The sequence below is a fragment of the Rhodnius prolixus genome, unplaced genomic scaffold (genome assembly GCF_049639745.1).
Source record: "Rhodnius prolixus isolate KJV_2025 unplaced genomic scaffold, Rpr scaffold_12, whole genome shotgun sequence".
NCBI classification, from domain to species: Eukaryota; Metazoa; Arthropoda; class Insecta; order Hemiptera; family Reduviidae; genus Rhodnius; species Rhodnius prolixus.
Window position 1 is genome coordinate 8,119,026 of NW_027411635.1, and position 144,179 is coordinate 8,263,204.

General features: G+C 34.0%; 6 protein-coding genes, 2 long non-coding RNA genes and 1 pseudogene across 15 annotated transcripts; 4 read left to right on the plus strand and 5 right to left on the minus strand.

Moving 5' to 3' along the window:
• The first annotated feature begins 4,377 nt into the window (after positions 1-4,377).
• LOC141461633 (FGFR1 oncogene partner 2 homolog) lies at positions 4,378-11,762 on the plus strand. The gene is made up of 5 exons (XM_074142814.1): positions 4,378-4,535; positions 6,052-6,187; positions 9,671-9,922; positions 11,044-11,169; positions 11,353-11,762. The coding sequence occupies exons 2-5, from the start codon at positions 6,053-6,055 to the stop codon at positions 11,431-11,433; spliced, it is 594 nt and encodes a 197-aa protein (XP_073998915.1). The 5' UTR covers positions 4,378-4,535; position 6,052; the 3' UTR covers positions 11,434-11,762.
• A 1,535-nt stretch (positions 11,763-13,297) lies between these two features.
• Gld (Glucose dehydrogenase) lies at positions 13,298-55,214 on the minus strand. 3 transcript variants are annotated; one of them, XM_074142811.1, is made up of 9 exons: positions 55,019-55,214; positions 17,875-18,105; positions 17,554-17,733; positions 17,327-17,473; positions 16,900-17,235; positions 15,529-15,813; positions 15,224-15,422; positions 14,796-15,139; positions 13,298-13,835 (listed from the first exon to the last, which is right to left on the minus strand). In XM_074142811.1, exons 2-9 carry the CDS (start codon positions 18,103-18,105, stop codon positions 13,704-13,706), a joined length of 1,854 nt encoding a protein of 617 aa, XP_073998912.1. In that variant the 5' UTR covers positions 55,019-55,214; the 3' UTR covers positions 13,298-13,703. The 3 variants fall into 3 exon arrangements, with proteins under 3 accessions (XP_073998912.1, XP_073998913.1, XP_073998911.1); XM_074142812.1 differs by lacking the exon at positions 55,019-55,214 and adding an exon at positions 48,968-49,074; XM_074142810.1 differs by lacking the exon at positions 55,019-55,214 and adding an exon at positions 44,778-44,961.
• A 3,296-nt stretch (positions 55,215-58,510) lies between these two features.
• On the plus strand, positions 58,511-73,919 carry LOC141461659 (uncharacterized). The gene is made up of 3 exons (XR_012462986.1): positions 58,511-58,791; positions 61,338-67,557; positions 73,642-73,919. It is a non-coding gene; the product is annotated as an uncharacterized lncRNA (long non-coding RNA).
• Positions 61,345-67,072, minus strand: LOC141461658 (uncharacterized). Of its 2 annotated transcripts, XM_074142869.1 has the most exons (7): positions 66,936-67,072; positions 65,946-66,011; positions 63,270-63,338; positions 62,712-62,777; positions 62,246-62,346; positions 62,074-62,156; positions 61,345-61,531 (listed from the first exon to the last, which is right to left on the minus strand). In XM_074142869.1, the coding sequence occupies exons 2-7, from the start codon at positions 65,983-65,985 to the stop codon at positions 61,345-61,347; spliced, it is 546 nt and encodes a 181-aa protein (XP_073998970.1). In that variant the 5' UTR covers positions 65,986-66,011; positions 66,936-67,072. The 2 variants fall into 2 exon arrangements, with proteins under 2 accessions (XP_073998970.1, XP_073998971.1); XM_074142870.1 differs by lacking the exon at positions 63,270-63,338.
• Positions 72,455-76,072, minus strand: LOC141461657 (uncharacterized). 2 transcript variants are annotated; one of them, XM_074142868.1, is made up of 3 exons: positions 75,939-76,072; positions 74,320-75,605; positions 72,455-73,026 (listed from the first exon to the last, which is right to left on the minus strand). In XM_074142868.1, the coding sequence occupies exons 1-3, from the start codon at positions 75,951-75,953 to the stop codon at positions 72,945-72,947; spliced, it is 1,383 nt and encodes a 460-aa protein (XP_073998969.1). In that variant the 5' UTR covers positions 75,954-76,072; the 3' UTR covers positions 72,455-72,944. The 2 variants fall into 2 exon arrangements, with proteins under 2 accessions (XP_073998969.1, XP_073998968.1); XM_074142867.1 differs by lacking the exon at positions 75,939-76,072 and adding an exon at positions 75,688-75,888 and having other exon boundaries at positions 72,456-73,026.
• A 2,201-nt stretch (positions 76,073-78,273) lies between these two features.
• Positions 78,274-89,250, plus strand: Fem-1 (protein fem-1 homolog B). Of its 4 annotated transcripts, none has more exons than XM_074143675.1 (13): positions 78,274-78,570; positions 79,105-79,282; positions 80,520-80,723; positions 80,831-80,992; positions 81,078-81,270; positions 82,298-82,441; positions 83,351-83,525; positions 83,699-83,842; positions 84,234-84,362; positions 84,461-84,549; positions 85,228-85,344; positions 85,429-85,535; positions 88,303-89,250. In XM_074143675.1, the coding sequence occupies exons 1-13, from the start codon at positions 78,439-78,441 to the stop codon at positions 88,470-88,472; spliced, it is 1,944 nt and encodes a 647-aa protein (XP_073999776.1). In that variant the 5' UTR covers positions 78,274-78,438; the 3' UTR covers positions 88,473-89,250. The 4 variants fall into 4 exon arrangements, with proteins under 4 accessions (XP_073999776.1, XP_073999775.1, XP_073999777.1 ...); XM_074143674.1 differs by having other exon boundaries at positions 85,414-85,535; positions 88,303-88,620; XM_074143676.1 differs by lacking the exon at positions 82,298-82,441 and having other exon boundaries at positions 85,414-85,535; positions 88,303-88,620.
• A 6,723-nt stretch (positions 89,251-95,973) lies between these two features.
• LOC141462108 (U2 spliceosomal RNA) lies at positions 95,974-96,096 on the minus strand (annotated as a pseudogene).
• Positions 96,097-96,443: 347 nt separating this feature from the next.
• On the plus strand, positions 96,444-100,929 carry LOC141461719 (uncharacterized). Its single transcript, XM_074142989.1, has 5 exons — positions 96,444-96,540; positions 97,029-97,085; positions 97,405-97,499; positions 99,065-99,147; positions 100,689-100,929. Exons 2-5 carry the CDS (start codon positions 97,079-97,081, stop codon positions 100,855-100,857), a joined length of 354 nt encoding a protein of 117 aa, XP_073999090.1. The 5' UTR covers positions 96,444-96,540; positions 97,029-97,078; the 3' UTR covers positions 100,858-100,929.
• LOC141461720 (uncharacterized) lies at positions 98,792-105,434 on the minus strand. Its single transcript, XR_012463016.1, has 3 exons — positions 104,955-105,434; positions 102,298-104,850; positions 98,792-101,418 (listed from the first exon to the last, which is right to left on the minus strand). It is a non-coding gene; the product is annotated as an uncharacterized lncRNA (long non-coding RNA).
• Positions 105,435-144,179: the final 38,745 nt, after the last annotated feature.

Below are 144,179 nucleotides of genomic sequence, written 5' to 3' on the forward strand. Positions count from 1 at the left end.
ACTTGAAGCCTGTCCCGAACCTCAGGAGCAGTTAAATGGCGGTCTCTCAATACTGAGAGCGTGATAAATCGATCGTCAACTTCAGTTGTGGCCCTTGGTCGGCCACTGCCAGCCCTCCGCTCGTAACTGCCAGTCTCCCGGAAACGCTGGAGTGCATCATTAATGGCGGACTTCGATACTCCAAGGGTTTCTGCGATAGATCGGACGCTCAGGCCTTCTCTTGCCAAGGCATCAGCTCAGGCTACGTCTACATTCGAAAGAACCATTATTCTGGACCAAAATGAAAAAAATCACGTCTATTAATGACAGAAAGGCGCGGTTAATAAATTAAAGATCTTTAAAAGTGCGAAAACCTACTTACAGTTTAGAAGAGTTCCGTCAGGTAAAGCAGCCTCAAGACAAATAAGCCACATCTGAGTCTTATCTCATGCCCTACTAATCCTGACGGGATTAGTTCAATGGACTTAGACCCTTCCTTCTCTGTAAAAACCAGATTACCCACAAAAGCAAACACATTACTGATAATCAGCTTTTAATATAAAAAATTTTAAGTGTCCGGTTTTTTTTGCTGTTGAGTGTATATGGTTCACTATACTTTAAATAATTGTAATTAACACAGTTAGCCTTTAATGAGCACTCCATTTGTAAAAGTCATGTAAAATTAAGTGAAATCATAATTGCTGGAGCCAATTCTAATACATCAATGATAACAGTATTAAAATTACACAGTAATTTAGGATTACCTACAATTAATCGGTTAGCAAAGTAATATTTAAATTTGAACCCAATAAACGGATAAATGACAAAATAAGTAAAAGTTTTCCCTGCAAGAAAGTTCCAACATTAACATAAACTCACCAAAATGTGATCGGCTACATCCCTAAGCATATTACAACCACACAACCCGAATGCCAATCACTTTCGTTTGAAGTTTATAACTTTTTTTTCCGAGGAGAGTTTTCTGCCAGAGATCGTATCATTTCCGAAAGTCTTTAAGAAACACTTACAGTTTAAAACTTAAGGATAAGGGTTGATTAAACGCTAAAAGGTGCACAAATCAGCAAGTACCTAATAATTAATATTTCATTGATATCATTTGAGTAATTTTATTGCATTAAAAAGATTTATTCAAATAGCACACCATTTAACTTACATTGAATGTAATATCTATTAATCTAAAATAATAAAACTATTCATCACAGATTAAAAAAGAAAAACGTTATAATAAATAAAATTGGCGCTAATGACCACAGACGTCGATGCGCCGGCACAACAAAAATTTTATGTTATCTTTAAAATACCTCACCAAATAGTAAACTATGTTTGTTGGACTTTTGACTTTTATAAATGTAAACACTTATTAATCCTCTTTCAAACAAAAATGTTTGTTTACTTCTGTAACATTTTGCTACTTGGAAATAATTCAGTCTTTACTAAGATGTCAAAGCGTGATTTTCGCATAATTTTGTTTTACGAGTTCAAACTCGGCCGGAACGGGACCCAAACGGCCAGAAATATCAACGATGTCTGGGGCGAAGGCAGTTTAAGTGAGTGCACAGTTCAACGGTGGTTCCAGAGATTTCGAGAGAGAGACTTGAGTCTTGAAGACATAGAAGGCCATGGAAGAAGTTCTGCCCTTGATGACGATGTTCTCCGAGCTTTGGTGGAGAAAATCCCAGAACAACTGTTTGAGAACTGGCAGGGAAACTCAAAGTCAGCAAATCAACCGTTGTTGACCATCTCAAGGCGATTGGGAAGGTGAAAAAGCTTGAAAGTTGGGTTCCTCACACATTTAACGACCGCCAAAAAGATCAGCGGTATGAAATTTGTGCTGCACTTCTTTGCCGAAACAACAGCGATCCTTTTCTGTCCAGAATTGTGACTTGCGATGAAAAGTGGATCGTCTACGACAACAGCAGACGCTCTGGACAGTGGCTTGACAAAGGAGAAGCAGCCCCCAAATCATCAAAAAAAGGTGAAGGTTACTGTTTGGTGGGCTTCATTCGGTCTGATTCATTACAGCTTCTTGAATCCTGGCGAAACCATCAATGCCGAATCGTATTGTAACCAAATAGACGTAATGCATCAGAAATTGGCAATAATGAAGCCATCTTTAGTCAATCGAAAGGGGCCCATTCTGTTGCATGACAACGCACGGCCACATATCTCACGTTTCACTTCCCGAAAATTGTTGGAACTTGGCTATGAGACTCTGCCAGACCCGCCCTAGTCACCGGACCTCTCGCCTACTGATTACCATTTTTTTCAGACACCTGGACCGCTATTTACAAAATAAAAAAAATTATTGACCAAATAACATTAGAAAATGCGTTTTCTGAATTTATAAATTCTAAGTATTCCAAATTCTATACAGAGGGTATGGAAAAATTGCCTACACATTGACAGAAATGTATAGCAAGTAATGGAGACTATTTTGATTAATATAAACATTTATAAATCATTAATTTTTATTTTTTTCTTTTAAAACCATAATTCTGCATTTTTTTCTGACAACCCAATATGTAGTATTCTTCAACTACATTCTTAATCTAGGTGTTCTTTTTACAATGTTGTATATGTTATATATATGATATAAAGTAGATAAAGATATGCATATTTGTAGGTCAGCCAATAAATTATTAAAGTATTTTATTACAAGTACTCAATTAAAGGGACTACAGTAAATTACAATAGAGAAATCAATATCAATCAATAATAATAATAATTATTGTTGAATAATTTACTTGTTATTAACTGTGTGTTATTTGTGCTCTCGAATGCCTATGTCATTATTGAAGATTAAAATTTTGATTTAAATCCGTGATTCAAATTTCAACAGAAACCAACTCTAACTTTGTCTTTTTCTGTTTTAATGTGCAGGCGAATGTCGTTTTGATGTGTACTAGTGCCCTAGTGCCTGGATGTCTGGGCATGGAAGGCATAAGGGTAATGAGACCAAAGCCTGCTTAAACCATGAGAGCGGTTCTCAAAATTGCGTTAAAGAACCTTTGTCACTTATGTCATAGTAAATGTCGTAGTAGCGTCACCGTCCTAGCTGGATGCACAAATAAGTCGAAGCGATAGTAAGTAAAAACCTTGGGTTTGAATCAGGCAAAAAATTTAATTACAAACCGGACCTCTAAGTACTACTACAATACTATTATAACAAGGCCAAGCACTATTTTAATGACCTTAAATGTCTTGAAGATCACTGTAGAGTAAGTATACACAAGCTACGGACCTGAAAGTATATGGCCTGATTGGGTTTTTCAGGAATAAAAAAAAGACTTTTACTTATTGAGTACCTATTTCCTGTCTGCCTAGACAGCCGTCTAACCTGGAACCCGTCACAAAGACTTAAAAGACAAGAACTGAACAGACGCTACGGACTACTAAGAAGACTCCTTGGACCGGAATCCTCCAAGGAACGTACAAAACAAACTTACACTTTACAAAACACTATTACGACCAATATGGACATATGGAACAGAATTGTGGGGCTCCGCCAAACCATCCAACATTCAACCTATCCAATCTTTCCAGTCTAAAGTCCTCCGCCGAATCATTAACGCACCATTCTATGTCTCCAACCGCACCCTCCATCATGATCTCAATATTCCGTATGTAAATGAATTAATCCACACCCGATTCCTAAATTTCCACAGCAAACTCTCTGATCACCCAAATCCTCTGGCTCAATCACTATCCACATTGTCCCATCCTGACAATCCTCCACGTCGCTTAAAACGGCGTTAGCCACGTGACCTCATTGCTTCCTAAACCCCAATAAGTTCCTAGAGAGTTCCAGCGTTGGCTGGTTTCTCTCATCCCATCAATCTGGTTGTGGCACTGTGCCAGCTCTGTGACACAATCAAATGTTTATGTGTAAATACATATTTGCTAGATGTACATTTTGTGCAGTTGCAAATAAATAAAAAATTCCTGTCAGTATGACGGACGAGTCACCAACCTTATCTAGGAGGCGCACCATAAACTCAAAAATCTAATCAAAGAGGCATGATTAAATGGGAACTCCAATTAAAGGAAAACAAATTTAAATTACAAGAAGATATCTTCTATGAGCGGCATAGCCCAACTATTTTGTTATCATGTCGTTGTATGTATCCATGTCATACTCCCATTTGATACTAATTGTATTGCTCAGTATACTAATATGTATAAGCTAATAAAAATTTATAAGAGGGGTACTAAATTTGAAATAACGTTTAGTGGAGGCTAGTGTTTTTAAATTAAAGCAAATATTTGCTTTAATTGTCAGCATAATGTTCCTTTTGTATAAAAACTCAATTATAAGATTTAAACTTTGAGATAATATTTTAGTTTCATTTTCAATAGTTACCTCGCAACATTGGTCTATAAGTTTTCTAGACTAAATTATGAAGGTAACAATCAGGCTACAAATGTAGTGTAATGTTAGTTAATCGTTATTATCAGTTGTACTGAGTAAATTAATGTAGTAAGTTATTTAATGTATTTTGGTTTTAGAAAAAAAAGTACAAGTTTTGATCTGTGAAGTAAGTATACAAGAACTAAATACGATTTCTTCTTTTTATGGTACTCTAGTGTAGATTTTTTAAAAAAAATGAATGAAGGCGCGTCAACATCTGAGGTTATTGGAGCCTAGAGCTTTTTTCTGTGCACTGACGGCCTCCGGTCAGTGTTTTCTCGTTACTGACAATACTGTTCACCACCGGACAGTGAGCTGTAAGAAGTAGCTAGGAAGAGAAAATCTAAGAGCCAGCAGCTGGATTCGAACCCGGGATCTCTGCGTGGGAATCCAATACGCTAATCCCTTCCCTTAGTAATTTTAGTGTTCAGGGACTAATCTGTAGAATAGGTACCCGAGGCGTGGACTAATTTTGAAGTGAATATTTATGTTACCATGTAGACAGTTGGGGACAGTCATTTGTTTTTAGTGTAGTTTTGTTCTATGCATCATATGTGTAATTACAGTCATTCTAATTGTGTTAATTTGATGTGTGCAGCTTCCACCAGTATGTATTAGCTTTGCTGTACTTTTTTGTAACTTTATTTATAGTGAGTGACATAGTAGTCATTCGTTCTGTGGCGACCTTATGAACGCAATTCTGGAGGGAGTTGCGAAATTGTCCGAATCGTGTGATAAGAATCACTATGAACAAGGAACAAGGAAACTATGTTTTGGTATGAAAGATGTGTCTCTACTCAAATTTCGCGTTATACATAGTGGAATGTAATAGAATTTAGAGTGGTTAGTTTATTTGAGGGGGTATGGGAGGCGAAGCCCCCATTTTAAAACGGAAGGTAGGCGAGTGGGCTGTGGGAAAAAATAGGGGTGTGAAAAATGAAATAAAAATTATAAAAGTTGAAGTGTAGCTGTGACCATGTAACCCGCCATATTATAGTATGAATGTTAAACAGTGCCAGTAAAAAATGTTGTATATTTGTAAAATTGAATGTGGTAGTTGACATGGTAACAGCCAGATAAAATTACTTCAAAAATAGTCCACGTCTCGGGTGCCTATTCTGCAGATTTACCCTAAGATCATCAAAATAGTGCCCTGCCTAGTTATATTAGTATAGTAGTATCACAGTAGTACTTACTTTATTATTACATTTTTTGCCTGATTCAAACCCAAGGTTTTCACTTACTACTGCTACGATTTATTTGTGCATCCAGCTTTGTTGGTGATGCTACTACGACATAAATGAGAAAGGTTCTTTAACGCAAATATGAGAACCCTCATGGGTTAAGCAGGCTTTGGTTTCATTACCGTTATTTGAAATTTCACCTCAATGTGCTCACCATGAAAATGCCAAACTGATAGACTACCCTACCCACTTTACACTTCCCAAGAGTATTTAAGCTACTTTATTTAAGAGTAGTCACATAATTAAATTGGAAGGTTTATGACAGACAAACTGGTGCCCTATGGCTGCGGCTTAAGTATTAAGACCCAGTTCTGAACTAAGCTTGATGTGCCGATTCTGTATAATGTAAGCGAAGTTATGGACCTAAATTTTAGAATTGATTTTTTTGTTTTGTTTCAGAATGTCATTAACGATACAACAGATAGTGTTAGATGCAAAAAATTTAGCGTTGAAATTGAAGGATAGTAATTTAGTGGCAGACAATTTGATTAGCCAGGGGCAGACAATTCATCGTCAGATGGACATTATGAAGCAGGTATGTTCAAGACAGTGCCTCTTTATTACAGCAGAAAAATATGCCCTTTAATCTAAATTATTTATGGGCACTGCTGTTTATCTCTAAAATTTACTAATGTGCAGATTTTCCAAAAAAGAAAAGTAATGTTTATTACCGGTTGGGACGAGGAAAACTCTTTCGGCTCTTCTCTCGAAGGGAAACTGTTACAGGGCGTCAGATAACTCTGCAGCTGGGGTCCTGTAATAGAAAAACGTAGGCGAATGGAAGCTAAAATAAAACTCTCTGTCTTACACTAAAATTAATTGAAACAAAAATATGATGAAAAGAAAATTGAAATCAAAACAACCGAAAAAGGCAATAGAAATAATCATTAACTTTGAAATTTTTAATTTAATAATTACAATTTAAGATGAAAAGAAAACTGGATACAAATTAATTCTTAAACCCAATCAAGAAATATTTGCTAAGCAAGCGCGTTTCTCCCAGAGCGGTAGGTGATGGAAATTTTAAGCTATGCTCTGGCCAAGAAGATAGCATAGAAATCATGTTTTATTATTGTCACTACATGGAGTATTGTAGTCCAGCGGTCAGTTAGAAACTCTAGTTTAAAGTTGTAATGAAATATAGCTAACTAGTACAAGTTATGCCATCTAACATATATTTCGGTTGCACCCGCTTTTCTTTGAAGACCATTCGAGCCGTTGATGCAGTTATCCGCCTATGTGTGGCGTTCGAAAGTGAATTCTGCTACTTGCGTCTGGGGGTGTTCCTAGGGTGTCTGGGGTTTCTAGGGTGATAATCAATATTTATTAATTAGTTTATTACTTTTTTTGAGTGTTTATTGTTAGAATAATTAGTAATTTATTGCTATTTTGAACTGTCAGAAGTTTTATTACTTATGGATTTTGGGTTTTCTAACACTTTCTGCAATTTATTTCGATCCGGGATATATGGCCATTGATCCATTGTGAAATTTGAGGCCTAGAGGGGAGTCTTCTGAGTGCGGAGTTTTCTTATCATTACTTCTTGTGAAGCATTTTTAAGGTGTTTTTTTTATTCGGTGTTTTTAGAATATCGTCGGCATTTATTATGTCTTCATAATATTCTTGAGTTCACAATAAGTTAATTATAACGTAATTTGACATTCTCGCCTGTTTCTCGGTCGATAGTATTTATTGAAAATTTTTTATTTCTTCTCTTATCTCTTAAGGGAAATCTTCGGTTAATTCAATACCAGTTAAATATTGATTGAAAACTTTTGTACAAAATCTCATTTCTTTTTTTTGGACTCGAACTTAGCTAAAAAATAGGTTTATTAGGATTGTTTTTAACTTTTCTAATAAAAGAAATAGCTGATTTCAAATAGTTTACTCTTAATTTAATATTAATTACTTTTAATATTTCTTAAATATTTTTATTTTTATATTTTGCTTTTTATTTAACTTCACCTATTCTTTACAATCCCATTCTATCCTTTTTACCTCCTTTTCAATTTCTTCAATTTTTTTAATTGTTACCATTAACATATCTTTGATTTCCTCTGTTTATTTATGTTGCCTTTTACACTAATTTTAACGCATTAATGCACTAAGAATTTTTTCCATCTCTGACATTATTATCCGAATTATCTTAACCAGTTATTATTATATATATATGTACGAGGGTCGTTTGAAAAGTCCGTGCAAAAATAAAAACTACTTAATTTTTTGGGATAAACCTTTTTTATTTTTCAACATAGTCTCCTTTTAGGCTTATACACTTCGTCCAACGCTGCTTTAGTTTGTTGATCCCTTCCGAATAATAGGATTTGTCCAAGTCTGAAAAATAGCCATTCGTTTCTGCAATCACCTCCTCGTTTGAATAAAATCTTTTTCCCGCCAGCCATTTCTTCATATTGGGGAACAAATAGTAGTCCGAGGGAGCTAAGTCTGGAGAATAGGGGGGATGTGAAACGAGTTGGAACCCTATTTCCATTAATTTTGCGACCACAACTGCTGAGGTGTGAGCTGGTGCGTTGTCGTGATTGAAAAGGACTTTTTTGTGGGCCAATCGTGGGCGTTTTTCTTGCAGCTCGGTTTTCAAACGGTCCAATAACGATGAATAATGTGCACTTACCCTTTTCCAGATAGTCGATGAGGATTATTCCTTGCGAATCCCAAAAGACAGTCGCCATAATCTTTCCGGCCGAAGGAACGGTCTTCGCCTTTTTTGGCGCAGATTCCCCCTTGGTAACCCATTGTTTAGATTGTTCTTTGGTCTCAGGAGTGTAGTGGTGTATCCATGTTTCATCCACAGTGACGAAACGACGCTTAAAGTCCTGCGGATTCTTCTGGAACAGCTGCAAACCGTCCTTGCAACACTTCACACGATTTCGTTTTTGGTCAAGCGTGAGCAATCGCGGCACCCATCTTGCGGATAGCTTTGTCATGTCCAAATGTTGTTGCAAAATATTACGTACCCGTTCATTCGAGATGCCCACAGCACTAGCAATCTCACGCACCTTCACTCTTCTGTCATCCATCACCATATCATGGATTTTATCAATGATTTCTGGAGTAGTAACCTCAACAGGGCGTCCAGAACGTTCAGCGTCACTTGTGCCCATATGGCCACTCCGAAAATTTTGAAACCACTTATAAACTGTTCTAATCGAAGGTGCAGAGTCACCATAATGTTTATCAAGCTTCTCTTTAGTCCCTTGAGGCGTTTTGCCTTTCATAAAGTAGTGTTTAATCAACACATGAAATTCTTTTTCGTCCATTTTTTGAAAATCACTCGACTTCCTCGATTCAAACGAATGCCAAACACAAAGAAATAGACCGATCTGGCTGAAACTTTGTGTGTGTTCTTCCAAGAGATGCTACTAACTAAACATAACCTCGATACGCGCCAGTGGTGCTATCTCTCTGACTTTGCACGGACTTTTCAAACGACCCTCGTATATGTGTATATTTAAATATATATATGTATGTATATATAATTTCATATAATTTATTTATTTATTTAAATAACGTAAAAACTGCCAGAAGTTCGTCGTTCAGATAATAATTTTTACAGATACTTTTAAACTTTTACTTACTTTTTAAAGTTTCTGTTCCATAAACTGTAACTACATCGGTAGGAACTTCAAAATATCAACTGCATCTCCACCTTGGACACTCTATTCACCAAACTCATTACGAGATCTTATTAAATTTACTAAAATTTAGTTTTCAAATTAAAAAAACTAAAAATCTGTTCGATGAATTATTTCTAAACTTACAAATTTCACTCTTAGTATTTGACACAATTTTTACCGTTAAAATCTAAAATAAAAAAACTTTCTTTTTATTTAAACAAATACTGATTACATACAGAACGATGTTTGCCCAACCAATGCCGCAGAGCATCTCTTAACTTCACTTTCATGAAGTGAAATATCCCATTTTCCCGCTGATATAATATAGGTAATGCTAGGTAATACTGATATAATATGGTTTTTTTACTTGTCATTTTTTGCAGTACGCTGATGATATTAATGATCTGAATGATTCAGCTGGGCACAGGCCACATAACGCTCTAATCGCCAGCATACAGCAGGAGAATCGCCATCTACGAGATCTGCAGCAGGAAAATCGCGAACTGCGAGCAGCATTAGAAGAACAACAAAGCGCTTTAGAATTAATTATGTCTAAATACAGACAGCAAATATCAAAATTAGTAATTGATTCACATATGAATTTACCTAGTATGTACAATCAGCGTTATTCTGAGGTAATTCTAGCTAATAATTGATATGTATAACTAAGATAATAAATTCTAGTAAATTTAACTGACCGTAATTTAATTTAATGGCAGTTTTCACGTAGAATTAATGCTAACAGAACGATCCGGCCAAAATAGAGCCGAGAGCAAGACTTCACAACTTGGGATAGCAATATTCCCTATCACTAATATTAGTAGTTGTGACTTAGGAAAATGGCGATTAAAGTTTATATATAGTTCTGAGATTGTTCTATCAAAGGCTTCCTGAGGAAAAGTAAATTTTGATTTTATTAAAATTGTCCGGTAGGACAGTTGTATAAGGGTTGATCGTCAAAAAGTGCACGAAAAAGCGTAACGTTGAAAAACAACTAACTTTGACAATTTTTTTCTCTTTTTGTAAAAGACTTTCACAATTAAAATGAGTTCATTATATATATATATAAAAGTATATCTTGCTCTACTCCACAAAGTCCTTCAATCAAATGATGGAGGAATTTATGGAAGGAGTTTATCGAGGGGAAGCAAGGTGTCACTTCAATGGACTCAACTCAGTACTAAAGTTAAGGAGGGTACAGCTCAAACCAGATTGCTGGTGTTTGACCAGTTTCGGCAATTTAGAACTATGAACTGTTCTCTATGTTTATATAACATTTGTTTACTTGTTACGTTCATATGATAATGAATTTGATGTAAAAGAATATCACTTTTTATTTTAACGGTTTGGACTATTATTAAAAAAAAATGTTTAATTTTTGTTCCTACTTCCCTTGCAAATTCTGGGCTAGTTATATAATATAAATCGTAATTTGTATTTGCTCGCCTTTTATTTTTTTTAATTATAGGATTATATTGTAAAGGAGCAATATTAAAGAACAGTCTCATTACTGTAGATACGCAAACACGTGGCTGGTGAGGAGTATGGATTTTAAATATTTTTTTATTTATTTTTTAATATTTGTTTAGTATTTTCTCATTCCTACAAAATTACGCCAACCAGGATATGAGCAGATTCTTTAAACGTTCGAAATTGAGACAGCAATATCCTTGTTGAATTCAAATCGCACAGAACTGTTAGGAATTAACTTTTACAATTTCACACCCATACAAATTTTTTCATTTCTGTTTTACAGATAATAGTAGATCAAGCGTTTAAGATCCAAGAAATGGCTGCAGTTATGGGCAAAGTAGCCGAAGTTGATGAAATAGAATCTGCAAGAATTGAAGAACAATTCCGTAGTTTATCTACTGAAAATCAGGTAAAATTGCTTGTAAAACTCCATAAATAAAGATTACATATTCTGTTACATTGGTTGAATTTAAATTTATTTTGGAGTACAAAATACAACTAATTTCTTCCAAGTTTGCTCAGTATAATATATAATTAAGGCTACAATAAGGTTTATTTTTTTGAAAATAATTGTTACTTTAATTTTTTGCAGGGGTTAAGAAACCTTCTGGAAATATCTAAGAAGAATGGATCTCTAGGATTGGTATTAGATATAAACGAATCTACGGCCTAGTAAATAGTTTTGTATTTTTTTTTTTTTCAATCAAAGCATTTTTGTATATTTTTCTAAAACAAACTATTTTAAAGCAAAAATGATGTCCATGACTTTAAATTTTGACTTTTTGGGTTTCTGATCTTACCTGGCGATGTGACATTAAGCGATGAGAGGTTCAGAGCTGGACCGAATTCGAGTGTACCAGTTTTTATTTTGCACACCTTCAATCTAATTAGTGTCTTGCTAAGGACTTTATCGGTACCAACAAAAATTCAAATAATTTGAATACATAATTTATTTATAACGAAAATAAATACAAATAAATATTTACAGTATTTAAAATGTAATATTTTTTTGAGTTACTCTAAAATACCTTTGGTGTAGACTGTAGAGTTTATGGAGTAATGTGATGGGGAGATGAATTTTGAATTTTTAGGCTGCTTAGGTCGGAAAGTTTGGGGATTCAGTCTGGGATTTCTCATTCACTTCTTGTATTTCTAAAAAAGTGTTGGAATTTTCGGAAAATTCTGTAATATAGTGATAAAAATAGTGAAATGGCAATTATTTTTTCATCCTATTGAAACTATGAATCAGTTACCAAAAAGAATGAACAACAGTTAAAAATAGTGATTGGTTTATAAATGAGGACAGCAACGCTTCGCACGAATAATATTACAACGCTACAGGCTGAAAATAGAGTGAACCCTGGTGTTTGGCTTAAAATCGAATCTATACTTCCTGAGGAAGGGGAATTCATTGCCTGTCTTTGATGTACGCCAAGAATGTGCACTTATATATAATTTACAAGTGACCTAAGCATGCTTCTAGTTTGCATCTTCAGTTCAAAGTCAAATCTAAATATAATGTTTAGGGGAGCTGCAATCATTCCTGTAAAGTGCCCCCAAGTCTGTAAAGTGTACTACGACTATGTAATATTTAAGGGAACTGAAACCTTTTAAACTGAAACATACCTCTTAAGTGTCGCAATGTATACAATATACAGGCTAACGCCTATGTATTATCAACGGAAATTTAATATCAAACATGTTTAGAAATAGTACAGTTAGTACAATGTACGGTACAAAACCTACATAATGTTAGTGGAAACTGAACAAGTACTCCATGGCAATTCAATGTACTGTTACACTATTTATGTCATAATTAATGAAACAGAAGCCTGTCTCCATATGTTCCGGCCGTAGTTTTACAGATCTAACATTTAATAATATTAAGAGGAATTTAAAATCAAACTAGCTTCTATATTTTATTTTCAGTAGAATGCTTAGTTCTACAAAAAAAATTTCCGAACTGAAATTTTTTTAAACAGTTCTCTTTAATTGTGCCTTTTTCTCACCTTTTTCTATCAGCTAAATAAATTTTAAGGGTACTAGAATTATTTTAACATGCCTTTAGTAGACGCTACTAGTGCAGATTTGCCACTTACATAATATTAAGGTGAACTATAATTTTTTAAGCATGCCTATAATGTGCCCAAATCAGGGCAATACTCGATCTACTAGCTACCTGAAATGTTAAGCAAATGAATAAATTCAAAGAAATTCTTGAGTAAACCTAAGTTTTTAGTTAATTTTCTTAAATGGTGCTAACTAAAGAAATATTCACTCTAATTGCAGATCTGTTTGAAAATTCTTAAGTGAATCAACTTGTATGTGGAACTAAGTTTTCAAAAGAAAAAAGTTGAAGTGAATGGGGGGGGGGTTGTAACAACCTAGGTCGGTCATATTCCTGATACCCAAAAGCCATAATTCTCGGTCCAGTGATATACATGACATACATGAAGTGATATACATTTAATAAATACTTTCAAACTGGCGTATGGATATTTTTTATTTTTAGACGATAAGGGTTTTTGCAGTGGAAGTTCTAGGAGTGCATGTGTCTAGCTGACTTGAACAGATATGTTTGGAGGCGCTAAGAACACTTGCGATATGCTATGCTAAGAGGGGAATACCCAGAGAATACCCAGTATTCTCTGAAACTCGGCTAATTCCTCTCTCTAGGTTCTCAGGTATCTCAAGTCATTAGAAAACCTTAAACACATAAACAAAACATATCTATGGTAACCAGACTGAATACATCCCAGAGATCAAGTTTTCATTTTGGAGACTATTTTGACACAAAATAAAAAAAAAGAAGACAAAATCCTAGGGAACCTTTAATTATAGCACTGACCCCCTAAATCGATGTGGGTGTGCAGCATACCCCCCAAAACGCATGCACTATTTCTTATCGGTTGCTGTCTGATTTTTTTTTTTTTTTAAGCAGCACTACCATTTTTTCCACATCTGTTGTCCCAACCAGCGATTTTTCGTCATATCCGCTCCTTTTTCAGCGATCATAATCGACGGTGCATTGGTATTTCCGGTGGTAACTTGGGGCATGATTGAAGCATCCATTATCTGTAAAATAGCAAAAACAACAAAGTAGTAATAAAAAAAATAAATTCTCAAAAGTGAGAAAATTAATTAAATGGGCTAATTCAGCAAATCTTATACAAATTATTTTAGAATTATTGACAGTCTTCTAAAAATTCTTGGAACTTATCCTCCAAGCATCAGTATTTTAGGCTCGCCAGGGTTTGTACTTTGGTGTTGATCGATTTTACAAGTTGGGATATGTCAGTGACTCCTACATAATAGCCTCAAGTCAGTTGAATTTTCATTTTAATTTGTGTTAAGTTTTTGGGACGGGGCAGAATCACTTTTTTTAAATAGGGATTCGAATCAACTCGTTCCACCATCGGATTCGTTCCAGTGGACCGAGTCCGCTCAAATAACCCATCACTAGTCCATTTAGGTTGAATTATTAGACTTAGACGAGGTTGTTCTAATAATTTGTGTTATAGGCCAACACTGGTAGAAAAATTGGCATTAAAACTGTCCGGTAGGACAGTTGTATGAGGGTTGATCGTCAAAAACTGCACGAAAAAGCGTAACGATGAAAAACACCCAACTTTGACAATTTTGTCTTTTTTCCTATAAAAGATAAAATTCCCAAATTTTCTTTACTAATTTGGGTACCTTTTGACGTTTAATCAACTCTTATACTTAACTTTTTAAACTAACTTTTGTTAAGGAGTTATAGACTAAATACTAATTATTGCGGCATAAAATTCAAAACCATCTCTAACTACTTGTTTTGCATTGCAGTCGTTTTAAGTTGTTGAACAAAACCAGGAAGTTCGTAGACAAACAGAAGTAGTTGTTTTTTGAATTATTAGAACAATAATTTTAGCTTTTGGTTTGAGTTGTAGACCAATACTCCAGATATTGCTTTAAGCTGTAGTTTTCCCGCCCAATTTATAAATGCCCCATCCTTATTATAAATCGACAATACAAAAAAATCTGATTTTTATTTACCCTCAATCTATCAACACCATGGACCCTGAGCTCTGGATCGACAACAGCTCCTGGATCTCCGGCTGGGCCCATTCTACAGGAGCCGGCCTGGTGATTTTCCGTACCTGTGGCTCGCCTTACAGCACATTCCCAATAGGCGTCACAGCCGAACGCCAAATGCTCGCAGCCTTCAACTGGTGTTCTGTCGATTCTTAGCCCATATTTCTGCAATGCCGTGGATTCAGACAGTTTGATAGCTAATTTGATGCCTTCAACTAATGTGGCCACATCAGCTGGATCTGTCAGATATCTTGCATATATCATCGGGTGATCAAAAGGATTTTTGGATTTCAGCTTGAGATAACCTAGTTTTTTTTTCACAGAAACAAGATCAGCAGTTCATAATAAATAAAAGCCAGAAGCCCACGTTAAAATCTAGAATATCTTACCACGACTTTTCGTATGTAGCACAGCTGGTGAAATACTTATGACTCGTGGAGGGGCTGGAGTTGACATGTTGCCTTCGTCAGTTCTTTCACCAACTTGACCGGTCTTAGCGCAGTTTGCCAAAAATCCACCGAAGAATAATTGCAAATCCGGATGATCTTCTTTTGGATCTTGGAATTTAGTATTAACAAATCCAGTTACCTAAAAAAAGTTCGGTTTATTACCTGAAGTTAGTGTACTCCTAATGCTTTGTGAGTACATTATAAAGTTACAAGTGTAGACCGCATTCACAATCTATTCAACTCACCTCGGATAGCCCAGTAGACGACATCAGACCGTCTCTGAACAGCAGGTACTCCATAGCTGTGGCCCAGTTAAGGGGTGTGGTCGCTGTGTCGTTCATGAAGAAGTTCACAAAGAATGCCACATGATTGTGAAGGTTTTTACCCACGCCGTCCAGATTGTGTACAATATCCACACCGAGTTTACGAAGATCTTCTTCGGGACCGATGCCGGAAAGTAGCAGCAGTTGCGGCGAGTTAACGGCTCCACCACAGACAATCACTTCCAGCTTGGACAGGATGCGTTCAAACTACCGTCAGACAACAAGCAAAGGACGAATTCGATGAAAAACGAGGTTTATCTTAGTTGAAATAATAGATTTTGAATCAATATAGGTTAAATTTGAATTAAAGGAAAAACGTATTCTTTATTTTATCTATGCTTTAGCCATCTTTTACACTGTAAAAGTTTTTCCAAAGGACTCCTTGGAGTAGCGGACCTAGCTAAATAACATTTTTAAACTCCTTCTAAATGTTCTGATTACATCTGTATAATGTTCAGTCTAAATATGGCAATATTCTTTAACTTTTACCTGAAGGTTTAATTTGAACTGAAGTAATGTTTAATTACGAGTTTAATTAGGAAGAGAGCAATTAGCTCAGCTATTGGGAGTTATCGCTGGGTAGCTTCCCCCTCGCAGTGAGCATGTGCGCGTGTGTACGCATTTTCAAGTGTGCGTTCAGTGCTATCAAAGTTACTTATAGCACTATAAATGCTAGGGTACAAAACAAACTAGTTTTGGGAAATTTGGATTTTACTTACCAAATCTAAAAGAAAGGAAACTAGATTCGATTATATCTAATTAAAGTTAAAGTTTATTGAAAAATTCGAGGTTTAATTACGGTTTAAGAAAATCATTAAGTTTGAAGGATAGATCATAGTTAACTTGATACTTAATAAAATATAGATTAATTGAGAAAATTGGGAAATGTTGCTGAACTAATTGAGGGTTAATATTATAAAGAAAGGCTATAAATAAATAGTTCTTTTATATACTTGCATGTGGTCTGGGCATACCAGTGTTACGAATTGTGGCGGTGTACACGTAAAGGTAATTTTTTTAAATTTTATATTTGCTTCACAAAACCATTATTATTGAATAAAAATTAAATATATAACCCTTAATTTCAATTTAATTTTCATTAGTCAATCCAATTAAAGCTTTACTTAAAGAGAATTAAATCTCTATTTTTTAATCGAGTTCAACTGAAAAAACTCCACTTATGTATTCTAAATATTAGTTACCTGAGAGTAGGGTTAAATTTTAGATTCCGTAGAGTTTGGCTCGCCTGCAAGGCTACCTCACAGTAACCCCGCTATTTAATTATTAAATTACCTTTCCATTCCCTGTAGATATTTCTACCCCGTAGGCCATCTTCGAAGTCTCATTGACTAAAACTTTGGTAACAGTTGTGTTCAGCATGATGTGTAGATTTGGACGATCTTTGGCTGGTCTTAGAAAAGCTTTTGCTGAACTCAGGCGTGAACCGTTGCGTGATGTGGTCTGCGCAATGGCGAATCCAGTATGTCCGGCCCCGTTTAAGTCGCGTATCGGATAGCCTAGTTCCATGCCAGCTTGCAACAGTGCATGCGACATTGGTGTATGATATGGGAATTGTGTCACAGTCAAGAGGCCACCAACTCCATGGTATCCTGGATCCATGATTTCTGCCTGTAACATACAATTTTGGAATAAAGCTAACTATTTGGAATAGTAAACATTGAATTTAAGACCCACCCCAACCAAAAAAAGAAAAAAATACCTGCAAATTATCTTCAGATTTTAGAAAATATGGCAGTACATCCTGATAGCTCCAGCCTGTGTTGCCTAATTTGGCCCAATCGTCATAGTCCTTACGTGATCCTCGCATGTACATCATACCATTCATGGCGCTTGTACCGCCTAACACCTATGGGACAACCCATTTTACGAGATGTTCTATCAAACGCACACCCACACCAGCAAAAGCTTACAGGTAGGTAATTATACCTTTCCTCTAGGCCACGTACATCGTCTGTCGACCTCATTTAGGCAGGCCATCTCCTCAGGCTCAGTTTTATAGTCCCAGTCAATAGACGAGCCAAGAAAGTTGAGAAACATGGAGGGAACTTGGGTACCTGTGGGTTCTTGTCCGCCGGCTTCAATCAATAATACTCTCCAGTGTGGCACCTGAAACCCAATGACAGAACTACAGCAGTGGGCATTCTTCTAACAGAGGCGAGATGTGGCGAAATTATCTTGATCATGCCTTAGACTTCATTACTAGTTTTTTTCTCTTCTATGAGTATTTGTAGCCACAGAAACACTTACCTCTGACAACCTACTAGCTACGACAGACCCAGCCGAACCTGCACCGACAACAATGAAATCATATTCTCTGTCTGGTATAGTTCTGGATACAGGACGTCCACAAGGGTCCTCTAGATCGCATTGTGACCTGATGAAAACTTCCAATAAGCCCATGAATAACATGAAGTTTGAACCACCGCATGTACTAGCCAAAGTAGGCCCAGGGTCTCTTGACCCACAATTGCAGTTCATCTGTGAACATAGTGAACAATAATAATAATAATAATGATTATACTTAAAGTAATAATAATAAAATTGATAATAATTAAAGTAATAATAATAATAATAATTTTATAGGGAAGGGATTAGCTATGCGGTTAGCGTACTGGATTCCCACGTGGAGGTCCCGGGTTCGAATCCAGCTGCTAACCCTTGGATTTTATCTTCCTAGGAACTTCTTACAGCTCAATGTCCGGTGATGGTCAGTAATGTCTGTAACGAGAGAACACTGTCCGGAGGCCGGCAGTTCACTGAAAAAAGCTCTGGGCGCTAATAACTCAGCTACTGATGCGCCCAAAAAAATAAAATAATAATAATTATATAATAATAATCCGTCTTTATTCAAAAATAAAATACAAAATAAATGAAAAACAAAATCATTCCTGTAGCCATACCTCACTGGTTCATGACCGTCGTAGGGAGATGTCTTCTTACAATAGTACACTTTATCTACCCATAACTTTTTTCAACAAAATAAAGAAACAAAAAGCCAAAAAGAAAATAATACTTATGTTTATAATTCAATAATTAAATTCCTTCACCAGTGAATATCTATAATTCCATGCTGCCTTAGCAAACTTCACCAGACTGTCCCAATCCTTACCATTTAATAAGTCCTTAAATTCACTGTAAGTCAATAATAATAATAATAATAATATTAGTTTTTATTTTTTACGGAAGAGGAGAAGATCTACAATACTGGATTTTCTGTGAGACTAAAACATCCACCCACCAAAAGATCCCCACATTTCCAAACTGAAGTAACTGTTTGTCACGTTACTTCAGGCCAGGCCTTCTCTGCGCCTTAACGGCAAATTCCTCTATTCGGGTCACTGAAGCCGATCCAGGTGCCCTACTGAGCATTTTTTTATGATTGAGTCTGGTGTAAACTTGCTTAAATCCTTTTCTAAAGTTCAACACAGGCGCGCCCGTCGACACACGAAGACTAAGTGTGCTCTACGATGTACGTTGTCCCTGGGCAGTATATTATTATAATTATTATTCTGTAAGGGAACGAATTAGCTCAGTGGTTAGCGTATACTGGATTCCAACTTGGAAAAGCCGGGTTTGAATCCAGCTTCTGGCCCTTAGATTTTCCCTTCCTAGGAGCTTCTCACAGCTTACTATCACTATCCGGTGATAGACGAAAGAACACTTTATGCCAAGAGAACGGTTTTCTGTACAGGAACTCAGCAGTGCACTGAAAAAAGCGCCAAGCGTCAATAACCTCGGACGTTCCTAAAATTAAAAAAAAAAAAAGAATAGTAAAGCGTTCTCAATTCTTCCGGAAATGATTAAAGCCATTAAAACATGGACAATTCCTGCGTTTTCTTACAGCTTTAGCGTAATAAAGTGATTGGACACGGTCTTACTAGATATATACAGAATTGTCCTTGTAGAGATGACCAATAACTACACATATGCGCAACCTATCTAACCCCTATAGCAAGGCTATAGCTTCGAAGTTTGGAAGGGGGGTTTGGGTTGCATAATTTAAAAAACATGTGTGGAAGGCAGGAAGTACCGTGGCACTCTTATTTACAATTGGTGAGGCTGTATAGAAACTAGATCACTGATTTACTGCATTGAATCTCCTAAATTTGGAGTTGCAGAAGGCAATAGAACAGCAGGTTTTTTAAATGAATGGAAAGCTAAGGAGTTCAATGAGAGTTTTTTGGCCATCTCCATGGACCGACCAATTTTTGGTGAACCGGGTAATTGAGATCAACCAGACTTTTTTCTGAGTCTGACAGCTTGGTTTCTTGACGTTCAAGACCAGTTGTTCGGAATAAGAGCGAAGTCTTCTGAATCCATACATTTCAAATGGGTGAGTTGCAGGCACAGTATGCCAACACAAGTACAATAATGTTGCTTAGATACGTTATCTAGCTTTTTGTCCCAGTTGAAGCTTCTAGGTGTGAGTTCTCCATAGAATTTGTACTCTCCACCTAGTTTGAAGGAAAATGAGAGAGCTCAAATATATTGGACGAGCTAATTATTTATTAAGATTGACGCTAATTATTACTATGAATAGGCTAAATGTATTTTAATTGACAAAGGAGTCAAGAAAGCTAGAATAATCTATGTTGCAGTGACTAGTGATCGACACATGGATTCATCAAAAGCTGAGAAAGTTAGGAAATATCAGGAGCTGGCAGTGGAGCTGAATCAGTTATACAGCCTCGAACCTAGATAGTGAAAGATAGTACCAATTATTACTATAAGACTAGCAAACATACTTTACTGTAAATTTCTTTTATTAACCTCTAAATAAAATCCAAGGCCTAAGACCGAGAATCGAACCTAGTACCACAATGCATATTAGCTTTGCAGGTCTCGCCTCTTAACCTCTCGGCTACCGTGGTGCCTAGATAGAGAGAGTATCGGGATATTTTTTTTTTTTTTGGATGCCCTGGACAAAGCCACAATTACATTAAAAACAAAGATCGACATAATAATATTGGAACCAAAGGCATAGCTGAGAAAAAAAATCTTTGAAATATGGACAGGTGTCAAAAAAAACAAGTGGCCACCATAAATCGCCTAACCGCAGGTATACAAATCTGGAATCAGTTTAAAATAAGTTAACAATTACTTTCCAGAAAAAATCAAAAATCTCTGATAGTTTTTACATGGACGATTTGAAATCGTAGGTCAAGTCACCAGCATAATCACTAATCCGTTTAATCAAATATGACAGTAGCTGGGTACTAACCCGGTTTGGAGGGTCACTGAATAGTGATTGGGATTAATAGTAAAGGGTAGCATTTTCAGCCAATTGGCACCTTCAGAGAATTAGTCTTGTATTAAAAAAGAAGCACTCCGGAAAGAACTTTATAAAGGCAATAAATAAATGCTTGTACTATTTCATTGTTGATTTGCATCTTCGGAATTCTGAAGATAGACTGGACAGATTGGATCAGTTTATCTTTTAAAGATAAAGATGACCTTGAATGCATCATCCCAATGCTGAATGGTTGCAAGATTATACACTTCTTTCTTTAGATTTAGATAAAAGAAAGAACATTATAAAAATCGACTGTCTGTGTCGGAGGCTTTGTTAATTAAATCTTTTAGGAATCATGAGTTTCCTTTGATCAAAGGCGATCTGCCATATAAATGAGGGGTTCTCAGCCCTGGACTTAAAGAATGACATTGGAACTGTTTGTGGAAAAATTCGAATGTCCTCGTAATAAAATTTTCTAGCAAACAACGAAGTACAAATTACGCACAACAGAATTCAAAAATAACAGATACCAGAATAACCTGAGGGCGGATTAAGAGTGATTATTGGTCCTAATCACTTTGAGGGGTTCTCCTAAGATCTTGATCAACAATAATAAACTTCAAGTAAGAGGGAAAATAATGTATGCTTTATATTTGAAACGTTCTTTCAACTTTTTTTAATTTGAAAAGTTTTTGATTAAATCCTAAAAATTAATCTTAAACAATCGTATTGGAAATACATCAGCTTCTACGCTTATAAGAGATAAAACAATTAAAATCCAACTACTTCTATACCCAGTTTCGATGTTAACAAAAAGCGTCATATTAACTAGAAGAATTTTGAAGAATTGCCAATTTTCAAAGATTTTGGACTGTCATATCTTCTCACTCGTCACAGATGTAAACTTCATAACTTCATTTAATACGTAATATATTAATATTAATTATATATAATTTATATACATAATATATATATATATATATATACAAATTATTTATCTTGGATGGTTTAAAATTTTGGCCAAATTTTGTTAAAATTCTTAAAATGAAAAATTCAGCTATGGAAAATTTCTGTGGTATGTCCAGAAATGTCCCAAGAACATGCTTATTTTGTTTATGGATTAATCCACCTCTGGAAGGGTCATTGCTCCAGTCATTCTGTGGCGTATAATATATACTATAATATATATACTGAAGTAAGTATGGGGGTTCTCGAGTTTTAACCGCATTTAATGGACGTGGCAGATGTCAGAACTGTTTGAAATACCAGAATATTGAGATTTTTTTTTAAATTAATACCTTGGATATCTTGTCTGCGGTAGAGTCTGAGTAGTATAAAACCTTGAATGGCAGAAAACTCTATCAAGTGGTTTAATTAATTGAAAACTCTTTTAGATGGACCAGTAGTCAATTTTAAAATAGATTGTCTTAAAATAAGGAAGTCAAAGGTTACAAATTGCCCTTTAAAAGAAAGAAAAAAAAAAGTTTAAGGTTTATTCACATTCTTCTCTTTTTAAACAGTTTAGTTGTGTGTGAAATTGTAATTTGGAGTAAGTACATATGAATTTTTGTTTATAAAAATAGTACTTCTTTAAAATATTTCCTAACATTTTCTCAAATATTTCAGAGAGATCAGAAGTAACTTTTTTTTTTAAAGTGCAATTTTTAACCTTTGACTTCCTTATTTTAAGACAATCTACTTTAAAAATTGGCTACTAGTCCATCTAAAAGAGTTTTCAATGAATTAAACAACTTGATAACTAACACTGTTGAGTGCTCGTGAACATGTTTTCTTGTAAAACAAACGTAATTTCTCATACGAAGATAAAATGAATCCTGAAAAATGATATACCGTTTGAAAGCACATTAAACAAGAAAACTTTTTAAAAAAGTGCCAGCACCTAGGTCTGACAATGATCACGTAAGGGCCTAATGAGTTTTCTTAAAAAATGTCGATTACTTTTATTTTTCTAGCATCCGGAAGAAGATTGATGCTGTTTGGAGAATAACGTTTGCTTCGAAACGGTACCAATTTTTAGAAAATTTATCTGTCTTTCTAACCGTATCATCAGAATCGAATTCGGACTAAAACTTTCTGAGTAATAACATTTTTATTGGAAAAAAGTAATGATTTTAGAAAAAAAAATTAAAATGACTTCACTCAAGAACAGTGGAAAATATAAAGTTCGCCAATACGTCATTGAGCTCCACTTTAGATGTACTACACACAGTAGGCCTATGGACAATACTTACTGGTTCACCCTGTATATGCATTTTTTTTTGTGGGGGGGAGGAGTAATGGTGTAGTGGTTATGAAGGGTGGGTTTGTAAGTCGAAGATTTCCACCTAGAATCCCACTTGTAGCAACTTTTTATTAATTTAAAATTTAATAAAAAAAAAGTATTATGGAATGAAGGTAAGATAGTAAAGCATATGCTTCCGCTCGAGTCCACCGACCCTAATTTAGTAATTAGACGAACTGCCAGAAAAATAAGCGATTACTTTACTATATCTTTACTATGTACGAAATCAATAGAAAATCACAAAAAAAAAGTTAACAAACCATTGAATAAAAAAAAAAATCTGGTTAAGAAATTTTCTTTATTCTCAAAATTTTAGCAACACAGTGGATAAGGACCGTCAAAAGATAGGACTGCCATTCAAAAAGTAAAACTGTTTTGGAAAATGGAAATTTCTATCTACCCCCTCTTCCAAAAGTACTATTAATCACTTTTTATTTATTTATTTTGTTTTTAAGAAAAAATTATAAAATAAACATTTTAGATCTAGGAGTCATTTTTGAGAAAATACTAAAAAATATATTTAGTTGATTTTCATTAAAAACCTGAAGATAGCGGTACTCGGTTAGCACCTAAGCAAAATACAAATATGAACTTTCTGTGACTTTTTCATTTTTGAGTTTACTGCGGTGGAATCAGACAGATTAACTGACAAGCTGCTAGAAAGAGAGGGACGGAGAGACCTGAATTTTGTCCTAGAACAATATCCCTTGAGGACAACAAGAAAAAAAACATTACATCTAAGAAATTAAACATGATAAGTTCCTATTTCAAAACTGATAAACAAATATTATAAACTTAAAAATTCAAATAATTATGTAATAAAAATATAATGAGGTCATTAATTAATTATTAAATTAAATTTAAATTAATATAACTAAACTTATGAATTAGCGTCAACTTTGAGTAGCTGCATTAAATAATTAGACAATTCAGTTTTAAATGTTGATTCTAATTTTATTGATGGGTGCTAAAAAGTTCCAGGGGATTGGAATAAATAGTATTGAATTAGAAATTAATTTTTTTAAGTGACTGTTCAGCATGGAGAGATGTGGTATTGAGTGTCAACATCTAGTTGGGTCCTTTAATAATGAACATATCAAGTAAATATTTCATGAGTTGATTCCTAAAAAGCATGTACAAGAACTTGCCAAGGAAATACTTCCTTCTTGTATTTTACATTATTCAACTAACCAATATTTTTTTTATTAAAACTCTTTGGACTCAGAGGTCCCCAAAATGGATATATCTAGTGAAATCCCAAAATCAAAAATCTGCACGCTTCAATACCTTCTCTTAGTAGAGTATTGTAGTATTCTCTTAGTAGTAAATAAAAATTAGCTTACTTTAGTTTAAGTTTCAATAAATACTTTAAGCTAATATTTACCTTCTCTTAGTAGAATATTGTAGTATTCTCTTAGTAGTAAATAAAAATTAGCTTACGTTAGTTTAAGTTTTAATAAATACTTTAAGCTAACATTTAAATAACTTACTAGTTATTCGAAGTATGACGCAATGCTACTGGTCATTCAATACGTTCCAATTAAGAACTGATGAACTTTTTGGATTCTTTGGAAGGTCAAACTATGTTCAAAAGTTGTAATATTTCAAAATGTCAATAGTTCTGGCCTGATATATTAAATATGATCAAACAATTCAATAGTCTAGAGTTGCCTATTAAAATTGTCTTAATTTTTAGTAATAATGGACTAATTTACTTAAAAGAAATTTGGTTCTTACATAGTTTTATTATGCTCTCAATATTTAAATATGATTTCCTATTTAATGGACTATGGTGGTCTAGATGCGGCACGAATTACTAGAGTTGCGATCTACTCAGAATGTCAGGTCAGGGTCATATACTTTCACTCGTTATTTTTATAAAATGTACACGAAACGGTTTGCTCATCCTATGTTGTAATCATCGAGGAAAATATATTACTATTTCTATTGTTAAATCTTAAATTGTAATAGCAAATTTCTATTAAGTACTCGTAAGTCTAGGAAGCTGTGCTTTAATATTTGAACTACCAGCTTAAGTGTGCACTAGTTAGTTTACACACCTTTCAAATTTAATTCAGAGCTAACGCCTGTCTAGTCTGAGTACCCCACAAGCTCAACATTGCGTATTCTTAATACATAATACATCATAATACTTTTTTTAATAAAATGTAGTCATAAGCAGGATTCGAACTGGGGATCTCCCACATACAAAGCCACGCTCTTGACCACTAGACCAACATCCGCCCCTCCCTGGCAAGATATTCTTACCATAATCATGGGGCCAAGAAGTCCTGCATACTAGGTGCATTAAAATGATGTGATTGTTGCTTTTATTTCATGATAAAACAAATTTATCCTGATTCACCCACAACTATACTACTATACATGTTTTAAAATATTCAATTATTATTATTTTTTTACTTTGCGTCACCAATAACATTTTTTGCAGTCAGAGGACCTCCCAAAACGTGTATTTCTGGTGGAAAATTAATATCGAAAACCGTTCACGAATAGATAAAATTATAACTTTGATCTAAAATATCTCGACTAATATTAGGGATATCGAAACGGGGTTAACGTCATTTTTCACAGTGTTTTATGTAGTATTTATAATCATTGTCAAAACCAGTGGTCCTTATGAAACCCCAATCGGGTTTTTAGCCGTAACTCCGCTAAAAATAAAGATACAGCATCGGGGGTAAAAAATTTGAAAACTAGACCAAAAAAACATATAGTTTACTTCATGTTTTTTTTCGAAATTCCGCTTTCCTAAAAAGTTATTAGCGATTGGTGCTTTTTAAATGGATCACCCTGTATATCTCCTTCAGTTCTTTTTTTCCCCCTAAAGATTTACCCGAAAATGGCTCCCAATGATTCTCTTTCAACATGTACTGATTCGTTTTTAAGTAGATCTGTAATTTATCTTTTGAAACCCTTTTACTGTTATGTGCCAATTAGGCTATATGAGATTCAACTGTTTATTGAGTGAAAGCGCTATGTCTTTTGTCGCATCAGAATTTTTTTTTTTTAATGTAGATTTTTGCGGGTAATTTAACTTATTCATTTTTGTTACACTATTTTCAAGTTGGTTTTCTAGCATTAATTAGCTATGCCTGAGTAATTTTCCTAGTAGTAATAGAAAATAGAAAAAGTTTCCTGTGATAGATCTGTAGCAATTATCAATTATAACTTGGTTCCACTCGTATTGTGTAAAACGTTTTTACAATAACTATACTACTTGGCCACCAATATTTGATTAGCTATTTGACTAGAGTTCAAAAGCAGATTGACTCAAGTAGTATTTTATTTACAGCGGGTGTAAATCCTTGTTGCAAACTGTGGCTAGAAATACAAAAAGAAGCATTGTTAATAATAATTGCCAATGTTTGTTTAAAGTTAGATAGATTTATATTAATAATAATTTAAACAAACAAAAATAAACATTAAGGGTATCAATTAGTTTTTAAGAGAAAAAAGTTAGAAAATAAGGACCTTTTAAGTTCTCTTTTTGAGTAAACTCAAATTCCTTTTTAATAAAAACTGGAGTGAGACCGCACATGGATTTCTCTTACCGCAGTTGAAGGATTTTTTTTTTCTCTTTTCAAGCTTTTTACTAAAAAAATAGCTTCACGATTATATAAATACTATACAATAATTCTATTGAAATATGAGTGACGATACAGCTTCGATAAAATCACACTTTAATAATTGTTCTCTAACAAAATTTCCCACAAAAGTGGAATATCTGACAAAAGTTAGGTTTACTTCTAAATAAATAATCCTTTGGCGATTCTCTTGACTAAAGATCTGCAAATGTTTTTTCCCTTTTTCTCATTTTAGAAAATAAATTATTCGCGGCCCCCTTGTGAATGTACCTTTTTTGTGCAATACAATTGTGTACAATTTTGGTACAATGGTGATCTGTTTAAGCGTTCCATAAGATTTTTAGCTACGGAGTATATATTAATTTTTTGGAGTTCTTCTATGTTTTCACCATTCATAGATTTTAAGAACGCCCCCAGATTGAACCTGAGTCTACCGCTGCCTACACAGGAGCAAAACGCCCACTTTGTGGACCTTTGCTCTAGACAAAGTATTTGAAAAAGATTACAGGACAATGGACTGTTAATACTACAATTCAAACATTCGCTTAAACATTTGATACTCCTATTTGATACAAAAGCATTTGAATCCGCCGGCTACAACGTTAACTGCTTTCTTCACGTTATGTCAAAATGATGCGTTTACGAAAACACTGCAGTATTCGGAAGTGCCTACGTGTTACACATGGAATGCGAGTAGAAAATCATTTGAAAGACGCAAACGAGGAGAGCGAGTCGACGGATAACCTGGCATATTTAAAGAAACTACGATAGACAGAATGTACACCGTGCATCCCAATCAAGATGAAGGCTTCTTACTTGGCATGCTGTTGGTAAATGTGACCCGGTCCAACGTCTTCCAGCAATTGAGAATTATCAACGGTGATACAATGCAATCGCTGAATTTATTGGACAACGACCGACACTGGGATGTATGCATTAATGACGCATGCAACACATCTCTTACAAATCCAATTCGTTCATTGTTTGCAATCATATTGACCGCCTGCTCTCCTACATCTTCAACAGAGTTCTGGTAGAAATACGTGGCTGAAGATGTTTTCCGTACAATACGCAAGGAAAATTCAAATATAAACATGGATTTCACAGTAGAAATCTACAACGAAGCGTTGATAATGATTGAAGATTTGTGCTTAGAAATCGCGAACTTAGTTCTGAATCAATTTGGAATGCCATCGCCAAATCGATCTGCTATTGCTTCGCTGCGGACTGAGACACAGGCAACGCGTGGCCGCTTGCTGCTAGTTTACAACCTTTATACATCTGCATCAATTGAACCTTAATATATCTATTCATGAAATTCTGACACGAATATGACTAGTATTTGTTTAATTATTATTGTAGATCTTTGTTAATTATAAAGCTCATTAGGTATTCCTTTATAATATTTTGGCACCAGAAGCCTGCTAAGTTCAACGCCAGCCACCGGACCTGGATTTGAACTTGAATATTTCAGCTCGCAAATTCAACAAGCTCTAAGCAAATCCCTTCCCCTTAAGAAGCATGTAGAAAGAAGGTGGTACACTTCCCTTTATTATTATTATAAATTAAATCTGCTTACTTTGAGCATTTTATGCATGACTACTTGTGCGGTATTTAGGGAACAAATCTGTACATAGTGCTGACTGTGGCATATTAGAAATATTTTTAAGGGTTGTTCTCTTGAATGAGGTACAACAGGAACGTTGTTCTACTATAAATGAACTTTAAAAGGGATACACAAAAATTTGATAATGACTTTGGTGAACTGGTTTTGAAGTTATTTGTATTTAGAAGTAGCGTATGTTATATAACCTTTCTTAATAACCAGCAACGTAGGTTTCCTATTTGGGCAAAGATGCCAGTAAAGATTAATTGTAAAATTTCACTTTTTTTTTTAAATCTTGAAAGGTCACTAAGTCAATCCAGCTTTTAAAAGTCATTTGTTAAAATAAATTGTTTAAGATAAAATTGTGTAATTACTCCGAAAATTACAAATACATCCCAGCAGTGAAAGCACTACAAGCTTTCATATCTAGCAGAAAAATCCAGCACCAAGAAAACCTTACAGCGATTTTTCCTGAGAAAATCAATTACTCGAAAAAAGAAACGGCAATATTAGCATTAATTCTTCGCCCTATTTTTTTAATCCTGATGTAAAAAAAATTGGAATTAAAACTCACAAAAGAATTACAACAGATACTATCACCAAAACGATAATGAGACTAATGAAGGTGGGTCTGCAACACTGAAAGTAATTCTCACTCTTTCACTTGATAGTGTAGCATCCAGGCATAGATCTCAGCCAAGGCAACTTGCCTCTACTACCTGTATTAATGTGCTGCACTCTTCTAGACGTACAAGTTCATGTGAGGGAAGAAGGCAGAGGCTGTTACTTGATAGTGTAGTATCCAGGCATAGATCTCAGCCAAGGCAACTTGCCCTACTACCTGTATTAATGTGCTGTACGCTTTTAGACGTACAAGTTCATGTGAGGGAAGAAGACAGAGGCTGTTACTTGATGGTGTAGCATCCAGGCATAGATCTCAGCCAAGGCAACTTGCCCTACTACCTGTATTAATGTGCTGCACTCTTCTAGACGTACAAGTTCATGTGAGGGAAGAAGACAGAGGCTGTTACTTGATGGTGTAGCATCCAGACATAGATCTCAGCCAAGGCAACTTGCCCTACTACCAGTATTAATGTGCTGTACTCTTCTAGACGTACAAGTTCATGTGAGGGAAGAAGACAGAGGCTGTTACTTGATGGTGTAGCATCCAGACATAGATCTCAGCCAAGGCAACTTGCCCTACTACCAGTATTAATGTGCTGTACTCTTCTAGACGTACAAGTTCATGTGAGGGAAGAAGACAGAGGCTGTTACTTGATGGTGTAGCATCCAGGCATAGATCTCAGCCAAGGCAACTTGCCGTTCTACCTGTATTAATGTGCTGTACGCTTTTAGACGTACAAGTTCATGTGAGGGAAGAAGACAGAGGCTGTTACTTGATGGTGTAGCATCCAGGCATAGATCTTATGCTAGTAGTAACTATATAAAATAAAGTAAAGTAACTGCCTATTTTTTTTCCAGGCGGAGCTTAACGTCCAACTACCAATTAGGTGTCATGGGCGGAGGCGGAAGCCTATACTATGCTATAAACAATTTTTTTTAACAAATAAAAAGTAGTCATACGCAGGATTCGAACTGGGGATCTCCCACTTACAAAGCGACGCTCTTGACCACTAGACCAACATCCGACCCAAATAACTATATATTATCCCCCACTATCTATATTTATTTGCTGTTTTTATGAACACTCCTAAATTACTGTTGCATAATAGTCAGAAAAAGTTCTTTGTAATAAAGAAATTACTGAATAATAGCAATGTACATAAATAATAGGTGTTTGGTACATTAATTTTACATCAGAATTATTATTTTTTTTTTGCAGGTACTGGCATTGAGTAAAACTACTAGTTTCTTTAAACTGAGGGCCATCTACACAAAGTGCCGAGCTCATTCTTTTAAAGGCTGTGGAATACTTCGAATATGAATACAATTTTTGCTCACGACTGGCCATATCTTGACGGCCAAAACAGTTTTAGCTTCCTAACTAAAACTTCCGCGAGATTTCGAATTAAATTAGTTGTGTAGGGTTAGTTAGTGTAGGATTTCTTTGAAAGGTTCTATTTCATTGAATTATAGATTATTAGTATTTATTAGTAATAATCAAGGCTTCCATAGGAAGCATGAATAGTTTATCAGGTGATGATTTTTTAATTTTGGAAATAAATTCTTAAAACATTTAAGTCCCGTACCTGGGCATTGTTATTACCAACTTCCTTGAACCCGCAAATTTCTACATCATCCCTATGTACCCAGGGTAGTTTACAGGTTCTAGAAGAGGAATACATCCTACCTAAATTTGACTTACTTTCATTTGTAGGATCTAAATATTAGGTAAGCATTAGGGTGCGGGTTGTGAGTTTTGGCGTCTTAGAGGACCTGTTTTTTTTTTTTTTCTTCAATAGCATGGGTTTGCTTTAGGTTGATTTGTCCTCTGAAAATGTTGCTCATCACCCACCAGTGGGAGGCACAGAAAAGAAATCAGTTGGCCAAAATGGAGAATGCCCTCACATAAATATTAGAAGCCATTTTGGCACCCTAAAAACTAGCCGTTCATGTGCAAATTTTCCTAATAGAACAATCATCTTTTTGACTGTGTTCCGACCATGTTACCTACACCGGAACTAGATCGATAATAGCTGTCCTCATTTTATAGATCCATAATTATCGAGAACATTAATAATAATAATGATAACTGTAATAACGATAATTTTGAAAATTGAATAATTAGGAGACCAGTTATGAGACGAAATTAATAATATAGATCCACTCGATAATTCAGACAGGAAACAACTTCCCCACCAACTTACCTAGAATGTAGGTCTGAAGCAGAACCGAACACGCATACAAACACACTACCACACATACACAGAGACCAAATCGCACATACCGACAGACAAAAAACTTATGGCCTTTCGTTTATATGTTTACATAATCAAACTGTTACAGCGTAACCATCTTCACCTGTACCTATTGTATTCTGATCTAATATATGGCTATACTAATGTATGACTATATTACTAGGCTAATTTTGCCCTTACTTACAAATTTATACTTAACTAATTTACTATAAGAAACTCCGTGGATACTTAGTTGTATTCTGGCTTAAATCTTTAAATACGACCGAGAATTTAACAGACGAAATATTATTATTATTTATTGATTGCTTAAAGAATACAAAGTTCTCCATTGACACAAAATACAAGAAAAATAATAGGTAAGAATAAAATAAGTGATTAAAGCATAATATGAAAATAAATAATTCTTAATATAATAAGAATTTATTAGTAATTGTTACAACAAATGATACCTAAATGTAAGTTTATACGATAAATGAATAAAGATTAATTCCCTAGTAATTATTAAATGAAAATAATAAAGTGAGTAAACAATAATAGTACGAATTAAATGAGTGTAAAAGTAAAGTGATTCTATAAAATAAAAATAAATGGAAGAAAATAAAGAAAGAAATTGACAGCTTCACCTAAACTGAAGTAAACAATTAACTAACTAACTAAGAACTGGTTAACAATTTCTTATAATTCAGAACTTTTACTACAAAATTGAAAACAGTATTAATTTGAGCTTTGCTCTGAGACTATACAGCTTTAATACTAGGCGTACTAACTCAATTCAAACTTAATTGCTTTTTTTTTTTGTCAACATTAAAAAAATTTAACCAAGCTATGTTCATATTAAAATAGGCCTTAATTGCACAGTTAATCCCTAATCAACTGTAACTGTTGATATTTCGGCTGGTTGATTTGGTGTTAATTTGTAATTTAACTGTAAATAATGCATTACCCCCGTGTTAATGTAACCAAATATCTAGATAAAAGTCATTACTGTAGGTTTTTATTTTTTATTATTTTTATATTATTTTTTTTTAAAGGATTTTTGAAAACATCTTTCAAGGTTAACTATATATTCATTACATAATGAGTATAGTAGTGGATTTACTCAGATTGAGTTTATTAGTTAGTTGAGCTCAAACTGTTCTGTATACTTTAGTGGTTGATTGAATGAATTTTTTGAGGTTATTGAAAACAAATTCACATTCTGTGACAGCTCTTAAAAAAAAAAAGAGGAGATTAATACAACTTAAATAATGTTCCACAAATCAGTAGAGCTTTTTTTTTTTAATTTAATGTAGATTTAGTCAGTGAACTCACACTGCTCTATTGTGTTCCACTGTTTGAGTTGTTACAAAAACTCCTAATTATTGTACCACTAGGGAAAATTTACTAATTATTATTTGAAAGCGTCATATCTTTTCACATCAGTCTCGTGAGAATCTGTATTCTGTAATCTTATGTAATTATTACAGTACTCTTTATTCGTGTGTTTGTGTTGATTTAATAATTTAATTGAGTCATAATTAAGGGCTTCACCCCCGTTACCCCTTTCCGGCGTTTGTTTGTGTTTTACACAACTGAACTCGTCTAACCTTTCTAATCTTGCTATCATTTCCTGAGCGTCATATTTACCATCTCTATCTTCAAGTAATGCTACTTATCCAGACTCTCTCTAGAGTTCTGAAACTATGGCCTCCTAAATCAGCTTCTTTTCCAACATTTTGCGTATTTATAGGTTTTGTCTCATACTTCGAATTTTTCTCAAGTCCTCAAGTAACTTAATTTTGACCTTTGATGACCTCCAAGAATGCCTTTAAATAATTTCTACAGCACTCGTTCTTACACTATTCTAAATATATGCCCTAGCCATCTAAATCTTCTTTTTTTATATATATCGAGTTCGTTCGGTTTTTATTTTGGTACAGATTCATTCCGATTTTCTTTTTTTATTTTCGGCGCAAGCGCACAACTCGATTGTTCATTTGCTTAACCTTTGCTTAAACTTGTTAAGCTTAACCTTTCTATGGATTTCGGTTTAACAAACATTACTATTGTGCTTGCTCCGTAGCTGTAAAGATGGAAGAAAATAAAGTGCATTTTCGTTATATTTTGCTCTACTATTATAAAAAGGGCAAACGAACTGCAGAGGCTCATAAAAAGATATGTTGTGTTTATGGTGATGATGCCCTAACAGAACGCGTGTGCCAAAAGTCGTTTGTCAATTTCTGTTCTGGAGATTTTGACATTAATGATGCGCTCCGCTCCGGGTGCCCGACCGAGATTAATTCAGATGATGACAAGGGCGTAATCGATGAAGATCCATGCCAATAGGGCTCAGAGATAGCAAGTGCACTTAACATATCCTATACGAGCTCCAAAAATCATTTGCGCCGGCTGGGATACGTTTCTCGGATCAATTTTTGGGTATTTCATGAATTAACCGAGGCTAATTTAGCCACTCGCATATCCATTTGCGATTCGTAGCGGAAACGTCAAAAAATACCCATTTTTAAAGCGGGTGGTAACGAGAGTTGAAAAATGGATCGTCTACGATAATGTAGTGCGTACAAGATCATGGAAGCACTGCAGTAAGCCGCCGCAAATAAGCTCGAAGGCGGAATTGCATCCGAAGAAGATTATGCTCTCCATATGGTGGGATTATAAAGGTATCATCTATTACGAGCTGTTACCGTCAGGCAAAACAATTGATTCAACTGCATTAACTGCTAGCAGTTAACCAAACTGGACCATGCAATCCGCACAAAACGTCCAGAATTGGCAAATCGCAAAGGTGTCGTTTCCCACCACTACGACGCCAGACCGTATGCGTCATTGACCACTCGGAATAAACTGCTGGGATGTTTTTTCTCATCCTCCGTATTCACCGGACCTGGCACCTTCTGATTATCATTTATTCTGATTGTTGCAGAACTCCATGAATAGAAAAACTTTCGATAAAGAAAAGACTGTCAAAAAACATTTTGATTGGTTTTTCGACGATAAGCCACAGACGTTCTACGAACGTGGTATAATGAAGTTGGTGGAAAGATGGCAAGAAGTCATCAATAAGAATGGTCAATGTATAATTAATTAAAATTTATTCTGTGTATCAAAAAAATTGATATTTATTCCACCCTCAAAAACCGAACGAACTTATTTGCCAACCCTATATAATGGTGCCTACAAGACAGGGCTCCGATTGGTACTGATTCACCAAGCGCTTCCTTCATACATTGAACCGTAAATCTTACTTAAAATGTTTCCAATTCCATTTATTTGGAGCAAAGTATGTAAAAGTTTTGGTTCTCCGGTTATTACCTAAGTCCTGATTGCATTTGATAAGACTAGTCTAATGATTATCTGAAGTTTACTGATTTTTGGAGCTATAAAATATTTGTTTCCTGCATTTATCCAGGCTTTGATATATGTTACCTTGTATCCATTTAGTCTACCATTAATTCTGTACCCTAATAAGTGCACATGTAGATTGGTATTGACTTGATCCACTTTAAGGCGTGCTTATGATTGTAGATCCAAAGAACGGCCATCTGAATCATACTCTCTCATAACTTATATTCAAAAATCATTCATCTGACAAGCTTCAATTATGAATAGTAAAGATGAAACTAGACGAATCAAAAAAGCAAACGTCATTGCAGGATGAAACGACAAGAGTGACTTGTGAAAAAGATATCCAGCGATGTATACGAGTATAATGCTGTCGGATTAAGTGATCACAGGGTCAATGGCGGTCCTACATGATAGAGGACTTTTTTTTTAAATCAGATAGTCTACAAAGGAAAGATTTGTTTATCGTGAATATGAGGGTTTTATTGGAAACATAATAAAAATTATTGGTAGGATATTGTATAGATTTGAATGTTTATAATGGGTACCACATCTCTAATCTGTGTATGTAGCTGCGAAAATATTTGTTTTTTTTTTTTATTTGCAATGTAAGTTTAGATTTTTTTTTTGACAAAATTCATAGTAACATGCGAAAATGCCTGTTGTTTTTCATACTTTCGATTCTGTATGAGGTTTCCAAAATAGTTGTTCATGTATAACCCAAAATTGAAGCAATAGGAAAGGAATCGAAGTTTAAAAATGGTTTGATACATTTCTGTTCGTTAACCTTTGTCTTCCGATATGTGTGTTTTTTCTTATTAAGGGCAGATGTTCTTGAAGGTGTCTGGAGGCCGAGATTGGAAATAGAATAACATAGTAGGTTACTCTACTAGGTTGCAATGAAAAATTGTTTGTAAAAGAACTAAGGTTACTTTCTTTTCGGAACTTCTGGATTGAATTTCCAAAATCACCGAAAAAGCTGGTCAAATTCGTCGCATGTAGGACTGGATTCCAATCATTATTACTGGATTTTATTTCTTACGAAGAGTAGAAAGTAAGACGGAAGACAAGGAAGATTTTGAGGGCAGTTTGGACAAGATTTTAGTCTCGATGAATATTTTGTAGGTGGTAGATTTGTACCTTTTACTGACTAACAACATTGCAAACGATAAGATTATGTAAGAATATAATTGGGCTTCTCAATTAATGAGAATTGATTGTTGTTAAAACTGGCTAAAAAATTACCCGCCCTGAAATTAAATTAATTTTATATCCGAACAATAAAATATCAAGTAAGTAAAGAGTAATTGCCTATTATTTCAGACAGATTTTACGCCCAACTAATTAGGTGTTTAAAATTGGAAATTTCTAATGTTTTGGAAAAAGTCAGAAATCACAATCTCTCAGTCCACATATCTTCTGCTTTAAATTATAGTTTTCATCATTTGTGTAGTAAAAATTAAGTAACTTGGGTAAAAGTGAATCGTATTTAAAATATAGAGTATTTAGAATATATTTTGAAGCAAAGAATTGAAAAGTCAACTGAAGCTAGGGCATCCTGATAATTGTCGTGGCAATCTTTAAAGGCAATGTTTTCAGATTTAGTGCGGATAATAATTGCATTTTGCTGTAATTTTGGTGCCCCAGATACTCTTCATCATTTTCTGTTGGTGTGCCCATCATTTATATTTATACAATTTATATAATTTATTAGTTACTCATAGTTTTACTATATTTAATAACCTGTCTGCCCTAAAAATTAGGGAATTTATTGTAAATATTGAAAAGTAAAGAGCAGTCTGTTATTTTTATTTCTAAATTTTGGTTCTTATAGTTGTCTTTTATTTTGTCATTAGATCAGTTATCTTTTTATATAAGAAGCAATATTAAATTTATACTTTTATTTTTTAATTTAATTTTATGATGTGCATGATTAGATCAGTTATCTTTTTATATAAGAAGCAATATTAAATTTATACTTTTAGTTTATAATTTAATTTTATGATGTGCATGATTAGATCAGTTATCTTTTTATATAAGAAGCAATATTAAATTTATACTTTTAGTTTTTAATTTAATTTTATGATGTGCATGATTAGATCAGTTATCTTTTTATATAAGAAGCAATATTAAATTTATACTTTTAGTTTTTAATTTAATTTTATGATGTGCATGATTAGATCAGTTATCTTTTTATATAAGAAGCAATATTAAATTTATACTTTTATTTTTTAATTTAATTTTATGATGTGCATGATTAGATCAGTTATCTTTTTATATAAGAAGCAATATTAAATTTATACTTTTAGTTTTTAATTTAATTTTATGATGTGCATGATTAGATCAGTTATCTTTTTATATAAGAAGCAATATTAAATTTATACTTTTAGTTTTTAATTTAATTTTATTATGTGTAATTACAGTTTACGATTTAATCGTATTTAATGATTTTGGGGGATATTGAAGTGCGGACATTTGGCCTCAATATTCCCCAAAATCATCAATTAACAACGGTCGAAAACCAGAACTATCAGTGTAATTATTTTTGTTTCTGTAATCAATACTCCATTTTTAATACCCTGAAAATAAATTTAACCATACTATAACCAGGGCCGGATTTAGATGAAAAGAGGCCCTAGGCTATTCCACTTATGAGGTTCTTTCACCTCCCATTTTTAAGTTTGTAAATTACATGAGAGATAATAAAATACATCACTACTGTGATATACAGGGTGGAACCGGATAAGTGACGAAAAAGTTTTTCTGTTAAACTACATTCAAAATGTAGTACAACGCCGCCTGAACGAGTGTCCTATCTCTATCTGTTAGAAAGTTATGATTTTTTCAGGTTTTTTTCGACTAAACCCGACTTTACGTCATAAAAACACTATTTCTCTACTTGTGCCTCACTTATTTACATTTTTCACCTCATTTACGGATTTAGCATTAAATTTCCTATATTAATAGATCAATTTCGTAGTTATTTAACTTTAATCAGATTCATTTATTACAATAAGAACGTTAGTTTTTTTTAGGAATTTAGAATTTTCAAAAATTAGCCTCTTCGACAAAATTGGTGGGAGCAATGCGAAAACGCGCTCGGTTATGCGTCAGGAATCGAGGTCGGCATTTTGAGAACATGATACAATACATCAATAATTACTAAGTAATTATGTATTTTACTTGCTTAAAGAAATGATTTTGTTAATAAATAATAATTTTGATATGCGAGTACGCTTCATCCAGTCCCCTTTGCTTCCTTCGCTAACACCGTGTTTTTCAGCACTTTCTCAGTAATAGACCAAAGAAAACAGCTATTATTGAAACTGATTATTATACCATTGGAAAGAGTACTAAAAGGAGCAGTTTTTGGGAAATTTGACAGCCTCTAAGACCAATTTTGTCGAAGAGGCTAATTTTTGAAAATTCATGAAAATTCTAAATTCCAAAAAAAAATAACGTTCTTATTGTAATAAATGAATCTGTTTAAAGTTAAATACCTACGAAATTGATCTATTATTATAGGAAATTTAATGCTGAATCCGAAAATGAGGTGAAAAATGTAAATAATTGAGGCACAAGTTAAGAAATAGTGTTTTTATGACGTAAGGTCGGGTTTAGTCGAAAAAAACCTGAAAAAATCATAACTTTCTAACAGATAGAGATAGGACACTCGTTCAGGCGGCGTTGTACTACATTTTGAATGTAGTTTAACAGAAAAAATTTTTCGTCACTTATCCGGTTCCACCCTGTATAGTATATCAATATGTTAAATGAAACATGTTGTTATTGGTACTGTTTTTTAGAATAGTGTAATTTTAATTTTGCTAACAATTTGAATGTAGGCCCCTCTTGATCTCGAGGCCCTAGGCTGAAGCCTAAGTTAACCTATAGGAAAATCCGGCCCTGACTATAACTATTAGATATCGCGGATGGACGCGACTAGCAATATACTTTGTTATAAAGTTCTCGTATTAAACATTAAATAAAATCCTAGGGCTTCTAGACCAGGATTCGAACCCAGTACCACAATAACATTAATAGCTTCGCAGGTCTCTGCCTTTGACCGCTCGGCTACTGGCGCCTGTGTCATGAACAATATGCAAGTTAATATTTTGTTTTTCTGACGATCGAATGCTGAGGTTAATTAGCACCTTGTAAGTTAATAATGTTTTGTATTTCATTGTTAATTTAATTTATTTGATGTTAGATTGGAAGATTATTGATGTCCCGCTGATTTAAATACACTGTAGGCATAGTACCGTTTATATTCTATTAACAATCCTTTCTCTTTGTAATTTGTAATAATTAATTTAGTTTTATTGCATTTGTTGGCATTTTATTTTGTCTCTATTAAAATTATTTTATTAGAATTTGTCCTTTGAGAATGGTTTAGGTATTTTTTGTTTTTTTGTTAATTTGGAAAATATTTTAATAACTAATTTTTATTAATCTTTGGTTTGTCATCCAAACTTATTTCATGTACTATGTTCAACAATTATCATTTTACCAGAAAGTTCCTTTACAGTAAGACATCTCCCAACATGTTCTCATAACCTCTACGAGGGTCGTTTGAAAAGTCCGTGCAAAAATAAAAACTACTCAATTTTTTGGGGTAAACCTTTTTTATTTTTCAACATAGTCTCCTTTTAGGCTTATACACTTCGTCCAACGCTGCTCTAGTTTGTTGATCCCTTCCGAATAATAGGATTTGTCTAAGTCTGAAAAATAGCCATTCGTTTCTGCAATCACCTCCTCGTTTGAATAAAATCTTTTTCCCGCCAGCCATTTCTTCATATTAGGGAACAAATAGTAGTCCTAGGGAGCCAAGTCTGGAGAATAGGGGGGATGTGAAACGAGTTGGAACCCTATTTCCATTAATTTTGCGACCACAACTGCTGAGGTGTGAGCTGGTGCGTTGTCGTGATGGAAAAGGACTTTTTTGTGGGCCAATCGTGGGCGTTTTTCTTGCAGCTCGGTTTTCAAACGGTCCAATAACGATGAATAATATGCACCTGTAATAGTTTTACCCTTTTCCAGATAGTCGATGAGGATTATTCCTTGCGAATCCCAAAAGACAGTCGCCATAATCTTTCCGGCCGAAGGAACGGTCTTCGCCTTTTTTGGCGCAGATTCCCCCTTGGTAACCCATTGTTTAGATTGTTCTTTGGTCTCAGGAGTGTAGCGATGTATCCATGTTTCATCCACAGTGACGAAACGACGCTTAAAGTCCTGCGGATTCTTCTGGAACAGCTGCAAACCGTCCTTGCAACACTTCACACGATTTCGTTTTTGGTCAAACGTGAGCAATCGCGGCACTCATCTTGCGGATAGCTTTGTCATGTCCAAATGTTGATGCAAAATATTATGTACCCGTTTATTCGAGATGCCCACAGCACTAGCAATCTCACGCCCCTTCACTCTTCTGTCATCCATCACCATATCATGGATTTTATCAATGACACATCAACCAACCTTTAATATTTCTGGAAAAATTCTAAAAAGAATGGGGTAAAAACCACACAGTACGTCTAAACTGTTATAAACTGTTCTAATCGAAGGTGCAGAGTCACCATAATGTTTATCAAGCTTCTCTTTAGTCTCCTGAGGCGTTTTGCCTTTCATAAAGTAGTGTTTACTCAACACACGAAATTCTTTTTCGTCCATTTTTTGAAAATCACTCGACTTCCTCGATTCAAACGAATGCCAAACACAAAGAAATAGACCGATCTGGCTGAAACTTGGTGTGTGTTCTTCCAAGAGATGTTACTAACTAAACATAACCTCGATACGCGCCAGTAGTGCTATCTCTCTGACTTTGCACGGACTTTTCAAACGACCCTCGTATTTTATGACCATGAGACAGAAAAATTACAGCATACCCAGATAAAGTAACCACGACACTCTACAGCAAACGAATGCCTAAAACGGGATGGATTTTTTTTTAAATGTGAGCAAGGAAGGGATTAGCTAATACTGGATTCTATAGCGGAGGTCCCGGGTTCGAATCCAGCTGCTAGCCCTTAGATGTTCTCTTTACTAGGAGTTTCTTACAGCTCACTGTCTGGTAATGGACCAATGTTGCCTATAACAACGGTTTGGAGGTCGGCAGTGCACTGAAAACAAAAACTACGGGCGCCAATGGCGTCAAACGCGCCTTAAATAAAAATAATGATTTAATATACTTTGTGTGATGATTATTCAGAATGAAGAGCAAAATAAAGATATATAGATGAATAATTTGGATTGTAATAAAATAAAGAACGTATTTATTACTATTTATGAATATTTTAATATAAATATTATCTTTATTTTAACAATAAAATTGTATTATGAATGAAAATGGCCAACAAAAGGGTCTTGTGATATCTAATAAATTCTAAACAATTTTAATGAAAATTCAAACGCAGTAAAATTACCTAAATGATATTAATTGTTGCAAAATTTGAATAAAAAAAACATAAGATTTTTCGAGCGTTTCTAAATGACTGAAATTAGGAGCTGATTTATGAATGAAATGTTGGGTGCTTACTGATTTGTGTACCTTTTGTCATTTAATCAACCCTTATATTTAACTTTTTAAACTGTAAGTTTTTTTTTAAGATATATTGCAAGATTCGACTTGTAAGTTAGTATGTAGATTAGAACCTCAGACACAGCCCAGTTCGTGCGCAGAACACTTTAACGTAAGAGGCAGTGTATGTTCCATTTATAAAAAATAAAAAAGTTGATCTTTGCTGACAAAAATCCTGAAATATATAACTTTGAATGCTTTAGGTGAAAAATTAGAATACGTCACTGGTCAAATGATTAGTTTTAAAAGTTGATATAAATGCGTTTTTGACGTTTTGGCGGCCTGTTTTAGGTGTAAGTTCCACAAACCACTATCCTACACCTCCATTACACCTTTCCCATAGTCTAGAAATAGCCAGCTAACCATGTCTTTAGCATTTTAACCAATTATCAAATGTAAAAAAAAACAAAAAACAAATACACTTTCTCCCTATTCAATAGACCTGAAAATATTGTATTCAACGGCACAAATTGAAAAATCAAAAATATTTCTGCATGATTTTTGAAGTCTCCTTTCACAAGAGGTAGTTTTAAAGGAAACAGTTTGGTCTTGAATAATTTTTAATCCAACCGTTTCAAGAAAAAAAAACTAAGATGGATAAGTAAAATAAAATAAAGAATTAATTATTGTATCATCAACAGAAAAAAATTACTGGTTATACATCTTTTTTTAAAAAAAACTTTTAAAGGTTAGGGGAATTTGTAATTAATTGAAAATTTTAAAGTAAAATTTTGCTTGTTTCATAGAAATAATAACATTTTTGACAATATTATAACAGAAAGTGTAACTTCATAATAATAAAAATAACAAATTAAGAATATTACATTTAAAAGTTCCATTGACAAGGTATAGAAGTCGACAATAAGGTATGCATCAAAAACTACCATTCGCAAGGGTCAATTGACCTAATTTTCTCAAAACAATTAGGGCCTATCACTTTAGCTTGAAATGTACATTATATGTATTTTTCTAAGAAAATTGATTTTTACCAAGCTACTGACTACTGAGGGGTCAGGTCAATGCCGTTACGCTTCGTGTTTTACCAAGTATTAGAGAGATACATTACAAGAACTTAGTAAACAAAAATATATGGTTCCCCCACTATATTATTTGTAACGTTAACTATTACTAGGTATACAGACTGTTATTATAGATGATAATAACTGAATTCATTCAGTCTTCCTTTCTTCCTACTGTTTTAATTCTTCCTAATGTACAAAATGGTAATATGTAAAAAGTTATTGGAATATTATTATAAGTATTATTATTACTAGTTAGAATAATAATTAATAATAAGTATTATTATTAGTTATCGTAAACTAATGCCAATTTTTTCAGGTAGGCTTTACGTCCAATTAGGGTATCGTGAACATGCGTATTTTTATATAAGTACTTATATTTATAATATTAAATAAAAATCGAAGACCTAGGGGCCGAGAATCGAACCCAATACCACCACAATACAAGATTTAATAGTCCAGTCTCTTAACCGCTCGGCTATCGTAGCGCCGCAACTAGTCACTGCAATCGTGGTAATTATCAGTTTTCAGTTTTTATCGGAAATAATCGTTTTAAGGTCATCTGAGACCGGGAAAAAGTTATTTATTTTAATTTTATTTTTTAATCTATATTCTGGATGTATATTAGTCTGTCTGTTTTATGTATTTATAGTAACTCAAAATGAAAAACTGTATTTGATTATTTGATATTTTTAGTTTTTTAAAATTATTTTTAAACTTGGTGCACTAACTGTTCTTATAAAGATATTTAAAAACAAATTAAATTATTAGAAATACAGGGAAGGGATTAGCTATGCGGTTAGCGTATTGGATTCTCACGTGGAGATCCCGGGTTCGAATCCCGGCTGCTGGCCCCTTAGATTTTTTCTCTTCCTAGGAGCTTCTTATAGCTCATTGTCCAGTGATGAACAGTACTGTCTGCAATGAGAGAATATGATTGATTGATGGCCAAAAAAACAGCACGAAAAAGCGTAATTTTGAAAAACATCCAAATTTTTATCTTTTTCTACCAAAATTTGTTTTAAAATATAATATAGAGAAAATCCTTTTTTATAAGGGCATTTTTTTTTATTTTTTTTTTGTAACATCACAGAACTAATAGATTTCGAGAAAAATGTTACTAAAAATGGGCAAACTTGGCATTTTCAGAAATTCTTGTTCTTCTTGTAATCGCATGGACATAGCATGGCATCTAAACATAGATTTTTATTCTTTTTAGGGCAGTTTCCCGGTAGGAGCTTGAATAGGCTTTACGTTTTAGTGCTATTGTTAGCATTACAAACTGCAAAATATTAGTAAGAATATGGTTGAAATTTTGCGGATTTTGAAAAACTAAAAGAATTTAAATTACAGTAATTTTTAAACCATATTTGGTTCAAACTAAAGGTATGTTTTCAATTCAATCATTATTGCTTATAAACAATTGCAGTACTAACAATATTGATCATCAAATTCTAATTAAAAACGTATCCACCAAGAGGCAACTGTGAGGGTTATAGTTTAATACAAATTTTTTACCAATTCAAAAAGTCATACCTCCAATATGTTTGTGCGATTAAATGTAATCTAGAGCCATGTTAGGTTGGTGGTAATGAACTTCCTTATTTTTACTAAATGATCGTGATAAATGTTGAAATGTTAATTTATTATAATAGGCTGGAGTCGATGGCCAACCTCCACAAGAACGTACGCCAGACATAACTAAGGATAATATAATCATAATTAATTTTATGCGATTCTTTTTCTCAAAACAAATAATTGCGACGATATATTTATTTTTTTTTCTTTGACATTTTTGGCGCGCTAATTTCTCATTTAATTAAATGCCTGTCATTCTTATTTGAAAGATCGTCTTAGATACCACCTTATTATGTATACCTTTAAACCAATGTACAAACTTACTACCTAATTAAGATTAAGGGCAACTACAATCTTGTGACCTAAACTCGTGACAGTGAGTATTAAAACTGTCCGGTAGTTGTATAAGGGTTGATCGTCAAAAACAGCGCGAACAAGCGTGCCGCTGAAAAACACCCCAACTTTGAATTTTTTTTTCCTCTTTTGTCAAAAAAAGTTAAAATTCCCAAATTTTCTTTAAAATAAAGGGCATATCCTCGTTTATAACTGTATTTATTTATTTATTTATATTATATTGATTATTTTTCGAGAAAAATGTAGTAAACCAGATCTACTGCCTGTAAAATTTGGGCAAATTCTCACCGCTTATTATTTTTATTGAAAACATTTTTTTAAAGATTTTGATTATCAAGTTTATTCATTTTAATAATTATAATAATAATTTTTTATGTTAAAAAAAAGTGCAATATTTAAAAAGCTATTTAGAATTTCAAATTCGCACAAAATTAATGAACTGCAAATTGGCACTTTTTCGAGTTTCTAGTTGCAGTTATTATTATGTTACCTGAGTAATCTTACTATAGGTGAGAACCCATTTATGTTAGATTTTCTGAAGAAATAAGTTAGATTTTCAAAAAAATGTTTCACAAAAAACAAACTTACAAAAGAAAACCATGCAATATTTAAACTAATGTTTTTAATAATTTATAACAACATATATAAAACTACTTACCGTCTTAGTTTTATTTAAAGCTGAACACAACAGAAATTATTTAAGCACGTAGCTTTACACGGTTGTAGCTGAACTACAACTGAACTGTATAACGGAATCTGCACTAACTGACAAGACTCGTTCTTGGGGAATCTCCACCTCCTACCATCTACAGAAACTTCACTGTAATTGTGTACCGTTCAAACAAAAGATGGTATTAAACTAAACTTAGCCCCACTACACATAATAATGTAGAAGAAAATGAAAAGTGGAGGGCTGAATATCCTTTCCAGGTTTTATATGGATGTTATATTAAAAGTTTTTGAAAGTAAAAAGTTCATTATGATTGCATTATGGCATAATATGCGCATTTCTTAGCTTTAGAATTGCATTAATTTCTTTCAGTAAATCACAATATCTCATTACGTCTTTTTTTTAAAAAAAAAATTTGGGAAGCCACAAACTTCCTTAAAAGAAAAATATCAGAGAACCTTAACTTTATCTTATCACAAGATTCTGGGTAAAATAGTGACACAAGTAAAAATGGCATTAGAAAAAACGAAATAGGAAAAAAAAATTATTTTAAATAAAGGGTACTTCAGGTACTGTTGCCGGTACTTTTAGAAGTTTCTACAAAACTCTGAATTCTATCAAGATATTTTACTCCCTTCTTATAAAATAAATCACATATATTCGTATATTATACTGAAATGGTAATTTAGAATGAATAAATACCCACATCCTTTTTCTAATGTCCCTTTTGAACGAATGCACTTGAGGTAATTTCTCTAATAAAATTTGTAAGACTAATGTGAATAATAAAATAAAAATCATCAGAGTTCCCTTTGAAAAAATCTCAAATAAATTTATTGGGTAGTAAAGCTGTGATTTAGTGATAGAATTTTCCAAAAACTAGAAACTTTTAGCAATAAATTCAAACGTTCTCAGAACTCAAAACCGTACAATACACTCAAATGTTCCTTTAGAGAAAAACCTATCCACTCTACCCCTTTTCTAGAGCTGCCGTTAATGGAATGAAGTTGAACCCACCATAAATACCAGGGGATGCTACGTTTACTCTTCGGCGAGAGTCCTGTCTACCAACAACAATCCTCTTCCTTGCACAGATCTTGTGCAGTTGATAACCACACAGTAGACAAGCACCGAAAAAACGTGAGAAACTTCTTTACAGCTCATCTTAGAACGACGCTCTAAATTACCTATAGAATTCAATACACAATACTATTCTTAAACCTGGACATAAGGACCAGAGCTATGGAGTTCAGTCAAATCTACAGATTCTACAGCCATTTCAATCAAAACTATACTAACAACAACCTATCCTGCAAGAACTTGCCAAGACGAACTATCAAAGGTTTCATGTTTTAATTTTATTTTATGTTTAATATATTTGATTTTTTTTTTTTAATTTGAATAATCTTGTTTAATGAAAAGTTATATACAATTTTACGCACCTAAAAATTAAAAATTGCAACTTTTTTCCTCCAAAACTTAATGCTGAATGACCTATGAATAGAACTAGCATTGATACACTTAGTAGATTATAATTTAACTACTCCTTAAATTACTTTTAAGTGAGAAATCACTGATAATGAATCTCACTTGTGCTTCCATAATAATAAGATGAAAGGTCTATTTTGAGAAGGCCATGTTTCTTGGTGAATGAACTAGTATGAGGTTTATGGTACAGTTTGTTGTGTTTCGGATGAACGAATATGGAACTCAGCTTTGAAAAAATTCTTACACCTGTTCAGGCAGTCACGCTGCGCTGATGGCACTAAATTCTTGTATTTTCACCTCGAATTTACTACAATTGAAACGAGATGTTGGAATGTTCCAGAAAACTAGAAAAAGTTTTTCCTGTAAACAGTTATATCATTTGTAAAATACGATTATACAAGTTAAAGGGAAAATATAATAATTACTAAATCGATAAGAAATATGTAGAAATAAAACTTTCTAATACTTCCTTTAAATAGAACAATTGACAATTCAATTTCCTCACCGAATATTCAAACAATTCTAGAAATTAATGTGCAAAGTATTGTTTTGATAATAATTGTAGATCGTATTAGAAGTTTATTTTTTCCGGAGGGGAGGTTAAATAATAAATAAACCATACTCATATGTTTCTCGTCATGATTTATGATTTTTGCTCCCTACTAGCGTAAGACGAGCCAACAACACATGGCAGAGACAGTCAACTGCAAATAAGTTCAGACACCGTCGCTATTAAATTCTACTGAAAGAAAGGCTGACAAGATTGATGTCCGTGGTTTTTGTAAACAATTATAAAGTAAAGTAATGACTACTTTTTCAGGCCAGCTTTACATCCAACTACCAAATCCGCAAACGTAGTTTACTTTTATAAATTTTTCATATTAACCATTTAATAAAAATCCAAGGCATAGGCACGGGAATCTAATCCAGAACCACAACCACAATACATCTTAGCTTTGTGGGCTTCGCCACTAACCGCTCGGCAACTGTGGCGCCTTGAAAACGAATATAATAGCTTTTCTTTTTTTGCAAATTCAGATTTAGCGTCGCCTGAGTAGATCAACACCAAGCAGGAAAAACTTAAGCGGATCCTTGAACCAATATAAAAGGAGTTTTAAGTCTGCAGAGCTCCACAAGAAGATAGAATCCTGCGCAGTTAAAAGTAATCGAAACAGATATGTCATAAACATTTTCAACTCTCGCTATCAGACTGTCAATAACAATCCCTTATTGCTTAACAGATTGAAAATATTCAGTATTGCGGCCATCAATTTAAATAAATTTTTAAATAAATTGACTAATTTCCAGGAATGGATAGCTTCACACAGCATTCTTCTTTATGGATGAACTAAGTGGATTGTAGAAGGCGCCACAGTAGCCGAGCGGTTAGAGGCGAGACCTGTAAAGCTAATATGTATTGTGGTACTGGGTTCGATTCCCAGTCTTTAGGCCTTGGATTTTATTTAATAGTTAATAAAATAAATTTACAGTAAAGTATGTTTGCAAGTCGCCACCGTCCACGATACCTAATTGGTAGTTGGAGGTAAAGCCCGCCTGAAAAATAGGCATTACTTTACTTTACTTTTTTTTTTACAGTGGATTGTAGGCAACATGAAATGCTGATTATCGATCTAGACAGAGATGGCTAGTCACGGTTCGGTCTCACACTACTAATTGGATTCCTTATTGAGCATTTTGGTTTTTCAAACGGAAAAGGCAGCTCTAAAAAGAAAAAATCATCATACCAAACTCCTTTTAAAGGGTTTGGGAGATAGAGGAGGAAATGACCAATCGTCTAGGACAGATTTGTTTGAGGTATGATGAAATTATGTTCAGAAACTTTGGTCGAAGCAAGTTTAGTCGAAACAGATTTGGTCGAAGTAGTTTCTCTTCAAGTTTCGGAATGCTATAAATTTTAGATGGCTTAAGTCTGGGTCTGAATTTTTGATCTCAACTCGGCTTATGTTCTATTGTTCTTATATTCTCTTGAGTAGCAAGATGGGTCTAGAAAGGATTCGGATAGCACAGTGAATTGGTTCACTCCCATAGAAGAATATAAGTTAAGCGAACCCAAAGACGGGACCTCCATTAAAAGAAACTAATATTTGATAAACATTTAAAGTTTGAAGAATACATTAAAGTCTGTAGAGGAATAGAATATAATATAAACGAGGTGTGGTGAGCCAAACAGTCTTTAATCAATGGTTGACCAAAGCTCAGAACAAACACGCCAGCCAAATTTCACTAGCAGATCCTAAAGTCGCTTGAGAGGAGCCTCTGGCCATGAGAGTTTCCACGTTTTTACTACAAACTCGCAATAACAAGGAGTGATGTTATCCTCAATCAAGTAAAACCTGTAATGTCTACCATCAACCAGTCCCAGCAGACTTTCAGATTTTCTAAGCTACTAGTATTCATTACTCAGAACACCATAATTCTTAAAGCAATCACAGCAGATTCACAACTAAATTTCGACAATGGTTTACGAAAAAGAAGAAAATCTCTTCTCGTTTTCTTTTGCGAGTGTTATTGCGTCACCATGCCTCAAATTTAAAGCGAACCCAAGACTTAAACACTGACGATTAAAGTAAGACAAAATTGTTTAGTCTTCCATTGAAATTATTTGAGACATACTTAATTTAAGTGCATCCACACAAAATTCCTTTGAACTTGATGTATTGAATACATACTATATTATGAAATGCCCAGCTTGTGGGAAGATCCTGCTGTTATTACTGCATTTTTCCCACATACGAACTTCCTCATAAGAATAGACCTGTCACTCTAAACAAAAATGGCGTTATTTGTTAATTTGTTTATAACGAACAATAATATATTATTTATTAATAACAAACAATTGTTAATTAAAAAAAAAATTAAATAACACCATGTAATATTTTTCCAAAAACACTTTTATTAAGAAAAAAGAGTGTGTGAAATTTTACTTTTTTTTGTTACCACTGGAGTTATGCAACTTAATAGAAGCGAAGATGACACACAAATCATTAGAACAAAACAAAAAACTACCTTGCCATAACTCATTTAATAATAATTGCAAAGAAGTAAAATTGTACCTTATTAAATTTAAGTAGGGAGCATTAATGAAGTAGTTGTCATATCAGCGCTTATCTTAGTTTAGATTGCATTAGCAAAGCAGTAAATAACTAAGTTATAGTGAGCTAAATTTACTGCAATTTTAGTTACGGTGTTTTCATTTTTTTTTGTTTTTGTTTTATATGAAAAAAGGGGAAAAATGGAAAATCATTGCTAGTTTTACCAGAAATTCCTTAGTTTCTCTTTCTAACATTCCATTCTATGCCAGAGCTTGATCATACACATTAGGTCGGCTAGTTTTGGAAGTAGAAGTTAAAGAAAAAAGGGGAAAAATGGAAAATCATTGCTAGTTTTACCAGAAATTCCTTAGTTTCTCTTTCTAACATTCCATTCTATGCCAGAGCTAGATCATACACATTAGGTCGGCTAGTTTTGGAAGTAGAAGTTCAAGAAAAAAGGGGAAAAATGGAAAATCATTGCTAGTTTTACCAGAAATTCCTTAGTTTCTCTTTCTAACATTCCATTCTATGCCAGAGCTAGATCATACACATTAGGTCGGCTAGTTTTGGAAGTAGAAGTTAAAGAAAAAAGGGGAAAAATGGAAAATCATTGCTAGTTTTACCAGAAATTCCTTAGTTTCTCTTTCTAACATTCCATTCTATGCCAGAGCTTGATCATACACATTAGGTCGGCTAGTTTTGGAAGTAGAAGTTCAAGAAAAAAGGGGAAAAATGGAAAATCATTGCTAGTTTTACCAGAAATTCCTTAGTTTCTCTTTCTAACATTCCATTCTATGCCAGAGCTTGATCATACACATTAGGTCGGCTAGTTTTGGAAGTAGAAGTTCAAGAAAAAAGGGGAAAAATGGAAAATCATTGCTAGTTTTACCAGAAATTCCTTAGTTTCTCTTTCTAACATTCCATTCTATGCCAGAGCTAGATCATACACATTAGGTCGGCTAGTTTTGGAAGTAGAAGTTAAAGAAAAAAGGGGAAAAATGGAAAATCATTGCTAGTTTTACCAGAAATTCCTTAGTTTCTCTTTCTAACATTCCATTCTATGCCAGAGCTTGATCATACACATTAGGTCGGCTAGTTTTGGAAGTAGAAGTTCAAGAAAAAAGGGGAAAAATGGAAAATCATTGCTAGTTTTACCAGAAATTCCTTAGTTTCTCTTTCTAACATTCCATTCTATGCCAGAGCTAGATCATACACATTAGGTCGGCTAGTTTTAGAAGTAGAAGTTCAAGAAAAAAGGGGTAAAATGGAAAATCATTGCTAGTTTTACCAGAAATTCCTTAGTTTCTCTTTCTAACATTCCATTCTATGCCAGAGCTTGATCATACACATTAGGTCGGCTAGTTTTGGAAGTAGAAGTTAAAGAAAAAAGGGGAAAAATGGAAAATCATTGCTAGTTTTACCAGAAATTCCTTAGTTTCTCTTTCTAACATTCCATTCTATGCCAGAGCTTGATCATACACATTAGGTCGGCTAGTTTTGGAAGTAGAAGTTAAAGAAAAAAGGGGAAAAATGGAAAATCATTGCTAGTTTTACCAGAAATTCCTTAGTTTCTCTTTCTAACATTCCATTCTATGCCAGAGCTAGATCATACACATTAGGTCGGCTAGTTTTGGAAGTAGAAGTTAAAGAAAAAAGGGGAAAAATGGAAAATCATGGCTAGTTTTACCAGAAATTCCTTAGTTTCTCTTTCTAACATTCCATTCTATGCCAGAGCTAGATCATACACATTAGGTCGGCTAGTTTTGGAAGTAGAAGTTAAAGAAAAAAGGGGAAAAATGGAAAATCATTGCTAGTTTTACCAGAAATTCCTTAGTTTCTCTTTCTAACATTCCATTCTATGCCAGAGCTAGATCATACACATTAGGTCGGCTAGTTTTGGAAGTAGAAGTTAAAGAAAAAAGGGGAAAAATGGAAAATCATTGCTAGTTTTACCAGAAATTCCTTAGTTTCTCTTTCTAACATTCCATTCTATGCCAGAGCTTGATCATACACATTAGGTCGGCTAGTTTTGGAAGTAGAAGTTAAAGAAAAAAGGGGAAAAATGGAAAATCATTGCTAGTTTTACCAGAAATTCCTTAGTTTCTCTTTCTAACATTCCATTCTATGCCAGAGCTAGATCATACACATTAGGTCGGCTAGTTTTGGAAGTAGAAGTTAAAGAAAAAAGGGGAAAAATGGAAAATCATTGCTAGTTTTACCAGAAATTCCTTAGTTTCTCTTTCTAACATTCCATTCTATGCCAGAGCTTGATCATACACATTAGGTCGGCTAGTTTTGGAAGTAGAAGTTAAAGAAAAAAGGGGAAAAATGGAAAATCATTGCTAGTTTTACCAGAAATTCCTTAGTTTCTCTTTCTAACATTCCATTCTATGCCAGAGCTTGATCATACACATTAGGTCGGCTAGTTTTGGAAGTAGAAGTTCAAGAAAAAAGGGGAAAAATGGAAAATCATTGCTAGTTTTACCAGAAATTCCTTAGTTTCTCTTTCTAACATTCCATTCTATGCCAGAGCTTGATCATACACATTAGGTCGGCTAGTTTTGGAAGTAGAAGTTCAAGAAAAAAGGGGAAAAATGGAAAATCATTGCTAGTTTTACCAGAAATTCCTTAGTTTCTCTTTCTAACATTCCATTCTATGCCAGAGCTAGATCATACACATTAGGTCGGCTAGTTTTGGAAGTAGAAGTTAAAGAAAAAAGGGGAAAAATGGAAAATCATTGCTAGTTTTACCAGAAATTCCTTAGTTTCTCTTTCTAACATTCCATTCTATGACAGAGCTTGATCATACACATTAGGTCGGCTAGTTTTGGAAGTAGAAGTTCAAGAAAAAAGGGGAAAAATGGAAAATCATTGCTAGTTTTACCAGAAATTCCTTAGTTTCTCTTTCTAACATTCCATTCTATGCCAGAGCTAGATCATACACATTAGGTCGGCTAGTTTTGGAAGTAGAAGTTCAAGAAAAAAGGGGAAAAATGGAAAATCATTGCTAGTTTTACCAGAAATTCCTTAGTTTCTCTTTCTAACATTCCATTCTATGCCAGAGCTTGATCATACACATTAGGTCGGCTAGTTTTGGAAGTAGAAGTTAAAGAAAAAAGGGGAAAAATGGAAAATCATTGCTAGTTTTACCAGAAATTCCTTAGTTTCTCTTTCTAACATTCCATTCTATGCCAGAGCTTGATCATACACATTAGGTCGGCTAGTTTTGGAAGTAGAAGTTCAAGAAAAAAGGGGAAAAATGGAAAATCATTGCTAGTTTTACCAGAAATTCCTTAGTTTCTCTTTCTAACATTCCATTCTATGCCAGAGCTTGATCATACACATTAGGTCGGCTAGTTTTGGAAGTAGAAGTTAAAGAAAAAAGGGGAAAAATGGAAAATCATTGCTAGTTTTACCAGAAATTCCTTAGTTTCTCTTTCTAACATTCCATTCTATGCCAGAGCTTGATCATACACATTAGGTCGGCTAGTTTTGGAAGTAGAAGTTAAAGAAAAAAGGGGAAAAATGGAAAATCATTGCTAGTTTTACCAGAAATTCCTTAGTTTCTCTTTCTAACATTCCATTCTATGCCAGAGCTTGATCATACACATTAGGTCGGCTAGTTTTGGAAGTAGAAGTTAAAGAAAAAAGGGGAAAAATGGAAAATCATTGCTAGTTTTACCAGAAATTCCTTAGTTTCTCTTTCTAACATTCCATTCTATGCCAGAGCTAGATCATACACATTAGGTCGGCTAGTTTTGGAAGTAGAAGTTAAAGAAAAAAGGGGAAAAATGGAAAATCATGGCTAGTTTTACCAGAAATTCCTTAGTTTCTCTTTCTAACATTCCATTCTATGCCAGAGCTAGATCATACACATTAGGTCGGCTAGTTTTGGAAGTAGAAGTTAAAGAAAAAAGGGGAAAAATGGAAAATCATTGCTAGTTTTACCAGAAATTCCTTAGTTTCTCTTTCTAACATTCCATTCTATGCCAGAGCTTGATCATACACATTAGGTCGGCTAGTTTTGGAAGTAGAAGTTAAAGAAAAAAGGGGAAAAATGGAAAATCATTGCTAGTTTTACCAGAAATTCCTTAGTTTCTCTTTCTAACATTCCATTCTATGCCAGAGCTTGATCATACACATTAGGTCGGCTAGTTTTGGAAGTAGAAGTTAAAGAAAAAAGGGGAAAAATGGAAAATCATTGCTAGTTTTACCAGAAATTCCTTAGTTTCTCTTTCTAACATTCCATTCTATGCCAGAGCTTGATCATACACATTAGGTCGGCTAGTTTTGGAAGTAGAAGTTAAAGAAAAAAGGGGAAAAATGGAAAATCATTGCTAGTTTTACCAGAAATTCCTTAGTTTCTCTTTCTAACATTCCATTCTATGCCAGAGCTTGATCATACACATTAGGTCGGCTAGTTTTGGAAGTAGAAGTTCAAGAAAAAAGGGGAAAAATGGAAAATCATTGCTAGTTTTACCAGAAATTCCTTAGTTTCTCTTTCTAACATTCCATTTCTATGCCAGAGCTTGATCATACACATCAGGTCGACTAGTTTTGGAAGTAGAAGTTCAAAAACAAGGGAAAAAATAGAAAATCACAGCTACTTTTGAGAGAGAATTGTATGTTTCGTTACAATTTATGATAAAGCGAATCTTAGTTGGGCTTAGAAGTTCAACTTCACTACTACTTATTTCAATTGAGAGAATTCATAGAATAACGGGATCTATCTGGGACCAAGGAATGTAGGTCAATTGTATTTTCGGAATAGATATAATGTGCTGTATTAATTTTGTATTAATGTTAAAAATATTGGCCGTTGTGACAGACTATTTACTGTAAGCCATCTTTCAGCCAACTGTTTGATTTTCTGCTCTTACCATTCTTGGTTTCCTAATAAAACTGCACCCTTGCACTCCAGTCTCTAAATTCGATTAGTTGTTAAAACATTCTTCTGCAGTGCAAGTGATTCGATGAGTAAAATAAATGTTAATCGAATGAACGGACTTTTGAGTGGGTGTTAAAGTAGTTCAATGCCCTCCTCAAGTTCTTCACAGTTTACTTTCACTTACCTTTTATAAGAGGAAGTACTGCACTCGTAGATGTTTTATTTTTTAATACTCCTTTGAAATTTAAAGTTTTAGGCCATCTCGTCGCGAAAATATAGTTATTATTAATTGGTATAACTAGGAAAAGGTGGTTAGTTCTCGGCTGTGTCCAAAGATGGCGTTGCTATCTATGCTTCTTTTTGTATTTAAATAAAATACGTCAACGGTCCACTTGATCCGTCAAATAATAAGTAGACATGTCGAGTGAAATAGATAAACTAAAATAAGTTGTAGGCGCACGAAGACGCTTACACCCAGATGCAGGGGTGGAAAACGAAAGAATCGAAATGAGATCGGTCTGTGCCCAAAGGGGCGCTGCTTTGAGATATTACTAAACAAAGAAAATGAAATAAAGAATAAATGTAAAGCAGAAAAGGGGAAAAGTTTTTTTTTTGTTTTTCTCCTTTTGGCATCAGTTTGCACTATTAGGCAGAATATTTTCTTAATTAGTTCTTAATCTTTATTTTGGGAGGTTTTAATAACGTTTATGTAGTGCACCAATTCCTCATAGGCTTTCCTGTTTTTTAGAATTTTAGGGTAAGTTATATCACCCGGCATAGATGGGAAAAGGTGCTTTTACCTTTGGTGAAAGAAGCGGATGATCCAGGTAGCACTGTGTGTGACCCAACGCCAGAGAAGTGGTGAAGGGGATAGGAAGTGCAAGCGTATAGATGCGGATACTGCGAAGTATTAGGTATTCAGCAGAAGCGAAGCGCAGCAGGCAGAGATACGGTAAGAAGCACACCAATAAGCAGACTAGACTAACTTACCGGACACTGGTCAGTCCCCCCTCAATTGATAAGGAGGTGACCATTTGGTCTATGAGAAGGTAGGGGGGGTGGTTTAATTGCGCGGCAAGGGCTAAGAATAACATAGAAACAACAATTTTAAATAGATAGCAAGGTTTAAGAGAACAAAAACAAAAGTGAAAGTCCAAACAAGCGGAAGAGTGTAATAATAACTTAGTTATAAGCGATAAGAATGCGTACGTCAGTACGCGAGCGGGCGAAACGGTAGCCAGCCAAATTTGCCGAACGTCTCCGCCCACGCCCATACATAAGTAATGATGAAAGCATTAGTTGGATAAGGTATGAGGAACCTACGAGGAACCTATGAGGAACCTCGTATATGATCGATCACCTACAACTGTGAAAACTTAGCAGCTTATTAACTGTGACCATTAACTTCTCTTGAAAGACTACCTAAACTCTCCAAGTCTCTCTTTCGAGACTTGGGAAACGATAATTTCTTTCAATTCTTCACTACTACATACTAAAGTTCCAACTCTACTTTTCAGTCACTCTAAATGTTGAAACTCCTAATTAGCGCTACAACACTCTTGCGCGAATCTCTATCAAGGAACGCCAGTTGTCTCGGTCCAATACCGGCCACCGTCCAGTTTCGGACACCAAGGAGGAGTTTTCCTACCTACATTTCCTGCCCAATGAAGGCATGAAACTCACCACGTCGACGTCCCTGTACAAACTCCTTAGTTCCGCGTTACTTCTCCGTCTTCATATTTCAGCCATCCAAAATGGCTACATAGATCCTTCGAAGAATTTTTTTCTTACAAAGCTAAGGAGAACAAGCTTATCATTTCTGGTGGTTACCCAGCACTCTGAAGCGTATGTTCAGACGGGTTGGATAAGGGACTTGTGAAGTCTTAACTTAGACCACCTGGAGATTAACTGACTCTTAAAATGTTCTTGCAAGCCGAAGTATGTTCTGTTAGCCAGTAGTATAAAATTACTTTTTGACATTTTGTGAATGCTATTTTGAGTTGATAACTCCTTCATTATACTATATATCAGCGTTTCTCAAACTTTTTTGACCGCGGCCCGGTACGAGATTTTAAATTTTTTCGCGACCCACCTTATAAAAAAAAACATTTATTTACAAAACAAATTTTATTTTTTAATAAAAATCAAAATTCAAGTTAATTGTTTGTTTATTTCATACACAAAAATTGCAAAATAGTTATATAACAAAAACATAAGTAATTAAAGACAATCCATTATCTTCATTTAAAACTTAAAGTAAATTTTGTTTTACATATTTTGACCTTAACATAGTGCGAAGGATGATGGTGTTTTTCATCACATAGTAATTTCAAATTAGGACTTAATGATGTTAATTTTATTCTCAAATTAGGTTCGACATGCAATCTGTTTCGATACTTATTTTTCAAGTACACCAAGGCTGAGAACGCCGTTTCACACGTATAAGTGGTGACAAAAGGCATTAAAAATTGTATCGCTTTTTCGCTTACGCTTGGATATTCCTTTTGACAGCGCAACCAAAAATTAATTAGTGGTACAGTTTCAAACACTTTTTCAAGATCGGTGTCGCTTGAAATTTCAATTAAATTATCAACTTCTTGTTCACTAAGATTAAGCATTTCTTCCTTTTCAATATCGACAGAAGGCACTGAATGACGAATCGAAATCAGCCAATCAGAGCATCCGAATTTAAACGGTCCGGTAGGAAACGGTGGTTGCGAATTTAAACGGTGGCGGAAGGGTTGCCACCTGCAGTACTTGAAAAAGTTTCAAAAAATATTAAATTTAGAGCAAAATGTTATACAGGGTGTTCAGCATAAGACTACGGTAACTTTGAGAGGCGATTCTGGGCATCATTTGCAACAAAAAATTCCATATAAACTATGGCTCGATTCAGCTCCGTTTTATAGATATTTTTAATTTTATGTTTTTTCAAGGTGCTACTACTTTTTAGCAAAAAGTTGTATATATTTCTCGAACTATTAAAGCTACAGCTATTTTAATAAGCTTATTAGAAAGGAGGTTAAATTTCCTTTTAAATAAGCTAATTTGTATTCCAAAATAATAATATTAAGTATTTCACTTTGTGGCCCAAACATAAGAAATAGCAAGTTTCTAATTTTTTCCAAAAACTTTGACTTCATTTTTCTCAAAAACATTTTATATGAAAAAACCGTGCACTATTCAGGAAAAACATCTACATACGATCACCTTTCGAACGGTATACAATACATTACGGTTATGTTTAAAATTGATGCAGAAATCTTCTTTTTATTTTATTTTATTATTTTTAATGTAAGTTTTATTTTTTTGAATATAGTTCTTAAATAAATAAATCATTAAATTACACGTTTGCAAAAAATCGTACTGGATTTGATGATTCTGGTCAGTTATATTCTTATGGTAGGTGAATCCCTTTCATGATGCCGACGCTGTTTTGAAGCCTACTTTTTTGCAATTAATCACAGATTTCTGCATCAATTTTTACCATAACCCCAATTATTGTATACCGTTCGAAAGGTGATCGTATGTAGATGTTTTTCCTGAATAGTGCACGGTTTTTTCATATAAAATGTTTTTGAGAAAAATGAAGTCAAAGTTTTTGGAAAAAATTAGAAACTTGCTATTTCTTATGTTTGGGCCACAAAGTGAAATACTTAATATTATTATTTTGGAATACAAATTAGCTTATTTAAAAGGAAATTTAACCTCCTTTCTAATGAGCTTATTAAAATAGCTGTAGCTTTAATAGTTCGAGAAATATAGACAACGTTTTGCTAAAAAGTAGTAACACCTTGAAAAAACATAATATTAAAAATATCTATAAAACGGAACAGAATCGGGCCATAGTTTATATGGAATTTTTTGTTGCAAATGATGCCCAGAATCGCCTCCCGAAGTTACCGTAGTCTTATGCTGAACACCCTGTAGATATTTTGTGTTTTTACAATTTTTCGACCCACACTTTGGGAAACGCTGCTATATATTATATGTTCATACGGATTAAATTATTATTGATATAATTCCTATATTGTTGTACTCTACTCTGAGTTAAATAAAACCAAATTTCTTCACTATCTAGCTTACATGCAACTCCAAATAAAGGGTATGCACTGAGAAGATGTTTATTCAGGCATTCTTATAAAGTAAAATATTTAGAAATAAAAATCCAAAAGAGTCTACACTCATAAGTTAGTACATGCAAGCAATCTGCTGACAACTGAGATAAAGAAAAATTTGCTGAAGGCAGCAATGCACAGATATTATAAAACGGCCACTTAGTAACGGTCTTTAGTCTCCGTTGGAACACCGTACCAATAAGTGCTATATTTTAAGTGCATGTATTAGTGTAGTTGGTAAATTTCAAAATTGATTTAAATTTATTGTAGTAATTTAATCACTTCATAAACAATTTTGTAAAATTAAAAATGAATTGTTTTAAAAAAGTGATTTCTTGTTGCATTTAACATAAATGGCGCAGTTCGGTAGGTCACTCTAAGATAAAGTGCATATATAACTTCTGTTTTTTTAAGTTAATAGAAAAGTCTACATCAATGAACATTACGTAATTCCAGTAAGTAAAATTAAATATCATTAACTATTTCTAGCTAATGCTAATTTTTCGTATAAAAACTCCATTTTTTTTGCAAACAAATTCTTTCTCTCACAATTAAAAAAAAAACAAATTTTACAAATGTTAAGTAACTTGAAATGCTAAAACCCTTTGTATATCTTTCTAAATTATGAACAGCTTGATTTAAATGCCGAAGTTCTTTGTTTGATGATAAAATTCGCGCAACTTATAACATTTTCATGTTCAACTCATTTTCAGTCTTTTCTTTAAGAAAATAGATGTGATATTTCCGTATGTTATTCACTAATTAATGAAGGTAGTGTACAAAATAATAATTTCCAAACAAAGGGATTGAAACATAAATACTTCAAGCACATCGTAGAATTAATGATTAAATCTTTAGATGTAGACAGATTTCCGACTTGATAGGGCCAAACATAATCTGACTCTTATTTGAATTCTCCATTTTTAATCGTGCTAAAGAAAATAGATGCACCAGGACAAAGGAATTGGAAATTAGATGAAAAAACTATAGAAGATCCTCACCCCTTGCTAAATTTAAAACGGAACCATTAGACACACTAATTGGATGCCAATATTTATCATTTAGAGACTTAGCTTCAGGCTTCCCTGTAGCATACATAAGCCACACATTAAATGACACCGAGCCAAGCCTTTCTACAATAGAAAAAGAACTACTCGCTAATAGTATGGAGTACGTAACATTTCAGATTGTACCTATATGATAAGAAATTTAAAATATTTTGCTACTAAAAACGATTACAATAGTTGTCTGTGAAAAAAACCTGATTCCAAAATAAAGCGCTTTAAGAATTTGATTATGAAATTATGTACAAGAATGTTCCAAGAAAATAAAGTAAAGTAATCGCCTATTTTTTCAGGCCGGCTTTACGTTCAACTACCAAATTAGGTGTCGTGGACGGAGGTGATTAGCAAACATACTTCACTGTAAATTTCTTTTACTAAACATTAAATAAAATCCAAGGCCTAGACCGGGGAATCGAACCCACTAACCAGCATTTTATACATATTAGCTTTACAGGGTCCCGCCTCTAACCGCTCGGCTACCGTGGCGCCTTCCAAGAAAATAATGTAGTAAAGTAACAAAAGTTGATTCAAAGTCAAATAAAATCTCAGATTTCATTAAGCACTATCATAATAAAGGAATATAATCAAGCTACAGATGTAATGAAACAAAACAATATAAAACTCAAAAATAATTTTGTACCAAATACTTCAATGATTTTAAGAAATTTACCATTTCTTAAATATTTTCAACCAAACAAGAATTTTGTCTAATATGTTATTAACTATAATTCTGAAATAATAATATTTACTATTTTATTATTTATTATTACTCCTTTTTTTCCAACTTTATAAATAAGTAAGGTATTAAATTGTAAGCATTTTCTAACATGTACAATATTATGTTATGTGCGACTTTTTTGGTTATTTATAAATTTTGTCAAATTTTTTTATTTAGTTATTCTTAAAAGTTATTATTTATTTTGGCTTATGATAAGTTTATTATACATATTTATTACATTTATCTATTATAATTAGGTATCTGTGCACTTTTTTTATTTTTGTTTTATCAGTCCGAATATTATTTCAATTTATTTGTAATCTATTATCCTTAAAATTTCTTTACATTACACTTCACTAATTACTAGCATTGTCCGAGCACATTGACTCCTCCGACGTTCTAACGATTCATTTAAATAATTCACTTAAGTAATACATAAAAGTGAACACGCTGGAAACTGTAAAAGTAATTTCATTTAATTTGTAAACTTAGTAGAAATAATGAATTTCTTTTTTATGGTTGCCTATGGACAAGAAAAAGAACTGCCTGCCCTAAAAGGAATTTTTCTAGATATTACAGATAATCCTAAATGCCATTTTTGAGTAAATCTCAAAAAGTGAACATTCCATGGCGTAAAGATTTACTTCAAGTGGATAAATTTACTTTAAACTCAATTTAATCCCTTTCAATAGTATTAAATAAATAAGAACGTATATTGCTAGAGGGAATCTATTTCTTTGGGTCGATAGAATTGCATACTATGCTAACAGCTTTAAATCTGCACGATTATTAAATTTGTTAGAAAACACACATACATATGCAATAAGTGTTTTAATGGATTAGGGCGAGGTCACGTTAAAAAACAAAATATTAAAAAATAGTTTTTTATTATCCTTATTACTCGTGGCATAAGGTAAATTGTTGAATACAAGGCTTAAACCTTCATCTCATAACCTGGCGTGCACAGTTCAACAAGAACCTCATTTCGGCCGATAAACCCTGCCCCTAATTAGTATCTTGTCCAACTGGTAAAGCTACAGCTTTGTGGTGGCGGTTTTTAAAGTAATCTTTTTAAAAAATAATTTGGTTGCACCTAATTTTATTTTATTTTTTTTTTCTTTTATAAAAAATATTTTCTTTATTACATTTTCTTTTTTAATTTTAGCTAAATTATAATAAAGTATAAATGAAATTATTCTAAGATAAAAATTTGTTTTAGTTTTATTCTAGCACTCATCCGAGCTGCTTGAGCTATCACTGCTATCATCCGTTGAAGTACTGGTCTCTGAAGTCGCAGGTGAAATTGCCCAAGAAATTAAACTCTCAAAATAGTTGATGACCAACTGTGGAAATTTGACCTTAAAAAGCGGATCAGAAGCCTCGTGGATGCCAACGTGCTTGCTCTCTGACGACCTAAGAACACAAATTTTTATTACTTGAATTTGAAAAACTGATGAAGTTTATTATTTATTTATTACAAATACTTTTAGCCCATTTTATTACAGTTGCCAAGACCTAAAAAAAAAGGAAGCAAATGAACCGTTCACACTAAAATTAAAAATGATTTTTTTTTTTTTTGGAAGTGCCAGTGTTGCTAGAATCTCAGTTACTATTCCTTATTATTCATTTTTATTCGGTCATATTTAAATTGAATATTTTTTTTAAATTGTTAAAATACCTAGAAGATAAATTGTATTGTTTTGATGGACACATTTTCACCTTCTAGTGACTGATTAAAAAAGGCATGCTCTAAAAAAACTTAAAACCCTTTTTTCCTTATAATCATGTGAACGCGATTTATTTGTTATTTTCAGTCAATAACTTCATATACCCGAAGTAGTTTGAATCTCTCTGAATTGTGACTGGCGAAAGGGAGAAAAAATAATTCTTCATGATGGCAAGTAGATCCCAAAACTTAAGGAAAATTTAGTCTACAGTTGGAAAACCAAACTTACCACAAAACCTTAAACTTGAGCACGCCATTTTCTCGGCAAACTGAAAGAATGTGGATTGGGCGAGGAGTTTCTGGTCCATCAGGCTGTAAGAAAAAATGCCGGACTATTTGATTAAAAAACTGAGACACAGATGATAAATTGTTGGGGCAAACTATATCTTTATAGTACTTACCAAACCCATCATTATGGAAATTTCGGAGTCAGACAGTTTCCTGAGGGAAGACAATTCTTCACTACTTGGTAATGGAATATTTATCTGAGAGTAATATGACTCTGAAAAATAAATATTTAAGTAGTTTTAGAAGACGCCATAAGGAGCTATGATAATTACTTAAAACAGCTCCCTGTACTTGAGGATCACAGAATATGGCCAAGGTTTTAGACAGGCTATGTGCCAGCTTTAGTAAGGAGTCCAGTACTTCTGAACCAGCTCCAAATTGATGGCATCTAAAGTAGATGGTTTGCAGTCGTCTGCATTTGTCCATCAACCAATCTGGAGTTTCGGACTCTACTATTATCCGTTGGCTAAGACTTATAATGCTCCCAGGGAACATCAGTTATCCAGCTTAGAACCAGGACAGAGATGCTTAAAGTGAATGCCCATTTAGTACTTTAAATAAGTAAATTTTAAGTCTTACCAGAGGTCCAAGGTAGAGAGACTGTGTAGGGGTCTGATCCGATAGTTAGTTCTGGTTGTCTTTCGGCTGGAAAACAAAAATAAGTCAGTCGAGAGCAAAACTTAAAGTTAACATTAATCAAAAACAATATTTAGCTCTAGAAATGAAGTACGTAGTTTAGCCGTAGTGAAATTTTTGAAGTAAGCAGTCCATTACAATGTATTAAGCAGCCGAGAAAAGAAAAATGCATTTAGGTTCGCGTCAAGATGCAGAATCAGTCAAGAATGCGAATATATTGAACCATACACTCAAAACAAAATTATATATTATGATAAGAAGTTGGAAACTAAATGCGTGGAAATAGCTGAGAACCAAAATATGTATTGTGAAAAGGAAAACAAAGTACATAGAAAGTGTAGAGATAAAAACATGTAGTATAAAAATTATGCAGTAAATAGTCCAGTAAAATAAGAAAGTATAAACAGCCGAGTGTAAAAGAATACAGAAAGAATTGAGTGGAAAATAAAAATATAGAAAGAAACGAGATCAAAATTATGCTGGACAGCCAAGAAAACTTACGGAATGATAAATAACGAATAGTTGATGGTCCTTGCCAACGGCGTAGTAAGACCACCGGTTCCTCTATTGCTGCAATAATAGATAAATCTAACTTTTAGAATTAAATTAACATTCAGTCATCTACAAAAGAATGTTTTGGAATAAATATTATTGGTCACAATGTTTATAGTATTGTATCAAAAATGTATAGTAACTCGTTGTAGCCTTTTTCAGGAATATCGTCAAAAAAACTGAAGAAATCGCCTAAATAAAAGAACTGGTTTTTTGGCGGGTATCTTATTGTCGGATCCACTTGATCTCGCACATAAACCAAATAGTTACCAGGTTTGGACTTCATTTTTTTTTTTTTTTTGGAGATCTTCCGTTTTTTTTTGTTTAGTGATGCAGATCCATAGACACTTTTCGGATCAAGAGGACGCATCGGTACACATGTCCCTCCTAATCAAAATTACTCTCCTCTCCTGCACATGTATCTTTATTTGATCAATCAAGAAAATGAATATACTACTTAGTAGATTAGGTAGGTTACTTAATTCATATAACCTGAAAGATTTCGTTGCAGTTCTCCTACAACTTGAATCTACTTCTTTTTGGTTAATACTGTAGTGAGATCAATATATCGATGCTCCTTTGATTATGTTGAAGACAAAGCTTTAAATAATCTTTACACTGTAGCCCTTAAATTCAATATACAGTTCAGATATTTGCTTCTGCTGCCCATAAAGTGATAACAATTTTAAATTTAAATTGAGTCCGTCATTTGTTCTTAAATCTATCAATTACTTTTTTAATTTACCTCTTGTGTTTTACCTGAAAGCTCATCAGGTAATATCGATTATCAATTTGAAGTTGAAGATTCATTTCATTCAATTGATTAATTGTCTTCATTTTCTAATAACTCTTGACCCTAACAGAAGTGAGCATAAAATTGTTTTAAACAGTCACTTTTTGACAACTGCTGGGCTTCAGTGTACGCCATCTACAGTCTTTCAGGCGGAGCTAATCTTTCTATAACTATGTCCTGCTGATATCATAAGACGTGACATAATTGATTCCAGGGTCGTCATCTTCTCGCATAGTCATGCTGCTTTACATACAATCAAGTCCTGTGAAGATTGTTTCTAAACTGCTCACTCACTGCTTAGAAACCCTGACTGGAAGAAGAGGCCAAAAATATGGTATTTCTTGATTGGGTACACGGGCATTCCGGGTTACAGGAGCAATGAGACGATGAATCGCTTGGTCGGCGAAAAAAATTCATTAGTAGCTGCTATTCGTCCTAAGCTAACAGTGGCATTACTCCTGCAAGTACGGATGATGAACGTAAGCCTTTTCACTGGTCATTGTAGATTAATAAACACATGCATCGCATGAAGCTGGTAAAGCCTGTTAGGATCTGTTGGGAAGCAGATGAAACTGCTCTGAACGTTTTGTGCCAGTGGTTAGGAGTTGTTTGACTCAAGGTTCCGCTCTTGGAGAAGAAAAACTGCCTTCATACTTTGCCCAGGAGTCTCTCGCCAGACTCTTAGTTCTAGTAAAACAGATCTGACTAGAGGGGGTGTTCTAATTAGTGGGTGGGTACCACAATAGGCCCTCTGTGAGTCGCGTTGGCGTCGGCTTTCTTTAGGCAAACCTTGTGGAATCTAATCTAAATGTCAGAATTTACTGACCCCAAATCTGGTTTGAGCGAAACTTAGATAGATTAGGCACTTGAATTTTTTCGACATTAGATTTCAGGAATCTGCATGGTGATTTTAGTAGAATGTTCGCAACTTTAATGGTAAGTAGATTAAGTATAAAACAAAAGTATATCTTGAGCAAATATTTGCGCTGAACGTCGACCTTTTCATTTAGATTGGACTTTAAATAACATTTACTGTAATGGAAAGATGTGGATTGTATTTTCAAATTATGAACTTTGCACAATGAAATCTGTCAGCACAATGAACATTTACTACTTTAGTCTAAAATAATTAAAATATATGCGCGTGGCTTTCATGTAGACCTAAACTTTTCCTTTTATTTTGTACTCAAATTTGGTTTGTTTGGTGCAGGTTATCTAAACGTTTGGCTTATTAAGAAAGACGAATTAAGAAGGACGAACAGCTACACCCCACAAAAGGGAATGCACAGGGTGAATGAAGTGTAACGGAGGGCCTAAAGCCGCCCGGGAGTGGCAACTTCCAGACGGAGCAGATCTTGTAAATAGTGAATATAAATGGGAGCCACCATTTTTTGGCGGGCGAGTTTTTTTGGATTGGCAAACCAAGTGTGAATGTAGGTATGGATGAGACATAAATAAAGTACATAATCTGTTGAAATTACCTACTCAAATAGCGCACAGAAAGATTGTATGTACTTGAAACTAAAAATATAAGGCAAGTTTATCGTATATGTGAATGTTATGAGTAAATAATGGTGGTAACTGACTGCAAATTTAGCGGATAATAGATGTGTAAACCTAGGTTAACAAACATGGTCCGGTCCAAGGAGCTAATGCCTAAAAAAAAAAAAAAGAAGGTAAGTCTTGCATTCATGGAGTTGACACACCTGCCATTGTTATTACATTTAACCCTTATTATTACAAGGGTCAATTGAAGCCAACTAACATTTAGTGAAGATTTTGTAAATTGAGGCACGGCAATTTAGAAGTAAATATAAAATCTTTAAACCTACTCATCTTCATTTTCTTGGCAGGAGGTGATCCTTCAGCCATGTTATTGTATATGGGATATAATAGTTCTGAAAATAAAGAAAATCAGAAAAAGCATAAAGTATAGGTTTGATTAGGAATTAAATTAAATAATTTAAAACAAAAAATTGAATTAAAATTAAAGAAATAATTACAACAGAATTAAGTGTAAAAAAATTAAAAGTTAACTGTCGAAACTTTGACAAAAATTATTAGCATAACAAAAAAATTATCTTCTGCAATGAAACGCAATGTGGGGTGTCTGTCCCACAGTGGATGGGTCCAGCTACCCTTCCCTGCGACAGGAGCCGAGAAATCGGTTTCAGATCTATCGCTGATTTGCGATATGTGACCATCGTCACAGTTAGGAGCAAATAATACGCAAAGAAGATAATTTACTGATTTAGATTTTCTATCGCAAGAGGTTTCATCTTATAATAAATAATAATAATAATATATGGGAAGGGATTAGCTATGCTTGTTTAACTGGTTTAGCCGCCGATTGGAATTATAAAAAGAAATGCTGGTGGCAGAATTAAATTTTTTCAGCAACTTTCATTTATCTAATTACTTTTTCTACAACAAAGAATATTAGGTTTACCCTATTTATTGTATTTGATAGTTTGATACTTGGTATTTAAGCGAAATTTATATTTTTTTTTATGGCTGCTATGCTGGTTTTTGGTAATCTCATTTCATACTTTTAATATTTTGTTTTTTATTACGTTTTCAGTTTTGTGATGTAATTAAATTTAAACGACTTTGCATACTTTTTAATTAATTTTTCAAGTATTTATGTTCTTATCGTTACATAAACATGATATTTCTGACATGGCACACTAGAGGTATGCTGCAGGGTTATACTTATTAATAATTCACTTCCAACATTATGTGGCAGTTATGCGGCATGTGAAATAAAAAACTACCAAACATAAATTAAAAAAAGAAGAAAGTAAGTAATATGATGTACTTACCAAATGAAAAAAAGAATTTATGTAAAGTTCCTTGTATTTAAGACGAATAAAAGGAGATTTATTTTAAACAGAACGTAATTAAAACCAATCAGAAATTTTTCTGCACTTTACAGTACGCATTAAATCTTCAGTGCGATAGTCCAAAAACAAGTTTGCTATAAAAACTCCATTTGTAAACAATAATTCCCTGCTGTTGCATAAATTATGAAAATTACACATTAAAAGCGAAGTTAAAGAAATATTCTCCTTATACACTCTTAAACAAAAAAATTTTAAACAAAAGTGATGTACAATTTGAATTAGTTTTGAAAACGAGAGTTTTAATATAGTTTTGAATCTAGCAACCAACTAGACAAATTTTCAAAAAAATAAATATTCGAGAAAATACAGCCATCAAGAAGCTCGCATATCCAGTTTAGAAACCTTCTCCAATCGCCAAATTTTTAGCCGTGCTTTTGATTATTTTTTATATGTGCAAGTGATAGATTTGTGCATTACATTGAACTTTATATTAATGAAAAACCCTACACCCCACCCTAGTTATGCAGAATTTTCCAAGAACCAATTTTTTATTTTTTGGAATCATACTTCAAACAAAAATTTATAGATCTTCATATATTTTGTGAGTATATTTAAATTAAAATCAGAGAGGACACCAGGCGCCACGGTAGCCGAGCTGTTAGTGGGCGAGATCTGCAAAGCTAATGTGGTACTGGATTCGATTACCGGTCTAGGACTTGGATTTAATTTAATGTTTAATATAAAAACTTTGTAGTAAAAATATGTTTGCTAGTCGCCTCCGTACACGACACCTATTAGGCAGTTGAACGGTAAAGGCCGCCTGAAAACAACTAGATATTACTTTACTTAGAAGGGACCATTCGGGCGCCCCATGACATGTCCTCAATCTATTTTATCAACATTATCCTGTTTACCAGGTGAGATATCTTAGAATATACATTGGATGGTACAGTTCAATATAGGAACCTACAATAACCAGTTCGGACTTATTAGTTCAGTATTCTGTGGCTTTCTACTGAACGTTCCTTCCCGTCCACAACCACATCAAAATTTCCGATGTGCAAAGGAAGAAATACGCTCTCGTAATCACAAATTTTAATAAGTCACTGTTAATGACCATGGAATCCTCTTATATGTTAGGTTAGTTATTCTCTCGGACATACTGACAGACCAATTATAAAAATCACTCTTTTAATCCAGTCTCTGAGCAAGAAAAGAAATCCCCAAAATTTCTAATGAAACACAGTAATAACTTTATTTATATAGATTCTATTAAAGAATTAAAACCTATTCCTAATAATAATAATAATAACAGTAATCGAATTCAATCAAAATTGAAACCTTTGTATCACTTTACGTATTCTTCAGAATCATATTAAATTAAAATCTTTACGAATTGTAGAGAACATTTTAGAATTTAATGAATTCATTACGCAATTGTAAAGAAAAGTTAGTAATATGCCTGACATTAATTGCAATATTCCAGGAATAATAGGTAATGAGATATGGGAGTTTAAATTTCCATTGTTTGATTGTTCGAGTTCAAATGCGTTCAAATTTCAAACCATTGTATCTCCATTCCTATTTATTAGATTTCAATGAATCCTTTACCGAATTGTAGAGAATGGTTGGCACTAAAACTGGTATGAATAGCAATAGTGTAGTGATAACATTGAATGAAAGATAAAGGGTTAAATTTTGAATGTTTTCAATTTCGTTCAAAATTGAAACGTTTATATCTCTTTTCGTATTGTTTATAATTTAATGAATTCTTTACGCAATTGTAAAGAAACGTTAGTACTGTGACTGGCATTAATTGCAATATTCCAGTGATAATAGGTAATGACATATGGAAGGTTAAACTTTGATTGTTTTCTCGTTCGATTTCAAATGCGTTCAAATTTCAAACCATTCTATCTCCATTCCTATTTCTCAGATTTCAAAGAATCCTTTACCTAATTGTATAGAATGGTTGGCACTAAAACTGGTATGAATAGCAATAGTGTAGTGATAACATTTAATGAAATACAAAAGGGTAAATTTGGATGTTTCCAATTTCGTTGAAAATTCAAACGTTTATATCTCTTTTCGTAATGTTTAGAATTTAATGAATTCTTTACGCAATTGTAAAGAAAAGTTAGTAATATGCCTGGCATTAATTGCAATATTCCAGGAATAATAGGTAATGAGAAGGGAAGGGATTAGCTATGTGGTTAGCATACTGGACTCCCACGCGGAGGTCCTGGGTTCGAATCCAGCAGCTGACCCTTAGATTTTCTCTTCCTAGGAGCTTCTTACAGCTCACTGTCCGGTGATGGACAGTGTTGTCTGTAACGAGAGAACACTGTCCAGAGGCCGGCAGTGCACTGAAAAAAGCTCCGGGCGCCAATAACCTTAGATGTTGACGCGCCTTAAGTCATATATTAAAAAAAAAAATAGGTAATGAGATATGGGAGTTTAAATTTCCATTGTTTGATTGTTCGATTTCAAATGCGATCACAATTCAAACCATTGTATCTCTTTCCCTATTTATCAGATTTCAATGATTCCTTTACCAAATTGTAGAGAGTAGTTAGCAGTAAAACTAGTATGAATAGCAGTAGTGTAGTGATAATAGGTAATGAAGTATAAAGGGTTAAACTTTGAATGTTTTCAATTTCTTTCAAAATTTAAACGTTTCCATGTCTTTTCGTATTGTTTAGAATTTAATGAATTCTTTACGAATTGTAGAGAACATTTTGCTCTATAACTGGTATAAATTGCAATGTTCTAAAGATAATAATTAATGAAATACCTATGATTAAATTTCCATTGTTTGATTGTTCGATTTCAAATGCGTACAAATTTTAAACCATTGGATCTCTTTCCCTATTTATCAGATTTCAATGATTCCTTTACCGAATTGTAGAGAATAGTTAGCACTAAAACTGCATTGAATTGCAATAGTGTAGTGATAGTTGTTAATGAGATATAAAGGGTTAAATTTAGGATGTTTTCAATTTCGTTCAAAATTCAAACGTTTATATCTCTTTTCGTATTGTTTATAATTTAATGAATTCTTTACGCAATTGTAAAGAAACGTTAGTACTATGACTGGCATTAATTGCAATATTCCAGTGATAATAGGTAATGACATATGGAAGGTTAAATTTTGATTGTTTTCTTGTTCGATTTCAAATGCGTACAAATTTTAAACCATTGGATCTCTGGTCCTGTTTATCAGATTTTAATGAATCCTTTACCGTATTGTAGAGAATAGTTAGCACTATAACTGGTATGAATAGTGATAACATTGAATGAAAGATAAAGGGTTAAATTTTGGATATTTTCAATTTCGTTCAAAAATCAAACGTTTATATCTCTTTTCGTATTGTTTAGAATTTAATAAATTCTTTACGCAATTGTAAAGAAAAGTAAGCATTATGACTGGAATTGCAATATTCCAGTGATAATAGGTAATGACACATGAAAGGTTAAATTTTAATTGTTTTCTATTTCGATTTCAAATGCGTACAAATTTCAAACCGTTGTATATCCATTCCTATTTATCAGATTTCAATGAATCCTTTTCCGAATTGTAGAGAATAGTTAGCACTATAACTGGTTAGCAATAGTTTAGTGATAATAGTTGATGAGATATGAAGGTGTTTAATTTTGTTGGGTTTCAAATATTTTCAAATTGCAATTTTATGTTCGTATGAATTTACAAGCTTTGTTTTTGTCTTTATATTGTTCAATTTGAATGTTCAAATTTAAACTCCCATATCTCATTACCTATTTTTTTTTTTAATATATGACTTAAGGCGCGTCAACATCTAAGGTTATTGGCGCCCGGAGCTTTTTTCAGTGCACTGCCGGCCTCCGGACAGTGTTCTCTCGTTACACTGTCCATCACCGGACAGTGAGCTGTAAGAAGTTCCTAGGAAGAGAAAAACTGTTATACTTCCATTCCATAAAGGAGGCAGAATTTCTAAATTTCCAAATTTTATTTATAAAAGTGAGAGGATAGAAATAGCTAGTTCTGTTAATTATTTGGGGATTCCTCTGTTTGCGTCAGGAAGATTTAAACAGTCTGGTAAATACTTCTTAGCCAGAAGCGTCGCTGCAAATCGCACCGTATTTAGGTTGTTGGCTTCTTGCAGATCTGATGAATGGGCTACAAAGAGTTATCTTTATGATACATTGTCGGAAAGTGTTCTTTTGTATTTATCGGAGATGTGGGGCATTCAATGTCTGGAGGTATTGGAAAAAAGTCAAATTGGTTTTTTTAAATCTCTGTTAAAACTTCCCATTACCACCCCAAGCGCATACGTTAGATTAGAAGTGGGGCGGGTTCAGCTTAAGTATAAAATATTTAAAAAAATGCTGAATTGGTGGGCCAAACTATTGTCAATGTCGATGGATAGGATCCCCAAGTTATGTTATTTGCGTTTATTAGATTTTGTAAATGACTGTAATACACCCTTTAACTGGGTTTCCGAGCTTAGAAACTGCTTTTATTTGTTGGGTGCTGACAATGTTTGGTCGGAACAGAATCCTGCTCTTTTTAAGAAATATAAAAGCGACATTTTGTCTAGAATGAGAAACCATTTGGTCAGTACAGACATTGAATTTGTGTTGAATTCCTCTTATAATCCATGGTACAGGAATCTTTCTTCCTTTGGTTTACCTGAGAATTATTTGGCATTAAAATGTCACATAAATAAAATCAGACTAATTAGCCAGATCAGGTTAGCGTATAAGAGGCACTCTCGAGTTATTTGTGGTAAAATGTGGTACACATTTTCTGAAGAGAAACCTTGCGAACTCTGCCAGGCCGATCAGCCAGATACCTTACTCCACTTTCTTTTCCACTGTACGGGTCTATCTGCGCTCAGATCAAAATATATTTCTAAGAATATATTACATGTAACTGAGGCAGAAAATTTGATAAATCTGGTATCCTCTGTCACTCTGAATGAAATGAATAATAAATATCTTTTTATTATAAGCAGCCTGAAATGTAAATTATATAATAGTGTATGATTTTTATTTTTTGAAGTTTTGATATGTATCTGTAAAATATTACTTACTTTATTATTAATATAAATCCATATACTCGTATATGTACATAACTTTCACTTAATTATTATTATTATTATTTTATTTTATTTTTTTTTTCTTTTGACGCGAATTTATAATTAGATAATTTTTTAGTTCTGTATGCTTTGTATTTTTGTATTTTTTTTGTTGATTTGTATTTTTTTTTTGTATTTTATTTATTATTATTATTCTTCTGTGCGAACTTAAACACAACTCCTTGCTTATGAGTTGTCTTGTAAAAGCAATAAAGATTATTATTATTATTATTTTATATTGTTCAATTTTAATGAATTCTCTATCGAATTTTAGAGATACGTTTGTTCTAATAATGGTATAATTTGCATTGTTTATTCAATCTATTGATACTAATTACTCTGTAAATTTTATCCCGATTTTGATAAATTTGAAATTTGGCAGGTCGTTATGACATTAATTGCTACTGTTACTCGTTATAAGGGAAGCACTGTAATCGTTCAAATTATTTCCGCGTGAAACAGTTTTCTTGAATGTGATGCCAATCGATTCAAAATTCTATGTGGATATAGCTTTTCTGGATCTTGATGTCTATTAATAGAAAGGGAGTTGGTCCTCCCTTAATTTTAGGAAAAATAATAAGTAAGGAAAATGTTAACATTCTCTATCTGATGAATAATGTAAAAGCAAAAAAATTAATCAATTGGAAAACTAAAATAGAGAACAACTTCTATGATATGAGCATGAGTGACTTTATTAATTTAAGTTTAAGCGGTCTTCCTGAAGAGAGGCCGGCAGTACACTGAAAAAAGCTCCGGGCGTCAATAACCTTAGATGTTGACGCGCCTTAAATCATAAAAAAAAAAAAAAAAAATAGTATCTTTTTTTTTACCAAGTACAAAATTACTCAACAACCAATTTCGAATTCTTTATTTATATTCCAAGCCATATTAAGAGAATGCACTTTTTGATGACGCTCTTTGAAGGAATACTGACGCTACATCCTCTAGGGCACCTGTAAAAGAACATAAATTAGCGGTTAGAAGATTACTTGATGGTTTTTAGACACTGGTACCCTGTAGGACATGGTACCCTTTAGATTTACACGTGAGAAACCTTAGGCACAATTTAATTTGTAAGCTTCCTCTAAATAGGCTTACTATTTATTTGTTTATTTATTTATTAATTTATTTATTTTTGTTTTGACTGTAATTACTTTCTGTTTTGGGCTAACTCTAATTAATTTTTCTGGTTCGAGATAAAAATTATTATGCTAAGTGTCTCAAAATATTATGAGTACCACTACAATGCGTTCAATGTATTAATTAAAACCGTGCTTTAAATTAGGTGTAGGATTTTTAGTCATTGTGGTTGCCAAATTTTTCATAATATTTTAAATATTTGAATGAAAAATTTATATAACTACCATCCCAACAAATCTAATATTTATAGTCTTTACTTATTCCAGTGTAATAGTTAATGCAAACAAGCTTTTCAAAAATATAGCTATTATTTCCCTTAACTATTAACGACTCTTGCATGTTTAATTACCTAATGTGGCACCTACGTAATATTATTCCTTTTTTTAAAAAAAATAATTAAATATGATATTTCCGATATTATTTTACAGTTTAGAAACTGCTGGTCTACTGGCAGGCGAGCAAAACAGAAGTTACCAATAAGTGCATGGGTTTGGATAGCAGTCTCTGCCTGTAAATAATGCTAGCGTCAAGTCATATCTTATTTGTAAGTAAAATTTTGGTTCTAGAAGATCAGAAGAAGGTAATGATAGCGTATGAAACAGTGACTCGCTCGCTCGGATTGGTAGTGCGCACATACCTTATTAGTTGAAAAACTGACTGTGCCGAGAAATCTAAATAACGTTTCTTCATAATTAATTTTGCATATCCCTTTTACTGCAACAGTATTGCAACCCATGTAAATAACAACATGGGTTGCATTACCACAAAACTAAAAATTAAATGCAAAGTTTTGTGTCGTTTCATCATAACATTATTTCGTACATCAAGTAATAACCATTGACTTTAAATAAAGTTTGCTTTGTTGTAATTGTTCCATATTTTTTTTCATTTAGAAAACTTTCTAAATTTATAGAGAAAATATGTGCATTTTGGACAGATTTCGCTTAAACAATTTTTAATGAAATACTGCCAAGTTTCTTTCTGGATAATGGAAAACCAAAAGTGGCAGGTCTAATTTTTTTTAAGCGACGCACACTTAGAAAATCACAATCACAATACTATCTATAAAGTGAGGTAAGAGAAAGTAAAAAATAAATTAAACTTACCATGATGGATAAATGTACCAAACTGTTGTGGTAACAGTAGTAGTAATTTTTTTAGTTGGTTTTCTACTTGTTTGTGTTGGTAACATTGTTGTAGTAGTTAACTCAGTTGTTGTTGATGTATCTTCGGTTGTTGAAGTTACTTCAGTTGTAGTGGTTGATGCTGTAGTAGTTGTAGATGGCAATTCTGTGGTTGTTGTTATAGTGGATATTGTAGGCATCATTGTTGAAGTGGGTGGCATTGTGGTTGATTCTATTGGTGGCATTGTAGGAACTTGAGTCGGTGGTATTGTAGGAGCTTGGGTTTGTGGTATTGTAGGAACTTGAGACGGTGGTATTGTTGGAGCTTGGGTTTGTGGTATTGTAGGAACTTGAGATGGTGGTATTGTAGGAACTTGAGTTACTGGTATTGTAGGAGCTTGGGTTGGTGGTATTGTAGGAGCTTGGGTTTGTGGTATTGTAGGAACTTGGGTTGGTGGTATTGTAGGAACTTGTGTTGCTGGTATTGAAGGAGCTTGAGTGGGTGGAATTGTAGGAGTTTGTGTAGGTGACATTGTAGGAACTTGAGTAAGTGGTGTTGTATCAATTGGTATAGTAGAAGTTTGAGTGGGTGGCATTGTAGGAGCCTGAGTAGGTGGTATTGTAGGAGCTTGAGTAGGTGGTATTGTTGGTGTTCGAGTAGGTGGTATTGTTGGAGCTCGGGTAGGTGGTATCGTAGGAGCTTGAGTCGGTGATATTGTTGGTGCGCGTGTAGGTGGTATTGTAGGTGCTTGAGTAGGTGGTATCGTTGGTGCTCGCGTAGGTGGTATTGTTGGTGCTCGTGTAGGTGGCATTGAAGGAGCTTGAGTAGGTGGTATTGTAGGAGCTCGAGTAGGTGGTATTGTAGGAGCTCGAGTAGGTGGTATTGTGGGAGGTGGTAATGTAGGAGGTGGTATTGTAGCAGATGGTATAGTGGGAGGTGGTATTGTAGCAGATGGTATTGTGGGAGGTGGTAATGTAGGAGGTGGTATTGTAGCAGATGGTATTGTGGGAGGTGGTAATGTAGGAGGTGGTATTGTAACAGATGGTATTGTGGGGGGTTGTATTGTCGGAGAAGGTATTGTAGGAGATGGCATTGGAGGAAACGTCTGTATCAAAACAGGTGTCGGCATTGGGTAAATATCAGGTGATATTGTAGTACCATTGATTATGACTACAGTTTTACCACAACCTGGACAATTCTCACAAACATCGCACGCCGCATACCACGGATAAGGATAATCCATTTTCCGGACGTCAAATTGGCACACCTGAAAGTAAATAAAACTTAACATGGCATACCAATACTTGCTCACAGAGGCAAAAAAATAAATTAAAATGTGTTCTATTTACCATTACAGTAGCAGTAAAATACATAAAATACACAATACATAAACAGAGACGCCATACTGAGTTTATAAGCAGTATTTTGTGAATTCGTATATACATTGTATTTGAATATTTGTCTATTACAATGCAGTAGTCATGTATGAAATTATCAGTGTACAATCGACCTATAGACGACCTTCAATTACGTTTCAAACAGTGAAAGGGTAAAGGAAATAGATCTGTCACTTTATGAATAATATTCATTAGGCAAATACCTGTGATTTTGACATTCATCATATTACATTATTCTTTAGATGTGTATCTTATAATGTGTCTGGTTCTACCAAAAACCCAAGAAGGGAATTACGTATTGCACTGGGTGCAGAACTGGCAGTGACTAAAGAAAGGTTAGCTGGTTATCACTAGTCTAAAGGAAAGTCGCGAAAATTTTAGAAGGCTCGAGAAAAAAGTTCTGAACAATCGCACATCCGGTTAACTGATATTCTTCCAATTCTAAATTTTGAATATTAAACACTTGATACTTACATATATTGTGCAATTGTCAGAACTGATGATTGTCTGAAAAGTCTCTTTAACTTTATCCCATTCTAAGAAAAGCGCTTACATAATGTTTTCGAAAAAAATGTTTCAAACGAAAGTACGTATATATATTTTTTACTTGATATAAGTTTTACAACTTTTTCAAGGCGAGTTGCCTTTATATATCTGAATATTCATCTTTTGCCAAAATAAAAAAAAAAGAATTAAACAAAAAATAAGTAAAATAAATTAATGATGAACAGTAAGTAACTAAACCTTAACTTGTTTACAATAATAAAACGAATCATACAAAATTAAGCCAGAAAAACAAAACAAAAAACAAATAGTGAACTATAATAATTAAGGAAATTTTTTGTCTTTTAAAAATAAAAAGAGATGATAAATTTATCATCTCAAACGAATGATGTAGTCCTATATGTAGTACATATGTATGTATTGAGTATTTGAGTAAAAAATATAAAGAAAGCCATTGGGACCTTTCGAAAACATTATGAAAAAACCTGGCATGAACACAGCTTTCTCTTACTTAAGGTGACCAATCGTCCTCCTTTTGTAGGTTCTGTCCTCCCTTGAAAAATGTCCTCCTACCTGTCCTTCTTTTCGATATTTGTCCTCCTTTTTGATATGTTAATCTCTGTATTCAGAAATTGTGTTGAGTTTTTATCAAAAGAAATGCCTGATATTAAAATCGATGACAATTGTCTGTTTGAAGAAATTAGAAGACTGAATATATATTTAAATTCTGATAAATTAGAACAATGGGAAAATCAACATGTTGAAATTGATAAAAGATGGGTGGAAATATTTAACCATTTCAAAAATGAACACATTCCCTATGAAAATTTAGTAATTCCTGTTGAATTTACGTTGTGCAGCCCTGGAACAAATGCAGCAGTTGAGTTTTTTCAATGGGTAATGATTTTTGGCTAAGTGAGAAATCAAGATTGAATGTTGATACACTAGCTGCAGCACTTACTGTAAAGTTCAATATGGAGGATATTTCTTGCTCCGATATTTCCAATATACTGTTAAAAAATGATATATTAACAAAAAATATCCATTCAATGGAAAAATACTCGTTTAATTAAATAATTATAGTAAGCATAATTTGTAAATTATTGAATTAATAAAATGTTTAACTTATTTAAGTTGTACTTTTTTCTTAAATTTTTTTTTTGTCCTCCTTTTCATTGTAAAAAAATTGGTCACCTTATCTTACTAAATGTTCGAGGTTCTAACATATATATTTTTCCAAACTCCGATATTTAAGCGATTTAATTCTTACTAATGTACCTAGATTATAAAAAATTAATTACAGAAAAAAGTTTCTAACAAATACATTCTCAGTGGTTTGTATAACAAATTTAAAGATATCTACTATAGTGGTTCTTAGGAAAATTATAAAATAAAAAGTAAGAATTCCTAGAAAGTCTTATAATCTGTCTTGGCAATTTCTATTAACATAAGCTTTAGCTATTCGCGTTTGCAGTCTAGAGGCCTTGCAGAGCTTTTTCCATTCATCCTGGTTCTCATTTAGCAACCCTCCTCTTTCTTCCGGCCATCTCTTTAACCCTAAAACCCTCTCTAACATCCTCCTCTCAGGTTCTTCTTGGACAACCCCGACGTCTTATCCATTCCACTCTCACTTCATATACTCATTTGCCATTGTGGTGTGAGCCCAAATCATCACCCTGATTAGCTCCAATTTGGTCTACTGCAGCTTCCATACCTAGCTTCGTTCCTTTAGTGATATTTATAATTTTTTCCTCTTTGCTTTTCTCAGCACCTTTCTAAAGTATAGCTTCAGCATTCAGAGAAGAAAACCAATTCTACTTCAACCTATAAAAAAAGGTGTGGCCCGTTAATTCTAGGCCCCCTCGGATAAATTTTTTTTATCTAGTATTAAAATTAGGGTTTAATTATTTTAATTATTGATTAATAATTGATGATTGACTTAACTATAAATAATTAATTAATTAAATTGCAGATTGTTTAATAAAAGCGCAATTGTTGGATAGGTTGCAATAGATAACCATTTGCTTAGTAAGTTATTACAGGTTATATTTTTTATAAACGAAACTGACTTACTAAAACATAGTATTTCATAAGTTGTGTTCTGTTGCTAGATTATTTTTAAAACACGGGTCTGAAAACAAACAATCGTTTGCTTTTGTTATTATCTGTTTTTAATTGTTTTTAGTTTTGCATCATTAAATGACATCATCCGATACAATGAGATTTGCGAAGAATTTCATATTTTTTGCAGCCAGAGATGGTATGGCAAAATGTCTTTGTGCTGCTTTGTTGGATTGTACTACTAGTGAAGTGTCTGGCCTATTAGAACAGGTAATTGTCAGTGCAATATACACATCTATGACCTTTATAATATTATGAGGAACTACAGTCTTGTATTCTTAAACGGAATTATTATGCGCCAAGGAAGTACAGTGTATAGACCTGCGTCCTGTATATTATTAACGGGAACTAAACTTGATACCCTAAGATGCCTGTCAGTACAATGTTAAGCTCTAACACCTAAGTAAATTACAGAGGAACCACAACCTTGTAATCTAAATCAAATGTTCAAATGCTCAGAAGTTTTACAACATACAGATCTACAACCTTGATAATATTTTAATGGCTTTTACTTTCTTTTTAAATTGTTTTGATTTGGTTTTGTTAATGAACATTTACCATTAATTTTGTGGCTAAAAAAAAGAAAAAGCAAACAATATAGTTAATGAATAATTCACCATTAAATGGAAACCAAGGTCTAGTCCTGAAATGAAACCCAGTACCACAAAAACTACATTCCTACCACCTACAAAACGTTAAGTGGTAGTACATCAAATTAGTGTTTAATTTTTGTTTTGTTTAAAGGAAGTGCATAACTACCAAGGTGAGTGTGTGACGCCATTGATCGTGGCAGCTCGAAATGGTCACGTTGAGGTAGTTAAGGTGCTTGTGTCAGAGTTCAACGCAGACACGGAACATGCAGGATGTGTTAAAGTTGAGAACTATTACATACAGGGTGCAACAGCTCTTTGGTGCGCAGCTGGTAAGTTTAAATGCAATTTTATGTCTTAGTATCTAAAGCTTAGTGATCATCAAGAGGGATGCGATTTTTTGAATGTTGTTATTAATGTTGGAAATGTAGGCCTTTGTTCTGAACGAAGTATCTTTCTTCCTGCATTGGATCCGTCGTACAGTCTATTCCATGGTTTTCCATTTTCAGAATTTTGGCCAGTAAATCCCATATCGTCAAGTGTCACTCACTATTCTTGGTTGGAGCGCATGTCAGATTTTGGCAAATAAGGTGGCGACATGTTCTGTAAGTTTATGAGGCAATATACATTTTCTTTTTACCTTTCCCGTAGTCCGGAGATGGCTAACTAATCGTTTCCCCTCTGCCACTTCTGCAGCATGTTCATCTGTACTTGTGCTTGAATTGTTAATGGTAAGTACACATTATGGTGTGGTGGTGGCCTGTTGAGAAGTAAGTTTTGCGCCACTATCCTACATCAACTTTTTATTTTTTATGGAGATGATGGCTAACCGAGTCCTTAGACACTCCTTACTAATTGTACGAGCACTTTTTTGACCCGGAAAGCTTTCCGAAAACTCTGGCCTATGACATTTTACGAATCGCATTATACCGTTCAATTTTCTAAGACAGAACACAATGTAATCTTACTAATTGTTTCTTTTTAATGTTGGACATAATACGTATAGCGACACTCAGTGCAGTCTAGTGCCTAATATTGTGCTAAAACAGAAATCTGCATAAATGTCTTGTTAATGTTTGTGCATTGAACTGTTTACTAACAGTTCATCATTAGCGATCAATTTTTTACTACAAGTATATTCTTGTATCAGCTAATGGATTGGTTATGCAAAAAAATTAGAGCAACAATAAAATAAATAAAAAAAGCGATTCGCTTTCAAAAGTATTTAATATCAACTTCAGAAATCTGTAAAATACCTTTTCTTTAATAAATCTGAACTTTACTTAGTTAAAATGTGGACAGTCCGTTCGGGTAGAAATATCTTTCTTAGGACGAATGGAAAAAGCGAATCCTTGATCCTGGTTTAGGGCATAGCAGAGCTGCATATCGCACGTCAAACGTGCTTGGTATTTGAAACTTAGAATGTTGTGTTTTTTTCTGCTCTAGCTTATAGTCGACAACTGGCTAGGGGTAATGGGAAGAGCATAAATTGGAAAGCAAAGGGTTCATGTGTTAGGAAACTATGGCTCATATTTCCAGCAGTAAACTTAGAAGTTTATTTTTATCCAGGTGCTGGCCATCTGAACGTGGTAAAGGTGTTAGTACACGCAGGTGCCAATGTGAATCATACAACGCTCACTAATTCGACGCCATTACGTGCTGCTTGTTTTGACGGACGGCTGGATATAGTCAAATATCTGATCGAACATGGAGCTTTAGTCAATATACCTAATAAATATAATAACTCCTGCCTAATGATAGCATCTTATAAAGGTAGGTCACAGCGTTTTATTATTATTATTATTATTATTATTATTATTTCGACAGAGAGGCTGCATGATTCGTGCAGCAAACTAATTGCTTTATTTTAAACCTTTAAGGTCATCTTGATATCGTACAGTTTTTATTAGACCAAGGAGTCGATCCTAATAATCAGGCAAATTGTGGTGCTACTGCCTTACTGTTTGCCTCAGAATGTGGCCACCTACAGGTTGTTAAAGAGCTATTAAAATATGGCGCCCGTTTGATTACAACCGTCAGTGGTAAGTAGATAGTTTGATTACCTTTTCCATCATTTTATCATTTTTTTTAAATACCATTATATTTTTGAGAAATCCACAAAAACAGGTATGACACCAGTCTTAGCAGCTGCTGAACGTACACGTGCCGATGTTGTGGAATACCTATTGATGAAATGTGAACTAACTTTAGAGCAGCAGATTGATGCGTTAGAACTGTTAGGTGCCTCGTTTGCCAATGATAAAGATAACTATAATCTTACTAGGACCTTTCACTATTTACAGAAAGCAATGCTGTTGAGGTAAAGTATTTAATATAATGTAATCATTGAATTAACTGAATTAGCTATACTAAAGAACTCAGCTTGACAATGGTACGAGCTGTGTATAATGGCATATCTTATCTAGCCCGTCATCAATTACCTAACAACAGCTCTATTGCCCAGCTTACTAAATCTTTCCCTCATTTAACGCCTAGCAGTAAAGCTAGGTATATATGCCACTCCTCTTACTATAAACTATAATAGCTGTAAGAGCACATCTTGATTCAGTTATAAAAAAAATAAACTAAAAATAATGTGCTTGGAAATTATCGCGTACATTGTTGTTGTGTTCCAAGATGTTTGAGATGGGAAAACAAATAATAATAATAATAATAATGGTGATAGCGGAGACCCTCTTATGTGCGTTAAACATGAGAAGAGTTGGCTCTATTATTTAGAAAGTGAAAGGACGACCTTGCATAAAGCGACATGTCGGAGGGATGTCGGTTTTTCTCCGTTGAAACACTTTCAGGCTACCCTTGGGTTCTTATCGGAAATCACCATGGTAAAAAGAAGGACCATACGGGAGTAGAAAAATGTACATGGCAATTTCCTGGCACCCCTCGCGGAGGTGCGATGAATTTAATGAGGTTAATGGCGTAGCTATTCGCCAGAAACCTTTTTTGCAGCTACTGAAGGGTTCATCAAATCTTTACAAAAGAGGTAGTTCCCCTGCTGTCGGTTGTATTAGCGGCCATGAAAGTCCATACTATATGTGTGATTTGATTTAATCGCAGTCAATGTGATACCTGTGGTCATGCCGGTCCCACCGTAATTCTCCATGGACACATCGAGGCAGGTTCATAGTATGAACTATGAACGATTAGTCTAAGAACATTCTTTACCTTGACCCACAAATTGCTGGCATAGCTCTACTTCAACCGATTTGGCCAGGCAACGAGCTAAATCAAAATTGTCTAAATAGATTTAAATCCCTGTTGAGTCACAACATCCATAGAGTGGACACTATTAGAGTACTGTATAATATACTTCATGAATGTACTAGATATTCTCAAGATGTGCCAATATCAAAGCCAACTTTTGACCCTATACCAGCCTATGAGAATTGGATCGAATGCCAGACCTTGGAAGAGTTGTACACCATTCGGTTAAATGAAAATGCGCTTCACATGGAATCCTTGACTATTAGGTAAATTTAACTTCACTTCAGGATTTACGATATTTATCATTTAGAATACCTGCCATTGTTTATCTATACATTTTTGGAATATATAGGCTAAAATATGGGTGCTTAACTTGGAGTAATGCTATCTAGAAATGTCACACAGAAATTAAATTTTAAAGTTGTTTCACTATTGATGAATGAATTATAAATATTTAGAAAGACATCTACTTCTACAGATCTATGGTTACAATCTAAGTTCTCTTATGTTCTATATTTAGGGTTCTCTTAGATCTTCTGATTAAAAAAATAACAAAAAATAGTAAATATTAATATAGTAAATGGAAAAGAGAAACCTTCATATGCAAACAAGTGTAATTATTATTACAGTTTCAGCAGTTTAATTTAAATTAATAAATTTAAGTGCGAATTTAATTTCTTGTTTATAAGCCCCTTAAAAATGTTATCATTTTATATTCAAGTTAATGCCTAATTGGAGTATTTAATTAATAAGACGATTTTTTATTGAATTTATTTTTAATTATTTTGGATACTCTTACCTTAGGATAAATCAAAAAGGGCATTAGCGTTTTCGGTTCCTTCTATATCTTGAAAATATATTTATTTTAAGCTTGTATTCATTTTTTATTCATTATTTAATTTATTTTTGCAATTCAAGTTATTGGTGCACGAGCCTTTTCAGTGCTCTGCCGGCCTCTGAACAGTGTTGTTTGAAAAGGTCTGTCTGTCTTTCACCGTCAAAGAGAAATAAGAGATAGAAATGCGGATTTCCGCGAGGCAGTCCTGTGCACCAATCACTGAACCATTATTTCCAAGAAAAATAAATTAATTTTTGTACATCGTCTGCTGCGATCATTTTAAATTCAAATCAAATCATTCAAATTTATAACTACTAATTTCTATTGGATTTTGCAGGGAACGAATTCTAGGCATACACAATCCTGATGTACCACATCCTGTGATATTCCGAGGCGCAGTTTTCGCTGATAATGGCCGATTCGATCGTTGTCTGGATTTATGGCTGCATGGATTAAAGTTGTACCAATTAAATGATCTGCCTATTGTTAAGGATCTGTTAAGATTTGCTCAGGTACGTTTGAATTTTTGGATAAGTATTGTTATTATTATTATTATTATATTATTATTATTATTTTTCCTAGGAGTATCGTCTGATAGATATCGCATCTCCGTCACCTATGTTATTTTAAGGTAAAATTAGAGCTGTAATGTGTTTTTTTACACCAGGTTGATATGTGATTGCAGATATTTTCACAAATGTTAAGAGTTGGGATCGAAATCGACTTAAATACAGTCGAACTAATTCTAAAAGCTGCGGTTAAAGAGTTGGAACGGAATAAAGCAAGGATGACGACTATAAAATTAGACGAGGATATTCAGCAGGAGAAGGTGAGTTTTTACTGGACAAAACACTAAATAATCTCAATTCATTTGTGGCGTGTGACGATTAAACTATTTTTAGTTTAGAGCTGGACAGTTTATGGCCCTTTAGTACCGTTTGACTGTCGTACTGTGCGCCTTCTGAAATTCATTTGAGGCATTCAAACTAGCCTGAGTACTTCCCTGCTCTGTACTCGATCCAATCTGTTAGTGTGGCGTAGTTACTGTGCGCACTATTAATCTATGTGTGGTTCAGAGCTGGGCCGAATGTTTGAGCCCCAACGATAATGCACCCTCACACACACTACTTTCAAACTTAATTTTGGACCTTCACCTCACTTGAGTACTAACGATCACTGTTGGTTACCCCTCAAAAATGAACGTTACTCGTGTTTTTCAGGAAGACTTCGAAAATAACGTCATCTCAACGCTCTATATTTTAGTAATAATTTCGAAACTGCTCGAGACTTCCGGAGCTGAACAGCTTCTAAGAATTCACAGGACTGTCTATGAATTGAACAAACTCAAAGTACGTTTGCCTTTTTCTACTTTCGAGTTACATGGATTCTGCAGACTCTGTTGAGCAAATGCAATTAATGGGACCATCATATTTATTTTTCTCTTCAGGTTTCGACGAGAAATGGCCAATCTTTACTGCATCTAGCTGTAAACCCTGATACACCCGTAGATAATTTTCATACGAATGACGTATGCAGGTATGTATGTAGCTCTTTTGCTGAAGTTGTGCTAAGTTGTGTGTGTGTGTGTATTCTAACAATTAAGATAGTTACAGTTTTGATTGGAGGCCACGATAGTTAAACGTTTGCTTCGTAAATGATAGTGCCCCAGTAAGTATTGCATACAGAATTGTAGGATACAACATTTGAAGGATTTTTATAATAAAATAAAAGCGACTTATTTATTTTTTTTTAATTGCTCCTTAGAAACATCTTTATTACGCGTAGACATTTAGTATTGTAGCATCTAAATATCGACTAAACAAGCCCAATGGCGGCTAGAGCAAAAACTATGTAGGTTGCAGCCTACAAAAACCTAAGCAAGGGTTTTTGTTATTTCTAACATTAAAGCAATATTATTAAGACGAGACTTGATGAAAATTTTTCAGCGCATCCCTTACTAAAGTGCAAATCCATAGTCCCCCCCCCCCATGGTTTCTTTTTAAAAAAAGAATTGCTAGAGCCTTTCTTTTAATATGGAATTATTTAAAATTCAGCTTAAATCAAATGTAAAATACTAATATGATATTCATTCAATGTCTAAAAATCCAATAAACGGCTTTTCATTAATACCAATGTGGAAATACCTCTTTAAATCAGATATATCAGAATAAACTAAATAAATAGTTATTATCCTGTCTTTTGTTTTTATTTCAGATTCCCATGTGCATCAACGACGAAGTTACTAATTAAATGCGGTGCGGATGTGAATGCATTAGACAATGAACGTAACTCACCATTGCATATAATTGCAGGTTATCAGAAACCCATAAGGTTGGTTTTGTGGCATTTATATGGAGTTTTTTTGTTTTAATGAACTATGAACTTATCTGCTCTAAGCAGTTTGTTGTTCTATAGGAACTTCTTGACCCTGCATTCAATAATAACGCTACTGATTGAAGCTGGTGCCCATGTAGATATTGTTAACAACCGTGGAGAAATTCCGACTGACACTGCCACAACTGGTAAGTACAGAGCATCTTAGGGTTATCTGGGTTGCTTTTTGGACTACTCCTCTCGTACTCAACTTATAGGGGTTGTGACAGGGTTCTCAAAGCACTGTAGCCCCACAGCGCATTATGTGTAGGTTGATAGGAGTTTGGATTTATGGCCACAATCTTAGTAACAGAGAGTTATTACTAATAGACTGCAATGGGAACCAATAATTTTAGGCAGTCTTCCCCATTCTGGGGTGTGTATTGGCCTAACATCAACATCAATTAGTGGTATTGGGATATGTCCCCCATAAAATCGAAGGAATTATAGAAGAGGTTCCTTGTTTAAATATTCCCCCAATCATGCAATTTGGAATGAAGCTTCTAATAGTAGCAAGGTTTTTGGCGGTTAAATTTTTAGGCTTAAGCTTGGTTTGTATACTAATGGACTGGAGCGTATTCCTCTCTAAATCATTCAGCCAGAGATTTAATCTCGCACGGTAGCATGAGTCTACAGTGCAGTCCACATTATGATGCGTAGATTAAGTCACTTATCTTCCCCCGGGACCGTCGTAGGAAATCTACGTTGATCTTAGAAGCGGTTTTTTTCTGAGTATGAGACAATAGTAAGTAAGGCTGCTGCCTTCCCAGTATTTTACATAAATTTGATCTGTAACCGTGATTCCCGTCATCAATCATCAGGTGGGATCTGCAATTCCAAGTTTCACTGAATTAGTCTGAGATGGACCTTCACAGTTGCTGCGGGTGGAGAGCAGTTCCCAATCATCAAGCATGGATTTTAGGAGTATAACCAGAAAAGTGACAGAAATCCCTGGTTGAAGTAGTTTCCAACTATACAGGGTGTTCAGCATAAGACTACGGTAACTTCGGGAGGCGATTCTGGCCATCATTTGCAACAAAACATTCCATATAAACTATGGCTCGATTCGGCTCCGTTTTATAGATATTTTTAATTTTATGTTTTTTCAAGGTGTTACTACTTTTTAGCAAAAAGATGTCTATATTTCTCAAACTATTAAAGCTACAGCTATTTTAATAAGCTCACTAGAAAGAAGGTTAAATTTCCTTTTAAATAAGCTAATTTGTATTCCACAATAATAATATTAAGTATTTTACTTTGTGGCCCAAACATAAGAAATAGCAAGTTTCTAATTTTTTCCAAAAACTTTGACTTCATTTTTCTCAAAAACATTTCATATGAAAAAACCGTGCACTATTCAGGAAAAACATCTACATACGATCACCTTTCGAATGGTATACAATAATAAAGGTTATGTTAAAAACTGACGCAGAAATCTGTTATTAATTGCAAAAAAGTAGGCCTCAAAACAGCGTCGGCATTAAGAAAGGAATTCACCTACCATAAGAATATAACTGATCAGAATCATCAAATCCAGTACGATTTTTTGCAAACGTGTAATTTAATAATTAATTAATTTAAGAACTATATTCAAAAATATAAAATTTACATTATAAATAATAAAATAAAAAGAAGAAAAATGAATATGATGTTAAATGAGTGTTAGGTACCAGTTTCAAAAGAAAGGATTTTCGTTTAACGAGTTTAAATCTGTGTGTTATTCTTTAGTTAATTAAAGAAATATGCCAAATAATGTGAACAAATCACAGATTTTCTTGAACCACTCAATAAACCTTTGGAATTAACAGGTTGTGAAGAGCTAATGAATAAACCGAGAATTTACTTATCGCTCTAATCTCTAAGTTAAAAACTGACATGTTTTATCCTAATACAGCTTATAAAAACAAATAAATACAACAAGCAGAAAAGATAGTTTAAAGTCTACATTTTCATTAGATATTTAGTTGTCATTTTGCTATCATTATGCCAACGTATTCGAATATTGAATATCGTGATATGTTATACATCTACGGTTTCGTAGATTGGAGTACCTAGTGGAGAAGCTAGGCGGGGAATATTCTAGATGTTTTCCTGATAGGGTGTACCGAACGCTTATTAAATTACACGTTTGCAAAAAATCGCACTGGATTTGATGATTCTGATCAGTTATATTCTTATGGTAGGTGAATTCCTTTCATAATGCTGACGCTGTTTTGAGGCCTACTTTTTTGCAATTAATCACATATTTCTGCATCAATTTTTAACATAACCCCAATTATTGTATACCGTTCGAAAGGTGATCGAATGTAGATGTTTTTCCTGAATAGTGCACGGTTTTTTCATATAAAATGTTTTTGAGAAAAATGAAGTCAAAGTTTTTGGAAAAAATTAGAAACTTGCTATTTTTTATGTTTGGGCCACAAAGTAAAATACTTAATATTATTATTTTGGAATACAAATTAGCTTATTTAAAAGGAAATTTAACTTCTTTCTAATGAGCTTATTAAAATAGCTGTAGCATTAATAGTTTGAGAAATATAGACAACTTTTTGCTAAAACGTAGTAACACCTTGAAAAAACATAAAATTAAAAATATCTACAAAACGGAGCCGAATCGAGCCATAGCTTATATGGAATGTTTTGTTGCAAATGATGGCCAGAATCGCCTCCCGAAGTTACCGTAGTCTTATGCTGAACACCCTGTATATAAGGAGCGAAATCTTTTCCTCAAGATTTTTGGGGACTCGAAATGTGTTCCTGGTTTGTTATAGCAAGGGCCTAACATAAAGCACAAGTTGAGGATACATTCTTAACAGTGGAGTGGTAGCAGCAGTTCTGGGGCGCTCCTCGATTTTTGTTGTGTGGAAGTTCTAAGGGCTCAAGTTAATTTGGACTTATACCGCGTTCCTGTTGCAGGCATTACGGAGATCATCTTGCGCACGCAGAGCAAACCTAGTCTGAAGTGTCTAGCAGCGCGCGCTATCAATAGGCACCAGCTGAGATACCGTAGCCAAGTGCCAGAAGCTCTGGTCTCCTTCATCGAACTGCACGGCCCTAGTGCAGCCGTCAATACTCAGTGTGCCTGAGGAACTTATATTCTGTGGTATTTGTTTGGTATCTTGAAGGACACAATTGTTAATCTTATGTTGTTTAGTGTAAATTTTCTTTTTCGGGTAGTAAATGTTTTTGTTCGTTGTATCGAGTGGCATTCCCTGTTTGTTCTCCTGGAGAACAAATAAATATTTGAGGATTTGTTTTTGTTTTTGTCGCCATGTTTAGTGCATGATTTTTTTATTTTTATTTTTAAGCCCTGCATTCTCACTTTGGAGCAAAGATGAATCTTTTTGAAGCTAATAGTACTTGGAGTGCACACAAACATTTTGGCTCCCAAGTTCAGGATTTCATCAAAGAGCTGAACGACGTACGACTTATCTCTTTTCTGGCTTCGTTTCTTGGATCCTGGAATGAATTTTAGTAGCTGCATATTTTTCTCCAATCTTAATTTGGAGCTCATTTCTAATAATGGTGCTTATTCTTGTTTGGATCTAATCAAGATTCTAAACTTATTGCATAGTGCATTAATATTCCAGTGTTAGAAGCCATTGATTGAGTCCGTATGAGCTCACTGATCATAGTTATATTTTTAAATATAGTTTAGAACTCTTTCACTCTCTATAATTGTGTATTCACTATTTTGTGCTATTAGTTGTTTTTAATTTAGTTATCCCACCTACTAGTACAGCTTAGTGAAAAAAAAATCATGCACTCCATGAGATAATCCTCAATTTAGAAAATCCTGATGCAATGTCCACTCTTGAGTTTACGTTTAATTGTATATATATTTATATTTTGTACTTAAGAAATCAGATTGGGGTTTCGAATCTCTTAAACGCTCCAAATCATTTTGTGAATTAATTTAGAATATGTAAATATGGCGGATGAGGTTTTTGTCTTTGTTTTGTGATATACTTTTGTTTTTGTGTTATTTTATACAATTTTGTGTATGTGTTAGTCATATTATTGAAATGGGACGATAGTATCCTAAAAAAAAAAAAAACTACCAGGGCTTACCGAAGCACGAATCTATAAGTCTGAGACTTATTGTGATTAGATTGTTGCCTTGTAGAAGTTTCTGGGCTTATTTGAAGTCTTCTAGGGGAAGTCTTAACCTAAGGAACCTATTGTAGGATCCTAGAGAAACCTTTAAACTTATCTGTTTATTGACCTAAACAGTCATTTTACTAGGGTGTAAGACAAGTATGTGCGTTTTTTATTTTACAATTAAAAAATAGTTTATTTATTTTCCTATAAAGCTTACTGCTGCAAAAAGATGTTTATATTGTATCATAACATTAATCCATCTACAAGTCATGCAGCAGAAGTAGGGATAATCAGAGGGTGCCATGTTGGATCGTAGACTGGGTCAAGGTGAAGCTCAATATTTAAATCTTACATTTCTGACCACGTAAGACGTGAAATTTGCGACTTTGCCTGTCTTCTTGATGCAGTATTCTTTTTCGATTTAGCGGAAGAATCCGATTTTCTGAATCAAACGCGCGCGAGTCGTCCTTAGCTGAGAAGATATCGACTTGGAACCTGCTCAAAATAAATAATTCCTTGACGTTCATTACACCATCACCACATTTCATAGCTTTGTGTGTCACATCTTAAATAGCATTGGCCATACAGGCGTTTCACTTTGCGCCCGTCACATTTTTTTTTCCATATTTTTCTTTCGTTCATTATTTCAGGAATTAATATTAGTTGAATATTCCTTTGTATTCATAAAAATAATTTATATAAAGACCTTTCTTAGTCTCAATTGGTATTGTTCATTTGAGGCAGATTAGAGGGTTTTATTGATACTGTGGCGTACATTCGATTGTGATGCGCTGACTCTTATTCGTCTTTTGTGATGCTGTTAGTCTTAGGAACCTACAATTTTTTTTCTGAAAGACTGCCGTTCTCTGTCTTGATCAATTAACTGCAGGTAGTCTTACCAATGCCTACTAGTTCCCTCTCTTGCTTCACATGCACCTCTTGAGCCATTACATTCTTTAGAATTTCTTATCAAAGAATATCAAATCATATTTTACTGATCGCTACTTCCTAGATATCCAAGGCACTTCCTTTTCTTATATTGCTTATCCTTGCAGGTGTCCCTTAAGGAAGCATACTTGTTCCGCTTTTATACACAATATACACAGCCGATCTCCTTCTTCATCCCAACACCATCACTATTACCTACGCTGATGATATGGCTATCCTTTCCCAAAGTAATGATCCCGTCATGCCTACTCGCCATCTCCGAGCCTACCTTAACACTCTGAAACCCTGGCTGCGAAAGTGGAGAATAAAGGTCAATTAACAAAAATCAAAGCACATTGTTTTCACCTTAAACCGTAAAATTCTTCCCGCCTTATATCTCAATCACACTTCCCTCCCAGCAGTTACTCAAGTCCGTCATCTAGGACTTCACCTTGTCAAAGGTTGATATGGTACCCTGTACTCGACTCAGACGAACTGAAGTGAATCACAGATACAGAATGTAAAAAAAAAAAAACTATTAGACACACGCTAAAACTCACTTTAGAAAACAAACAACATACAACACTCTACTAGCTCCAATATGGACTTATGGACTTGAACTGTACGGCACTGCCAAATACAGAAACCTCAATTGTATTCAATCCTTACGATCCAAAATCCCTTGTACGTTACCTACGTTCAATGCTCCCTTTTACATCTCAGACTTCACCATCCAAACGGACTTAAAAATTCTCTACGTTTCCGTCAAAGCCAAACTCCGTCATCGGAATTCTCATTCTAAACATTCCCCTCTTTCAAATCCACTCATCCAAGCCCTCTTAACCTCAACCCTTTCCACCAGTTCTTCTAGACGTTTAAGGCGCCTTTAGCCGCGTGACTATCTGAATGCCTGACGTCGATTATCCAGAAAGTCAGTAGTATGTCCTAACGCCTTAAGGGCTCATTTTGGCAGTCACGAAAATCAAGTCAGTTTACAAATGTGCAAAGGTCAAATGATTTACTGACTACTCTTAGTATAAACCATAATTCATATTAAGGACCATGGATGGAATTATTAGCCACGAATCTTTTAATAACCTTTCTAAGGTACTTGGGATCAAGTCAAATACTCGAAAGTCCTAGAATTAATTTTATAAAATTTCTGTTTAGATTCTCTGATTTTTCAGCGAATATGTGACCGTTTCACAACCAGGCATATATGTATATTGTTTGTACTGATTTTTAATCACTAAGAAAATGTATATTTACACAGTGTTTTTTTTGTTAATTTTTTAAAATCGCATAGATCTTAGGTTACACCCTAGTACTTTTAACGAAAACTATTTTTCAAGATAGTTCAGTTGCCTTTGTCAAATCAGTTTTTTTTTTCAAAAGTGAAAATTCCCATTTCATTATAAATTTTGTGTCTTATATGTTGCTCCTAGAAAACGAAATAAATACCTGTTTAACTCAGGGGAGAAAAAGGAAAAACGTAAAATAAGATGGTTCCTTTAGTTTTTTCTTTTTGATGTTGACAAATTATTTATTTCTGACGTCAAAAAAATCAGGATTATGTTACAAGAAAAAATGGGCTACAAAGTTTCACGTCCAACCCAATGAGATATAAGCGTTATTTTTCAGAAGTTTTAGGTTTATTTCCTATATTATTAAGAATTTCTGTCAGGAGAGGGGGGAGATCTGTAAAATAAGGCTTGACTTGATCTTCACATGAAGTCATAGGTTTGTGAATTATGGAAGAACTTGTACCTTAAGACACTTCAGTCAATTTTTGTGTTACCCCTCCCAACTGAGTCAAGCTACTGAGGAGCCTTACTTGAGCTAAACGAGATTCTTTTTGATATACTACCTAAATGAATCTATATTAAAGGATATATTTTCGTTGGATATTTTAATTAACTAATTATTCTAGGTGTGCATATAAGCTAAATTCCTTCTCAATCCTAATACAGTTGAATCGCATTTTAAAATGCATTAATATTAAACTCGTATTTCATATACCTGGAGCAGTTATTTGCGACTCTAAATTCAATACCCAATTCAGTCAGGTATCTTCAGAGCAAACCCTTGGTGTGAGTTAAATGAGATTCCTTCTTTTATATGAGCTTATCTTTAAAAAATCTTCTTATGATAATCCTTGAATGAAGAACTGACATACTTGCGTCAATTTTAATTCAATTCATCATGAAGTTCAAATTACATTGCATGCAAAAAAAAAAACTGCCTACAGAATCTTCGCCCATACCCCTTACGTTGTTGGATTTTGAAAATACCATTGCATTTTATTTATTATAAAACTTGAAATTGTTACTGATTAATGTAAAAATACTGAAAAAAAAATTCTTTAATAAATTATACTTCATAATGCTCAAATTTGACTTATTTTTATAAATGAATAAACGAATGTTAAAAAATGTGTATTAATTTAATTAATTTGTACACCTTTCCACTATCTAATGAACTCAACCAATTTGAGGAATACTGCTGCGCTGGACAGAACACTCTTTTAATAGCAGTCGCGGACTGGATTAGTCTCAATACAATCAAATTTAGAATACTATACTCTCAAACACTATAGTCCAGAGCATAACAATGTGAGCGAACAGTTTCCACCATCCTCTGTAGTTGAACATTGCTGGCGGTGGACTGAACACCTTTGAGGACAGACGTGCAAGGAATGTGGACTCAGTTCTCACAAAAAAGATGTGTTCAGTTCAGATGAGTGAGAGTTCAATAATTTGCTACTTACTAGCAAACACGAATCACTTTGTGGAACATTATCTAGCTGCATTGTATCAGATAAATGTAGCAGAATTTGGAAGTTTATGTAAGCAATTTATTGTGAGCAAAAGTAATTCGAGTTAGATTTAACTCCAGCATTTTTAAGATCACTTGTAATAGGGCGCTACTTAGTGAGTAAAATTTAAACTAAGCAAAACTCCCAAAAGAATGCGCTGGGCGGCTCCGGTCACATTTAAATATAGAAAGCCATATTATAAAACTAAGTTATAACTGAAATTCTTGCTTAGTTTTTTTTTTTTGCATAACTCTGCAGTTAAGCCATAATATATAGCTACGCTTAACTGATTTTTCTCTAGTATTCCAACATAACAACAAAAATTAAAGCAATTTTAATAGTAACTGTTACCTTGTGCTTAGTTGTATTTATAATGGAAACCAGATTACAACTAAGTTAAAACTGAATTTCTTAAAGGTTGTTCACGCAAAATTCTGTAATCAAGCCCATTTAAATATGGAAGTATAGATTCTACATAAATTAAACATATTTGAATATTGTGGTAGGATACAGTGTCAATTAAATGTCTCTCAAAATTAAGTTGGTTTCTATTTTAGGTGGCATTATAGGTTTTATTTTGTATTGCGCAATAGATTTTTGATAGTCTAATTAAATTACTATTTCTTTATAGTATTTTTAAATAGGAGGCGTGATTCGTATATAACGACAGATGGGTTTGATTAAATATGATTTTAATACGACCCTTAACTGTGGGTGTGGGTCTGTATGAATGTCGATGTAGTAGCCCCCACCCGGTTTTTTTTTTGTCCCTCTACGTCCCCTTTAGAAGGATACAAACACAATCGTTAAGGGATTTGTGACCCATTAATAATGGGACGATGTGCTTACAAAGTTGGATATATACATATATCTGTGGCCCCATAGTGCCCCTCGTATTGGGACTTCAAAAAGTTCCCAATCTGTACACTTGTCGCATGGCTTAATCTGTTTGAATAACTTACTTATTATTATTATTATTATTATTATTATTGCTATTAGCAGTAGTAGTAGTAGAAATAGTAGTAGCTTGAGCTATTGTGTGTGGGGTTAAGCTCTCAACCCCAAATGAAAGCAATCCTTAGTTGCGCTTAGTTAAAATGGGAATGTGTTAAACAGTGACAGAATCATTGTAAATTGAATTATCTAAATTACATTTAAAAAAAAAAAAAGAGGCATAAATTAGTCTATTCTGTTCTCAATATTTAAATATGATCAAACTATCAATGTATGCGATAGCACACAGGCCGATATGGGTGCCTTGGGGGCAGGTGTGAAGGAGAGCCCTTAATTTAACTTATTTATTGCTTATTCATTATTGCGATTTCATTTCTCGTTTTCGTCTATAGTTTCTGAGAATGTTCTTGAAGATTTGTTTTGATTGGAACTGGAAATAAACATTTTATCTATCTGGAAGTCTTCTGTGTATTATAAATTAGAGATACTCTGCTGATAATAGAAATTAAGTTGTGGAAACCATTATCTGATGAATTTACATCGATTCGTTTTAGTTATTAAAAAAAAATTAAGAACAACCTGCAAAAATAAAAGACTTGTAAGCAAAAAAATAAAAAAAACTTAAAAGACTCGTAATTTCGCTGTTTTATTGCGACTTAAATTTGTTTTCTGATGTAATTAATATATTTAACTTATAATTTATTAATGTGTTTAATCTATTCAAAAATCTACCAGCCCAAATTTATTGAGCTAGATCCGCTCATGTGATAAGGCTAATAATCTAATTTGGTCTATTAAAATAAACACACAAAATCAGTAATAATGTACTCATGGCTTTAGAAGTTGAATTTTTCAGTAAAAATTTTCAAACAAGGAATTTAAAGGAAATCCTAGAGCCATTTTCGAAAAAAAAACAACCAAAAAGTAAGATTCTGTCCTTAAAGTGCCAAAACCGTTCAAGTGATTTTGTTCACTTCTTTTCGGTCCTGGACCCTTTGTACAGTAGCCAAAAGAAATATGGAGTATGAGCTTTTTTGATTTGCATTGTTGGAATAGTGGATACATAATTCACAGTCAGTTTTCGAATAATCACTTTGTCTGACTCAAGGAACCACAATATTTGGCTGTAAGAGAAAGTAAGTCATCAAATTGTTTCTCATTCTGATGATAATGTTTCAGATGAAAACAAATTGCTACTTGGACTGGCACCTTGTCTCATTCCTGTTTCAATTCTTACTTAACATAACGTAAACCTGGACATTTTATCACCGTGTAGGCTACTCAGAATTGCTACATCTTCTACGCTTCAATGTCTCTAAATACTGCACTAAGCAGAGTTACATTTGGTATTACACACGATGAAATGATTACATCAATTGACGTTTTCACCCATGAAATGAAGTACATTTAAAGATGCTTTCTGTAATGATGTTATTATCCAATAAATAATATTTTAAAAATGTTTTTTGCAGTAATTCCTAAATAGAGCTATACAATAAAAAGTTTTGGAAAAATTTGTCCAGTTTATGTTGATAAAACTAGAAAAGTTTCAAATATGCACGCTCAAAGATGGTTTTTAAGGGTTATGTAGCAGATGGACTTCTATTTAGCCTTTTCACTTTGTCCATAGAACCGCAGAAGGCGTTATTTCTTTCTGTTTTAAACAAACTCTCAAAATAATATAAAATAATATCTGCATTATGTGCTTATAAATATCTCCTCTATTTTAACTAGTAATATTCTAATTTAATTTTTTTTTTTGAGGGGCCTCCAATTTATTTCTAAGTTTTAGTCGGTGTAAATTTCAAAAATTAATTTAGTTAGTATTTCATTACATTTCTGATAACTAAATTCAAATTTAAATAAAGAACAGATACTTCACTTTGATCTTAGCCACAAGGCCGAGAAGAAATAATTCTGTAGTTTTGTTCACAAAAAAATGTATAATAATAAAAGAAGAAATCCAACGTTGGCTATAAATATACTCGACATTAACTACTGTATATAGTGTGATATATAGATAATTAATACCCAATTAAAAGAATGTTTTTGATTTTTTTTTTTGTATATTAGAATTAATTTGTTTATTTGTATTTTGTGTGTATCGGATGATTGAATACTATAATTTAGGCTAGACTCCAGCTTATATAAAAATTGTATTTTTAAAAAAGCAAATAAATTTATTATATATTTCAATTTAAATAAATAAAGCTGAAAGAATAAGGTATTACAAAATTGTTGACTTATGATCAAGTTACTACTGGACTTCGCTTTCGCTCCATTATATTCACCATTATTGGATTCTATCTGAGCTTTCCAGAATATTATAAGTGAATATTATTCATTAGATAATATAAGTAAGTTAAATTGTCTATTTTTAACTTATAATTATTATGTAAAACGTTTTTGAGATGCTATATTTTGATTAGTACTTATGTTACGAAGTGTGTAAAATTAAATTAGAAATATCAGCTTTAACCTACATTAATTTTTCATTCGACAGCTTGTTATGATATAGAATCTTTTACAGTTAGAAAGACTGCTTAAAGTTTAATACTTTTTAATATTGCCTGTTTTTCTAACTAATGCGTTTTTTATCTTTGCTGTCTCTGCGTAAAATGATCGCTTTTTTTTCAAAAAGATTCAAAGTAAAGTAACAATAGTTAGCTCAAAACCCTGGTGGACTAGTTTCTTAGTTACAAAAAAAGGGGTAATTTTAGGGAAAAAATGGTTAAAAAAATCAAATTCAATCAAAAACTTGCTCTTCCATTAAAGTGATTACCAAATTCGTTATAATTCCTCACATTACTAGGTTTTGGCACTAATCAATATTTTTCTTTTTCAGAATTTACTACATCTTTTGGCTTTAACTAACCACAAAATAAAAAAATAAAAATGTCTTGTAAGTAATTACATTTCTCAAACTAATTTTCTCAATAATTACCACAAAATTTACTGAAAACAGAGTTAGAAATATACCCTAGGGTGTTTTCTTTATTGAAGAAAAGTCCGAAGTGGTAAAGGATTCTATAAAAAAAACAAAAAAATTTTGCCATAGTTCTTTTTTGCACGTTTGGTTTTGTCTACCAGAAATCCAGTATCAGAGGAGTTTTCCCTTGCCGAGATTACGATAATGATTAACTTAGGAAAGGACTTGTATATAATTATTAAGCATATAATTTAGAAAGACTCCATGTTTTAAAGATATTTATTTTTTATAGCGGAAAAAGTAAATGCAACCTCTAGCTTAGAGCAAGAATTGAAGCCCGAGGATTATATTTTTTCAGACAATGAGTCGTCCTACTTACTGGAGAATGTAAGTAGTTCTTGACAATTCCACAATTCACCAAGTCAGATTGTGAATCTTTAATATATGGCCTTATCACAACTCATGGATAATCACATACTTGTATATTTCTTGCTATTAATTTACATATTTTATTATTTATATATTTTACACCTGTCATTAATATTTTTGAAATTTCATTTAGCATTACACATTTTTATTTTACACATTTATCTAGTTCTAGTTATTATAAATTCATTTATTTGTGCATTTGTTTATCGTTCGCCATAATTTTTTTTTTTTTTTTTGAAGGTAATAATGTAACTATTGTTGGTATTTCTGTAGTTTTCTAGTTTTTTAAACAGAAATCACAGCCCACCACAATGTGAAACACGAATCTCCGATAATGTGGAAGAAGTGAGGTACTTTGCTCTGAGGAATAATAATAATAATAATAAGAAGAAGAATATGCTTTATTAATTTTTTTTTAAATAAATTTACAAAAACACAATTTAATTTTAATCTGAAGCACCTACTGCATGGATTGAAGTCCGTCAGCAGAAGTTCACTCCTGTTGTACGATATTAACATATATCTTATGAATACAAATATTTCAAGCTTACATCTCTCATTTATAATATAATTTGTATAACAAAATACAAAATGGCTTACAAACAAAATTAAATTCTATCAAACTAAAAATTAAATTCATTAATTAAAAATTGTTTGTATTTCCCGGCCGTTACATTATATTTGTACAGTTTCTCCCAGTTATGACCGCTCATATAGCGAAATATAGTTCATATATATTCACATATAGTATTTTTAATATATTTTGTGAAGTCCCAACTCTCTTGTAAAACTGCTAGTTGTAACAAGTAATAAATAAATAAAAAAAATAAAATATTCACATATAGTTCATATATATTGAAGCAAACTTTAATTCTGAGGAAGAGTACAAGTATGGATAGCGAGGGTCAACGCGTTCTGTTCATGTAGTAGCCTAGAAGGTTAGGAAGAGGTTAATTGTAGACCCAGAAAAGACGGTTTGAAACTATCGGTGTCAGTCTTAGCAAGTTGGTCAGCGCAGAAAAGGGATTTATGGCCGATGCAGTCTCTAAGAAGTCCCGTAAAGAGCACAGAGTACGACAATATCCAGGGTTGTTGATTGGGACGCGAAGAATGGCCCCCTCCCCCAAAATGCCGACTTTTTCAAGTGCCGAGTCTTTGATCGTTGACCCTTTGTGCAGAATATTTTGCTGGCAATTAAAATTGCTCACCACCAAACGACTAAGACTACTTCCTTCTAATATATGTAAGCGTTATCATTCATTCTAAAATGTTAACCTTTTTTTTTTTTCTCGACTCAGACATGTTTGTCTATACCACAATTTATTTATTTAACGTAGTATTTATTTGTACTATTTTATTAGTTTCAAGTCTGTCGACGTATGATTGGTTATTTTGTTCGAGCAAACAATTTTAGTTGGCCAGCAATGCTCATTTTAAAATCAATAGCATAACATTTTTCGCTCAAAAAACATATAACCAAACTATATTGAGATCCTAAGTTGCAAATATTTTTGGTTGTCTAGATGCATAAGAAAGGTGCGGCAAAACCAAAAGAAGTCGTCATGGTCTGGAAAGTGGACGATGAAATACATTATCATGTGACCTGGTAAGTTGATTTCGTTTTATGCGCCTTAATAATATTGTGTCTGACTTTTGTATGGAAAGCCTTGACGCTACTAGTGGCATAATTCCATTTTTATGGATTTTCAATTAAACACATTGTATTCAAAATTAGTAGAAGTTATTTAAATTTTCTGGTGCGAAGAAAATGTGCCTAGGAGCGAAATAAAATGGTAATGGAATGGAGTTAAGTTGGCATGAGGAGAGTGGAATTTGAATTACTCAAACAATAATACAATATTTTTCTTCTTATAAACAAATCTTTACTAATTTTGGATGGTTATCCGTTGGTAATGAACAGTACAAAACGAAGGATTTTTAAAAGCCATTATATCCCACAGAACTTCATTTTAGGGCAATTCTTAGCGGTACGCTTCTCTATAAACATGTCATTTCAGTATGATGTACGGTTTTTTAAACTGTATAACGTTAGGTAAAAATTAAAATTTTGATGAAATTGGTAATAAAAGAAAATTTATAAGACAGAACTTTATGAATTGTATTTACAGAAAGTCGTTTACCAAATTTTTATTCTTACTTTGGGGAAAAATAAAAGTTTAATCAGACTTTATATAATATAATTTAGATTAATCAATAAAGTGTATTTTACTAGAATATGTAAATTAATGACTATTATTATTCTGACATACTTTACGTCATACCACCGATCAGGCGTAGTCAAAGGAGATGAGTTCGTTTTATCACCCTCGAAGGCGTAAAGGGTAACGATTCTTAGCAATAGCAGTGAAACTGTTGAATAGATAGGCAAGAGGCAACAACTGGTAACAGTGATTGAACACTACCCGCTTTGGTAGGGCTATTGCCTTGGTGCGCCAATTTAAAAAGTAAAATTAAGAGTGAGTACGACTAGCATTAAAAGGGAGCTAACCGCTCATTGAACTACGCCAACTATGATGCTCCTAAACCAGTTAACTTTTAAACTTTTAATTAACTTTAATAAAGAATCCAATTTGCCTCCCAAATTCCGAAGAAAATAGATTGACTGCCAAAAAAAGTTATTCAGTTTTTTTAGATTTCCTTGAAAACAGTTCCAAAGTTGTTAATTTTGAGTATTTTAAACGCTACTTTATGTGCTGTAGATCTTAAAAATTGTCATTGTACCACTAATACAGCCTAAAAATATTGTTTATTTACCCACAAATAGTCATTTAGTTAATACAAAAAATGTTTTAGTTAACGTTTCTTTAAATGACCGCACTAAGTACTGAAGGTTATGAAAATAGAGGGACTCCGCTGATTTTTCATAAAGCATAAAAAATCGCGAACGTTAATGTCCAAACTATAGAAAGGAACTACACTATATACATACTATATTTTATGTATTTTATATAATATTTTGATGTATTACACAGCTGATGTTGATAAATTTAGTTTGTGAACTACAATATACGATTCGGTAACTAAATTAAAAGAACGCTGACTATTTACACCTTAGAAAATTACGACCTATTTCAAGTTATGTTTTACTCTGTGTTTGTATGAGTTCTTTTTTGTTTTGTTTTTTAGGCAAAAAAGAAAAAGAGTAATTGGGACACAGGTATGTCCTCACCATTTGGCGAAGAGATATTTACCACAGTTACTTATCACGTTCTTAGAGTCACGCATTACATGGCGTTCAGCAACTAATATGACTGCTTCAAAAAGTCTGGAGTTACCGAGTAAGACAAATAGTTGATAGAAATTTTTAACTTGTATCATAAAATTAAAGCTTCTTCCAAATCTTTCCAATAAACATAAAAAAACTATAAGCATGATAATTTTTTAATAAATAATTTTGTTTGTAGAAATTTTTCATACCAAAAGTTTCCTAATCTGTAAAACATTTTTTACCTATTTTAGCACTAATAATTACTGGATTTACTTATTCTGACGAAGTCACCAGCTTCAATTTCCATCAAAGCACGCATTTACTGCAGTCGTAACCTTAGTTAACTGTCTGAGTTCTGTTTTACACTGTTCCACATTTAGTATTAGCCTCTTTCCCTGTTTCGATTCTTAATGTTGTGTTTAGTGCTAGACGTGCTCCCTACAAATTTATTGCTCAAGAGAAGCTGCATGCATTACAAAATGACATTACCAAGTGCAGGATACTGCCGCACCTCTAGCCAGCAACATCGTTTCTCCAGATATCCCACAATGTGTCTCTACACCTACTTAAGGGCACCAGGAGAAATCAAAATCCACAGTAGACCTAAAAGTTCCTATTGGTTTTTGTGTAAACCAGACCTTGTTCATTCTGAAAGCAAATTAATAATATTAATTACAAATTTTATAAATTGGTGGATTGAAAGAATGGTAAGTTAAACGAAATTTGATAATGAAGTTATAAATATTCTTATTATTATTATAAATATTATTTATTTTTTATAACGAGATGAACGATTTGTTTGTTTTTAAAATTTTTGCTTCTAGTTTAGGTAGATCCTCTTATAATGAGGAGTAATTAAAAGTAAAAAAATATGTTTCCATTTTTTCTTTTTCTGTGAATTGTATTGGGCTTGTGTTTAAATAAATAAGTAAGCCATTTATTGAGCTATAGATAAACAAATACAATAAGTGAATACACAAATTAACAAACAAATAAATTAGCTCAAATCAGCCGACAGGGTTGAAGCCTCTTCAAGTGTGTTTAAACAGTACATACTAATAATTAAGCTCAGAACTACATTTCATAAGCTTGAAAATATACTTAATGATAATTTTTACGCTACATCTTAAATGCTCACTGGAACATTAAATAACAAACGATCCAATAACAATATAACAAAATGTCTCACAAATATTGTGTGTCAGGCAACTAAAGTAAGTAAATTTCATGATTTTTTGATTATACTGGACCGTACACTTCAGTTCGGTTCAATAACTAAGAAACTCTTGATTTTGAAACCTTTAATAAGTCTCAGAATTTCATATTATTTTGTATTAATATAGTTACATTCCGACAGATTCAACAAAATAGCTGTTTTCGAAACTAAAGCATGAACTGTGTTGAGTCAAGCTTCTTTACAGGCCAAATATCAAGGCCTCAGTTTACTGAATTGGCTGACCTAACGATGTTACTGAACGCTTAGCTGAACATATGCGAATTTCTGATTAGAATGCGTTCTCAACAAACCTGGACTCTCCTTTATGACTGGACTGTATTTATTGATCGAAGTTTTGGCCATAATTTTATACACGACTGATAGCAGCACAATACCTCGATAGTTTTCATAGTACGTCTGTGAATTAAATGAAGATAAATCAGAATAATTTGGAATAGATTTAAAATTAAGTTTCTATGAAGATGTAGATTAGATTAAATTAGGGCGGCCTCAAGGCCTACGCCACCACGACCCCTATGGATCTATTGTGGCTCTCCGACTTTAGAGCTCACCCTCCAGACCCGTCCGCTTAATCAGACTCTTAATTCTGGAGAGTGGCTCCTGGGTAAAGCTCTCAGGCCTTGGTTTTTTCTTCCCGAGAAGTAACATCCTTAGCCAGACACGCCCCTCACACTGACACAACACGTGCAGTGCCGTTTCTTCTTCTTCCTGACAGAACCTACAAAGGCTATCATCTGCCAGGCCCATGCGATGCATGTGTTTTCTGAGCCTGCAGTGGCCAGTTAGTAGGCCTACAATTATCCTTATAGCCCCACGACCTTGACGGATTAATTCTGCGGTCAGCCTCGGCGAATAGCCTCTGATGAACTCCTTCGCCTGTCTCTGCCCAGTGGTGGCAAGCCACCACTCCTGAGCCCTACTAACCCAAAAGTTAATGGCCGCAGACTTAACACATTTCGAAACCCCAAAGCAGGGCTCCGGGCCAACGAAGTGTCCCGCAGAGCCTTCCCGGGCCAATAAGTCTGCCATTTCGTTCCCCTTGTGTCCTGAATGATCAGGTACCCAAACTAGAAAGACCTTATTCTGGTCACTAATTTCCTTCAGGGCACCCAGACAGTCCCAAACCAGCCTTGAGTTGACCTGGTAGGAACTGAAGATGTAATATACATTTTATTATTTTAACAAAAAAAATTGTTACGAATGAAGTAGCCAGCATAAGGATCTGTGACATCTAAGAAATTATAAACAGTAATTACAACCCTTTTAACACTCAACTTTTTTAATTTTTTTTTTTTTTTTTAAGGAAATAAGATAATGAAGTAATTTACTTAGTACAAACTGTAAGTTTCAAGACAACTTTTATTAAGTTAATGCGGTAAGAAAATCCCGTGTGAATTTTGGTTCACACCAAAATTTTAATTTTCTACAAAAATAGGTAAGTATAAAAAATATTTTTGGATTGAGTATTATTTCTAGATTGCATATTAATTACTTCTTATTGAAGAAGAAGGCAATAAATTTGCTGTAACGTCAGTGAAAAAGAAGTTTATTTAAACAAAAATATTAAAAAAAGTTTTTCTTGAACCACTTCTAAATACTCTATAAAATTATTCATTGTATGAAAATAAAACAAAATATAGAGCGGAACTGTTTAAATAAGAACCATCTCTGTTTAAACAACATTCAATTAATTACAATAAACTAGCATAATCAAAGAAAACAGTACTCATATTATAAATCAATAATAAAATTCCAGCAGCTGACCCTTAGATTTTCTCTTCCTAGGAGCTTCTTACAGCTCACTGTCCGGTGATGGACAGTGTTGTCTGTAACGAGAGAACACTGTCCGGAGGCCGGCAGTGCACTGGAAAAAGCTCCGGGCGCTAATGACCTCAGCTGTTGATGCGCCAAAAAAAAAAAAAAAAAAAAAAAAAAAAATAATAAAATTCTGTAATAAAGCAGAACCTATGCTACCGTGCTTGCCTGGCAAAGTTAATCAAACAAAGTTAGTGCAAATATTCAAATCACTCTAAAGAGTTTATTGCAAACTAGGCTGAAATAAATTACAGATATCAAAAGTCAGAACTCATATAGGATGGAGCACTCACATAAAAATTGTTACAAAATCCTCTACTATTCAGAATTGCGCATCCTGTACTATTGAAGTAATCTCTGCGAAAATATAAGACAATTACAGTACTCCCAAGCCTTTACGATTGTGCACAATTGCAGCTTTTTAGCTGTATTTTGTGAGGAGATATATGATGGAATTTTATGCGCTTTACATTTCTTTCATATTTCGGATTCCTGTATCTTCTGTCCTATTGGTGCAAACTGTACCAATTCATACAGTTTGAATGAATTCCAGAGACCTATAATTTTATTTTCACCCTACGAACCCAACGTTTCATAAAAAATACCACCTCGTTCAAAAAACCTAAAGGCTAACTCATATACCGCACCTCTGTCGCCAAACCAGAGACAGCGTTATTGGAATTTTCTGCTACCAAACGCCTCACAATAGTTCTCTTGATGCATTTGTTTTAGTTGATGCATTTTTTATTTTAATTTTCTGCTTCTTCTTGTTCACCTATTAGGTTTGCTCGAAGTTATTCTTTTAAATCTTACAATATATCAAGTATTCAACTAGTAATGTCGAAGGCTGTAATGTCCTATATGTAAAGGAACAGTGTCAATCGCGTGCACCTCTTTAAAGTAAGTGAAACTCTTCAGCTCCATGATTCTGTATTTTTTATTGAGGAGGAGTGGAGCTTATTAGAAGTGCATTTGCAAAGGGTGTAGTTGCATCAGGAATAGAGAAGCCTCTTATCTTCCCATTGTACCTGGAACGTAGAACATTCAATTTGAATACATTTATCCTTCTAATAATAGTGTTTTTTTTTTTTTAATAATAATACAATATGATTTTAAGTTTTATTTGAACTACCCTTGGCCTCCGGGCAGTTGATCCAATCGAGGTAATATTCGCACCAGGCAAGCCGAGTATCCTCGCTAGCTCTTCGTTAAACTCTAGAAAGGAAAGTTGATACGTACTTCGAGATTGCTACCGTCGTATCTGTACTGGTTCTTAACCAAATAGGTCTCCGACAATCTCCGTACAAGCAGTGAAATATTGAAGAGACAATATTCAGAAAACGGAAACAACAGATACATATAAACAAGACTACTTACAATAGTATGTACAGATAAGAATATGTACAAAAATTAGATCCAGTATCAGGCATAAAACAGAAATAAAAGTAATAAACTGATGTGTATAAAATCAGAAATGAAAAACTATTGAAATAAACTAAAGAAAAAACTAGTAATTAAATAACGGAAAAAAAGAAAATAAAGCTTTTAACCTGGCCAAATAGGTACACTAAGGAAACTTGACGTTTAAAGCATACTAAATACATGTAGAAGGAAGGTAATCTTTTTTTTTTTTTTTGTAAGACAACGCTAGGAGCGCTACAGTCCAGCCGGCTCTGGCAACCTTTGTGGTTACAAATGAATCCAAATTAAGCTTTTTTGAAGGTTTTATTAATTTAAAAAAGTCGATCTTTGTTTACTAGTCGCTTCTGTCAGTAACAAGTAATAAGTTAGCTGGACACAATGCTCGCCTGAAAAAATAGCCAATAGACATTGGCTATCCAAAGGGGAAAGTAGACTATTCATTACTTTAGAGATCTTAGCGTCCTGCAGGCAGCTCACCCAAACAGAACGCTTAAAGGTTGGCGTGTCCATGGTAAACTCTAGTTTGTTCCAATTTAAGGTGACTTGAGATTCGGATATATGGATGTGACTGTAACCAGATCCGTTGATAACTTGCAAATAACTGAAGGGTGACACACAAAGTGGAGTGCATTGGACAGCAGGGAGTGGTAATCTCTGATTATCGGCTCCCATTTCTTCCAATTTCCCTTAAGTTGGGGAATTCAGGCTCAGGATATCTATGAAGCGTTGGGAGAAGGGTTTGTGACTGCCCCGCTCTACTTGGAACATTCTTGGAGACTTGGTTGGTTGCCAGGTATGGATGGGAATATGAGGATACCCTAACTAATTCTTTCTCTGCTTTTAATTTGGCGAAACCTTCCTATGAAAAACGAGGGAAGGAAGAGTTGTCTTTGGAAATTCCAGCTACCATTTCTCTTTCCAGGTCTTCCCTTAGAAGTTCTGTAGATAACTTGGGCGATTTGTTTCCTCACGTGGTAGATTAAGTGGTTGATACCTGGCACTAGTAGAAGCGCAATGATCTCCTTCGTCGCTTAGCAGAATACCCCTGGCTCACTTCCTAATTCTAGAAAAGGATTATATTTATAATCCTATCTGAATCATATGAATTTGCACTCCGTAGTAAACGCATTTGGAGTAAACAATTCTGTTGTAAACTTAGTTACATCAAATAACGGCTCATATAGCACAAATTCCAATAAATCTCGGCGTACCACAATAATTTTTAGCATTTCCTGAGATTGGCACGAAATGTATATATATAGCACAGATCAGATGACATAAAATGCTGCAGTTTGCACGCAAACACATGCAATTGAACAACCACATACTGGGAGTTAAAGTTACCCTTCATTGATATTATACACACAGACATAAACACAAATAATCATGCAATAGTAAAACTCGCATGGTCTGTAGTAACAGTAACGGAAACTTTATATCCCCAAACGAATTCCTGCCGATATAATACAGGAAGCTACCAAACAGCTTTTGTATTTCCGTTTCCTAAAACAATAATTCTAATAGCAGTAAATTTCTTATAACAATTATCGTTTATAGCTTAGTTCTGCAATTCTATCATATTGGCTAAGATTTTTAATTATACTCTGTTAATTAATGAAATGTATGTGTTTTCAGTAAAACACATTAAAAAAAAGGTTATGAAACAAGGCTACTTTACCTTATAGCTTTTGGCCTTTCTGCTTAGAGTGGCCAATTTAAATTTGGAGACCAGAATATGATTAAGTTACCACTGGATTATTTCAAAGTACAGTGGTCAAAAAAAGTATTCATACACTAAGCTTTTTTACTTTATCTACTGAACTTTTGTTTCTAGGATGACTATTTCTTCAGCACTGAAATCAAAGATAGTAACAATGAATTTAATGCTCTCATTTTCTTTTATAAACATAAAGAATTGAGTAAAAAGCAGAAAAATAATTTATTGTATGCAAAATAAGTATTCAAACACTCAGTCTGAATGTTATAATTAACGCAAAACTAAAGACCTAATATTTTGTAAGCAACCCTTCTGCATTTATTATTGCTTGAAGCCTACTTGGCATAGATTCCACCAGGTTTAGTGTCTCTTGAGATGTGATTTCTGCCCATGATTTCTTTTAATTGGTTATGAGCTCTTTTCTGGAAGAACATTTCAATTTGCGAATTTTCCTCTCCAAATAAGATCATATATTTTCAATAGGGTTTATACACGGAGACTGTAGAGGGGTGACAAGTTGTTTCCGGGCATTATAAAGCAGCCATTTCTTAGCTTTTTAGGCTGTATGTTTGGGATTGTTATCCTGTTGAAAGAAGTATGTGCTTTCGATGAGCACGCCAACTCTCGGAAAGCCTCGCGTCAACTTCAGGGACCCTTGTTACGCCACAGACTATCCGAAATCGCCTACATGCAACGAGCTACAAAGGTAGAACTGCAAGGAAGAAACAATTTATTAGTGAAATCAATGGGATGAAAAGACTGGATTTCACTCGAAAGTTTGCCAATAAGCCGCTTTTTAATTCTTCCCAAATTCTTTATGTTTATGAAAGAAAACGAGAGCATTAAATTCATTGTTACTATGTTCGATTTCAGTGCTGAAGAAATAGTCATCCTAGAAACAAAAGTTCAGTAGATAAAGTAAGAAAACTTAGTGTATGAATACTTTTTTTGACCACTGTATGTCTGCCGAGCAATTAAGGCTATTTTCATAAACAACTTTAGTCTGATTATATTTAAATATAGAATGCTAGATAATACTAAGTTGCAGCTTAATTTTCTTAAAGTAAGTCCAATAGAACTTAAATTAAGGATTTTATAAGTTTATAAGGCAATTTCTAACTTATTGCTCGTAAGTATTTGCAAAAGTGACCAGTATTTACACTGGTAATATTTATATAATAATTAAGGCCTATTTTTACTATATTTTCCAACTCTATCTTGTGCAGTACTATGGATACATATCCATCAGTATATATCGTAATTTTTTTTTGGACTATGTGGGCGAAACGCATACGTCAAAACTTATTAGTGTGTGTATGTATATGTGTGCGTGCGTACGTTTATGTTTGAGTACATTGCATACGCTACTATATAGGAGGGTATGTAGAACCGCCAGTGCATGACGTCACAGGCTGGGAGGAAAACGATATACTCAAGCTAAAAGCATATCTGTGTATTTCGGCTTGGGACTGGACGCGCTAGCGTAACTATTCCCCAGTATACACACGGGGGTTTGTGGGGATTCATTTGGGGAACCAACAGTGGGGTTCAGTAAGTGAATTTACACAAGCACCCATACAGGCGTACGTACACACGCTCGCGCACAGCAACAAGCACAACAGAACTCGTCTGTATGTTCCTTTGTACCATTGAATGTGTTTATTAGCTTTACTAAAAAAAAAAAATTAATAAATAAATAAAATAAAATAAATAAATATAAAAAAAAAATGCTTAAAAATCTTTTCTAAAAGTAAATGAATAAAATATAACTGAAAACAAATTCATTTAATTAAATCATCAAATAATCTCACAATAAATAAACCCTATTAAAAATAAACAAGCCTTAATTATAGAGATATACTGTAAAAATATATTTTGCATGTATGTAGAAATTGAGTTGTATTCTGGGTTTGGTATTTAAAGTATGACCAAGTTGTGTAATAGTTAATAGTCTTAGAGTTGCCTATTAAATAAGCTTTATTTATTGAGTTATACAGAACAAACTAACTTGGAGGAAATGTAGTTGTAACTTAGTTGTATTCTAGGCTCAATATTTAAATATGAAGAAGCTATTAAACAGGTTAAAACTGTCTATTAAACTAGCCTTAATTATTAAACAAACAATTTTTTAATAACAAAATTACTTAGAGGAAATACAGTTATAACTTATCTCTCTTCTAGGCTTAATATTTAAATATGAAGAAGCTACTAAACAGGTTAAAATTGTCTATTAAACTAGCCTTAATTATTAAACAACCAATTTTTTAATAACAAAATTACTTAGAGGAAATACAGTTATAACTTATCTCTCTTCTAGGCTCAATATTTAAATATGACTAAACTACGATACAGTTGAAATTGACCAATAAACTAGTCTTAATTATTGAATTATACAAAATAAATAATATTGAGCAAAATTACTTGGAGAAAATTGCAGTTGTAACTTAATTTCATTCTAGGCTTAATATTTAAACATGACCAAGCTATACATACAGTTATAGTTGCTTATTAAACTAGTCTTAATAGTTATTATTCTTAGTTATAGTCTTAATAGTCTTAGTCTAGTTATACAAAGCAAACTTATTTGAAGGCTCAATAACTAAATATGACCAACTACGTTATTTTTATTATTTAAATCTTAATTATTTAAGTAAGCATTATTTAATATTATTAAATAAGGATTATTTAAATAAGTTAGAATTTTTCACTTACTATTGTACTGTTAGTGTCTTTTTGGCTAAATTAACTGAGTGAAAACTGATCCGAATTAATAATAATAATAGATATTAATAATGCTTTATTACATAATAAAGAAATAGATACAAAAATAATGTATTTCTATACGTTCTACTGCATGATAAAACCGTCTGCCGGAGGTTGATATTGAGGTTGAGAGAGAAGAAATAAAAATACAAACAGAAAAAAGTAAATCTATCTTACAGATTACATTTAGAAAAAAAGAAAAAAAAATAATAATATAAACATATTTAATATTATTTTACAATAACGCAAATGTTAATGATATGTTTAGTTAATGATAATAACTAAATTAAATGAGAAAAAATAAATAAATAAAAATATCAGGTAAAAGAAAGACAAAAGCGGTGAAAACAATATAAAAAATCAGAAATAAGAGTAACCTAATTCAAAAATAGGAATTAAGATAACAATAATAATTACTTAAATTAAAAATGGAATTAAATCACGGATAAATTTTAAAAAAAACTAAAAAATTACTGATTAAATATAAATTCTTTAACTAAATTTTGGCAATAAATCCAAGATTGCTGTGCAAGTTTAACTATAAAGAAAATTTAGGAAAAGCTACTTCATTATAAAGAAAATTTAATAGAATTATCATGTGGCAGAACTTAAATGATAACTATGTAAAAATCTGCTTAAAGAGACTGATTGTAATGAGTAAGCTCTATCCAAGCAACATTAAATTTAATTTAAAAAAGTTTTAAAACTAAGATCTTACACTTTACAAAGTTTATGAAGTGAACATGAACTGGAACTCCTTTGCAACAGATAAATTGTATCTGTATACAGATAAAGATAATAATAATAAAATAACACACTTGGAATAACAAATTTCACGAAATACAATCATTTTTACGAAATGGTTAAATTTAGCATGATACACTACCAAGGGTACGCGAGCCAAAATACTTTTGGGAAACGCTGCTCTAGATCACTAAATTGGAAATAAAACATAGACCTAATGGCATACAATTGACCCATCTATTGATTCGAATTATCATCTTCGTCGACTGAGAATTAAACCGCTCTTGCTTTTGGTCTTTGCTGAAAATGGGATCAAAATAAGAACAGCTAATTGTAAATCTGACAGCTTTGCGTATAATGTCACAGGATTTTGTAGAAACGTTTTGTTGGGAACAACTTGGGTCAACAAACAAAAGCTCTTGTTTTTTTCGTTTCACTATTTGGCAACTTATTTCTACAACAATATTCTGTTTCCAATTTTGGATGATTTTACATTAATATTTGTGGACATTGTTTTGCTTTTTATAGCGTTTATAGCTTAGCATTTAGTAGGATTAATGTCGATTGTCTCAAGGATTTTTTTTCTTTGTATTTAAGTAAGGTTAGGTTATGTTTTTAGAAGCTCTTTGGGGGGTACTAATTCTTGAGTTGAGCGTGTTTGTGTGTATGTGATATAATTTAGTATTTACGGCTAGTGATTATGCGTTGTAATGAATTATTAAGTGGCTAGTGCATGTGGGGTGTGTCAGTAGCGCAGTCGGTGCGTAGGTTTGCTTACTATGTGCAGGGCCGAAAATTATTTGTAAGGGGGAAAGCTTGTTCGGGGGCTAAGGTATCGGGTATTCCTCTAGTAGACACTGGGGGTCCTCAACTGATGATGCTAGAAGGGTCGAATGGGAATGTTGGTCCACTCCGTGTATATATAGAGTGTGTGTGTATCTAGGGGTAGCCAGTTTTTAGTGTCCCATCTGCTAACAACTCAGTCCATAGATTCTGATGTTAAGCTAATGGACAGCGAATATATTTCCTGTGTGTAAGAGTTCTTAGCTTGCAGGGTTCAGAATTCTCGCTAAATGAGGGGTGTCAGTCAGAATAATACTTTCAATCTCACCGTCTCTTTTTTTTATTACACGTCCTCGTATAAAACAAACCTTATGATAAAGATGAATGCTTGGGTTATCTTCTAAAAAATAACCCATTAGCGCTTAATTTATTTATTTAAACTCTTTTTTTTTACGCCTAGTAGTTATTGGGTAGCCTCACCATTGATAAAATTTCGTTTTGAGATAACCCGATAATAAGCAAAAAAGTGGTTTGGACTATTGATATCCACCGTAACTCAAAAATGAAGGTAATGAAGGCTTTTAGTGACCCTAAACTATTTATATTAAGGATTCAATTTAGCGAGGAATCGGTCCAGAGCAAAAAACAACTCCCTCTTTTTGCCAACGTTCCGGCAAACTTATTGCCTTCATCAGAGCCTGGATATTGTATTTGTCCCATCATTACCAAAATTACACTAGACTTAAAAGGCAAGCAATGACAAAACGTGCGAAAAACTGTTTTACAGACTACTCTTGGATGACGCTCCGAATTGCCCATAGAACTCGAAACGTTTAATATACAGCACTATTCTCAAACCTAGAGCTGTGGATTTCAGCCAAACCTACAAACTTACGAACTGTACAAGACATTTCAGTCAAAACTCCTCCGACAGATACAGTTTGACGATCCTTACTACGTGACTACAACGATCTGAACATCCCATTCGTATACAAACAACTCGCCAAGACTAAATATCCAAAGCTCCATACTGCTCTCTCTACTTGCACTAATCCTCTTGTACTATCTCTCGCCTCTTCTGACAGCCCTAAAAATCCTCCTCGCCGACTGAATCGCCAATGGCCCCGCGACTTCCTTGCAGCCTGAAGACCTAAACGTCATCCTTCTCCTATAGAGAGTGCTGCCGCTGGATAGTTTCTCTGCTCCAGCTCTTCCCGCACCAGTTCATCTAATTTATCACATCTAAAACTCCACACCAAACGTTTGTAGAAAAAAAAGCAACCTGAACGTCGAATAACTCTAGCCTGCCTAGATCTTGACTTCGCCCACCATAATTGCTGCTACAAACAGAGCAATTATCAAAATTGGTTAACCAAAGTTGCACTTTACTCCATCTACTTCACAATATTTAAAGTTGTTAACGAAAATGATTCTAAAGATTTTCTAATTGTTTACTAATGCAGTTCTTAATTGCACAAATTGATATAAAGACCTATAACTTTTATTTGGAATATTTTTCTAGAAAACGCTTGGCACTTGGAAGGCACTTTTGGGGAAGGATTGGTGGTTAGGTTAGTTTAGGTTATTCTACAGTTTTGTTTATACCTCCCTATACTTGTATAATGTTAATAACGATTAAGCGACACGATAACCGAATGGATAGAAACGAAGCTCGCAAAACCAAGATTTATTGTGGTAGTGGGTTTGATTCGCGGTCTAGGACTTGGATTTTATTTAATAGTTAATATGAGAAACTTACAGTGAAGTACGTTTGCTAGTCGACTCCGTCCACGACACCTAATTTGGTAGTTGGAAGTAAAGCCTGCCTGAAAAAATAGGCATTACTTTTTTATTAATAATAATTGAATATTGTTAGGCAACCAACATTCTAAATTTGGATCAAATGGCTTTGTCTGTGGAAAATTTAGGTTGCATCTCCACCCTTTGTTGCCTTAGGGCACCTGCTTATTTGGCTTAACGGTTAATCAATCACTGAACACGTTTTTTTTTTTTTTTTTAAACCAAAATTTGTTGCAAACATCAACTATTTGCAACGCAGATCGGTTGTACCTCCACAAAGCTAAGTAGAGTTTAGAATTTACAGTGGGCTGTGGTTTAGAGTCTCCAATCTCGTAGATAGATTTTCTGAAAGAAGAAATGACCACTGCATTATCTAAAGCGTAATGGTCAAGAAACCACTATAGGTTATTTAGGGATCTATGTTATCATGGACTTAAGCATGAAAAAATAAACATGCGTGAAAAAAGAGAAAGCATTTTCTCTGAAGCTAATGTATTGGATGTACAGGGCTGTAGTTCGTTCTTTGTTAGGTGTGTGCTATTCTATGGTCGAACGCTAAACGGGGGTTAGCGTGCTTACTGATTATTTTTAGAGAGGTTCTCTTCTTTTTCCTTTTATGCTAGAACTTCTTAGAATCCAGTTTCTGAAGAGGGAGTCCTCCGAGAGGGAAGGATGTGCTGACTTAAGACTGTTGGTTACTTGAACATAACGAAACTTCTATGGCCAACAAAGTAACTTTGTTAGCTATATTGATCCGTTCAGCGGAGATCAGATAATAAACTATGGCTCTCCATACCGAAGAAACCTTACTAACTGCGGTCATGGACTAACGCAGTAACGGAATTCAGATTCTGGCAATGAAAGAAGCTGGTGTTTCAGCTGGCAAGTAATCTTACTAAGATGTTCTGTTGATGAACAAGACTGGCACTGGTTTAAGTACGAGGATCTGGGCTCCTAATTTTGAGAAGATACGCTAGTGAGGTATCGAAACGCACGTTTGAGGCGTCAATGTAAGAGTTATTCGTGTTTTCCGCCTACAGGAATAAAATATGAAAAGTAAAGTAAAGTAATTGCCTATTTTGTTCAGGCGGGCTTTACGTCCAACTACCAAATTAGGTGTCGTGGACGGAGGTGACTAGCAAACATTTTACTGTAAATTTCTTTTATTAACCATTAAATAAAATCCAAGGGCTAGAGACCGGGAATCGAACCCATTACCACAATACATATTAGCTTTACAGCTCTCGCCTCTAACCGCTCGGCTACAGAGGCGCTTCAATAAAATATTAAAATTAAAGCTTAATACAAAATAGGAACTTTAAATCAAGTTATAACCATTCTGGGACTTTCTACATTATAGCTTGAGCAATTCTTTATTTAACTGTGGCTGGTCACACGTTTTTTTTTTTTTTAATAAACCTGAAACACCTAAGTCAACAGTTGTGTCACTGCTTTGTGGATTAGCCTGTCTAATATTTTGATTGGGGGGAGCTGATATTCGCTCAATCTCCCATGCATGTATATGCATGTAGACTCGATCAGTTTTGTTTACATAAAAGCTTTACGTATTTCTTTCTGGCTTTGCTTCATAATTCTAAATGAAATCCAAACAAGCATATACTGGGGATTTTAAAACCCCCTTTAAATAACATAGCTTTAAAAAAAAAAAAATGTATAGATATATCTGCACTCAACTTCATGCTAAAACACTGAGGGCTACTACTGGCTTTTATGATAACAAGATAACACTGGACTGTTTAAATATGCAGGTGTATCTGGTTTGAACTGGCCAAAAAGGCTGCAGTTTATTCTATAGCTCATTTGAGTTATATTGAAGGTTATATGAACCATTCAGATTCTAAATCTTGAGAAAGCAGCTTGCTTCGAATTGCTTCACAATATTTAAATTCTCTTTCCTCAATTATTGTAAGGAACGGTTATTATTATTATTATTTCATTTCTGACTCCTTATTAGGGAAATCACTTAGGGGGGTGGACTTTGCCACAACCCCTTATCTAAATTACTACCTATCTCTCTATCTATCTCTCGGAGTTAAAAACTAAATCCAAATAATAACGGGCTGCACGCGGCGATTGGCTGTATAGATCTGCTTAATGGGCATCACTCAGGAACTTTCGGACGATACGGACCGTATCTAGAAGGACTGCCTTCTGCGCCTCTACAACCAGACCAGTGGATAGGCCCAGCTCATTGACAGCAGTCACCGTTGTTCTGGGCACGAGGCCACTCGTGGAAAGTATTATAGGCGCAATCGTCGTTTTGTCCAGGTTGTACATTTCTCTTAGTTGGAAACTAAGGTCCTGGTACTTCCGGATCTTTTCGCCCCTGCTTTTCTGCATGTTATCATCATTGGGTATGGCGATATCGACGATATGTGCCACTCTACCCTTCCTATCCATAACTAGTATGTCCGGCTTATTGTTAGCAACACTCCTATCCGTTACTATCTGAGTGTCCCAATATACTTTTGTGTGCGCATTCTGCAGCAGTGTCGGCGGGTTATATTTATAATATGGCACTTCTGTCTTCAGCAGCCCAAACTTTGAGCAAAGTGCTTTATGGATAATTTTAGCCACATTATTGTGCCTGAAAAGGTACTCCTTCGGCGCAATTACTGAACATCCTGAAACTATGTGCTGTATGCTTTCCGAAGTGGAGTTGCACATTCTGCATTTATCGTGCACTAGACTTTCCCCTAGAACCCATCTTCGGTACGCCTTCGTAGCTATCACCTGGTCCTGCATTGCCATTACGAACCCTTTCGTCTCAGGGAATAGATGGCCTTTTGTGAGCCATTGGCACGAGGCTAAGCTATCAGTTCCTTCTGCAGTAAGAAGGGCATAATACCTGCCATGTAGCTTAAATTATTATTATTATTATCATTCTTCTTCTTCTTATTATTACTATTATTATTATTATTATTATTATTATTATGGCCAGTATATAAAGTTATCTGTGATTGTAAACAAAATACACCAAAAGCAAAAACTCCCAGGGAGTAGAATCATTATTTTTCAATTTAGTACGTCACCATACTAGCGGACACAATTCTAACTTAGCAATCAGAATTCCTCAACTGCAACCAACACTCAACTGAACGGATTTACCACGTTTTCTCGAACATGGTTCGACGAATTTTTCTTTAACTTAGCCCTCCATTAAGATTGTCTACAAACATTTTTAATTTGAAGGGAGTATAAGAGATAGGATTCATCTTAAGAGTTGATTTACGCTCTTTTAGTCTCATTATTACAATGGAGTGATAAATTAGTTCTTTAATGAACAAAAAAAAACAAAAGTAGCAATAATAATAACAGAATGTAAAGAAGAGATTAGCTGAGTGGTTAGCGAATACTGGGATTCCAACGCGGGGATCGTGGGTTCGAATCCAGCTGCTGGCCCTTTAGATTTTTCTCTTCCTAGGAGCTTCTTACAGCTGACTGCCCGATGAAGCGTCATGTGTTCTTAAAACTTATTGATTCGTATAACTATAACAATGCAACTTACTATTTGTTTCATTTTCTTTCTAAATTTCTAGTCAATACACTATTAAAGTTACTTCAAATTTTAATGTGGTTCAGCAAGAACATTATCGACTGAAACGTGTTCCACAGCTTGATAAAGATTATAAACCATGTCTCTAAGGTGTCAATTCAGTGTTGTGGACGGTTCTACATCTGTATAATATAGAATAGAATAGAAAAATTCTGTATTTCGTGTATTAACACATTACAGGGGTTCTGTGCTAATGACATTTAGATAATCTTGAAATTAATAATAATGTCAATACAAAAAGTAAACAAAACACAAACTCAAATAAATTTGCAACTGACATAACAACCAAAATAACAGTTCTGATTCCAGTATCAAAATAATAATAATAATAACAATAATAATAAATAGAAAATAATATTAAATCAATATAATATACAGGGTGTTCATTTTAAGACGGCTCAAATGCATTTCATGCTTAAACGGTTGATCTGAGCGAAAAATTGTGGAGGAAAAATTTGTTGCCCGTCACCTGTAGTTTCAGAATATGCGACTTGATTTTAGATTCCTACCCGCATACAGTGACTCCCATTAATATTGGGTCAGTACATACAGAAGTTAAAAATTGACGAAAATTAAAAGTGGCACCCATTTATTCAAATTTTTATAAATTCATTTCATTTTATAATTACTATTAATTAAATAAAAGCTATTTAAATAAGTACATAAAAATGTTATGGTAGATTAAAAAAAATATATATAATAATAAGAGCAAATTCTACCTCTCATAAATATTGGGACACTATTATAATTTATAGTTTGTCCAAGGTTTTGCCCGAATATTTATACAATTTGTAAATATATACCTTTAAGCATATATTCAATATGAAATTAATAATTATATTAGTTTATATAAATCAAGCCAGGTATAACATGTCGCGCAAAAATACAAATACAACGATTGAACAAAGAAAAATTGTAATTTCTTTGCACAAAGACAATAAAAAGTGTTAGAGAGACGGAAAAACTGATCGGACCTAAAACATCTACTTCGTGGAACATCATTCAGCGTTACCAAAAAGAAAAAAGAATTGTTTCAACCCCACAAAAAGGCCGTCCTCAACTGCTCTCTGAGAGAGAGCAGCGTTATATATTAAAAGAATTAAAAAAGATCACCGACTTAGTGCTCCAAAACTTCTATGTGAAATTTTTGACATGTTCATAGAGCAAAAAAGGAGCAGAAACAGTTCGGAGAGTGCTAAGAAAACTCGACTATCATGGTAGAGTAGCCTGGATGAATCCTTTTGTCAGTAAGATAAATCGTGTTAAGAGAGTGAAATTTGCCGAAAAATATTTCAATGTAAATAGTGACTTTTGGAATGATATACTCTAGCGATGAATCAAAATTTAATGTTTTCCAGTCAGATGGATGGGTTATGGGCTGGAGGAAAGCGAATGCTGAGCTCGAAAAGAAGAATTTACAGCCAACATTAAAGGGTTTTAAAGCTGCACCTCCGGGTGGAGGTGGGTCAGTTCTGGTTTGGGGCTGGATGTCCGCATCAGGATTTGGAGAATTAGTGTTTATTGATGGAATGATGCACAAAATGGTTTATAGTAATATATTAAAATATAATTTGAAAAAAGTGCCCAAACATTTGGTATTTTAGGGTCTTCTAAATTCTACCAAGATAACGACCCCAAACCTACGGCTTGGGTGATACGTCAGTGACTGTTATATACAATTGCCCAAAAGTATTCCAAACCTCTCCGCAGTCACCAGATCTTAATCCCATTGAACATTTATGGCAATATTTAGCCAGTGCTTTAAGAAAAAAACGAATAATATCTAACAAAAATGAATTAAAACGATGTTTCCTGGAAGAATGGGAAAAAAACACCACCTGAATTAACCAAAAACTTGTTTCACCTATGCCTGATCGTTTGAGGGCTATTGTAAGTCAAAAAGCAATTATTAAATTATTAACAACCAATTATTAAATAGTAGGAGATTTTAAATATTGAACATTTAAACTCTAGCACTTCTGGTGTCCCAATATTTTTGAGAGCCTTATTTTACACTTTTTCAAAAAGTACTACCTAACAGTTTGGAATTTCATCGATTTATACTTATATATAATTTCCACAGATGTTGCTAATGTAATTTAAAAAAAAAAAAAAATTCCAAACTTTTGTATGTTGTTTTCATTTTCCTTTTAAATCATTTTGTAATAGGTGTCCCAATATTAATGGGAGTCACTGTACGTGACTGAAGCGCGACCAAAAGTGGGGATTCGCAGTTGACCCCCATTTTCATATACACAGTTTTAAAGAGTATAAAAAGTTGTGAAAGAAACCGGAAACCGCAATTCCATATCTTTAAAATTAAAGGTGCTAGGCCATTTCAAAATCTGGTATTTATTAATCATACTTCAATTTTTTAACTTCTTATCAAAGAGAAAGAAGAGCACACGATAGGTCATTTTTATGTATTTTTTCATCCCCTTTCTACTGAAAGTATTGCCAAGGCAGTAAAGCCAGTATTTTTCTTAATATCGGGAAATAAGTCGTTTTCCGAGTGATTTTTCTAAGCAATAATCAAATGTTAAGAGCTTTAGATGTTCTCAGGTATACACAAAATGGCTAAAAATTAATTTTACATCTGTTACATAACAAGAAGGTGTAATAATTATTTGGTAATTTTGGGAGAGTTGCGTTTAATTACCAAAAAAATTGGAAACCTTCTGCCATATATTTAAGTGAACAATATCTTTCATGTAAAGGATCAAACTTATTCCTTAATTTATCAAACAATGTACTTTACTCAACTTGTGAAGCATGTACTGTGCCTTCAAAGGTGCCTCCTCAGATACGGAGAGAAGTTGATAACCTCCAGGCTAACCTAGCTTGCAAGCCTAGCACCTTTAATTTTGAAGATATAGAATTGCGGTTTCCGGTTTCTTTCATAACTTTTTATACTCTTTAAAACTGTGCATATGAAAATGGGGGTCAACTGCGAACCCCCACATTTGGTCGCGCGTCAATCGCGTATGCGGGCAGGAATCTAAAATCCAGTCACATATTCTGAAACTAGAGGTGACGGGCAACAAATTTTTCCTCTACCATTTTTTGCTCAGATTAACCGTTTAAGCATGAAATGCATTTGAGCCGTCTTAAAATGAACACCCTGTTTAAGAAATAACTAAATAGTGTTTTCTACATATAGTTTCTGAATAGTTTATTCCAAATGAATAGTTTAGTTTTTAGAGCTACTATTCATTTAGAATAAACGATCTTATTTTGATGGCTTCAATAATGAAATAATACAATTTATTTAGATGATCCAGGAGGTCAATGATTGGTCCAGGAGACTCAATGATTAACAACATCTGTATAATGTAGGTAAAAAGTAAAGTTTGTAAAAATGCGTGTTATAATTTTGTTTTTTGTATTACAGTATGTAATCGCTGAATCTTGGACAAAGGGATTGGCTGTAAGGGCAGTAAATAAATTAATATAAGAGCGTATGTGATTTGCCAGTACTTTTGTCGTCAATAATTCTTAACTGTTCGACATTATGTGGGTGATCCATTACAAAAATGTTAACCTTAATCGCCAAAAAAAAGAAAAGGATGAAAAATTATGTATTATTACTTCCGTTATGATAGTAATAAAACAGATTATAAAAAATATGTTTAGTAAAATTATATAGCCGGAAAAAATAGTTAAACCACTATTGGAGTTCCGGTATGAGGGGTTTACGATTAGTTAGGGTCCAAAAAGTGAGTTTTGGATACAATAGGTAAAAATTGCTTCCTCCCTAAAAGGAAAAGGTATGACATAAACATTAGCATTGTGGGAGCGTAAATGCAATGAAGTCTATGAACAGAAGACAAGACACGTGTGTGTCTTGCTGCCACGTGTACAAAATGTGCCTCATACGTGTTGATGTTAGAGTAGCCGACCATATATATATATATATATATATATATATATATACACTAACCCATCAGAATAATAATACAATTGAAAATATAGACTCATTCGAACTTTAGCACCATACGCAACGTGTTCCGGTAGTCTAGGGGAATCGACACACGTTCAAACCGCCACATACGTCCTAGGATACGTACACAGAAGACAAACACATGGCCGGAACTCATAAGAACTTACACACACACTAGTGTAAATAACATAGGAAAACTTTAACCCTAGACTAAATTACTTTGAACGAAATTCTGTCGAAATCTTCTGTCCTCAAAAATGACTGAACTTGAGCAAAATGTAGCCTATTAACGGAGAGGATCAGGCAAGCGAGACTATTGCCTTTGGCCCGTAGCTTACGAGCCACGGAGCACCAAATTTCAGAGCGCACTTAAGTCATCTTAATGTGACTTTTATTTATTTATATTTTTTAAATAGGTCATTCAGGATGAAGACATCTAATTCGGTACCATTATTAAGGCTATAACCCTCAGAATAAGGAGCTTCTCATCCTCAACAGAAAACGACCCAAAAATAATTTTTTCGAATAAACTAGCTAACAGCTCCTCTGATTTCAGCATCGATGCAAAAACAAAATACGTGCTTGCTCAACTCCGTGAAAGAGTAAGGAAAAAAAACGATATTATTATTATTAGGGAAAGGATTAGCTATGAGGTTAGCATACTGGACTCCCACGCGGAGGTCCCGGGTTCGAATCCAGCAGCTGACCCTTAGATTTTCTCTTCCTAGGAGCTTCTTACGGCTCACTGTCCGGTGATGGACTGTGTTGTCTGTAACGAGAGAACACTGTCCGGAGGCCGGCAGTGCACTTTAAAAAGCTCCGGGCGCCAATAACCTTAGATGTTGACGCGCCTTAAATCATAAAAAAAAATTATTATTATTAATAATTATTATTATTTATAATTCAAATGCCAATAGATAACATTGACCTTACATAGACAAACTAGCCCCCCACAACAAAGAAATACCGACCTCCACACCTAGGAGTGTATTTAGACAGACGACTAACCTAGAACCCACAAACTAGACTGAAAAGGCAAGAACTAAATAGACGATATAGACAACTACGAAGTGCTAGGGCGGAGATCAGCCATGAAAGCAGGGAATAAACTGACTCTATACAAGACACTACTAAGACACATCTGGGGCTCTGCGAAACCATCCAACATCCAAAGAATCCAATCCTTTCAATCTAAAGTCCTTCGGCATATCGTCAAACGCTCCTTATTATGAATCCAATTTAACCCTCCATACAGACCTCAATATCCCTTTTGTCAATGAGCTGATTATTATTATGATTATCACTATTATTATTATTATTATATTACTATTATTATTATTACCTCCGGTTACTCCATTTCTCTCAAACTCGGTATATTTAGCAATTCTTTTTTAGCTTTCTTAATTTGTAGATATGAAGACCACAACATTCCATTAAAAGTGACTATTTAGTAGTAAACCTAACCAACTTCTTCTCCCAGAAGTGTCCTTCGAATATTCTTTAAAAAATATCAAAATTGTAGATATGTATGGACGCAATATCTTAGTAGCCATTTTTGGGAAAACTTAAAAAAAGTTTAATCTGTGAAGTGATCTGGCAAGAAGAATTTTCATTGTGATTATCATACAAGCAATATTTTAAAAACAACTTTGGACTCACGAAACTCAAAAGTGTATTTCTAGTGATAAGCGGTTATCAAAAACTCGACACGATTACAATACTTCCTCTTAGTTTGGAAAAGAGGGCACAAAAAACGTGCTTACTAGATCTGAAAATTCTTCCAGCTCGGCTCACCGTTTCCAAAATCCATCCTAGTCCATCCAAGACGCTTTTTAAACTGTTTTCTGTGTTAGTTTTATATAATTTACCTATTAATGTTTTAAAAGAACTAAGTTAGAGCACCAAATTATTGGTTTGCTTTGAGGCGCCATTGTTACTTCATACTTATCATTTTGGAAATATGGACTTATTAAGCTGAAACTACGTAACTTAGTTATATTTCAGGACTAAGTATTTAAATACGATCAAGCCATGTTACTAGAACTAGATGAATTGTGACTACATTGGATGAGTCAGTACTAGTATTACCAGGCTAGCGCAACTAATCTAGTAATGTTGAGATTGAGTAATGCTCGCCTATTATTGCATAGTCACGTTGGTGGAAACGTACTACCCACTTATGCGCCCCGGGCTTTCCTGTACTAGCTATGGTCACACGTTAGAGGCATTAATAATAAACAAAAAAAAAAACACCGGAAGTGAGACTGCATACATGCGTTACATGCATTAGTCTTAACAAAATTACAATACTCTTTAATTAATGAAAATATTCTTCACCTTAAACTGCGCATGCGTAGAAAATCTTTATTCAATATTCAATTTACTTTATGTTTTACTTTTAAAGAGTATTACAATCATGCCAAATTTTCTATTTTGAGTTGTCACCAAAAAAAAAAAATCGTTTTCAAGAACTCTGAGTCCAAAAATAAATCTATCCCTTTGTCTTTCTGTGTGGATCAGTTCTAACTCCTAAACCGGATTTTGTAAGAAGTTCAAATTCTCTTATCTGGATTAGGAGCCACCATCTTATCCAGGCGTAAACTTTTGGATAATAAAAGATAAATAAATAAATATAAGAAAAAGATATAAAAAGATAAATACAGACATAAAGTGCCAATGTACAATACATTATAACCTTCATAACAAGGGTATGCGGAAAGCTTAAGATTTGAAGGATGCAGAATGCAGGAAAAAAGGAAGGAAAAACCTGCAGCTAGTGTAGAAAGTTAGAGAAGAATGTGTTTGATTCTTTTGTGCCTGTAGGGAATAGAAGGATCTGTAGGAGGCTATGTCGCGGCAGAGTGGATTAGGATGACAGTCTAGGATGGAAAGGAGTTTGAGCAGACGATTTTGGTTATAGGAGTGTACGGGGGATAATGGATGCAGTCTCCGTGGAGTGAGTCAATTTTAGGGCGTCGAGGAGAGTCAGAGTCTCAGAAATTTGTTCTGTGTTGTCCTGGAGTTTCTTGATGTTGCTACTACAAGTGCAGGCTCCAGGCGGATCAGAGCAACATCGGGCCTAATGACCACTTTGTAGAGGAGGAGTTTGTTGGTCCACAGTCATTTTGGAGTCACGTGAGAGTAGAGGAAATAATAGTCTTGTAGTCCAGTTTGCCTGCGTTTACTTTGTCCTGAACGTCAGTTTGTTGTCCAAAGTTAGGCCTAGGTACTAGAACGTGGGTAGACCACGGGATCAGAGAATTATTGTGTCTAATTTGTCGATTAAAAGAAAGGTCTGCGTTTGGTGAAGGATAAAGCGTTAGCATTATCGTGGTTTCTTATTTTAGTGCAGAATTTGGTTAGTCTGTCCGGTAGCAAGAGTAAGTCTGTTGGTGATCTATAATCTGTCTCTGGAGGGATTTTAATTCCACCGATATCCGTCCTTGATTAAGTAAGACTTAATTAAACTTGGGAGCTTCATGTAAACGTAAAGTTCACTAGAGTTCTTTGAAGTAGGAATTTAACTATAGTTGCTTGAAGTACGATTTGAATTTAACTAAAGTTGCTTTAAGTAGGTCCTGAATTTAACTACAGTTGTTCTAAGTAAAATTTGAATTTAACTACAATTGCTTTAAGTAGGTCTGGAAGTTAACGACAATTGCTTTAAGTAAGACATGAATTTAACTACACTTGCTCTAAGTAGGATTTGAATTTAACTACAGTTGTTCTAAGTAAGATTTGAATTTAACTACAATTGCTTTAAGTAGGTCTTGAATTTAACTAATGTTGCTTTAAGTAGGACTTGAATTTAACTGCAGTTGCTTTAAGTAGGACCTGAATTTAACTACAGTTGCTTTAAGTAGGACTTGAATTTAACTACAGATGCTTTAAGCAGCACCTGAATTTAACTAAAGTTGCTTTAAGTAGGACTTGAATTTAACTAAAGTTGCTTTAAGATGGTCTGGAATTTAACTAAAGTTGCTTTGAGTAGGACTTGAATTTAACTGCAGTTGTTTTAAGTAGGACATGAATTTAACTACAGTTGCTCTAAGTAGGATTTGAATTTAACTACAGTTGTTCTAAGTAAAATTTGAATTTAACTACAATTGCTTTAAGTAGGTCTGGAATTTAATGACAATTGCTTTAAGTAAGACATGAATTTAACTACAATTGCTTTAAGTAGGTCTTGAATTTAACTAAAGTTGCTTTAAGTAGGACTTGAATTCAATAGAGTTTCTTTAACTACTCTACAGTTTAAATTTAACTAGAGCCCCATCTAATTTACTAGGGTTTTCTTAAGCAGAAGTTGAATTTTCGCTAGAGTTGGTCTTAACTAAAAATGGAGTTAAACTACATATTAATGTTTGTAGGTTTTGTTTCTAACTCAGGTTGAGTTATCGTAAAAATTGCACCCTATAAGTGGGGAACCTTTAGAGCTTGCAATATGAATCAATGCGAGATTGATACTTGTACTCCAGTTACAGTCTTTCGGTTCTTTAAAAAAAGATTAAAAAAATCATTTTTGTCTTTATCCCTTGTGAGTTTCTAGTATTGTAATTGCTTTTGTACTATATATAGGTGGTGGGAGTTTGAATTATTGAAAGTTTAAGTGGTGTATAGCACTTTTGGAAGTGAAGTTGGCCCATTCTACTACAGCTAAACAATAGAGAGTTTCATTTGTATGAGTGTGTAGATGCTTTTTGCGTACTGCCTCTAACTTGCTAAGTGTGTAATCTACTGTAAGTTGTAGTTAATGATACCCACATTGGGGGTAACCGTTTGAATACTTATTATTTTTTTTTTTTGCCATTTTTTTTCCTTTTGTTACCATTGTATTTCTGTAAGTGTGAATCTATGTTAAGTCTGTAAAAAATGAAAAGTGATGCAACCAGATATCCAAAATCAGTGAATCCATTTTCCAGAGTAATCCTCATGGATTTGACTGATTTCCTTGGATTTAATGCACCTTAATAGTATATAATAGGGGCGGGTGTTGGTCTAGTGGTCAAGAGCGTGGCTTTGTTAGTGGGAGATTCTCAGTTCGAATCCTGCGTATGGCCACTTTTTATTTGTTAGAAAATAAATTGTTTATAGTAAAGTATGAACACACGCCCCCGTCCACGATACCTAATTGGTAGTTAGACGTTAAGCGGTTAGAGGCGAGACCTGTAAAGCTAAGATGTATTGTGTTACTGGATTCGATTCCCGGTTTTAGACCTTGGATATTATTTAATGGTTAATATGAGAAATTTATAGTAAAGTAATGTTTGCTAGTCGCCCCCGTCCACGACACCTAATTCGGTAGTTGGATTTAAAGCCCGCCTGCAAAAATAGGCAATTACTTCATTTTATTTATAAAACAGAAGAGGCCGAAGTTTTAGCTCTGTTTTAATATAGATAGTAGATTTGTACATTGTCTGTTTGTGGCTAGTTCAAAGGATAAGTTGTAGATTCTACATGAACAAAGATTATTACAAATGTTTCATAATTATGTAGTATTTTTGGCCAAGCTTTCGACTTATAAACTCATTTTAAAATAACAGATTATAATGTACATTAATTTGATTTTAATTTAAAATTTAATAACATATATAAAATTTAAATTTATTTAAGGTATATCAACATCAGTGATCATTAAATTTTTTAATCACTTAAAAGGTAAGAACAAGACAATTTTTGAAAATGCTTTTTTTCGATCAAATTTGGCTACGTTTTTTTAGAAATATACAATATTTTTTATTTGTGTTGTTGAGATAAATAAATCTTTTAAACTGAGATACGAGGGTCGTTTGAAAAGTCCGTGCAAAAATAAAGACTACTTAATTTTTGGGGGTAAACCTTTTTTATTTTTCAACATAGTCTCCTTTTAGGCTTATACACTTCGTCCAACGCTGCTCTAGTTTGTTGATCCCTTCCGAATAATAGGATTTGTCCAAGTCTGAAAAATAGCCATTCGTTTCTGCAATCACCTCCTCGTTTGAATAAAATCTTTTTCCCGCCAGCCATTTCTTCATATTGGGGAACAAATAGTAGTCCGAGGGAGCCAAGTCTGGAGAATAGGGGGGATGTGAAACGAGTTGGAACCCTATTTCCATTAATTTTGCGACCACAACTGCTGAGGTGTGAGCTGGTGCGTTGTCGTGATGGAAAAGGACTTTTTTGTGGGTCAATCGTGGGCGTTTTTCTTGCAGCTCGGTTTTCAAACGGTCCAATAACGATGAATAATATGCACCTGTAATAGTTTTACCCTTTTCCAGATAGTCGATGAGGATTATTCCTTGCGAATCCCAAAAGACAGTCGCCATAATCTTTCCGGTCGAAGGAACGGTCTTCGCCTTTTTTGGCGCAGATTCCCCCTTGGTAACCCATTGTTTAGATTGTTCTTTGGTCTCAGGAGTGTAGTGATGTATCCATGTTTCATCCACAGTGACGAAACGACGCTTAAAGTCCTGCGGATTCTTCTAGAACAGCTACAAACCGTCCTTGCAACACTTCACACGATTTCGTTTTTGGTCAAACGTGAGCAATCGCGGCACCCATCTTGCGGATAGCTTTGTCATGTCCAAATGTTGATGCAAAATATTATGTACCCGTTCATTCGAGATGCCCACAGCACTAGCAATCTCACGCACCTTCACTCTTCTGTCATCCATCACCATATCATGGATTTTATCAATGATTTCTGGAGTAGTAACCTCAACAGGGCGTCCAGAACGTTCAGCGTCACTTGTGCCCATATGGCCACTGCGAAAATTTTGAAACCACTTATAAACTGTTCTAATCGAAGGTGCAGAGTCACCATAATGTTTATCAAGCTTCTCTTTAGTCTCCTGAGACGTTTTGCCTTTCATAAAGTTGTGTTTAATCAACACACGAAATTCTTGGGAATTTTAACCAAATGGAAAGCATAATCTTCTTTGGATTTTGACGTCCGGGTTTTGACGTTCTTCTAGGTGCCTTACTTCTTGGTCCCCAAGATTTTCTGCGGACTACATTATCGAACAGTATCCACTTTTCATCTCCTGTTACCAACCTTTTCAAAAATGGTTGCCGATTTGTTGCCTTTTCCGGAGTGAATCACAAACAGAAATGCGTGTTGCCAAGTTGGCTTCGGTTAGAGAGTGAGGTACCCAAGCATCAAGCCTGGAAAGTAGTCGAGCTTGTGTAAATGGTTTTCTACACCTGTGTGCGACACATCTAGGGCCATAGCAATTTCTCGCACTGATTTTGATCAACAATAGCCTTAACATTGCTCGTTTCAATTTCTTATGGGCGACCAGACTGTGGAGCGTCATTGATGTCAAAATTTTCTGAACGAAATTTGGCAAACCAATTTTGACAGGTGCGTTCGGTTAAGGAATCATCCCCGTAAACACTGCAAATTTTTTTATGGGCTTCTGCAGCACGGTTTCCTTTTTTAAAATAATACAGCAAATTATGCCGATAATGAATGATATCCTTTTCCATGTTCACGGTGCAATAGCAATCACAATACTGAGCTAATGTAAACAACAATTTGCAGAAATGTTTGTTGACATCAGAGTAAACAATCCACCTTAGGGATTAATTTATCAGATAAGAAATGGATCGTAATGATATAAAAATAATCAGAAAAACCGAAAGGACTTATTTGCCAACCCTATATTTTAATGGAAAATATTCCACATTTTTCGCCATGACAGTCTATAATAATTGTGCGAATAAGCAAATTGCTGAAGTATAAAATTTACGGTTAACCAAGCTATTCAGATAAAGCTAAAGTTGGGAGTATTGGTCCCAAGTGGACTGGAACGTGGGTAGGTAAGCACACTTGCTATGAGTCGCACTTGAGACACCGGATATTGCGCTTGTCTCAGTGTGTGTGGCTGTTTGACACTTTACAGTTGCGCAAACACGATGGCCCAGCACTTCCCAAGCAATTATATGCAAATTAGTAGCTCGTAGTTTCGAAACTTGATGTTTTGTTTTGTTGTTTTATTATACTTTTCTAGGCTACTTCAAGAGATTCTAATTCTCTAAGGCAGCATTTCCCAACCTGCGTGGTACGCGAGTTGCTGGACGAGGTATGAATGCATTTTTGGCATGGTTGTATTTATCAGCGTGAGTGTATTTATAAGCGTGAATGTATTTATCCGTGTGAGAGCATTGATCAGCGTGAGTGTATTTATCAGCGAGAGTGTATTTATAAGCGTGAATGTATTTATCCGTGTGAGAGTATTTATCAACGAGAGTGTATTTATAAGCATGAATGTTTTAATTAAGAAGAATGTAGGTATAAATGAGTGTAAATATTGTACATATAGCTAGGCTTAGTATATTTTAAAGGGTGTAGGAATATTTATAAGAGTACTACACCCCAAAGTTCAAAAATGATAGCTAGAATAGTTTGGGAAAGAATAATAGATGCAAATAGCCTTTAGGTGGTGAATAAAACTGAGATGAGACGATTGGGTTGGGTAAGAAGAGGATGACACTACTGGGTACCCGCACTCCCTCTTGTCGGCTGGGCCGATAACTTATGAAGGGAAGTGTGGACCCAGGTCGGATTACCCGGGGCTCCGCCATGCCTCACTGGATGAGACATTGGTTGGACGCGAATCGGGTGGAGAGACATGTGCCATCCTAGTCCGAGAAAAGAACACAGCTCTAGGGGCGCTAATGACCATAGTCGTCGATGCGCCAAAGGAAAAAAAAAAAAAAAATAGCACATTTAACGGGATTAAAATTCTCTTTCATGGAGTATTTTCCCAAAACCCGAAAACACAAATGATAATTGGATTTAAAAACCCCTTCTATAAAGAAAATTTAGGAAAAGCTACATCATTATCGATAATAGATAAAGAAAATTTAATAGAATTCATCATGTGACAGAACTTAAATGATAACTATGTAAAAATCTGCTTAAGGAGACTGAATTGTAATGAGTAAGCTCTATCCAAGCAATATTAAATTTAATTGGTACTTACAGGTAGTTGCTTAAATGCTTAAAAGAAATTAATTTAGAAGATTTGGGCACAAATATAATAATCCTAAAGAAGAATTTTGTAAATTAATTAATAATTTTGAATAGAAAAATATGTACGCAATTTTTATTTATTTAAAAAAAGTTTTAAAACTAAGATCTTACACTTTACAAAGTTTATAAAGTGAACATGAACTTGAACTCCTTTGTAACAGATGCATTGGTATCTCTATACAAATAAAGATAATAATAATGAAATAACAGACTCGGAATAACAAATTTCACGAAATAGTACAATCATTTTTACGAAGTGGTAAAATTTAGCATGATGTACTACCAAGTGGTACGCAAGCCAAAAAATGTTGGGAAATGCTGCTCTAAAGTTTCAATTTTCATTAGATCTGTACTTTTTTTTCGTAAACAAAAACAAATATTTGGAAAAACAAAAATGAAATGTATAGCGTTTTAGAGGTAGGCCACGGCATAAGCTTGTGATATATTTTACAGCGAGAATCTGTAAAATCCAACTGATATGAATACAGTTCTGCTAATTACTATTTGGTAGATTTGTAAATTTTAAGGGCTTGGGAGCGTATTAGAAGATAAGTGTACTGACTTGGCAGTTTGAAAGCGAAAGTTTGAATATTATTTAAGTTGTAGGTCTTACAATTGCTTATACAGGGTGAACCAGTAAGTATTGTCCATTGGCCTACTGAGTGTAGTACATCTAAAGTGGAGTTCAATGACGTATTGGCATATTTAAGAGCAATTTGTAACCTTTGACTTTCTTATTTTAAGACAATTTACTTTAAAAATTGACTACTGGTCCATCTAAAAGAGTTTTCAATGAATTAAACAACTTGATAAACTAACACTGTTGAGTGCTCGTGAACACGTTTTCTTGTAAAACAAACGTAATTTTTCATACGAAGATAAAAGGAATCCTGGAAAATGATAAACCGTTAGAAAGCCCATTAGACAAGGAAAATTTTACTAAAAAGTGGCCAGCACCTAGGTCTGATAATGATCACGTAAGGGCCTAATGAGTTTTTTTCAAAAATTTCGATTACTTTTAATTTTCCAGCATCCGGAGGAAGATTGAGGCTGTTTAGAGAATAATTTATGCTTCAAAATGGTGTCAATTTGTAGGAAATTTATCTGTCTTTCTAACCGTGTCATCAGAATCGAATTCGGACTAAAACTTTCTGAGTAATAACATTTTTATTGGGAAAAAGTAATGATTTTAGAAAAAAAAATTAAAGTGACGTCACTCAAGAACAGGGGAAAATATGAAGTTGGCCAATACGTCATTGAACTCCACTTTAGATGTACATAATACACACAGTAGGCCTATGGACAATACTTACTGGTTCACCCTGTATATGCCTAGCTTAGGCATATTAAAGGCGAGCTCACCTTTAATTATAATAATTATAGACAATAGATATTATTGTAAAAAAAAGGCATATCTCCCAAAAAATTTGGAGCATTATCCTAAAAAAAATTGAGTAGAAAACTTGCCAAAATTGTCACCGTAATTTAATTTTAATGGCTGCCTCATTGCCCAGACTACCTTGTCTCACCCCTGAGCCTATGATCCAATCATGAACCATCGGCGTGCTTCTTGTTTTTTTTTCCAGATAAACTGACCTATCCCCCACAAAGAAAGTAACAAGGTCTGACTAATAGTCATGTTTAGTAATAATTAACGAACATTATTAATGACTTATGCGCCTAATCATAATAAAAATATTAATAATTCCAATCATGATTAGTACGGTAAGGGGTCACGCGTATGGAGCTGACACTGTTTAGAAGGGGAAGGTAAAGTTTTCTGGCTAATAGTAGGTATTCAGGGGTGCCTTACCTGGATACGCCAGTTGCGTGTGTAACGCGATGACATAGCATCTGGCCTAATCGCACTTATCTAGGGGTCATTACTTAGGGATGCTCACTGATTATCAAAACAACCATCTGTGCTACATGTAGGCCTAGCGCTGTATACTAACTTACGCTCAGAAATCAAAAAAGTATGACCAAGAATTAAATTCTATGGCAAAGCTTATAGAACTGAAATTGTGTCTAGCTAAATTAAAGCTGTCTGATAGGACAGTTGTATTAAGGGTTGAATCGTCAAAAACTGCACGAGAATGCTGTAACGTTGAAAAAATACCCAACTTTGACAATTTTTTTCTCTTTTTCTATAAAAGATAAAATTCCTAAATTTTCTTTAAAATATAGGGCAAATCCTCCTTTATAACTGTAATTTTTTTTGAAACAATCCAGATTCATGTGATATAACTTAGATGCTGTTCGCCTTACCAAATTTCACTCCACCTGCTTGTTACTTGGAGACCAGCTTTGAACTCATCTTCGTTCATACTGTAGAACAGGGGTATCAAACTCAATTAAAACACGACCCAATTGGAGCTACAGGCAAGATTCACGCGAGCCACAACACATTTACAAATTTTGTTAAATTTATATCCTGAAGTGAGAATTCAAGAATATGGATAGAATAATTAAAACACTATATAATTGTATTTATAAAATGAAAATTATTCATTTTTACCTCGAAACTTGGTCAGCGATTTCCTCGCTCAAGTTTTGCTGTATCTGGATTCAAAGACTTGAGTACGTAAAGATATATTTTGGGAATTCATACTTCATTCTGTCTTTTTTAAAACCGGAATCATTCTGGAATTCCACTTTGTGTAGCAGATATATCGCTTCCAAACGTCGCCGGAACTGAGTCAACGTGTTTTATACACGCCTGCAGGCCTTCAAGGTAAGGCACTGGGCCACGTGTATATTCGTCTTCAGTAGCTAAAGGGTTAACGATGGGAGGGAATCGTGTGTACGGTATTGCCTTGATGTCTCCGAAGCGATATTTGCTTTATAACAATTTTTTCTATTTTCATTTTATTACAGAACATTAAGAGCCACAAAAAATTATCTCGGGGGCAATTCCAGTTTGACACCCCTGCTTTAGAGCTAAATAGCCTATACCTAATGAATGTTTCACAAATAGATTAGCAGTGATTTCTACGTTTAGTTGCGGAGGAAATCCTGAGATTGGGCTGCTGTGTGGAGGTAATTTCAGTTGCACTGAATTTGGCCACGAAAGAACCAGAGGATCTTCGTGTGGGATTCCAATTGGTGGTTTCTCGATAGAAGAAAAGTTTTGTTTTAAGGTAGATTGAAAGGGTACAGAGGCTTCCCATCAATACGCTTATCTATAAGCTCCTTAATCACGGGGTTAGCAGTGCAGAACTGACTTATGGAGATCCTGCCATATGGTGAGTATTTAACCTAAGAGGTAAACAGTTAATCGCCAACCAAAAACCCAAGACCAGCAGGAATGCACATACGCTGCGATTACAGGGTTAAGGAAGATATCATCCACTTTGTTTTAGATTGTCCAATTCTCGGGCCATCCGCCTATCACTTTTTGGGGGAAAGATTCATCTCATTTGATTGCTAACTCTGTCTACCCAACGTTCCAGTTAGGTCTCTCTTTGACAGATGAGTGGTCGCTGCTTGGAACTGTAGAAAAATAATTGATAATAAATTCAACTATCTCTGAATCTCCTGCGATACGACAGAAAAATGCTCTGGGCGCCAATAATCACAAAAAAAGAAAACTTTTAATTACGATCAAGGCAATAAAAGGAATTCTTGTGAGTATTCTCATCAAATATTTTCTCGAAAACAGTCAAACATCCGTCTGTTTACAAAAGCCTAGGAAGAAAAGGTTGATGTATGGCGGTGAGTGATTGAACAGAACATTTTGGGGCATTAAAAGTACAGACAAGTTCATAAGAATCTCTTGAACTGCCGAAGAAATTGAAGTCAGAATTATTAGGCTTTATGGTAAAAGAAGCAGCAGTGATGGTAATGGTAATGGATCAACGAGTGGATCCCATTAGATAAACAGAAAGGAATAGAGGTAGAGGCAGCTGAAGAGGTGGGTGGACGAATTGTCGACTGTAGAGGATGTGAACTAATAGAGGAAGCCATAGATCGAGTGCTACACAAAAAGGAGTCGAGAAGGGACGAGGCCCAGAATGGCTGGTCACTACCAGAAATAATTATCTATCCCTGAGTATTATACGAAGTCGCAGAGAACGAATTTAGTTTTGCAAACTGTAGTCATATAGACCAGGGATAGCCAAATTTTCTGTATATAAGATCTACTTTTTATCTTAAAAGTGTGTCGCGATCGACTTGTCGTCATAGGCGTAGTCTTAGGGTACGTTCACAACGGAGCTGTGAGCTTAGATGATAGCGGAGATGATAGCAGTGATGCATCAGCGCTTATAGAATAACCTAGTACATTCTTATGTGAGCGTGCACAACGAAGCTTCGACTAGTGAATCATACGCGCTGCTATAAACGAGCATAGATGATAGAATTGAATTTTTCATTTTTCTGCTAGCTGAACTCCAGTATCGGAGCTTCAAAATGGACGTCGAAAAATTATTTAGTGCTGTCTTTACTCATTATTTTTGGTTATTATTTTATTATTTACTTTTAAACAATATTTTGTTTTTTAAATCGTGCTTACATTTATTTTCATGTGTATTTATTTGTTTTTTTTTTTCAATAAAACCATTACTTACCTAAGAGTAATCACTAGTTTTTCTTCTATGGCTATAGGATTTCTATGGCAATTTTTCCAAAGGTTTCTTAATTTTGACCTTATTTTTTCTAAAATATAGTCGAATGTGGGTGGACCCATCCTCACATATTCAAAAAAACGATCCGGATAATTTCTAAGTTCCTTATATAAATAGTGAAATTCGCCAAAAGTACTTCGTTTTTTATTTATGGGATGTACATGATATTTTCTAAAGCGTTTTTTCTTTAAAATATACCTTTTTGTTGCTGCTGAACATAAAAACTCTTCTTCACTTCTCGGACATGTTGCATGTATCACAGCTCCGTTGTGCACACTAATCAGCGATTATATTTTACTCAATCAGTTATCATCTCTGCTATCATCTATACTCACAACTCCGTTGTAAACGTACCCTAAGGGGGAAGAAGGGGTGTGAAATGCATACTATGTTTACACACTGAGTTTCAGTCACTTAATAAAATCACTTATTAGGTTTTCGAGATAGGCTCATGAAGAAAATAAATTTCCAGATCCAACTTTTGATAGCAGCATTCCGTACATGCGGTACCTAAAAAAATTCAAGATAGATTTTTACTAACTTAAAATGCAATTTAATTTTTTTATCAACTGCAATGTATAAGTTGTTGTACTTATTTTTTCATAAATATGAAAAAGTTGTTATAAAAATGCACAGTATGGCTGATAATTTGATTTAAATATTTCACTTTCGCGTTTTGTTTTTGGGCCAGAAAAATTTATCATGATAGAATAATATGACTTACTTTTTGCTAATCTATCAATAGCTCGCTGAGTACACCTCGTACTGAAGTATAGATATACGGCTTATCTACCTACGTAATAAAACAACAACAATAATTATTTAAAGGGCCAAAAAACTCACATCCAGGGGAATTAAAAGAACATGGATAATTATTAACAATATTTATTAATTCAAAATAGCAACAGTAGCAAATACCCAGAATGCATTAAACTATTGCTAGAAAGTTTTGTCTTCTACAATCGCTTCAAAGTCCATGGTACAGCGGAATTCCACCCTAGACATTTCGAGCGATCAACGATCGACCAAAACTGGCCTCGCGTTCGACTTGTTGGCCCACTCCTTGAATATAGATCACATAATAGTGGAGACTAAAATGGGGAGTTATCAAGAGATTCAATATCTAAGTTCTTTAAATGAAGTTCATATTTTGGCAGAACTATAGGGATTACTTTTTTTTTTAAAGAAACAACGGGGTTTTCTGTAGACAACATGATCCACCATTGATCCACACTCTGCAACAAAATAGAAAGCTGAGAGAACCAATTGTATTTGGGTAAATCATAAATTTTGGCATAGTTTCTGAGTTGCCAAAAGGCAAGCTTTTGGATATCTATTTCCATTCATGCTTAACAATTTTAAAAGCCATTTTTTTTGTTTAACTCTCCTTATTTAATTCACCACTGCCTATCGGTAACAAGTAAATCTGATTAAATATATAAATAAACATGGTTTGAAAGATTTGAATGAGGGCCATCCAACGATAACCATCATGAGTCCGGCTAACAGAAGTTGCCGTTGAAGTGAATTCGAAGGATACCCTTTTTTATCATGCGATCAGGTGATCGTGAGGCCATTGACGCTTCAGTCTTCGGCGAGGATTTAAGGGAAGAGTAGTTTGGGATAGATTGTTTATGAGCGGGTTGAAGTGAAGGAGAAAGTTTGGGAATGAAATTTGGGTGTAACGGGATTTGGGCTAGGTCCCGGACAAATGGGATTTTTAAGTCAGTGTGGATGGTGTTATTGCTTACCGTAGAAAGGAGCATTAAGGATTGTGCGTAGGATTTTCGATAGAAAGAGATTGTGGATGCGGTTTGAGATTGGAACGCTTTGCAGTACCGTACAGTGCCAAGTCCCGTATGTCCCAGATTGGGGCTAGTAGAGCTGTGTAGATTTTCTTTTTTTCTTTTTTGTTGGTAATAGACAATTTGGAGCTTTTATCGAGGAGTCTTTTGGTCATTCGGTAACGTAAGTAAAGTTTCTGTCACTTGTGTCGAGTATCGGGGGTTCTAAGTAAGGGGGCTTGTCGAGGAAAAGTCCAAGATAACGCCGGAGGAATAGGAATATGGTTCAGATAGATTGGTGGGTATACCTTGTGATTGAGGGTAAAGGTTATGTAATGAGATTTAGACTCTTTGATCTTTATTCTCCATTTGTGAAATCATGGTTCGAGGATATGAAGATGAGACTGGATGAATCGGATTGCGTTCACTGGATCTGAATTATGGGATAGTCTCCAACCTTATTACATAATTAGGTATAGTTTTTGCCATTCAATTTTATTTATTTGAAGCGCTAAAAATAAGATCTGAGGTATTCCTGGACAGTGCACCTCCACAGTGGGATTTCAAAGCCCTCAAGTTTTCTTATCGTAGCTCTTATCTAGGTTAGCAACACTGTTCCAACTAAAATTATTGTACTAGACAGATAATTTTAGCTACAATCTATGTTCTGATATTTTCTCTAGAAGCACTTGTTCAGAGAAAGCAATATCTCCTTTAGTTCTTTCCAAAAAAAAAAAGTAAATAACTTCAGCCAGATGTGTGAACAAAAAAAATGACTTGGCAAAGCATAAATTACAATTACGGCCGGAAGTAATTTTTGGGAATTATTGAATCATCCCTATGATAGGAGGTTTCCTTGACTGTTATATTGTGACGCGTGTATGTTCTCTAGGCACATGTTCGCCCCCGCATAGCGTACCTCTCCATCATATACCCTATCATAAAAACAACACATCCCCTCCAATTCGGATGGAACAGGCGCACGGTACATACGCACGTTATAAAACGTGTGCAACGATGACGTTTTCCACAACAAGTGTGTGATAATCTAGCAAAAGGCAGTAAACAATTAGCCTTAGGCAATGATACAGGCACGTGGCCTAGTAAGCAACAAAATGAGGCTACAGTTGTTTTCGCTTATAGTTAGAGAGGATGGGTGTTAGGCTCACATGTTAGGCTATAAAATCTATTTAGATGTCAATAGTAAAACATACCACACAGATAATAGCAAAAATATAACTAACGAACAGCCGACTTTACCTTTTAAATTAGGCCTTGATTATAAAAATTATACTAGACCAATTTTGCAGTTTCTGTTGCAAATTAATAGGTTTTATGTCCTCAATTTTGAAATCCAAATTACCTATTTAATAGTTAATGTTGCCTAATTTATAAAGGCTTTAATTATGTACGATAGTTATTCTGGTTTAACTCACTTGATTGGAAATTCAGTTGTATCTAAATTAGGGCGACCAAATATTCTAGCTTTGCTGTTGATATCGTAGGTGAAAGCCCAAAATACACAAATTTGTTGGTCAAGTTGCTAGTAATTACCACCTTTTCCAACATTTGTGATGCTCTTCTTCAAAATTAGAGCGATCTCAAATGTATATTCTAACTTTGCTGTTGACATCGTAGGTGAAAGCTCAAAATACACTAATTTGTTGGTCAAATTGCTAATAATTGCCACTTTTTCCAACATTTGTGATGCTCTTCTTCAAATTAGAGCGATCTCAATTGTATATTCTAACTTTGCTGTTGATATTGGAGGTTGAAAGCTCAAAATACACTAATTTGTTGGTAAAGTTGCTAATAATTGCCACTTTTTCCAACATTTGTGATGCTCTTCTTCAAAATTCGAGCCATTACTGAAGTATATTCTAGCTTTGCTGTTAATATCGGAGGTAAAAGCCCAAAATACACTAATTTGTTGGTCAAATTGCTAATAATTGCCACTTTTTCCAACATTTGTGATGCTCCTCTTCAGAATTAGAGCGATCTCAAATGTATATTCTAGCACTGCTAAAGCTATCAGTGCTAAGAGACAACCACAGATTTTAAAAGACTGTGTTTAATATTGTTAAATCAGTAAATAGTGCATCAAACTATTGAATACAAAATGAAATAATAAAGTTATTGATTATTTCAATGTCGTGTGTATGAGCTGAAAACGTTGCTCTTTCCGCCGAGGCCTGAGCAAAAGATATCTGAAAATTTGGCACTTCAGTAGGAATCTAATCTTACCATTTTTTTTGGTAGTAACTATATCTAACTTGATTTTTTCCGGAAATATATCTTTGTAATCATTAGACTATGTTTAATTAGAAAAATGAATGTGCCTCTATTTAGAAAATTTTAAAATAATTAGATAAAAATTGATTCTCTTTAAGTTTTAAAATTTAGATTCAAATTTAATTCCAATTATTATGATACAGCAGGCGAGAATAGTGTTCATAAAAAGTCCCTAATTACCACAAAAACTATTTGGAAAATTAGTTGAACCTCCGGTCTACTAATTTGTATTTTTGGTTACAGTTTTAAATCTTATTATTACTCGTATTTATTAGAGGACAAATACATACATTATGATGATAGGCATTTTAGAAAAGCCCCCAACAACCTCCATTTTTCAAAAGTTTCTTTTTTATCGAATTTTACTACGCAAATGTTTTGGAATAAAAGTTTTAGAACTACGTAAATAAATTATTGTACCAAGGTTAAAGAAAACCGTAGAAGCCATATTTGAGAAAGTCTTTAAAGTCCTTATAAAAGGAAAATATTTGATATACGAATGTTTTGAAATAGGAATATTGTAGAAATCTTATTTTTTTCTACCCTAAATATAATTTTTTGGATGATTCTATATTCCCGTAATTATTAGCTGTACTGTTAGCTTCGGTCTATTACTTTTGGCTGACTAGCTTTTAACCTAAGACACTTTTAAGCGTCCATCTTCTAGTAGTCTGACCCGTAATCAACGGGAGAACATATGTATTAACTGATCTCAAGTCTAATGGAGCTTTTTATGGTTGATGGTGGGAGAGACTTATTGATGATAGGCCTACAATCTTTTTTTGCTTTTAAAGAACCAACCTCTTATTTCCTCTACTTTGTCCAAACAAGGCGTAGTCCCCTATAATTACGTTAATGCACCGAACTGGACTAGACGAAGCGATACCAGGCTAACTTCATTAACAACCTTACTATCACTGAATTAGATCTAATAGATTTAAAATATATATATATATATATTCTTGTATTAAACAGACAATTTGCTGTTACTGCAATTCTCATAGTTACATTAGACAATTTTAAGGATACCAAAATTTAGCCTATTGCCTAGCTAAGGTTTATACTCAAAAATAAAAGGCAGAAATGAACTAACTTACCAAATGCATTTCATCCAAGCAAATTTGCCCGAAATATAACTGGTCACCCTTCTACTTTTCTACTAAAGTAGAGCCTAAAACAAAACGTGTTTAAGTTCTTTTGATGTAAACGTTATCTTTTTAGTTGTTCGTATTACTAACCTCGTAGAACGCACGTTCTTTCGATCGTGCCGTTTTTTGCTAAAAGAACATTTTCGTGTTCATCCTCGCTCCCATCTCTCCATCATAACTTCCTTAAATTCAATTTCCAAAGGAGAAAATATACAGGGTGTATGCGGTGGAGTGGTCGAAACTTTGGGAGATGATTTAGCAGCTCAAATGCAACAAAAAATATTCTCTTCACTTTGGCCCGATTCTCAATAGTGTCCAAGATATTTGCATTTTTAACTTTACCGTCGATATTCGCGTTTTTCACCATAAAAACGGCCGTAATGTTTCTATCCTTTATCCTACAACAAATCTGCGCTAAATGCGCAACTTTTTCTGAAATTAAGTGACTCCTTGATTCATTAATCATTGAAAAAAAATACAGTTGAAAATTTTAACAAAAATCATCGAGAACGAAGTTTTTAGACATTAAAGTAAAAATTTCATTGTTATAAGAAACGTTTTGAGGCTCTGGATAAAACATATTTATAGGAAATTTAATGCTCTTTCGTTTGGAATAAGCAGATTTCTTGTAGAATAAAGGATAGAAAAGTTACGGCCGTTTTTATGGTGAAAAACGCGAATATCGACGGAAAAGTTAAAAAATGCAAATATCTTGGACACTATTGAGAATCGGGCCAAAGTGAAGAGAATATTTTTTGTTGCATTTGAGCTGCTGAATCACCACTCCTCCGCATACACCCTGTATATACAATGGGGCCTATACGCCACACCCGCTGTGGATGTGCTGAGAGATGGAAGCAGCCATTGCTGGAACTTTCCGAATTGATCTCACTTTGTGAAAGAGTGAGCACGAAAAACCGGATTAGGATGACAAGTGAAGAAACGAGAACAGAACTTGCAAATTAACAGCAAGTTGAGGTTTTGATGGGGACATAGAAAGCAGCAATTGACGATTCATCTGAGAACCTTTAGATTGGAAGGATTGTATTCTCAGAACCATAGAAGGTTTGGCGTAATCCCAACGTTCCACTCTGTACGCCGATAATAAAAAAATAATAATAATAATAAATATAATAAAATAATATAATAAAAAATTAATAAATAAACCTGCCAATTTCTAGAATACGTTCTTAGTAACTTTTAGGGTCGCAACCTAACTTGAATCCATTACATTTTCATTTTTGAGGAGGCTAAGACCCACCACAACACGTAGAGCCAGGTAAGAAGTAGTAGAATACTTAATTTAAGGCGATTACTTTTACTAAAATTTCATAAATTGAATTGTTACATAAATAAACTAAATTAAGAAAATCAAATTCTGGTAGAAAACCGGTCTAACAGGTTTGACATAGCCACGCCCTGAGGAAGGCATTAAATTCGTCGAGTTGTTGGTTTTTATTTTGACCGAATCGTTGCTAGTTCAATCCTAGCCCTAAATTGTTATGAGTGGATTATAGATAAATAGATATTCTTCATTTTAGAAATATAAGAAGCTAAACATCATCTAATTTGGATGAGCCAAAAATCTATCTAGGAACTATTCATGCAGCGCTATCAGTGAGGGAAAATTAAAGAGAAAAGATTCGATGCTTTTATTCTTCTTTAGGTATCATCAGGTTCAATGTTCAATAGGATGTACTTCGAATAAATAAAAACTATGTAAGGCTATGCGACTGAATTCCATTTCTATTAAAGTGGTGAAATGGATATTATAGTTGAGATACATTTCGCCTAAACCCCAAAAAATCAACGTTATTGGAAATAATTGTGCCGTTTATTTTGAAAAATCACTTTCAAAATTAATGAATTATTGTAATCGTTGATTTAAATGGATAATATTTCAGTCGTATCAGTCTTTTTTTAACAATAAAAACAAAATACTAATCAATAGTTCAACTATTCTTCTTCTTTTTTTGAATCATTTTGGTCCGAATTGCCTTCGTATTCAGATTCTGATTCCAAGATTCTTCTTTTATTACCGATTATCATGGGTCTTATTTCTACAAACATAATAAAATTACTTGCAAATGAGGATTTTATTGAAATGGCGTTATTACCCAGAAAAGTATTTTTATTTTATTTTTGTTACCTACCAAATTCATTTTTAGATGCATCAGAATTACCGTTGTAATCGGTTTCAGCCATTTTTTCTTTTTATAAAATAAACCACAATCCGTTATTCATTTTCAAAATGAAACTTTTTTTCGTACACCGAGCACAAAACAACACAACTTACTTGATAGTCGATAATATAAGTCTAATGTTATACAATTTACAGTTTTTCAGAGCCAATAGTACTAAAATTTCCCGATGTTGGTATTATTATCGAAACACAAAATTAAGATGTACTTATTATTATTAAATAATAATAAATTTTATGCAATACTAGCTGTACCCGTTCACACGTTGCTGTGTTTGAACAAAAAGGCAGTTTTGATACCTCAAACATAATTTATTAATGACCAAATGTATACAATACATCGAAATGAAAATTAACAATAAAATTACCCCTACTTCAGAGTACAGTAGTGTCCTTGCAAAGGTAGCATTTCTACATAATGTGAAAAATACAGTTAATGTAGTTGGCGGTGGTGACATTGCTCTTGCACGTACATTTTCTGATGTAAAATACACACGCTGTCCATTTTCAAGATGTACTGCTAAATGAACAACCGTTGAATATCGTTCATGAATGGAAAATGATATACAGGTAATACGCCATACAGCCTCATTGCTACTTATGAAGCGTCCCAGTTGATATTGGGTGACTTCATCGTTAGATGCAGTTGTATTTTCCACTCCAAACACTGCCATATCGCTTCCTTTGTTCACATATTTGCGAATATATTTTATAGCTTTCACTGAATTGTAGTACTCAGCATTTATGTGTGCGTTATACGTTTTTAGTAGTAATGGAGAATATGGTACTACCCAACGATTATCAACGTCAATAGTATTGTTGAGTACTTTTAGATTAATGGATTCCACCATCTTCGGTATAATTTATTCTCGTATTAATAATTGCAGAAAACTGTTTTTCATGGTTTTCATGGTTACACTTTCAACAAATATTACTAATTAAATGTTATTTTGATATTTTTGGGATATTTATTCGAGTGCACCTAGAACCCCAACTCTGATTTTAAAAAAAAATTGCAAAAACCTTCCCGGGGATATACCTAATAATTTCCCAAATTTTCACGGCGATTGGATGTATGGTTTTTGAATCTATCGAGTACAAACAAACAAACAGACACGCATTCATTTTTATATACTCGTATATAGATTGTACAATCACCGATTACCAACATCAACATTTGCCTCACCATACAGCAACCGGAGTTAAATTTTGCTGTACGGTTAAATAATTTCAACCTAAGATGGACTTGCACCATTTTCAAATTAAACATATTTACAATATTGTTAAGAGCTAAAACTTCAATCTCCCAAATATTAGGATTCTGAATTTTTTCTACTCTAAATTGTTTACAGATAAAAAGATCATACTAAGTTTTATCTATAATTTCCATTATCTTCATTTTTTTTTTCAAAAATGGACTTGCCCCACTTTCAAAATAAACGGCTCAATTATTGAATGAAGAATTCAACAAAGCGGTAGTCTATAACAGTAATAACAATAAAATTTATTGTATTTAATACGCAGCTAAGAAGTTAGACAAAATAAGGATCCAAACATTGCAATTAAAAGAATGACATGTAAAAAAGAGAAAAAAGTTTAAAAAAATTGCGAATAGCTGAAAATAAGTTTGTGTGCAAATATGCGTACAAATTGCACTTAGGAGTACCGCTTAAAAATACAAAATTACCACTAAGAATTTCAAGAACAGATTTCTGGTTATTTTAATCAATAGAGATTATAAGTTCTTTTAGGTGGGGTCCTAGGGGTTTACTTTTTAGGGTAAAGGGAGGTAGTTTAATTTTACTAATGTGATTGATTAGTTTAGTAAACTAAAAATTCATGTATAATCTAAAACATACACAAACACACACTGAGGATGGGAAGCTACTCTGACCATATGGCGTCAGTTGAAACCAGATGTACCATCCTGTGTCTATATCATTTGGTTTGAGGAGTATGTAGCAAGAGAAGCGGGTGAATCGGGGGGGGTGAATCCGGGGGGTGAATCCGAGGAGGAAGGGGAAGTTAGAGCTAGCGTTAAGAGTGGTTCACATCATGATTACCTAGTGGCTAGCTTTAATTTCATTACTCCAAACATGCTACTAGTCTCTAACAACTGATACGGCCAGACGTTCTTCAGTCAACATTAGTTATTTGAGTTAGTGTGAGTGAGGAGTGCCTTGGTATTGCTCACCCTGGCAGAGGGAGCTAGCCCAAAACACCCTTCCAGAATATTAACGAGATATCTAGCAAACAAAAACTTTACAAATATTGCAGCTAAGATATGGAAAACAAAAAAAAAAAATGTAATCGCTTCAGTAAAGTGGCCAATAGGCGGAAAATGGCTACTCCAAGTTGGCTAAGAGTTATTTTCATTTTCATAACTATGGAAGAGGTAGGCGCCACGGTAGCCGAGCGGTTAGAGGCAAGACCTGCGAAGCTAATATGTATTGCTGGTACTGGGTTCGATTCCCGGTCTCTAGCCCTTGGATTTTATTTAATGGTTAACCCTTGAGCCGTCAACTTATGTGAAGTCCTATAATCCG

What these genes read in the sequence shown, in the direction of transcription:
- LOC141461633 (XM_074142814.1), top strand. Translation starts at nt 6,053, where the DNA reads ATGTCATTAACGATACAACAGATAGTGTTAGATGCAAAAAATTTAGCG. An exon ending in AGATGGACATTATGAAGCAG is followed by an intron (nt 6,188 to 9,670) that starts GTATGTTCAAGA and finishes CATTTTTTGCAG; the next exon opens with TACGCTGATGATATTAATGA. An exon ending in ACAATCAGCGTTATTCTGAG is followed by an intron (nt 9,923 to 11,043) that starts GTAATTCTAGCT and finishes TCTGTTTTACAG; the next exon opens with ATAATAGTAGATCAAGCGTT.
- LOC141461657 (XM_074142867.1), bottom strand. Translation starts at nt 75,783, where the DNA reads ATGTATATACGAATTCACAAAATACTGCTTATAAACTCAGTATGGCGT. An exon ending in ATTTTACTGCTACTGTAATG is followed by an intron (nt 75,606 to 75,687) that starts GTAAATAGAACA and finishes ATTTACTTTCAG; the next exon opens with GTGTGCCAATTTGACGTCCG. An exon ending in TGGTACATTTATCCATCATG is followed by an intron (nt 73,027 to 74,319) that starts GTAAGTTTAATT and finishes GTTCTTTTACAG; the next exon opens with GTGCCCTAGAGGATGTAGCG.
- LOC141461658 (XM_074142869.1), bottom strand. Translation starts at nt 65,985, where the DNA reads ATGGCTGAAGGATCACCTCCTGCCAAGAAAATGAAGATGA. An exon ending in TGCCAAGAAAATGAAGATGA is followed by an intron (nt 63,339 to 65,945) that starts GTAGGTTTAAAG and finishes CTATTATTGCAG; the next exon opens with CAATAGAGGAACCGGTGGTC. An exon ending in TATTCGTTATTTATCATTCC is followed by an intron (nt 62,778 to 63,269) that starts GTAAGTTTTCTT and finishes TTTGTTTTCCAG; the next exon opens with CCGAAAGACAACCAGAACTA.
- Fem-1 (XM_074143674.1), top strand. Translation starts at nt 78,439, where the DNA reads ATGACATCATCCGATACAATGAGATTTGCGAAGAATTTCATATTTTTT. An exon ending in AGCTCTTTGGTGCGCAGCTG is followed by an intron (nt 79,283 to 80,519) that starts GTAAGTTTAAAT and finishes ATTTTTATCCAG; the next exon opens with GTGCTGGCCATCTGAACGTG. An exon ending in AGGATATTCAGCAGGAGAAG is followed by an intron (nt 83,843 to 84,233) that starts GTGAGTTTTTAC and finishes CGTGTTTTTCAG; the next exon opens with GAAGACTTCGAAAATAACGT.
- LOC141461719 (XM_074142989.1), top strand. An exon ending in CGTCCTACTTACTGGAGAAT is followed by an intron (nt 97,500 to 99,064) that starts GTAAGTAGTTCT and finishes TTGGTTGTCTAG; the next exon opens with ATGCATAAGAAAGGTGCGGC. An exon ending in ATACATTATCATGTGACCTG is followed by an intron (nt 99,148 to 100,688) that starts GTAAGTTGATTT and finishes TTTGTTTTTTAG; the next exon opens with GCAAAAAAGAAAAAGAGTAA.
- Gld (XM_074142811.1), bottom strand. Translation starts at nt 18,105, where the DNA reads ATGAACTGCAATTGTGGGTCAAGAGACCCTGGGCCTACTTTGGCTAGT. An exon ending in GTACGTGGCCTAGAGGAAAG is followed by an intron (nt 17,474 to 17,553) that starts GTATAATTACCT and finishes GTTGTCCCATAG; the next exon opens with GTGTTAGGCGGTACAAGCGC. An exon ending in TATCTACAGGGAATGGAAAG is followed by an intron (nt 15,814 to 16,899) that starts GTAATTTAATAA and finishes GTCTGACGGTAG; the next exon opens with TTTGAACGCATCCTGTCCAA.